The sequence below is a fragment of the Ambystoma mexicanum genome, chromosome 3p, assembly GCF_040938575.1.
Source record: "Ambystoma mexicanum isolate Mex_15411 chromosome 3p, UKY_AmexF1_1, whole genome shotgun sequence".
In the NCBI taxonomy this organism is placed as follows: Eukaryota; Metazoa; Chordata; class Amphibia; order Caudata; family Ambystomatidae; genus Ambystoma; species Ambystoma mexicanum.
In genome coordinates this window covers 839,000,447-839,144,625 of record NC_090925.1, presented here as the reverse complement: position 1 = coordinate 839,144,625, position 144,179 = coordinate 839,000,447, and the positions used below count along the sequence as shown (strand labels likewise).

At 47.5% G+C, this 144,179-nt stretch overlaps 1 protein-coding gene across 1 annotated transcript; it reads left to right on the top strand.

Moving 5' to 3' along the window:
* Nucleotides 1-28,788: 28,788 nt before the first annotated feature.
* Nucleotides 28,789-118,627, top strand: LOC138580967 (protein orai-2-like). Its single transcript, XM_069651931.1, has 2 exons — nt 28,789-29,482; nt 114,436-118,627. The coding sequence occupies exons 1-2, from the start codon at nt 29,228-29,230 to the stop codon at nt 114,982-114,984; spliced, it is 804 nt and encodes a 267-aa protein (XP_069508032.1). The 5' UTR covers nt 28,789-29,227; the 3' UTR covers nt 114,985-118,627.
* The last annotated feature ends 25,552 nt before the right edge of the window (nt 118,628-144,179 follow it).

Genomic DNA, 144,179 nt, shown 5'->3' with positions numbered 1-144,179 from the left:
ATTTGACTCTGTGGGATGGGACGCTTTATGGGCAATCATGGCTAGAATAAACCTGTGGCAGACGTTCATATCATGGGTCAAACTCCTCTATGCATCCCCGGAGGCCACTGTAAGGGTGAACGGCAGGTCCTCTAAACCATTTCCGCTGGGACGAGGTACTAGACATGGGTGCCCCCTATCCCCACTTCTCTTCCTCCTCGCCATCGAACCTCTAGCAATAGAACTCAGATCAAACCAAAACTGGACCGGATTTGCCTGGCCGGGGGGAGGGGAGCACCGGCTTTCTCTCTATGCAGACAACCTCCTCATATATCTCAGTCACCCGAATACCTCATGCCTGACTGTCTCCCTTATCCTTAGGGAATACCAACATTTTGCAGGCCTAAAGGTAAACAAGGCCAAAACCATTTACTTTCCCATCCAAGGAGGCGAGCCGCAATCCCAGAGGCTTGCCCCTATCATGTCAGTATCAGGGAATTTAAATATCTGGGCATACGGATTGACCCACATTAGAGGGGTTCCTCCAACTCAACCTTCAACCCGTATTGGAGCGGTTTAACAACAACGTTTCCCATTGGCAATCACTCCCTCTGTCGCTAATAGGCAGAGCTGCACTGTTTAAGATGATGACCCTTCCCAGACTTATATATGTTCTCCAAAACACCCCGCACACTATCCCCCGGGAAACCTTCACACTCATTGACAGGAGCCTTCGCACATTGCTATGGGGAGGAAAGCAACCCTGAATCGCCCTCGACACGCTCCAGAGATCGGTATGGGAGGAAGGCATCGGTCTACCCTGCATATGCACGTATTATCTAGGGGCACAGGTCGGGGTGGTGAACGATTGGTTACATGCAGACCCTACACTCCGACACATCCGCATTGAATTAGAACCCATGTCCCCAATCTCTCCACTACAGGTCCTGTATGCCAACAACAGTCGAATCCCGATGCTACCCAAAATAACACACCATATCCGTTGAGCCTGGCCAGACGCGCATAATCTGGTTGGCCAGAAGGGAAAGCACTATCCCAACCCATATGGCATAACGCACACCTCCCGGAAATAATGAAAATGGGCTCTTTTGAACACTGGGGGGCAAAAGGGATTAACACACTGGCACAGGTGATCCAAGGGGGTCACCTCCTAAGCTTCGAAGCCATGCAAGAGAAATTCGACCTGGCACCTATGGACCAGTTTCGACACGCACAACTGGCCCACGCTATTCACGCCCAGTTCCCTGACATTACAACCATACCCCCCTGCTCCCACATCGAAGTCCCTCCAAGGTCCCCTCTACCCTCTACCAGGCCCTTAACTCCTTTGGGGCCACACACCTTGACAGGCTCAAAGAGAGGTGGGTGAGAGATCTGGGTGGACTTGAACCAGAAGATTGGATAGATGCATTAATGTCATCTAGAGAAATTGGTATAGGAGCCAGGCTCAGACTAATACAGCTTAGAATCCTACACCGTTCTTACCACTCTCGCACTGCTATGGCTAGGTGGGGGGAAACTGTGGATGAGACATGCATCAGATGCAGGAGTGTACCGGCCACCTTTTACCATATGATCTGGGACTGTCGGGTCCTACAAGTCTTCTGGGGGGACTGCATCAACGCGATCTCCACGGTCCTTGCGACACCAATACCTGGTGATCCCAAAATGTCCCTCCTGGGCATCTGGGGGGAAGTGGACCTGTCAAAATACGAAAAGCTGTTTGTGGCGGTCACGCTAGGGGCGACCAAAAGGCTCATCGCGGCCAACTGGGTCTCGGCGGACCCACTACACCTGAACCGCTGGAGCAACTGTCATGCCTGCGCCATGGGCGCATCCATTTACGCTCAATTTTGACTATATGTTTATCATTTATTTACAACAGACTCTTGGATCTATCTATATTTACTTTGGAAACTTTATTTCCCATTTACGAGACTTTGCTGCTTAATTATTATTTCCAACAAACTACGCATACCATAATGCAACTGGCTACAAGCATTGATTCCTGGCTGTTCCTATTGGTTATCAATGGAACTACACCCCCGAGAAGCCCTAGAGACTTGCCCTGCTTCCACCAGCCCAGGAACAGAAAGGGAGGTGGCCGATTGCCTGCAGGTGTGTTTAGCCAGGTGCAACCAATTAGCCTGCCTCTGTGCTGGGCTAGGCAGTATAAAGGCTGCTGCCTGCAGTGTCTCAGCCTCTTGCATCTGAGAGTTCTTCTTCCAACTTTTGCTTCTTTCTACGGATCTTGTATGCTGCTTACCTTCACTCCTGCTTGGACCCTGCCTTGTTGCTTGCTCCACCCTGCTGCCTCCAGCCATAGCCTTCCAGGCTCCCTGCCTCACAGCCCTGCTCCTCTGGGCTCTCCACACTGCAGCTGATCACGCTCTGCTGCCTTCCAGTCTCCGCCCTTGCCCTGCCGGGCTCTCCACACTGCAGCTGATCACGCTCTGCTGCCTTCCAGTCTCCGCCCTTGCCCTGCCGGGCTCTCCACATTGCAGCGGATCACGCTCTGCTGCCTTCCAGCCTTCGCCCTTGCCCTGCCGGGCTCTCCACATTGCAGCGGATCACGCTCTGCTGCCTTCCAGCCTTCGCCCTTGCCCTGCCGGGCTCTCCACATTGCAGCCGATCACGCTCTGCTGCCTTCCAGCCTTCGCCCTTGCCCTGCTGGGCTCTCCACATTGCAGCCGATCACGCTCTGCTGCCTTCCAGCCTTCGCCCTTGCCCTGCCGGGCTCTCCATATTGCAGCCGATCACGCTCTGCTGCCGTCCAGCCTCCGCCCTTGCCCTGTCGGGCTCTCCACATTGCAGCCGATCACGCTCTGCTGCCTTCCAGCCTCCGCCCTTGCCCTGCGTACCCTCTACATTGCAGCTGATCACGCTCTGCTGCTTTCCTGCCTCAGCCCTTGTCCTCTGGGCTCCCTGCTCTGCAGCCTACCTCTCTCTGGCTACCTACATCCCTTGTCCTCTGGGCCTTCCTACTTTGCAGCTTATCCCGCTTCGCTGCCTACTACCTACCTTGTCCGCTGGGTTCTCAGCCTAGCAGCTCTCTACAGTCCTCTGCTACCTTCTACGTTCATCGGCCCTGTCCCTCAGGGTTCACTCCTTACTGCCCGGCCCTTACGGGATCCTTGCCATGCAGTCTGCTTTACTCTGCTGCCCTAAGCCCTTTTCCTCTGGGCGTTCTACCTTACAGTCCTACCCCTGTGGGCTTACTCATTGCTTTCCTGCTCCTCTGAGCTCTCAACCTTGTTCCTTACTGTCCTCTGCTATCCTATCCTGTTACACGACTTTCCTTTCATTTCCTACTGCTAGTTTGCTATCACCTCATTTACTGGATTTGTCTGTAGTATCTTCTCTTGTACTGTTTGTAGACCCTTTTGTACAGAGCTTGTCTGTTGGTTCCCATCAGTCAACCTCTGCCCCTTCCCTTGTCCTGTTTCTACATTACAGACACCCAGAGCTGCTGTTCCAAGTCATGAGCAATCAGCGTGGGCCTCTGTTATAGCAAACTGTGCAGAAGGCTAGAGTATTTCCAAGGTTCGTGGAATACTCTTTTCCTATATCTGCATACACCCCAAGAGGGTATTCATTCTGTATCTTTTCCCTTGCTACTCTTGCTTACTCTTCGTTCTCTTTCCTTTCCGCTGTGTGTGTTCTTATCTGTCCACTTTATTTGGCACAACCACCCAAACCCTTTCTGGGTGTCCTGTGCCACTCTTAATAGAGTGCCACTCCTGACAGAATGCAAGAGCCAAAAATTTCTTGTTCCATAGGCCGGAAAGGCACACACAGAACAAAGATGCTTTCCTTTCGGGTAAAGAAACCTTTGCATAAACCTATGGTTTCCCTAAAGACAGCAAACAAGAACCTTAGTCTAAAGGACCGTCTCGCCTCAGTAAACAAAGATTTACAAACACGGTACTATACTCACTGGCTAGCTGACCCTTCTTCCATGTACAATTATTATGACATCTGCGACTATGACCCGCAGTCCTTATCTGTTGCAGAGCTACAGCAAGATAATGAATTCTTACAGATCTTGTTAAACCAAACAGTGAAAGACACTCCTGCGTCTTCTGACAAGCCTTCTAACACCGCAACAGCCAAGGATATAGCACTCATTGTGGGAGACTCTAAACCAGAATACGCTGTTGCCAGAGTGATATGCGCAAGATCAGCTTGGCAAGCTCCCCAGAATGCTGGAAACCCTTATTTGACAGGACAAGGCAGTCATTATCCTGAGGTTTGTGCATCTGGTCCTGGGTACAAAAGACCTATACTAACCATCGGTTGTCTTAATGCTTCCACAGTACCTACTAACCACAATAACCCTAAGGTCAGTCTTCCCATTGCTACAACCGAATTTTCTGCCACACCAGCTTCTGAAGCTTTAGATCAAACTAATGATACTTACCTGCTACACGAACAACTCCTACGCCTTAAAAGAAAGACCGAAGACCTCTATGATGACTTTGTTTATTTGCATTATAAGAATCTTATGAAGGGACACAAGTCACCAGACCATCTGACACTATGTCCAACACCTGACATCTTATCTTTAGAGATCGACATGATAAGGCCTGGAATTGCCATACAGAAAAGTATACAGACTTATACACGAAGCAGATGGAAGACCTAAATATAGCATATGTATCCCTTCTAAAGACTGACACAGCTCTTTCACCTTCCAGCCACAGAAACTCAGGTTGTTGTACTGACAGAAAAGAATTAACTCCTCCGGTGGGTCAAATCACGCACACAGCCATTACACCACAAAACAAGGGTGGTCTTCTGATTAGAAATCCCTCTGAGTCAAAGGATGGTTCCGCCCTCACCCTTGCCTATTGTCCAGTACTCACACTTACAACCTCTTCTGAAATGACAATGGCAGCTGAAGAGACTGGCGCAGTTCACACCGAGCATGCTGAGTTGGCAAGCGGGGCTTGCCAAAGTGTGGCTGTGCTATCAGACAACACTCTTGAGCAATCAACATCTTCAGTTTCTTCGATACCCCCTGAATCGCCAGTGGTTGTGGTACCCGATCTACCAGTAGTTGCAACACCTGAACTATCTGTAGCTACTACAGCACCCGAACTTCCAACTGCAATCCATGATCTTCCTGCTGCTGTGGTTCCTAAACTCCCTGCCACATTTGAGACTCCTCAAGTCTCTGCTGCAAATCTTGAGGTTGCTGTAGCTACTGTGATTCCTGAAGCTACTGCTAATTCTGATGCTCCCGATGCCCAGATTTCTAATTCCTTCGCAGCTGTGCTCGCTGCAGCAGAATCCTCTGCTACACAACCTGATCCCTCAGCACCTTCTCTTCCTGATCCTACATCCGCCATGCTAACTGTTGCAGGGTCAGCGAAGGGTTTTCCTGTTAAGACTACTGCTCCAGTCGTTTCTGCTGGTGTATCTATAGCACTAAGACTGCCAGACTCTACTCTACCAGTCTCAGGTGCGTTCCAGCCCGCTGGCTCTCTCATGACACCCACACACCCAGTTGCTACCGCCTTGATACTCTCTACAGCCATTCAAGACTCTCACCTTGCAACCCGTTTCTGGTGCTTCATGTTTTGCCTTTTTGGAGTAAGACTCTTGTACGGTGTGACAGACATTCTTCCTATAGGTCAATCTTCAGGGCACCTTGAGAGGGGCCTGGAGAGGGGCCTGGAGAGGGGCATACTGTCATGCCTGCGCCATGGGCGCATCCATTTACGCTCAATTTTGACTATATGTTTATCATTTATTTACAACAGACTCTTGGATCTATCTATATTTACTTTGGAAACTTTATTTCCCATTTACGAGACTTTGCTGCTTAATTATTATTTCCAACAAACTACGCATACCATAATGCACCTGGCTACAAGCATTGATTCCTGGCTGTTCCTATTGGTTATCAATGGAACTACACCCCCCAGAAGCCCTAGAGACTTGCCCTGCTTCCACCAGCCCAGGAACAGAAAGGGAGGTGGCCGATTGCCTGCAGGTGTGTTTAGCCAGGTGCAACCAATTAGCCTGCCTCTGTGCTGGGCTAGGCAGTATAAAGGCTGCTGCCTGCAGTGTCTCAGCCTCTTGCATCTGAGAGTTCTTCTTCCAACTTTTGCTTCTTTCTACGGATCTTGTATGCTGCTTACCTTCACTCCTGCTTGGACCCTGCCTTGTTGCTTGCTCCACCCTGCTGCCTCCAGCCATAGCCTTCCAGGCTCCCTGCCTCACAGCCCTGCTCCTCTGGGCTCTCCACACTGCAGCTGATCACGCTCTGCTGCCTTCCAGTCTCCGCCCTTGCCCTGCCGGGCTCTCCACACTGCAGCTGATCACGCTCTGCTGCCTTCCAGTCTCCGCCCTTGCCCTGCCGGGCTCTCCACATTGCAGCGGATCACGCTCTGCTGCCTTCCAGCCTTCGCCCTTGCCCTGCCGGGCTCTCCACATTGCAGCGGATCACGCTCTGCTGCCTTCCAGCCTTCGCCCTTGCCCTGCCGGGCTCTCCACATTGCAGCCGATCACGCTCTGCTGCCTTCCAGCCTTCGCCCTTGCCCTGCTGGGCTCTCCACATTGCAGCCGATCACGCTCTGCTGCCTTCCAGCCTTCGCCCTTGCCCTGCCGGGCTCTCCATATTGCAGCCGATCACGCTCTGCTGCCGTCCAGCCTCCGCCCTTGCCCTGTCGGGCTCTCCACATTGCAGCCGATCACGCTCTGCTGCCTTCCAGCCTCCGCCCTTGCCCTGCGTACCCTCTACATTGCAGCTGATCACGCTCTGCTGCTTTCCTGCCTCAGCCCTTGTCCTCTGGGCTCCCTGCTCTGCAGCCTGCCTCTCTCTGGCTACCTACATCCCTTGTCCTCTGGGCCTTCCTAATTTGCAGCTTATCCCGCTTCGCTGCCTACTACCTACCTTGTCCGCTGGGTTCTCGGCCTAGCAGCTCTCTACAGTCCTCTGCTACCTTCTACGTTCATCGGCCCTGTCCCTCAGGGTTCACTCCTTACTGCCCGGCCCTTACGGGATCCTTGCCATGCAGTCTGCTTTACTCTGCTGCCCTAAGCCCTTTTCCTCTGGGCGTTCTACCTTACAGTCCTACCCGTGTGGGCTTACTCATTGCTTTCCTGCTCCTCTGAGCTCTCAACCTTGTTCCTTACTGTCCTCTGCTATCCTATCTTGTTACACGACTTTCCTTTCATTTCCTACTGCTAGTTTGCTATCACCTCATTTACTGGATTTGTCTGTAGTATCTTCTCTTGTACTGTTTGTAGACCCTTTTGTACAGAGCTTGTCTGTTGGTTCCCATCAGTCAACCTCTGCCCCTTCCCTTGTCCTGTTTCTACATTACAGACACCCAGAGCTGCTGTTCCAAGTCATGAGCAATCAGCGTGGGCCTCTGTTATAGCAAACTGTGCAGAAGGCTAGAGTATTTCCAAGGTTCGTGGAATACTCTTTTCCTATATCTGCATACACCCCAAGAGGGTATTCATTCTGTATCTTTTCCCTTGCTACTCTTGCTTACTCTTCGTTCTCTTTCCTTTCCGCTGTGTGTGTTCTTATCTGTCCACTTTATTTGGCACAACCACCCAAACCCTTTCTGGGTGTCCTGTGCCACTCTTAATAGAGTGCCACTCCTGACAGCAACGAACTAAAAAGATGCGCAGCTTCGGAACGCCGAATTTATAACGTGCGAGGTTGTCCCTGCAAATTTGAAAAGATATGGGATAAATGGCTTGATGCTCAATGAAATCCACCCGCACAGGCCCTATGACTGTCAGATTGACCTTGTTCTTGGTGCACAAATCCCTTGCGGTAGGATCTACGCTCTCACAGAACCAGAAAACCTTCATTTGAAATCCTATTTAGACCAGTACCTTGCAAACGGATTTATCCGTTCTTCAAAGTTCCCCGCAGCCAGTCCTTTGTTCTTCGTACCGAAAAAGGAAGGAGACTTGAGAACCTGTATTGACTACCGCGCATTGAACCAGATCACCGTGAAGAACCGCTACCCATTGCCACTTATCCTTGAGATGCTAGACCAAGTTAAAGATGCCCAGATTTATACCAAATTGGACCTTCGAGGAGCGCACCACCTGGTCGGAGTCAGAAAAGGAGATGAATGGAAAACCGCCTTCCATACTAAGTGCGGCTTGTTTGAATATCAAGTCATGCCCTTCGGTTTATGCAACGCTCCTGCGGCATTCCAATATTTCATGAATGACATCTTAAGGGAGTTAATTGATGTATGCGCCTTAGTGTACATAGACGACATCTTAGTATACTGAGCCTAGGAACAAGATCATGTCAGGCACGTTCGTTCAGTCCTCACCAAGCTCCGTCAACATCGCTTGTTTGCAAAGCTTAAAAAATGCTTTTTTCACATCACCGAAGTAGAATTTCTTGGTTTTATCCTTACTCCAAGAGGCATCAGAACGGACGTGCACAAGGTAGATGCCATTCTGAAATGGCCTTCACTGACGTCTCTGAAAGGGGTACAAAGCATGCTGGGCTTTGCGAACTTCTACCGCCGGTTCATCCCAGACTTCTCTCAGGTTGTGCACCCAATCACAGTACTATTACGAAAAAACAATAAAAAGTTTGCTTGGACCGAAGAAGCAGAAGAAGCCTTTCAGGAACTTAAACAAAGGTTTACCTCCGCTCTAATCCTGCGACATCCTCGTCCAGACCTCCCTTATGTCGTTGAAACTCTCTCACAGAGAGACCCGGAAACCGGCCAGCTACATCCTGTGGCCTTCTGGTTGAAAAAGTTCTCACCTCCAGAGATTAATTATGCCATCACGGACAAGGAACTCCTGGCTATCAAATCCGCCTTTAAAGCCTGGAGGCTCTACCTTCTGGGGGCCAGACACACCATTACAGTCATCACAGACCACCGAACCCTGCAATATCTCAAAACAGCCAAGACACAGTCCTCGCGCCAATTACGGTGGGCCCTTTTCTTCGCGAATATGATTATGTAATCACATTTCGACCAGGAGTCAGAAACGGAAAGGCGGATGCCTTATCTCGCATGGACATAGATGAAATAGTATATACAACTCCAGACCCAGTACCTATTATATCTGAAGACAAACTCTTGGGTATCACGACAGCCTTAACACAAGCAGAACTACGAAAAGAAATCCCGATGCCTACCTCGCATGGAAAACTCAAGGAGAACAATATACCATCAAGGACCATCTACCCTTTTTTAGGGATCACCTATTTGTACCCAAGAAGGAATTACAACAGCATATTATTTCAAACTATCACGATTCACAGATTGAAGGGCATCCTGGGATCGCCAAAACCCTAGCTAAGGTGAAAGAGAACTTTTGGTGGCCTACCTGGCGTAAGGACATCATTCAGTATATTCAGTCTTGCGGTGTCTGTGCACAAAATAAATCACAGAAACAAAAACCATCTGGTCTCCTACAACCATTGGACATTCCTCCAGGTCCATGGCACACTCTTTCCCTTGACTTCATCACTGATCTACCTCCAAGCCTAGGGTTCAACACCATCCTTGTAGTTGTGGACTTATTCTCGAAGATGGCCCATTTTATTCCTCTCAAAGGCCTTCCAGATGCAGCCACTTTAGCAAAAGTGTTCCTGGAGGGCGTAGTTAAGCTACATGGCTTTGGTTCTGGTCTCTGATCGAGGCAGCCAGTTTGTTTCAAACTTCTGGAAAAAATGTTGTGCAATGGCACAGATCTACGTTCGGCTATCTACCAGTCACCATCCCCAAGCCGCCAAACCGAGAGAACCAATCAGACACTTGAGCAATATTTACGGTGCATGCTGCACCACGAACAAAGGAATTGGAAAGACCTACTATGGATAGCCGAATATGCATATAAGAATTCTTTGCATTCAAGCACAGGACAAACGCCCTTCTATACCCTTTATGGCAGACATCCATTTACCTCTGAACTAGACCTTCCAGCCAGCTTGGAAATACCAGCGGTAAAGACTCTACACACAACCCTTACTCAGGCTTTCAGAAGGGCAAAGGAACACCTTATTCATGCCAAAAAACAAAAGAGATTTGCCGACCAAAACCGGAAAAAGGCCCCTGATTATCAAGTAGGAGACAAAGTTTGGGTAGCCGCTAAATTCGTACCCATCAAGGGAACCTGGACCTTTCATCCCTGATTCGTAGGACCCTATACCATTAATGCAATTATCAACCCAGCAGCCGTGAAAGTGGATTTACCATCTAATCTACACATCCAGCCGGTATTCCCATGTGTCCCTCCTGAAACCAATGCAACCCGGCACACGGATTGGGACACCACCTAAGCCAATACTTGTTGACGGAGAACCAGAATTCGAAGTCAAAGATATCTTGGACTGTAAATACTCTAGGACCAAGCTATATTATCTTGTCGATTGGAAAGGATTTGGACCACAAGATAGATCCTGGGAGCCCAGTGAGAATATCCGCGCACCACGTCTAATCAGGAAATTCCATCAGAACTTCCCAACCAAACCTGGACCAGACAGAAGAAACACCATGGGAGGGGCCTTAGGGGGGAGTGCTGTCATGACCCTCGCCCAAAACCCCCTCTGGTAAACCCATTGGCCAGGTGGAGTCAGGACTCAGGCCTCTAGAGCCTGGCATCCTCTTCAAAAGCCCTCATGGGGCCAGTCCTGGCGCCTATGGCGCCAGGCTCATACACCATGAAAAACAATGTGCTTGGGAACTACTTTATTGTATTGTCAGCCAACATGGATGCATCCACATAGCTTGGTTCATAAGAACCAAGCTATCCGGTCTAGTGTTTTGGGTGTGGTAGCCTCAGACTACTTTACCTGGACTATTTTGTTGGGGCTATTTAAACCACACCCGAGCAAGACAGCACGCTTCGCGTTACTTTGCAGCTTGCAACGTGATGCTCACCGTGTCCAGCTATTCCCTTGAACCTCGGAGAAGCAGAACCTGCAAGGAGACAAAAGAAACATCATTAGCAGCAAAGTTGTACCTGCAGTCTTCATCTTTAAACACTCGCAGCTACTGAGAACAGTTTCCTCGAATCTGCACGCCTCCCGGACAGAACGACCTGAAAGAGGAAAGAAAGCAGTAGAGACATTTACAAATTACGAACTGCTCAAAAGGCTTACCTGCCTGGGCGCCTCTCGGCTGGCACCACTCCAGACATTCCACTTGCGCTGAAGAACACCGCGACCTACAAGGAAGGAAAAACACAGGTTAGCAAAGGCAAGACTTCGCAGCGCTGCGCATAGCGCTTACTTACCGCATCATAGTGCTCTTAATGCGCCATCATTTACCAGCGGGGCTCAACCAAGCCAGTTCGCCGCGCTGAAGCTCCGCATACCTAAGGGAGAAAAAAGAGTCATTTTAAACAAAGAAAGGCATGCAGGATAGCAACAAAACTAAAGAACAGCACTAAGACCTACCTGAACAATATCAAACGGGCCGGCGTCAGTGAAATAACTGGACCGCACTCGCCTATGAAAGACAACGCGCCCCTGCAAAGAAGGCAGGATGGAGAGCACGCCTAATTCTACCACAAGGTGAGGCGAGGGCGCCAGAGGGACTGAAATCATACGGGCGTGGAGGGAGGATACTTACCCCAGTCGGTCAGTCTTGAAGACAGTCGTCCTGTATTTTCAAGCAGAACCTTCCCCACAGACCACATCAGGGCAAAGCTGAGAAGCATACCAGTGAGTAACCCGGCTGGGTGGCGTCCCTGTGGATACCAGGTGAGCGTAAGAGGACACCCCCATCCCGATCTATTTGTGTCAGTACGGCCCCCAGGGCAAAAGGGCTGGCGTCCACAATGACTTCCGATGGTAAGGCAGGGTCGAAGAACGCCATGGTGTCTACAGCCGCAAGTGCGCCCTTAATGTCCTCGAACGTCGCCTGCTCGAGGGGGACCCAGTGCCAGGTGGACTCCTTCTTAGTCAGGGCCCTGAGAGGTTCTGATCTCGAGGCGAGGTTCTAGATAAACCATTCACAGTAAGTAACCATGCCGAGGAAACTCCTCATATCGGATACCGACTCGGGCGGCTGTGCCTTCTTGATGTCCTGGACATTCCTGGGATCCGGCAACACACCCCCCTCTTTGAAAACAAAGCCAGGGAACTCCATGGACGGGTGCAGAAACTCACATTACTCCATGTGAAGGGTGAGGCCCAGCGACTGCAGGCTCTCGAATGTCCTTGCCAACCTCCGCAGGTGGTCCACATCAGTTCTGGCGAACACCAGGATATCATCACTGATGTTCAAGACGCCCTCTAGGTCTGCGAGGGCGCCCCGGATGATATTCTGGAATACCTCAGTTGCCGAGGATACGCCGAAACTAAGTCTCTTGTAGCGGTAGAGTCCCCAGTGGGTGGTGAATGTCGTGATGTATCTTGATTCAGGGTGTAGGACCACCTGATGGTAGCCCGCCCGAAGATCCAGCTTGGAAAAGAATCTAGCACCCTGCACTTCCGCAATGATGTCGTCAATCGTTGGGGTAAGATGTCTCTCCCTTTTGATGGCTTTGCTCGGCAGCCTCATATCGACACAGATGCGGACAGAGTCAGGTTGCTTACGTTTCCTTGCCACGACAATCGGGGACACCCAGGGAGTCGGACCCTCCACCTTCTCGATGATGTTGAGGTTAACAAGATTGTCCAGCTCTTTGTCCACCTGCTCACGAAGATGAAAGGGTACCCTGCGATGTTTCAGGGCAATGGCTGCACGGACTCGTCTATGTGCAGCCTCACTGGGTCACCAGCCATCTGTCCAATTCCAATGAACAGAGCAGAGTCCTTGTCTAGTAGGTCGCCAATGTCCTCCAGATACACTGAATAAACAAAAACTGACTATGCCGAGGGCCTCGGCCGCAGTGCATCTCAAGAGAGTGTTCGTGCTTACCGGCGTCACATAGAAGCGTGCGGTGATCTGTGAGCCATCGTGCTCCACCTTCGCTACGAAGGCACCGTCCAGAGGGATGGGTTCCAAACCTCCGAAAGCAAAGATGCTGGCTTTTGGGGTGACCAGCTTGGGAGGCATGTCCATGGCATCATAGTGCCCACGGGCCACCACATTGATCGACGTTCCTGTGTCCACGAGGACTGGGACTGGTGACTTGTTGACCTCCACCACACACCTCGGTTGTCGCCTGTTCTTTGTTTTGAGGGCCACCACACTCGAGACGAAGAAGATGTTCTCTTCCTCTTCTTCCTCCACTTCTTCCACCGGGGCACCCTCCTCGCCCTGGTCCACCTGGACTACATTCGGCGGTCGACTCTGGGGAAGGAACCCGGACTGGACCGGGCCTCTTGGCACCATCACAGGAAGGGCTGCCTTGCACACCCGGGAAAAATGATCCTGCAGACCACACCTTCCACATGTCCTTCCAGCCGCAGGACACTCCACTGGGTGGGGACGGTCGTACCCACACTTCTGGCAAGACTCACCAGCTCTTCCAGCTCTGTCACGGAGTCCGGAACCAGGTCTTCTCATGCCTCTTCCACCTCGCCACATGGCACACACCTTCTCTGTCTTGACCGGACGGGATCCAGCCTCCATCCTGGCTGCCCGAGCCTCGGACACCTCATTGCAGCCTCCCAGCTCAAGGATGAGAGGCAACGTGGTGCCCGGTTCTCTTAGCACCTGCCGTCTCAGTTTGCCAGAGGAGCACGCCTGGATAAGCATTGTTCTTATCATGTCCTCCACATCGCCCCATGCACATGCCAGCGACAGGCGCCTGAGGCGGCCATAAAAAGAGTCCAAAGTCTCATCTTCCTTTTGCCTTGCAGACAGCATCACAAATCTTTCGTAGTCTGCATTGGCGAGGGGCAGGAAATGAGCCTGGAGGGCTACCGTTGCCGCCGCATAGGTGCCATCCGCTGTTTGTAGCGACTCCAAGATCTCCTGCACCGAAAGTCCCGCCGAGTACAGCATGGTTGCCAGCATGCTGTCATCATCCGTCACCTGTGCGGCCCTGAAATACATGTCGAGGCGGTCTACCCACCTCTTCCATCTGGGCCCCAGGCTGGATGGTGGACCTGAGACATCGAACTCGGGAATAGGCTGTAGAGCTGCGGGGGCTCGTGCCTGGGCCATGACAGGAGGTGGCAGCTGAACAACTGGTTGCACCACTGGTGGAGCCTGAGGCAGAGGAGCCTGAAGTGCTGCTGGGGCTTGAGGCTGCGCTGGAGGTTGGGTCTGGGCTGGAGGCTGCTGCTGGTCTGCAGGCTGCCCACCGTCCTCGTCTTCAGATCCGTTCATGGGTTAGCGTGCACAGGCACCCCCAGCGTGGATCTTGGGGGCCGCAACTCACTCCCACCACCACAACACAGTCTCGGCACCCACACAGGCAATGCAAGGTCCAACCTGGCAGTGATGATAAGCGATGGTGGAGACGTCAGCCCCACAGAATGCTCCCTGCACAGACACAGTCAGCCAAACATGATGATGAAGAGGATGAGATGTCGAGGTCCACAGCTGCAACAGCCTGGAATGATGATCAGATGTCGAGGTTCACAGCTGCAGCAGCCTGGAATGATGATGAAGAGGATGATGAAGAAAAGAATCCTCTGCTGCACAGTTGATGTGGGTCTGTCCAGGTGCTCTGAAAATTGAGACAAGGAGATAATGGGCTAAGCAGGCCCAGCCATTTTAGCCCTTCACCTCGCTTAGACTTGACGCAGGAAGCTCAAAAATCGAGTAAAATCCAGAATTCTGGCATAAGATTGCAGGTATAACTGCCTGCTAGCAGTAAGTCCAAAAATTAGACCTGGATGCCTCTCACCGTTCGCTCTCGAGCTCGGCGAGTATCCATGGCTGAAATCTAAAATGGCCGCCAGCCACGTGGTTGATGCACGGCCTACGGCATGAAACGAAACTCCATCGAAATTCCGCTCCGGGAAAAAAAATTGATATTTCAATCACTGCCGGGCCCAGGCATTATCCCCACCTCGTCGTCACTGTTGAGAGGTTTCCAGAGCCCCCTCTGGCGGTCCCCGTAGCCAAGCAGATAACAAAGACACGGAGACATCTGTACTGCTCGGGCTTCCCGGTCGTACTGTCGCAGCCGGGAACACTCCCTTTATTTATACTGCACGCGGCGGTGTGCAACGTCATGCCGCCGCGTGCGCGTCCCTTCTAGGGGCAGCGCCACACCAGGCAGGTGGCAATGCAGCTGTCTGCCGTTTCGCCTCCCCGCCGCACTTTATACATATTTCGGCCCCAGGGCGGCCCAACACACCATTCCTCTGGACCACCTGAGTCGCTCAGCGCCTCCTTCAGTCCTGGCACACAGCCGGGAGCCACTTGTTCCGCTGTGTTGGCAGGGGCAGCTGTTCACCGGCACGTCCCGGCCGCCATCTTGGCCGTTCGATCTCAAAATCCGCAACTCAGGCAGTTTCCAGGCACTATTACTGTCGGGCAAACGCACATGTGGACGTCTGGGTTATGGACTTCCACACAATGTTTTTTTAATTGTTCAGGATGCTTTTTGGTACCGCAAACAGGATCCGATTGTAGGATCATAGTGGGAGCTCATTCAAGTCGCGTCCTTACTGCATGAGCCCTTGCCACGCCCCCCTCGCAGGGTGATAGTCATCTATGGTTTGCAGATGGAGCTAACCAAGTGCACACTTAAAAATCTATGACAGAATGACTAACACCAACTGTCTGATCCTAAAAGGGCTACTGAGACACGTGGTAGTACAGCCAAAGAACCATAACCTATATCTGAATTTGATATGTAATAAAAATAGGTATTAATACTGTGCTAAAGTCGTCACCCAGCACAGGGCCCAAGGCTGTGTTTTGCAGACTTGTATACAAAAATATATATGTCCTCATGCTGTCCTTGCTGTGACATTAGTAACTGCTTGTATCTTGAGGTGCAGAATAGGTCATACTTTAGTCCCAAGTTCTGTCTCGGCTCTTACCAAGCCCATTTATAGGAGGTGGGCAAACTGGGCGATGGCCTGGGGCACAGTTGGAGTGAGGGGTGCAGCAGGCAGCTTGTTAATCTTCCTCCTGGGAGTGCAGGAAGGAATATTATTTACCACTGTTGAGTAATATACAGAAAGAGGCAGGGGACAAAATGCCTGCCCTGCCTGTTATATCTGCCCTGCGTCCCGCAACGCGATGACGCAGGGCGTCTCAATAAAAGCCCCGCCCCCGCGGACGGGGTGCAGTTCCGGGCACAGTAACGAACAGACTGTGGCGTGTCTCATTTCGCTCCCGCTGGAGCTGCGCCACTGCGTCCTACTGACAAGGCCCTGCGCGTTCTGTCTCCCCTTGTGCCGAGGCGCGGAGACAGCACACAACAATGGCGATGAGGGAAACGGAACCCAGCACTCGTGCTCGACGCTCTGCCAGCCGTTGCTGACTCACGACGACACAAAATATTTGGACACCCGGTGGGGGGGCACACAAAACACCCACCCACAAAAAAAAGTTTTTTTCTCTCTTCCTCTCAACACGGGTTGCCGTCGGCTGGAGGGGACACACTCCCTAAAGACGCCCATAGTGAAGTGCAACGACCACACATCGCCTTCCAGGTGTCAGAGGCGGCACGGCACAGCGTGGGAGGCCTTCACACTTGCTCCAGATTCGGTTGTTCAAGGCTACCGCACGTGGTGAGCGCCTGGATCGACGCAGCTGCCCATCCACCACAGTCTGAGACTTTCAACCGAGGAGGGTTACGGTCACCTGAGGACAGGCAGTAAGGTGAGGCGTGCATACCCCATTGGGACACAATGAGGCCCTGCCATGGCGACTGGCACGTCCACCCCCAGGCCCGGCACGCCTTCTAGAATTGCGGCCAATCTGTCAATGTCATCACCACAACCTCGCCCACATCGGAACTCCTCGGCGATGATTCAGCCGTTTGATCCATTTACGGACCCATCATCAGTCCCATCATCAGTTGGCCCCCGGTGGCAACTATGGATCCAAAAATTCGAAATGGCGATGGAATGCAAGGACATAACCACTGACAGGAAGATGAGATCGCACCTGTTGCTAAATGGTGGAGACGAGGTACTACGCATCTTCAACTCGTTAACCATTGATTATGGCCAGGACATCTACCAGCAAGCGAAGGATGCCCTGACGGCTCATTTTCTCCCACAGCTAAACCCTGATTATGAAACTTTTATATTCTGCACCACTATTCAGGGTGAAGAGGAGACCTTGGATGCCTACCATACCCGTCTGAGGAAGCTGGCAATATCGTGTGAGTTCACGAACGTCGAGAAAAAAATCCGGAGACAGCTCATGAACGGCATCCATTCGGAGAAACTGAGAAGGATGGTACTGAGTTCGAAGGGCATCTCCCTAACACGCATTCTGGAATTGGGGTGTCAAAGAGAACTGGCACATAACAGGGCCGCCAACATGGGGGCGACTCTTCAAAAACTACAGCCTGCTCTCACGACACCAATGGTGGCCCACGTCACAAACAGACAGCCTGCAAGGGATGAGGCTGGCAGCAACTACGCACAAGCAAGGTGGAAGCCACGAATCCCGGGACCCACGGAATGTGGATGGTGTGGTGGACCGCGACATGGACGGCGAAACTGCCCCGCGCAAGGAACAACATGTGGGGCATGTGGCAGAAAGGACCACTATGCTAAGGTGTGCCGGTCATCGGGCGCCCCACTGCCGCCCCTGAATACTCCCCAAGAGAAGAGCGGGACCAAGAAAAAGAAGCAAGCCAATGCAAGGCGAGTCGAAGCGACAAATTCTTCGACTGAGGAAGAAGGGGATGACATCACGGGGACCCAGCACGAATCCGGCAGTGAACAGTGGAAAAAGGAGAAAAGTCTACCTGGTGTCAGCCCTGGATCAGGGACATGCGTCGCAAAGAAAAAGGCTCCGGAGACGCAAATGCCAGGTCACTCTTCAAAACCAGCAGGTATGGATGACCATTGACACGGGAGCGTCCGTAAATGTTATGCCCACAAGCACATTCCATACGCTGCAACCACAACCAGATCTGAAGAACACAGACACTTTATTATTTGCGTATGGCTGTAGGAAACCTCTACCGGTGGTTAGCAGATTCCGCACCACCCTCAGCCATGGTCGAAAGAAGGCTACCATCAAAAATCTACGTCGTAAATGCAGGGATCAAATGCCTTCTGAGTGGGGATGCGGCTGAAGACCTAGGGCTAGTCAAGTTCATCTGTCACGTGAAGGAAGCAAAAGAAGTCGAAAAGATCCTGGCACAGTATCCCACCTACAAAAGGGGATAGGGTGTCTGAAAGGAAAGACAATCAGGCTCCACATAGACGAGTCGGTCCAGCCCAAGGCCGTAAGACACAGGAGAACCCCGTTCCACATGCGTGAACAAGTGGAGAAAGAACTTAAAGCATTGGAGGAAGCATGCATAATAGAAGAGGTAACTGGGCCGACGCCATGGGTTTCCCTGATGGTGGTCACAAAAAAACCCAAACAGCCGTGAAAAGTCCGGATTTGCATAGACATGCGTCTACCGAACACTGCAATCAAGCGGGAGCGCCATATCACACCTACGCTTGACGAAATTGTGGCTGATCTCACCGGGTCACGAGTCTTCTCAGAGGTTGATCTGAAAGCTGGATACCACCAGCTCAAGCTGCATAAGGACTCTCGATACATAACCACTTTCTCGACACACCTGGGATTACGGAGATATAAACGCCTAAGCTTTGGGATCTCGTCGGCTGCCGAAGTCTTTCAACAGACTATTCAGGAGGTCATCCGGGACATACCAGGGGTCCTCAATGTGAGTGACGACATCCTGATCCATGCTCAGGACAGAGAAGAACACTTGAGGAGACTGCAGACGCTCCTGGGCAGACTAGATGACGCTGGGTTAACTATTCACAAAGAAAAATGTGATTTCTTCAAAACGGAAATATCTTTCTTTGGCTACAAGTTCAGCAGCACTGGAATCTTCCCGGACCCTCAGAAGGTTGCTGACATACAGGCTGCGAGTCCGCCGATGACACCTACCGAAGTGCGCAGCTTCCTGGGGATGGCCACGTACTGTGGGAGATTCATCCGTAACTTGGCCACTCTCCCTGAACCCCTGCGAGAACTTACCAAGCTTAATACAAAGTGGGAATGGGGGCAGGCGTGTCAGGAGGTTTTTGAAAACATCAAGGAGTCGCTGTCAATCGACACAAAGATGGCCTACTACGACACCGAACTCCCAACGGAACTATTTGTGGATGCGAGCCCTATCGGCCTAGGGGCCATCCTCATGCAGGTCACCAAAGAAGGGGAGAAGAGACCCATTGCATACGCATCAAGAGTCCTCACAACGACAGAGCAGCGATACTCGCACATTGAGAAGGAGCCGATTGCCGTACTGTGGGGGTGTCGTCATTTCCACCTCTATCTTTATGACAGAAGATTCACGGCAGTTACGGATCACAAACCCCTATTGACTATCTTCATGAGCACATCCTCTCACCCGCCGGCCAGAATAGCCAAATGGCTGCTGCACCTCCAGCAGTACAATTTTGAATTGGCCTATCAGCCGGGAAGTGGAAACCCGGCGGACTTCCTCTCAAGACACCTTCGAGCGGCGACTCCACAAGAAGTCCAAGTAGCCGAAGAGACTGAGGAACATATCTGCCAGGTTGTGCGGGCCATGAGACCAAAGGCTGTCAGCATCGAGGACATTGAATCGGAGACACACAAGGGCCCGTGCTGCGACCTGGTGAAGGATACCATCATCTGAGGCGATTGGAAGTCCTTCATGAAAAATACCCACAACAGGACAGCAGAAGCAAAGGCATTCCTCACGGGGATGTTCACCATACGACAGGATCTGTCGATCACAGAGCAAGGACTGCTACTCAGGGGAAACCATATTGTCGTCCCGTTGAGCCTCCAGGACAGAATAGTGGCATTAGCCCATGAAGACCACCAAGGGATGGCTCGGATGAAGGCTCGAATCCGGCACCGAGTGTGGTTTCCACAGATAGACGAGACGGTTGAAAAGCTAATAAACACCTGTCTACCCTGCCAGATAACTGGAGCTCCACCGAATCCAGAACCGATCCAGTCAGCGGAACGTGGCCTTGGCAGATGGGATGCGATCAGCATCGACTTTTTCACACTACAAGAAGGCCTCTACCTCCTGGTGGCCATTGACGATCCCTCCCGATATCCGGAAGTCGAGGTAGTTGAATCCACGGCAGCGGAAGTGGTAATTCCCGCCATGGAGAAGATGTTCGCAACGCATGGACTGCCCATGTGAATCAAGAGTGATAACGGCGCACCATTCCAGGGGGAGGAATTTAAACAATACCTGCAGGAACTGAATATAAAGTACCATCATATCATGCCAAGGTGGCCCCAAGCGAATGGGGATGTGGAACGGTTCATGAGGACACTCAACAAAGTGCTGAGGCTGTCAAGAGCAAACGCCAGCCCATGGAAGGTCGACTTCTACCGTTTTCTGCGAAGCTACCGAGTCACCCCTCACAGCACGACGGGTGTCCCGCCAGCCGACCTCATGGTTGGCACTGTCATAAAGTCCTCCATTCCACATCACCCCAGCAGGAGCCCGGACCATTTCGACAAGGAGCGCACCAAAAGGAGGAGAACGGGGGCCAATGCACACATGATTGCCAAGAGGAGGTTGAAGCCATCTGACCACCAGGTGGGCGACCAGGTGGTCATGCTGCGAAATCCGACAAGGTCCAAACTGGACTCCCGCTACGATTTGTTCCCATGGACAGTCAGTGAAAAACAAGGGACCATGAAAACTGTAAAGAGAGGACGCCGACAGGTGACATGAAATGCGTCGTGGTTCAAGGCGGTGCCACACAACCTGTGGACTGAGGGCGAGTGTCACCAAGAAGATGAAGATCCCCAGTTGAACGAAGGAGGCCCCGCTCACCTTCAGGAGGAGGTTGAAGTGGGTGACAGGACGTGGGAGCAGTGGAGTGAACCGGACATGGGTGAGCCGGACATGGAAGGTGAGGCGCCCAGTGAGACAGTGGGGCCCAGCCCCAGAAGGGGGCAGTATGGCTTAAGAACTGCCACCAAGCCACCCGCTAGGCTCAAAGACTATGTGTGGTAATCTGCTCCATTATAACTGTAAGAGGGGAGGCACCCGGGGTTCGTTAGTTTAAGGGTCTGCATAATGGTATTTGATATGTGTTGTTTAAATGTTAAGTTAAGTTAAAATAAAGGAGGAATGTTATATCCGCCCTGCGTCCCGCAAGGCGGTGATGCAGGGCGTCTCAATAAAAGCCCCGCCCCGCGAACGGGGAGCAGTTCCGGGCACAGTAACAAACAGAGTGTGGCGTGTCTCATTTTGCTCCCGCTGGAGCTGCGCTACGGCGGCCTACTGACAAGACCCTGCGCATTCTGTCTCTCCTCTTAGCGAGGCGCGGAGACAGGATACAACACTGCCCATATCCATCCACCTCTTGTGACTCAGCCAATGACTCAATACTCTGTTCCGTTTTTTTGGGAAGTCTCCCACCTCTACAATGATCTTCTCCTTGTGAAACAAATCATGCTTAAACAGTGTGAACATGTTGGCATGCTTGAATTGAGGGTTGGGTGTGTATGGTGGACTGAAAGGGCTTTTCGCTGTTGCTGCCTTAATCAAAAGGGCCAGAGATAGTAGTCGGTTGTGGGGTTAGGATTGGTAAATCAAAGAAAATGGCAAAATGAAGGTGCAATAAGAGGGTAGAAATTGGCATTCATTCGTGATCTTTTAGCAGGTGACTAGGCTCATTTTCCTCTTTAATGGGTTTTTTAGGGCAATCAAATGAGTGACTGTCATCTGAACACCAATGGGGTTTCAATTGAAAATCATTTTTTTTGGTATTTAATCCAGTTGAGACAAAAGACTCCAACTCCCAGAATGCATTAATCTGTTACAGAAACGGCCAGGACTGGAAACATGTGCTCATGTGGCATGAAGTCACCTTACCAAACTATGCTCTTTAAAGGGAGCCAAAACAGTTTGAGTAAGCAGAGGAAAGTCAATATTGTCACCCAATATGTTTGTTGCTATGCTTTTAAGTTTTAGCAAAAAGGGCCAGGAGTTGGAAAAATAGAAGTTTGAAGGCTGAGGGGATTGGGCGGAGGATTACTTCCTTTGTTTGGTTTTGTATGTGTGTCCTTATTTACTGTTAAACAATAAACATGGAAAGGTAGAAAACATTGTAGCAGCAATAACGGGCAAAGCCAACAGTTTTGACATGTGTGTAGTGAAAAGTGTTTCTTTCTTCCTGCTGTCAGTATTGAGATCCCAGGCCCAATTTGCCTAGTGTTACAAATGCATGTCCAAGTTACCATCATTTCATAGGTTGTGCTAAGATATGTTAACATAAAAACCAATTACAGGTATTGCATCATACAGCGAGGAACTCGCATCATAGCCAGGCATTCACACAACTTGCCAGCTTTTGCTATCTGACAACAGCACTGTGCACAATTTACTAAGCATTTCAATATGATAGCATTGTACTTGCATCATAGAATTATAATTTAATTTGTATAAAACTTCATGTAGATGGACCACTTCTAAGCGCTGTATTAATGTGCATTATTATAACCTACTAATGGTACTTGATTTATCGCTCGCAAAAGGAAGAAGGGCCTAGTCGGTGCTAACAGGGTGTCAAACGTGTGGCACAGCATTGTCCCATTCCGAAAAACCAAAATATTGCACGTGAGCTATCCATCCGGCGTGCAACTATTTGCCAGATGTTAACATTATATGCCCAAGAGCTCACACCATTGGGCAGCTGTTGCCATCACATACCTAAATACGTATGACATTTTCTAGATATTGCCATCCTATACTCAGGTAGTCTCACCATATACCAGGTTTTTCCGGTAGATACTCATGCACTCACACCATTCTCCAGGTATTGTTATACTATGGGCCTCATTACACGGTAGGCGGTAGGAATTTACCGGTACCGGTAAGGGATTACCGGTATCGTTAAATCTCCTCCACAATTACGACCCGAACAAACCGCTATTAGCGGCACCGCTAAGTACGGTGGCACTATTAGCGGCAAGTCCGTGGGCGCGCGACCCCTCAGTCCGGAAATAGCGCCATAGCGCTAATAGCACGCCATCACAAGCCATGCGGACATGGCAATACCGGCATGGCGAAGACCCAAAAACCCCTTACCGGCAAGGCGCTAATACCGGCATCGCGAACCACCCGTTAAAAGACCTGAGCAGTGTTCCCACCTGCCACAGGTTGACAAAATCAGCACAGGTGGAGGCAATGGAGACTGGCAGCACAAAAGAGCACACCACACCCCTTCCCACACCCATTTCCACACCAAGATGGATGCAATACTAGCAGCATTACATGGGCTGGAGGACATGATTGCAGTGCAGCATCTACAACAGGCAGCACAGAGGAGACGCAGGAGGAGGAGGAGGGCAAGACAGGCGCAGCAAGCACCACCAGTGCACCTAGTGATACCACAGAGGCAGCCACCAATTCCCAGGATCAGAGCCAGTCCATTCAACCTAACCCCTGAGCAGATACACACCCTGTACCGTCTGGACCGGGATACCATCACCACCATTGTAGACATGATATACAACGACATTGTGAGCCTCATAGACATCCGTACTGCCATCCCCCCTCTACTGAAGGTGGCAACTGTGCTCCACTTCTTGGCCACAGGCACCTACTATCATACGGTAGGTCAGATGCATGGCATATCACAACCAGTATTCTCACGCACGCTGAACCAGGTGCTCGATGCCCTCCTGAAGCACACAAGTCAACACATAGCCATGCCACGGACTTCCCAGGAGATCTCCAACACCAAAGTTGGCTTCCATTCACTGGCAGGCATCCCAAGTTGCATCGGGGCCATCGGCTGTACCCATGTTGAACTGGTGGTCCCACATGCCAATGAGGTAGTCTACCGTAACAGAAAGCAAAACCACTCCATCAACGTCCAAATGGTATGTGACTCCAACAAGATCATCACACATTGTTGTGCCCGATATCCCGGATCAACCCATGATTCAATGGTCCTGCGGAACTCGACAATACCACGATACATGGAGCGACATGCTGGACAACGTTCGTGGCTACTTGGTGAGTAGCAGGCCAACCACATGGCAGTGTGATGTGGATTGTGAGTGTGGGGGGTGCATACTTCTACTGGGTGTGAGTGGGGGGGGGAGATGCATACTCCAACTGGGTGTGAGGGGGGGGGAGATGCATACTCCAACTGGGTGTGAGTGGGGGGGGAGATGCATACTCCAACTGGGTGTGAGTGGGGGGGAGATGCATACTCCAACTGGGTGTGAGTGGGGGGGGGGGAGATGCATACTCCAACTGGGTGTGAACTGGTGTCAGGAGAAGAATGGACATACATATTAGCATCACTGTCCAGTGAGGCAGACCACAATGGACCAGACACAAAACCACATGCAAGTTGTGATTTGCCGGACAAAGATATCAATCCATTACGCCAAACATGCCATTTCCAACCACATGCACACCGCACAACACACCATTTGCCCCATAACACAAATCAGCAACATGCATGGAAAAATCACATCAGAAATGTACGCTGAACAACATCAGAAATGATCCGCGCCCATGAGTGCATACAAATGGATCTCCTGTAGCCATTGAAGTGAGCCACACCCGTACAACACTACTGAATTGCCATTAAACAGCATGGTGACTTCAAATGAGGAATGGCAGTATACTAGCAGTGTGGTACAAACGTTGCCAGGGCCGGGAAACATGAATGACTTAAACTCAGCCAGGACATGGCAATCTCTGCCGTATGCATGCATGGTGCATGTCCACTTGCAAGGACTACCTCACCTTCCCACATTGCAGTTACCCTGATTGCCATGCGTGCTTGGATCAGTGGATGTCATTCACAATGCTATGATTGTTTGTGTGATAGGTACAGGTTCCACTTGATGTAAACACTTACACCTACCCATTGTTGCACCCATGCAGGTGATGCCGGTTATCCCCTGAAGAGGTGGCTCCTTACCCCTGTACGGAACCCACAGAACAGGCACGAAGAGGACTACAATAGTGCACATACCCGTACCTGCGTGGTAATTGAGCAGACATTTGGCCTTTTGAAGGCACGCTTCCGGTGCCTCAGCAGGTTGGGCAGGGCACTCCTGTCCGGGCATGAGAAGGTGGCCAAGATCACCATGGCATTTGTCATGCTGCACAATATGTGTATCAGACGGAATGTGCCAATGCCCCCTGACATTGAACTGCAACCACCTGCTGAGGATGATGGCGGGGATGAGGATGGAGGAGAGGGGGCTGCAGGTCATGCAGGTGGAGATGCCCAGGCGGGACGTGCTGTGCGCCAGCACCTGATAGACCATTGTTTCTGATACACATGGATTAGGAGGGTGCAATTGATGTGGAGCTCAGGGCACTGGGTATTGGGAGGACATTGACACTGTGCACCCTTCACCAATAAAGCACACATACACAATAATCAATGTCCAGTCATGTGATTATCCATGCCATAACGTGTGTATTGAGCATTATGTGAATCAAAAGTGCATGTACGCTCCACCCCAAACATCCTCTCCCTCCCCTCCTCCCCCCACAACTCCCCTAAACACCCTCACCCCTCTCCCCCATAACTCCCCCAAACACACTCACCCCCCACCCCCATAACTCCCACAAACACCCTCACCGCTCTCCCCCCATAACTCCCCCAAACACCCTCACCCCCCTTCCCCCACAACTACCACAAACACACTCACCCCCCTCCTCCACAACTCCCACAAACATGGTGTGCACATCAGTGCTGCATTAGTCTGCAAGTGTCAACAGTGACAGGCTGGCCCTATTTCCCTCCTCCACTACCACCATTGGGGGGTTGTGAGTCTGGCCGCCGCAAGGACCGGCTGGACCTGCGCAGGGTGCTTGTTTGGTCGGAGCTGGCAGACGAGGAGGTGTCTGGTTGATCAGGTCCCTGTGTGTGACGCATGCTCTCCATCACCTCAGCAATGCGGGTTAGGACCTGCCTCACAGCGGCCATCTCATTAAATAAGCGCGTTGTGTTGCTGTCCATGGCGGCTTTCATGTCCCTTGAAAACTCCCGAATCTCCTCCCTGGAGAAGGCAGCCTCGCTCACTTGCCGGCCAACCAGGGCATTGAGCTCTTCCTGGCGCTGTCGTATTAGGCTTATGCTCTCGTCTGTGAACCTGCCCCTGTTTCTCCTCGGCGCAGCTTGCTGCATGTGGCCGCCATCAGGTGAGCTCGCCACGGGACTCAATAACCCTGCCAGTGATTCTCCGGCATACACCTCATGGATGCTGCCATTTGCATGGGCTGTGGTGTGAAGACAGCTGGGGACTGGGTGTACGCTGCACTTCCGGTGTCGGACATGGGTCCTCCACATCACTCATGGGTGCCGTGGTAGCTGCTTCCCCAACTGAGCTATGGGCTGCGGACAGCGTGCCTTCTGCCACTGGCTCCAGAGTGGTGGGGGTGGGTGGTGTGGGTGCTACCACAGTGTCGGATGGGATATCAAACCTTGGTGTAGTCGGTGCGTGTGTGGCTTTGGACCGCTGGGCCACTCCAGATTTCCCAGTGCCCCTCGATGTACTGGCCAGGTGCCTGCATCCTTGCCCTTGGCCTGCTTTTTGGGTGGTGGGGCCTGCGTTGCAGAGTCCAGCTCCTCACTGTCAGATTGTGAGCCTGTGGGGGAGCAAGACAGGGATAGCATCAGCGATGGGTCAACGTGCATCATGCATATGTTGTTGTTGCTGCAGTTCTATGGATTTGGACATCTAGTTTGGACATGCAGTTGTTGGCCAGATGGGTGGGTCATCCAGACATGAGTCAGGGTGACACGTGTGTGAGGTGCTGCATGCATGTGGTTGTGTGGGGATGTGCACGGCATATGTGCAGGGTTCTATGCATGTGTGTGTGATGCCCCCATCCATTAGATAATTCCCATGTCACATTTGGGGGAGGACCTCATGCTTTGCATTGCAGTGTTTTGCGTGGACACTCACCTCCATCTGACATTGTTGCCACACCGCGCTCCATTTGGCCCACTCCCTCGATGCATTCAATGCCAATGATGCTGGCACATGTCTCCTCCCACTCCTGCATCCTCATCGGGGATCCTCCTCCGCCTCCTGTGCCCATGGCCAGACTCCTGTTGGCCGATAGTATACTGCGTACACGGAGGCGCAGATCATCCCACCGCTTGTGCACGTCCATTACGGTGCGGGGGGTGGTGCCCACCGCACTGACTTTCCGCGCCACCTCTGCCCAGATCTCCTTTTTTCAAAGCAGTGCGGGACGCCGCATGTCGCTTGCAAACACTACATCTGCGTTTTCAGCTAGTGTGTCTGCTAGCATTGTCAACTCCTCGTCCGAGAAGCGTTGTTTGCGCTGGCGCGCATCACCTTTCTTTAGGGCCTTGGGATTTCTTTGATGTCGTGGGAAGAAGTTTTTCCAGCTGGGGTGTTGCTGCATGTCCTGGGTGCAGAGGATGGCAATGGATTGTGTTTTTAAAGATGGCCGCCGAGCTCTTTCCCGTTCCTGTGTGATGACGCTATATCCGGTTCCGCTTTTTTACAGTGACCGCTAATAGCGGTAACCGCTATTTCCATACAGCGTGAGGGCGGAGGTGCTACCAGCACTTTGGTCAAAGCCGGTAAGGTGCTCTTGGGGGACTTTTGCGGCATGGCGGTAGGGTCATTTACCGGCATGGCACTATGCACGTGTCCGCGTACTCGGAATGGGGCGCTATTAACGGTCGCCTGCGAGGGCGGACACGCTAATAGCTCCATTTTTTACCGCCTACCGTGTAATGAGGCCCCATGTCTAGGTACACAAATCATATGGCAACATGACTGTTTCACCTCATGGCCTACCTACTTCTCTGGTCTTCCCCTATAGCGCTCTGAAATAGATTCAAGGATCTGTTTGTTACCTATCCTTACTTATAAAGTTGAGAACTGCTTTCCTTTTCACCATAAAGTAACCCTTTCCCTTTATCTCACATCCATCTTCCATTCTTCTGCCAGAGCACTTGGGACGGCCTCTGAGCTCTATGTTCACTAACTGAAGAGAGCTGTTGGCTTTTGCAGCACGTTCAAGTAGGGGCGAAATTGCTGGAAAATTAGATCACTTGGAGCTGTAGAAGCTTTCTGGCAGCAGCATCCAGCAAAGTGTACTTCATTTAGACAACGAACAAGAACATGAGGTAGAAAATAAATTCCTATTTAAAATATTGTTGTCTACTTACGAATTTTTTGGAACAAGTCAATAAAACGGTATATAAATTGCGACCATTTTGGGGAGGGGGTGCAGTGATGAGTAGTAGAGGAGCAATGTCAGGAGTAGGTGGGGACGTATTTTGGTGTTTCATCCTGGGTGCAATATTCTATAGAAACTGTCCTGGCTTTTACATATGGTTAAACCCATTTGTCTGGTCCATAATTGTAATTTGAGCACACATTATATAACCTTCACTTTTTTCCACAAGATGATCACAGTGCATTGCCTGGCTTGCCCCAACACTATTATTAATCCCATTTGCCAGTCCAGCGTATAGGCCACACCAAGCCTCTTTCTGTGCTCTAGCGCGCCTGCCTTTTACAAAAATGCAAGTACACCCTCACTAAACTTCAGATAAGTCTTTGCCCTTATTCGGGGCCCTGGTTTTATCAAGATTACTTCCCAGCGCGCGTGTGTGCACTGCAGCTTTAAATGGCGCTGTCTATCGCACGCTTCCGCGCTCGACTTGTGTGGTGTGTTTCAGTGTGCAGGGGGCATGGGGGCGCGGTCCCTCCCGGTGACTCACTTCCACCCTGAGCTGGGTGCTGTGCCGACTGCTTCACGGAGCTGCGGTGCAGTGGAGCACAGCGAAGCTCGTGTTTTCATAGGAAACATGTTCCACGCAGCCTGGTAGCTTCTGCAGGACATCCGTTCTTCGAGGACTGTTATACGCGGAGTAATTTTATTCTGACTTTTCTTCCAGACACTCTCTCGGGGATTCACCTTGAAAGGCCCCTTCACAGAATGGTTACTCTACGGGCTGTGGTGGTTCTGTCAACGTTTCACTTTGGAGTTTCTTTGAGGATTGTGGCAGCACTTTCGGGGTTGTGCTAGTTCTTTTTACGGTGCGTTTCCTTCACGGACTGCGACAGTCCCACCGGTGCCACTCTTTCGCTGCCTCCACCTACGCGCTCCGCTGTGCCGGTGGGTGCTGCGGCGTAGGAAGCGGCTCTGAGGGAAGGCTGCGCCCATGCGGCCCGCAGCAGCGGCGGCGGGCGGGGGCGCCGGTGACAGCGAGAGCGGCGACGAGGCGCGGCGCAGCCCCAGCCCCACAGAGGAGGCGCCGGCCGTCACCTACCGCGACTTCGTGAGCCGCAGCTACGTGGAGCTGATGAGCGTCAACCAGCACTCGGTGCACGCCCTCAACTGGAGGCGCCTCTACCTGAGCCGAGCCAAACTCAAGGCCTCCAGCCGCACCTCGGCCCTACTCTCTGGGTTTGCCATGGTGAGTGTGTGTACTCCGTCATGCGGCACCCTTAGCGTAGCCCTGGCAGTGTCCGTCTGTCCTGCAGTGGCATTTATCACGCGCCTGTACACCAGTGTTTCTAGGCGCGAATGTGCCTGCGTCAAGTGCTATGTGCCTATGCCTTCGTTTCTGTGTTGGTCTGTCTACACGTGCTTCGCTCTGGCGGTGCCTGTGTTAATTCGCCACGTTCATTTGTCGGCGGGTCTCTTTTGTTGGTCCGTCATCCTTTGTGTCTTTCATCCTCATCCATGATTATTGCTCTCTCTCTCTCTGTGTATCGCTGTCCCTCGCTGGGGGAGGGAGGATGTCGATGCCCCTGCGCCAGTCCACTTTTTGTGTTGAATTCCTCGACAGAAGGAAACCTCATTATGCGGTTGGAGTATTTGGCGCATGGTCCACTTTATTTTAACTTCAGGACATTTCTGCCTGCACCTGCCAAAGGCGGCCTCTTTCTTAAAGTTAAAAAGATGTCTTGCTGCAGGGCACTATACTGACAACTGCGATTTCAGCGCATGGGAACCGTGCAAATGGCCGCAGTGCGCGGTACAAGTACCAATAATATTATGACATTTTTTTTGTTTCCTGTTTTGTGCTGGCTTTCCCTTTTAGCTCTGAGAGTGTGGCGTAGTAATCGCAGTACGTGCCTTGTCCTTTATTAATGCACTTTTCAGAGCCCTATTAGTCTTCAAGGGGTTCCTGTACGCTTTCCTTTTTGTGGAAATGCTTGTTTCACTTATATGGTGAAGCCAGTAACAGACTTCATGCATACCCCATGCCTGGCCGTGAATTTGTGCGCATATCATTCTTGGAAAGAAAATGTGATACTATAACAAGTTCTTCTCAAGCTTTCATGATCGTATGATCCCTTCATAAGGTAAGAAAGGAGAAATCGAAAGTGATGTTTACTGATGGTCTGAACTCTGATGTCTACCGATAAGTGGTTTGTTAAGCTTCCGTGGGTTCCGGTTCTGAGCGGTTGGGTGTTGTCGTCCTTCATTGTTTTATTTGCATACTCCTTCTGGCTTCCCGGTAAGCTTCTGGGACAATGAAATGCTGTGTAGATGGTTTGTTAAACTTTGGAAATGGCCTGGTCATGTTGCAGTTAGGGCTCCCTTCTCCCCCACCTTCACTGCAGACTTTCTTTTGCATGTGTGCGACCGTTCGTTAATAACACTGCTCTGTCATACAAACTATTAGCAGTTAAGAATAAAAATCTCTTAATTACATTAAGGGCCCGATTAATGGTAAAGTGCGCATTGATGCCGCAAAGTCCCTGCGTGGAGAACAGTTTTGCGTGGCCTTGTGTGCATAAGATTTTGTGCGCAATTTGCGTATTCAAGGAGTGTTTCCTACAAAGTAACCCTATGTGCAAGTAGCGGTCGGAAGGGTTGCGACACGCCCCTAAGCAAAGCAAATCCAGCCACATACACCTCCTACCTTTTCAGGCCCCTCGGTTGCAAACTCATGCACCCGGTAGTACTGCGTGGGGTCCACCGCAACCAAGCCAGCACTCCAGTGACACTGCGTGGGATCCCCTGTAACTGTGAACAGCACCCCGACACCATGTGTACCACTTTCCGTAACTCCGGTCAATCTACCTGCGAAACCCTGTAAACCGTGGTTGCACCTGGCTTCTCTGCATACGCACACCCCTAACTGCAAACGGCACCGCAACTGCGTGCATGCACCCCTAAATTCCTGATCAGACCATACTTTTGTGCAGTGATTCCTATGCGAGTGGGGTCTTATGTCTGCTTTCACGTGGCGGTCTAATCTGGAGCTTTGCATGCTGATTCTCCTGACGTGATGTTTCACGGTCAGACGCATGAATACGCTTGTTATTGCGTGGTGCTGGGAGTGCAATTTCCACGCCATGCCTTGTTCTTCCTTGTTCTGCATGGAGAATGGGGAATATGCATGTTCCGCCCCTTGTTTAGATCTCTTCGCAGGCCGACCCGCACTCTGTGTGGAGTCTCGCACAAGGCGCTAGACTCTTCGCAGAGGTGTGCCGAACCTGCACCAAGTCCCTGCAAGGTCTGTAAAAGTCCTGCAAAGTTGATTCCATGAATCGTCCGGGGGTTGCCGCAAAGATTGGCCCGCAAAGTCCATATTTACAGTGCAAAAAAAATCCATGTATCGGGCCTAAATGTTGTATTTGAGATGCCTACTAATAAGTCGGATTGCATGGGCTATTTACTGCACAGGGTGGTATGCCACGCTGTAAAATCCCATCTATACATTGAATTGCATAATAAAAATGGCAGCTATTAAAAATGCTACCTGTGTTTTGCCATCATACTCCCAAATGTTCCCCATTAATTTGAGAAAGAGGGGACCGCTCTGAGTGATGCACACTGCTGACCAAGTGCAGGTTTTTGTAGAGGGATGAGTGGGTCAGGTAGGACACAGGATGTGACTGGTATTTGGAACCTGGAAATTTGACCACATTACTGCTTTCCTGAAGGAGCTAAACCGGCTATCCTTTGTGCCAAAGGGTATGTTCAAAACCATCTGCGTCATTAAAAGGACATCCATTCTAAAAAGCCAACTTATTGGCAGGGGGTCTCCCAGGTTTAATTAGATGGGAACAGTTCAGTCTAGATAAGCCCCTATTCCCAAAGCCTTCTGCTTTGCAGCACTTCTTTTCTTCCCAGCTGTCCTATGCTGAAACCAGCTCGCAATTCATATCTGCCAACGTTCAGAGCTACTATGGTTAGGAAAGCACTGCAAACCTTGCCACAAGGGAACGTATTCCACTGTGTGTGTGATGCCAACAACATCTCCACACTTAACCTCTTTTAGGGATTGTGGGGGTGTGATGTCTGTTGCTGTGGGTTGTATCTTTTATTATGTACACGCACCTAATGTTTGTCTTGTTTCCCCTACACAGTAGCCCTAAATATCATACCCAATTAAACCTAGAACAAGGTTCATCCATATTTCAGTTGCACAGAACTTTTTTGTGGCGCATGTTCTTGTGTCAAGTGAAAAACCTACTCTCAATAAGCATTTTTAACATGGCTTTTAACGCTAGATTTAAATTCCCTTACAAAGGCATGTCTAATTCTTCATCAGCAAACATATATATTTGTAAGGCACTAAGTTTGCAAGCCGGATTGGCAGCATATGCTATAGCTTTAACAGGGTAAAGGGAGTACGCCAATGCCATGAAATACAAGATATCACGTGTTTCGGCATTGACTCTGCCTTTTTCAAATCAGGGCTATGTCCGTGTTCGTCTTAATTAGGTTCCAGTCTTTGTTGGTAGAAAGATATTCATGGGTTAAAAACCTCCTATAAATTCCTTCGTACCTGGCGTCTAGTGCGTTCCTCGTCCGTTTTCCAGGTAAAACGGACAAGGAACGCGCTAGACGGTTCAGCCATATTTCAGTTGTACAGAACTTGTGGCGCATGTTTTTGTGTGAAGTGAAAAACCCACTGTGAACCTGTTATCCGGAGTAGAGGAACTCTTTGTCTCCGGTTTCTCTTTGCACTTATGCAACACCTTGATGCAATTCCATTAAAATTAGGGCACAGAGGTTAACAAGTTGATATCCCCTGGTAAGTGCCTCACAATTTGTATAAATATGCTTATTGAACATGTCCAAAAATGTCACACACAATTACAAACGGATATCGAGAACATTATTCCGGAGATAAAAAAAATACCTAAAACTACCAGAATCAACGGAAACATCAATACAATATTAGACTATCGGGGTGAAATCAAAACGCCTGCAAATCCCCACAAATCTTCAGGGATGAAATATAGACATGAAAGCATTAACTTTCCAGTGTAAGTATGCGGCCAATGGTGTATGCCCACCGACTTGTATTCATCCACAAAGCCACTTATCGTCCATGACCACATTTGGTATGTATGTCATGTGCCTTTTTGGTGAATTCAAGCCTCTCGATGAGGTATGATTCCCCGTGATAGGTCTCAATCCATGTGGAGCCTCCTGATTGCGTAATTCTAATTTCCAAAGACCATAGCTGCTCTTAGCCTTTCACCATAGCTGCCTACCGGTAAAGTTTCATATCTGGAAGAGAGAAGACCCCCGTTCAAGGCACAACGTATGTACGTATTTTGGTAGAATTACTATTTCCAAAATGTTTTCCAATAAATGAAATTCAGAGGTTAGACCATTTCCTTATTAAAGTCAGTTTCTCACTTACCTGGTCAGAGTTGTAATTCTAATTGTATATAGAGTAGAACTCGGAAGTATAGTGAGCAGTTCACGTGGGGGGGAGGCTTAACTCTGTCTCGTTTGAGTCTTCGCCACATGTATCTTGTTGCGGGTAACCTACCCAAAAGTGCTTGGGCAGATTGGAATGATTGGGCTTGTCCTTGTAGGGTCGGATGAATAAACAATGTCATCATCATACAATAGCAACTTCACTTCCATATCCTCATGAGTATCGGTTCTATCTCTTTCCTGCCTCAGCTGTTCCGCAAAGGGTTCAACAAAATTAGAAAGCAAATGTGGACGCAGTCATTGTCAGAACACAGCACCATTTGAAGGTGCTACGTGTTCAACTCCTGTCTCTCCCTAATCGGCATACTCTGGTCAGAGCCATTGTCATGCCACGCTTGGATTATTGTAATGTGGTTCTGTTGGGGGGCTAACAAGAACTCTATAAATAGGCTACAAATCCTTCAAAATGAAGCGATCTGAATTATTTGTGACATCTCAAGGAGGGAGCACATCTCCCATGCCAGAAAGAACCTCTGCTGGCTCAATGTGCTGCCTAGAATACGCTTTAAGGCCCTCATGTTGACCCACAAATGTATCAACAGTGATGCTCCTGCATACCTCAAGGAACTACTGCAGCTGTATACCCCTGCAAGACCACTTTGCTCGAGTCACTGCGGATACCTTGCAGTCCATAGAATCAAAAGAGCAAGGGTGAGTTCGGCAGAGGATAAGCCCTGTGGAGCAAAGGGCTGCGACTTTGGCTGTTGGGCTGTGGCGAGTGTCTTGGACTAAGCACACTCGATTATTTCTACATTGAAGGTTTTGTGTGAACTCGGAGGTGCGTGCGCCTGTACCTTTTAAAATCTCAGCAGTCAGCTGGTACATAAGGCCGCCTCCGCCACCCTTGCAGCGCTAAGCCCTGAGGAGCAAAGGGCTGCGACGTTGGCTGTTGGGCTGTGGCGAGTGGTGACAAGACTTCAAGTATGCCTGCGAAACAGCAACAGTCTGACACGCCACCACCCGCTACATTGCTGAAGACCCGAGCGCAGAAAAAACGGAAATGCGTCGGAGGTGAAGGGGAAGGTGATGAAAGTTCTGAGAGGCAGCAAGTGCGGTCCAACAATGTAAGTCATTACTATTCATGTACATCGACATCCGATGTCATCACCGACTCATTGGTCAACAAATTACAAAGTACTGTGATTTCTTTGTCATCAGTTGAGAACACATATGACGAAGTATTTTTGGAACACAATGTGCCTGCTCAGCATTAAACCGTGATTTACAAAATCCTGTGTGGTATGGATAAGAAAGCACTGTTGTCCAAGAGTATGACGGCGCATAGACCGCCATTACATGAGCAGCGACCACTAAACAAGTCGGTATGTCACACCACACACAACACAATGTTGGCAACGTCACCTGTATCTTCACATGTTGTATCACCTTGACAAGTCGCTGTTGATCCTGTCGGGGTCCGTGATGTGAGTGAGAGACCGACTCAGTCGGACGTGCTGCCTGTGTGGGTGGGGCAAGCAAGGCTGGCGGGGCAAGCGAGGCTGCCGCTGGATGATGGGTCGGATCACAGAGCACGAGAAAACAAGGGCAGTGGAGCCGAGTGCCGCACGGTCGATACGGTGCTGAGCACGTTAGAGCCTATTGGGGCCAGCTCGCCCAGTGTGGACAATAGCACTCCTGTGGTATTGTGTCCAAGAGCCAGATTAATTACAAGCAACTCTGAAACCTGGAATTGTTCAATGTCAAATGACATAAACACAGTAGGCGAGAATAACAAACAGGATCTTACCTCTGTGGCAAATGCTGAGATTTCCGATCACTCAACACTGAAGACTAGAAGTACTTTAGCAGATCGCTCAGTGCTTGTAACTACAAAGGACATAGCACGTCGAGACTCTCTGGACGTCGTAAACAACGTCCTTCAGAACTTACTTTCAATAAATAAAGTTTGTAAGAGAAATAAACAAGATTTCACGTTGCTAGATGCCAAAGAGCGGAAAAAATGTCACTTAAGCGCCATAATACGGAAAGTTCTGAGCATTGGGACGATGCAACAACTAATGTGCCGTATAAACGTGAAAAACATTCAGCAAAAGGAGAATTGAATAACGACTCCAATGACTCATCTGGTTTGCAGATTTCCTCTCAGAAAAGGTCTAATGTCCAGAGGAAACAGAAGGCTGCTGTTAGGGACCTCAAATCAAAAAAAATATCAGTCATCCTCTATCGACGAAGCTGACTCGGATGAATTAACCGATTCTTCCTTTATTGAAAGACCTTCCCCTAAAATTAGGAGGAAAAGAGTTAGTGCTGCCAGAGTGGATCGGTGCCCTAGGGGTCGGTCTGGCGGCTCTAACATAAGTACGGTACCGCCAACAGTGGAACTCCAAACGTTGCTAATGTCATCATTATCTATATCACTAGCACTGTTTATTAAATTGTACGAGAATATAAACGATGTGACTAAGGATATGACCACTCTTGTGGCCTTAATAAATTCCAAATTGATAAACTTGGAACAAACATGTGAGCTAACAAAAACTAAACAATATGAAGGACTGGATGAATTATACAGCTGGTAAAATGTGCAAAGAAAAAATGATACAATAGACAAAAAACTCTTTGCGGAAGTGGCTAGAGAAGCCCTAGTACTGTTTAAAAATGAAGGATTGAGGTAAAAAATGTGTGATCAAAGAGGCAAACAGGACGAGGTTATACAAACAATAGTTGATGTAGATGCGTGTAACACACAATCTAATGATGATAACGTAAATTCAGCTTCTCCACACACGAAAATGGCAACTATTAATTTGGAGTACCCATTAAAAGCAACTGTTATCCAGAAATCAATCCGACACTCATCAAATGTGGTTAAGACGGCTTTGAATATTAAAATTGGGGCGTCCTTGACTACCCCTCTTGATGAGATTAACGCATCAAAGAGTCCTGATACTTCAAGGACAATGGTGGTACCAACTGAAAAAATTGTGGATGTATCCTTTCACACAGCGTTTGAACAAGCGCGAAGTGGAACAAATTTGGCACAAGGTAACATCCAAGTGAATCTACTTCATATATAAACCCGCAGTGTGAAGGCGAGTTAATGGATGATGGAGAAAATCTCGTTACATCGACTCAAAAGCTATTTCCCATCTTTAATGGTGGCACTAATGATCACAAAAATTTGGTCTCCATAAATAAAGGTAAACATCAAACAGGAAAAAAACCTAAATCTATCAGGAATTAAAGAAAAGAAAATCAACGGTGCCCGTAAATTCCTTCGTAATATTAAAGTGGTGCATGTGGTAGCTAAGGAAAGCAATAAAATCACATCCATTCCAAACAAAACCCTATTGCCTGAAGTGGTTTCGGCATGTGCAATTAGTGGTGGATCGAATGGTCGTGAAACTAACAAACGAGATATTTCGATTGATTTGTTAAATATGTCAACGTATGATGATACTGAACACGAGGACATCCACGAGATTTCATCAAAAGACCTACAAGAGACTGTTGTTGATTCTCTCGATGCAACGAAAGTCACAAAAGACCAGGCTATGGTTAGACAGGTGACTTTGGCAAACGAGATACCCAAACAAAAAGCAACATGTATAGGTGTACTGGAAAAAGAGCGTTCAAGTGCAACTTCTATCAATCTTGGAGTTAAAGCTGATGTAACATCACCTGGGGTACCTCAAGTCAAGAGTCCAATCTTTATGACTTTGTATGACAGAATGTGTAAAATAAATAAACAAGGTCAAGAACTTAAGCCTAAAACAAAAAGGAATGGATGACAGTGCAAACGAGAATCAGCTTAAAGGAAACCTGTTGCTCAATCAACAAATGCATAATGTTAAACAAACAAACTCACGTTCAAAAGAAGGCCAGAAACGAACTAGTTCAATTAAAAGAGTTGAACAATCAACAGTGATTAAACTACTGGTAGAAAGATTGAAGATGTTGGATAATTTGATCCTGAATCGTAGTAATATCAAACTACTGCACCACATACCCGGATTGCGAGCAATTGACTCGGACGACTTAAAGATAGTCGAGTTCCCGTACAAACGGCGAAACGATAAGGTTGTGCTCCATGTGACCTCCAATCTGATTGCAACGACCATCTTGGAAGCTAACGTGTCCCTGTTTTCATTGGGATTCGATGTATGTAAACTAGAATAAGACACATTAGAACTGTCCATAAGAAGCCAAAAAGATGTATTGCCTCTTCAAAATCAAGTGTCACGGTTTACGACGCCTAGAGTTGCACGTGTAACATCAGAGGCAGAGTCACAAGGAGAATCAACCACTCTGACGAGATACAACCCTGTGGATAACGAGATAAAAAGTAACATTCCACCAACAGGAAAGAAACAAGTTTTGTTTGTCGATCCTCCATGCTCAGTGTTTGAGAGTAAAAATGAGAAAATAAGTATAACTATATTAGGAGATACTCTATCAGAGAGCAAAACTGCTCGGGCCTATACAGGTTCTTATACTTCAGAAAAACCTCAAGACTGGCAATGGCTGGCAACAACTTTAAACAACAACTCGCACCAATAACGCCAGAAAGATCACGCCTCACAGATTTGTACAATAGGAAAATTGAACACGCGAGGATGCAGCCATTTGTTCAATACATAGTGGATGAGAGGTCTGGCGGTTGTTTGTCTACAAGAGACCTGGTTAAGTGACCCTCCAGTTGTCTTAGACTTCGATCTGGCTATAAATCCAACGATAAAATTGGAAAAAGGGCGACCAGTGGCAGGACTCGTAACAATAACTAGACGCTTTTCTGGTTTTGGCATTATTAACTCAATAAATCATTTGCCATTTATCCAGGAAACAACAATCTCTACAATTGAACCGACGACCCAAAACAGAGAACAAATATCAATAATAAACTTGTATTAGAACCATGGTAGAGCAGGCAAACAAGAGTTTGTTGATGAAGTAGCAGGTATAGTTGATCGCCTACTTGAAGATCAAAAGGGTTCCAACATAATAATTTGTGGTGATTTGAATATTGACCACTTCAACTCAAAAACAGTTCAGAAAAAGGCTTTAGCAGCACAGTGGATGGTTGAAATGAATACACGAAATCTACAGATGTTGAACGGCTGCACATTAGGAGACATACCGCCGGCATTCACCTGGAATAGGACAAACCAGGGCTCAACACTTGACTACATATTCGTCTCGACAGCCATTCACCCACCGGTACAATCTCTAAGAGTGGTTCAAATGGAAAACGGCGATTACGACATGGTAATTATGAAATTGGTTACCGGTTCACCGAAACACCTTAACAAGATGGCCACACATGATTAATGTAGCCTCAAGTCGTGTGCGATTAAGATTAGCCGACGAAGAAGTAATCCAACTGTCGGATCGGTACAGTTGTGCAGAGAACACTCTAGAATATGCACATTTACTGACCAACTTTAAAACAACGAATGGCGGCTCAAAACACATGAACATGCAACATACTCATTGCTTCGATTTAGAGTTATCAAAAAAGAAGCGAGCGATGCGGCGAGCTATTCGGCAGGCTGAGGCGGATGATATAGATATACGTTTGCTGAAAATAAAGACGGCTAAACAAAGATTTAAAAATTGGCTTAAAGCCCATAAAAGCCTAATGCTGCAGAGAGATTCCGAGCAAATGATGAACACTCAAAATAAGAACACTGGCAAAGCTTGGAAGATTATTAATAACATGCAAACTCCTCAGCAGGCCTTAATAACTTCCATAGTATCTGAGTCAGCATGGATAGCCCACTTTAAAGAGTTGTATAAAGCAAATGTTGAGCCTCAAACAACAGTTGTTCCGTCTCTGTCAAAGTGGGCCTTATTCTTTTCCAAAGACGACATTATGACAATAATCATAAAGGCAAAAAACTCGAGAGCTCCATGCCCGGATGGCTTGACGAACTTCACCATTAAGCAACATCCAGAGCTATGGTCAGAAGTTTGTGTCGCATTGTTCAAGAGAGTCAATGACCGGCGCCAGATGCCACAATCCTGGAAAACTGCGGTTATTGTACCGGTGTTTAAGAAGGGCGACAGAACATGCCCCAAAAACTATCACCCAGTTGCCTTACTTGATGTTTTAGGCAAAATGTACGCTATGTTATTGCAGCACAAATTGGTTAAATGGGCAGTGAGTTCCAATCACATCGATATCCGACAGGCAGGATTTTGTTAAACAGGTTGGATGTTCGTTAAACCTGTTGCTGCTGAATTTACTCAAAATGGAGGCAATTAAATCAAAAACAATAATATACTTGGCCTTCATAGACTTTTCCTATGCTTTTGATATGATCGATCGAGCACTATTATGGAAAAAACTGTGTGCTTGGGGCTGCCCAGAAGATCTATTAGCAGCCATACAAGAACTGCACACCGGAACCTCGATCAGGTACGCTTGGATCAAACTGGCGCTTTGTCATCTCCAATCAACACATTTAAAGGAGTCAAACAGGGTTGTCCATTGGCGGCCGCAATATTTAGCTTGTACATATCGGATATTGGAACCACTATTGAGGCAGTCAGGTCTTTTCCTCCAAAGTTGCATAGATCGCATTTGAGCTGGCTTCTTTATGCGGACGATCTAATTTTGTTGGACTTAACACCAATTGGTCTACAAAGGAAATTTGACGCCGTCCAACATTATGTGATTGATAATCACTTAAAGGTAAACCCGAAGAAATGTGAAATTCTTGTTCTTAGAGATCTCAAAAGTGGAAGGACCAAACTGGCGAAAAGACTATCCTGGTCAATGGGACAGGACAATTTACAGATTTCTTCTAGTGTAAAATAACTTGGCATGTTAGTAAGTGCCTGTATTAACGACGGTTCTTGGGTTACCGAGACAAGACATAAATGCAAATAACTGGCAAGCCAAGCATTAGTGATAAAAAAATAAATAAAAAAAAGATTTGGAAAATGTTCTCTTGAACCAATCTTACAATTTTACCATCAAAAAGTCATACCAGTTCTAACGTATGGTGCAGAAAATGCTCTGGGATGCTCTTGGGAGTTTTGGTCTACATTAGCGAACATCTTTTGGACCAGTATTGCGTTTTCCAAAAGGAATTGCAACATCCACCATAGAGTATGAATTATCATTAACATCGATCAACGCACAGGTTTGTTGGAGCTTGTTATCACTATACCGTAAAACAATGGCTCGGGAACGAATTCCACAATTCAAAGTTTTCTTTAATGCAACCTCGTCTGTACCAGGTATGTTGTCTATGTAGTTGAGACGTTGCGAATGTATGCTTGTTGAATTTGACATTAAGCCTGATATGCTACATGACAATCCAAGCGCATTGAAGAAAGAAATCTGGCATATGGATTGGGACCAAACGTGTACTAAGAGGGCGGCATCAAAAATGATGAAGGAAGTTCCGCCCGAAGCACAGGCATATGGTACCAACCAAAAGTACATTACACTGTTTCCGGACTCAAATGCCAGAAGACTATTTATGGGACTTCGGCTGAACTCTTTTAAAACCAAAGAACGATTGCGAGTATGGTCATCTAACGCAAAACTGAATCTATTATGTTGATGGTGTTCAAAAGAAACTGAAACCTTAAAACACTTGATACTATTCTGTAGTGACTTACGTACAGAAAGAACAAGATACTTAGGCCCCTGGAGCGAGAGCCATCCTTCTCTTTGCACCGAAGATTGGTGGCAACATACATTTAATGGAACTGATAGGAAATTAATATTACCATTAACATCCTTTCTAGCGATGATAAAGATTTTCCATAATAACTTACTAGAAATTCTTGATTCTATTAAAGACACTGAGGCGAGCATTATGCTTCTCTTTCTTTTAATTATTTATATAAAGAAAGCTCAGCAGCAAGGTATTTTATGCACTTAATATAACAAAGGTCATTCTAAAGTGCATATGTAACATGAAACTTGTTCAAAATACATAAAGTTCACAATATTAACACAATAACGTGAAAAAACTTCAAGTCCCATGATGCTCCAAAGGTCATCAGTGTCTTTGGTCACGTGGTACTGTCCCTCCAAAGGATACTCGGATGGTCCCATAAACAGTCCTGAACAAGAAATAACTTCCTCTTTCGAGGCTGCAAACTTGCTGATTTCGATAATAGAGATCTAAACTTCATTTAACCAGATGAAAGGATCTGTTGACACGCACATCAGGTGGACTTGTCTGCAGATGCTGTCAAAGAAAAAATAAAATATATTAACTCTTGCGTATGACAACCCTAGTTCCCTTAAAGGGGTGGGAGAAAAAAGCATTTTATTATTGTTACACAATATATGAAGTTAGCTCGACAGATTGAAACAATGTCAGAGTAATTCTTAAGCAGCACGCAATATGCTTTTCTTCAATGGACGGGATAATGCTTGCCTCCGTGCCTTTAATAGAATCAAGAATTTCTAGTAAGTTATTATGGAAAATCTTTATTCTATGTCAAGACCGGAGGCTCACATTATGCTTGTTCAAAGCTTACTTACCACTATCGAAGCAGGTTGTTCTACTGGTTTTAAGTAGAATTCTTTAAAGACCGATTCGCCTGCCCAATCGGCCATCCTCATGATGTCTTCCAGACGAACGCCAATCTGAAAGGCTTTTGAGGCCATGGCGCCTCTGACTGAATGAGCTCCGAAGTGGAGTGTATCGATCCCAGCTTGGGTTAACGTCCAGCGCACCCAGTGGGCTGAGGTAGGGGTTGAGACTGCCTTGAGGCGTTTGCGAATAGCTATGAGAAGTTGCCCGTCCGGAGTGGATCTGAGCGGAGCTGTCACTTCTTCATATGCCTTTAAACACTTAACCACGCATAATTTGGGTTGTTCTCTAAAGACTGGGTACGAGATCAATCTTGAATCGCATTTAGTTCTTGTTTTCACATGAAAAACGATACCGTCGGGGGGGAAAAGGACCTGCCGTCTAGATCTAGAGCTCTAACGTCCGATACTCTCCTGCAAGAGACAAGACAAAGCAATGTAGTAAGCTTGCCGGAGAGTGCTGTATCCGATAACTCTTCGTTAGCTGGCTATGAAAGGAAAAGATTGAGTACTTTATTAACGTCCCAAAGTTTGTTATAACGGGACGGAGGAGGTACTGTGAGACGGATACCCTTCAACAATCTGCAAGCTAGTTGATGTTCTCCAACTGGAGCCCCTTATATGAAATTGTGGCCTGCGGAGATCGCTGATCGATATGCGTTTACTGTTCTGTAAGCAAGGCCTCTTCCTACTAGGGAAGCAAAAAAATTTAGAATTTCTTCTAGAGGCACTGAAACTGGATGCAAGTTCCTGTCCTGACACCATGTTCTCCATGTATTCCAGGAATTGGAATATTGTTTGCGTGTAGCCGGGGCCCAGCTTTCCTCAATGAGATGGATTGCCTTGGTGGACATTCCTGGAGTTCTCCATCTTGCCCTGAAATCCTCCAAGCTGCTAGTGTCATTGACCCGGAAACTAGCAGGGGGTGAGCTTGACCCCACGGATCTAATAGGAGATCCTGATACTGGGGTAGGAGGATTGGAGAATCCGTGGAAAGTTCCAGAATAACTGTATACCAAGTCTGAGAAGACCATACTGGGGCTATGAGGACTAGTTCTGCTTTGTCCTCACGGACCTTCGCCAGGGTCCTCACTATCATGGAGAAGGGGGGAAACTCGTAGAGAATCCCCTGTGTCCAAGGCTGCAGGAATGCATCTGTCGCTGAGGCTGCCGGGTCTGGTCTCCAGCTGTAAAACACTGGGAGCTGAGTCTTGAGCCGAGACGCAAAAAGGTCTATGGACAGCAGACCCCAGCACTGCTGTAAACTGAGGAATATGTTCTTGTCTAGACTCCAATCGCTGGAATCGGAGTAATGTCAGGAGTGCCAATCCGCTACTACGTTCTTGAGACCTGGCAGGTAATTCTGCTGTGACTGAAATCTGATGATCCAAGCAGAAATGCCAGAAATCTTTGGTGAGTGGACGAGCCCTGGTACCGCCTAGATGATTGATGTATTTTACGGCAGATACGTTGTCCATCTTTAGCAGAATGCAGCAGCTCACTTTGTCTCTGGCAAAAGAGCGTACTGCGAAAGAACCTGTGAGAAGTTCTAGGTTATTGATATGCATCACCAGCTCCTGTGGAGACCAAGTCCCCCCAGTGGCTGCTGTGCCACATCTTGCTCCCCATCCCGAACGACTGGCATCCGATTCTATGATGATATCTGGAGTGGAACCGAAGATGGCTCTGCCGTTCCAAGCCTCCATGTGTGATAGCCACCAATTCAGCTTGTCCTTGCTTGAAGTGACAGCGTCAGTCGTTGAGAATAAGAAAGACTGCATCTCAGGTGTTGGCCTTTCAATCTTTGCAGTTCCCGATAATGTAAGTGACCCGGAAAGATTGCTTGAGTGGATGAGGACAGAAGGCCTATTACTCTTGCTAGTTCTCGTAGCGAGATCAAGTGCCTATGAAGGAGCCTGCGAATTTCTCTTTTGGTCCAATGTATCTTGGTAGCTGGAAGGCGAAGCTGCGAACTCTGGGTGTCTACGATGAACCAGAGAAATTCTAGATTCCTGGAAGGACAAAGAATCGACTTCTCCCAGTTGATGAGGAAGCCAAGACTGAGAAGCAAATTTATTGCCAGCTTGGTTTGCTCTTGCACTAGCTCTTGAGATTGAGCCATAATAATAATGTCGTCCAGGTAAATTATCAGGCGGACGCCTCATTCTCTTAAGTGAGCTACTGCGGGTCTTAACAGCTTGGTAAATGCCCAGGGAGCTGAGGAGAGACCGAATGATAAACTTGTAAACTCCCAATCTTTGTGATTCCAAGAAAATCTTAGGTAGCTTACATGTTCCGGATGAATTGGCACCGCGAGGTAAGCGTCTTTGAGATCTAAACGTACCAGCCAATCGTTTGGTCTGAGAAGATCCCTGAGCATGTGGATGCCTTCTATCTTGAAATGGCGATAGACTAAGAATTCGTTGAGCGCTTTCAAGTTTATCACAGGCCTTACCTTCTCTTTTCTGCGTACCAGAAAGATTGGGCTGAAAAAAAACGCCTGGGGTCGAGCAAGATCGAATCGCTCGCTTCTGGAATAGACTGTGAATCTCGCTGTCTAGCACTCTGATCTAGCTCTGACATTATTCTTGGAACAGGAGGACTGAACTGGAAAGGTTTTGCAAAGAATTCCAGTCGCAGTCCGCGCGCTGCATCTCTGACCCAGGCGTCTCCTGACAAAGCGTCCCAGGCTTCTGAAAAGAATGTTAGACTCCCCCACCAATGGGTGTGAGTGGCGCTGGCGCTGTAATCATTAGACTGACCTGCGGGTTGTTGTGCTCCGTTCCTCGGTCCTCTCCTCCAGTAGCGGCCTCCGTTACGTCCTCTGGAGGGGAAAAAGGTTTCGGCACGATCTTGCCAGGTGTTCTGTTGCTGGTAATGAGGTATTCTGTCGAATGCATAACGGGTGGAAGAGCGACCTCGCCCTCGACCGGCCTTGGTGAAAAATCTGAGCGGAGAAAACCCTCTTGATAGAGGCCTGGGCTTTATCCAGTGCAGTGAAAGTGCCAACCAACTTGGACATCTCCTTCATAAAAGGATTGCCAAATAGTAGCCCCTGCGCAGCGGCACCGGATTCAGTGTTTATTAATTCTGACAGCTTTACATCAATCTTATATAGTATGCCCTTCCTGCGCTCAGTGGAAATAGCGCAGCTTGCATTTCCCAGTAGGAAAATGGCTCTTTGGGCCCAACCGGAGAGAATAGCTGGATCGATCGAAGTTGAGGCGGTGGAGGCTCCCTCTGCCAGGTCCAATATTTTTGCGAGAGGACCAGCCACGTCCAATAGTTTATCCTGGCAGGATTTCCAGGCCCTATCTATACCCATTCTAGGGTCTTTCACATGCTTCGCCATGAATGTGATCATTTTTTAGTCCATTTCTGGTGTCATAGCCACCTTGTGTGGTATTTCAGGTCGTGGACATTCCGCTCTGAGCCCCGCTCTTATCTCTTTTTCCAGAGGCTTATGCAGCCTATTAAACATATAGTCCGTTGTCCTGACTGTTGGTTCCCAGTCCGTGGACCTGGGATGTATCAAATCTTCTGGGGCGAACATCCCCTCGGTAGGATGCTGTTCCTGGGAAATTCATTGGGGATGGGGACTGCCGCACTCCCCGAGGTTGAGGGCTTAGAATCCCAATTCTCGGTATCATCTTCTGAAGAAGAGTGTGATGATTCATCATATGTTCTCGGATTTACTCCATCTACAATGCCCTGATTTTCTCCCTCCGAGCTTGAGGGTCTAACACCCCTGTTTCCTTCCTCGGGGGTAGAGGGTCTTTCGAAGGAAGGGGTTACTTTCCTGGTCATGAAGGCTTGTTTCACCCTGGAGAAGGCGTCAGATAGGGCAGCTGTGGCAGGAATCAATTGGCTCGGGGGGGGGGGGGTCAGAGAGCTTTTGCCCTTACGAGCCGGACTACTTCCCCCTTGAGTAAGGTGTTTCCTTTTCTGGGTCCTCTTTCCTCTCTTAAGAGAATGCTCCCTCATGCGCTCTTCCATGTCTTCCAGACGCAGCTGTATTGGCAAGATCATACCAGTTACCGCCTTTTGTATGCTATTTTCACCATCGGACCCTAGGACCTTTTTGTAGGCTCCTTTCCATTGCCACCTCATCAATGTAGCAACAGTCTTCCTCTCCTTCAGACCATTCCTGGTTTTGTTGAGGGGAATATTGTGCTGTCATGTCAAATCAAAATAACACCTTACCCTTCTTTTTTTTAATTTTGTAAAACATTTTTTATTTTATATCTTGGGCTAGACTACCTTCTCTCACTGCCCAGATGTTTCAATATGCCAGACTTATTTTCCTCTGAGTAAATCCAGTGTAGATAACACACTTTCAATATCTGGCTAAGGGGCTAAGCAGACCAAGCTATATACTATTGATGCTGCTAGCATCCCTCTTTTTTCTTGTTTTTTTGAAAAAAAATTTAGAATTGAAACTGATTGAGTAATTCACTAGGCTCCTCTTGCTCCGGCGCTCGCACTAATCGTTCATCTCGCAACGGAAATGCTCGCGCGAGTGCCGGAGCTTGTGAAAAGGACCAGGGAGAGCGGGAACTCCTCCTGGTGCTGCGCAGGTGCGTCGCGCTCTTCGGGAGGTGCGTATTCCTCCCCGGAGCCTGCGAGTAACATCGGGCCGGGCAGGCGAATAAAAATGTAAAAAGAATGCGGCGCTGCGGCTCCTCGCTGTCGCGAATTAACAGAATCACGATCTGTGAAATGTAACGATCGTGTTATCTCCGTTGACACCGACGTCAGCAGGAAGCAGCTGGTGTCGGTGAACAACAAAGGGGTATATAACAAGAAAAAACGCCTTAAATCATTCGGGAGGCGAATTAAACACAAGCATTAATACTTTCACACCGCAACAAACGCTCGTACAAACAGCGTTATACTAATATCAACCAACACTGCAAATAAAAAGTTCTGAACAAGAAATGACTTCTCTCTTGCTGTGAGCAGCAAAGAAAGAGGAATTTATTTCTTGTTCAGGACTGTTTATGGGAGTATCCATTGGAGGGACAGTACCACATGACCAAAGACACTGATGGCCTTTGGAGCATCATGGGATTTGAAGTTTTTTCACGTTATTGTGTTAATATTGTGAACTTTTTTAATGTATTTTGAACAAGTTTCATGTTACATATTTTACATATGCACTTTAGAATGACCTTTGTTATATTAAGTGCATAAAATAACTTGCTGCTGAGCTTTCTTTATATAAATAATTAAAAGAAAGAGAAGCATAATGTGAGCCTCCGGTCTTGACATAGAATTGAAAATCGGTTGACTGTTTGAAGTGTACGAACATTGGAGTGAAAGTAAGATGCAATTTTCGCTTGGGTTATGAGAATGAGGCGTGTGAGATAGGGATTCTAGTAATGTGATGTGTAGAATGTGATGTTATTTTAAAGGTTTGTAATTAAATCAAAACTTTTTTTTTTTTTTTTAAAAAGAGCAAGAGGTTCGGGGGTTTGTCTTTTCCACACTTGCAGCTGAAGCATGGAATATGTTACCTATGGGCTTACGTTTGGAACCACAGTATCTGGTGTTTTGGGAGCGTCTAAAAACCTTTCTATTTGGATCACTCGCATTGACTCCGTCTTTCCTGTTTAACTGAATGATACCCCCTTTTGTGAATAAGTCATGCCTCCAGTTTACACTTTGTCATGTTTCCTAAATCCTTTTGTGTGTTTGTTAGCGCCTTCATGCTTGTGAACTTTCAGCGCTTTTTAAAATAAATAAAAAAATATTGGTGTGCAGTGTATATGTTGACAGAAAGCAGTGGCAGCCCCTAGTTACAGTGCTTTTATAAGTCTTACTACTATGTGGCACGCTGCTCAGTTCCCAACACAGAGTAACGGGGGAAACCCTGCTTGATAACAAAGCAAGAATGATCTCAGTTAATATCTCCCTACAAGTGGCTTGCACCAAATGTTGATACCCGACGTGCATGGGTATTATGAGGCTAATAAGACAACGCGACATGTAGCATAGTTATGAAATGAATTGAAAAAGCGAAAAGAAACACGAATCAGACTACCACTAATACCGTTACTTGAATAATTAACACAACAATTATTGCAGAGGTTTTCAACCTTGAAAAAGCCAGATGGGCGAAACTAGTGGCCACTGAGTTGGTGGTTTTCTTTTATTTATTTTATTGTTTGATTGTTGGGCGCTTATACAATAAGAAAATACTTTTTCAAAGCACCCACAGGGCAGGGAGGGAGCAGGAGTGCAAAATACATTAAAATACATTAAAAACACAATATATAAGAGCAGTGGTGGGAAGAGGGAAACGGGACGAACCTTCTATGCCTTGTGAGTATTCAGAATGTGCAAGTGCAGCAAGGAAGAAGGCAGGGGTCAGTGCTGTGGAGACTGAGCTCACGGGTGAGCCACAGATGAAGTGCTAGGAATTTTGTGTGCTACACGGCCAGGAGACGCGGGGGGTGTAAGTGTGAGCCACCAGGGCAGAGGGTGTAAGTGCAAGTGCAGATAGACAGGAGCTGTGCCGATTGAGTGCGGGAGGTCAGGGCCCGAGGATGCATAAGGTCCCAGGACACCAATCGCAGCAACTGAGGGATTAGCAGGGGGAGAGAAGAAAGGAAGGAGGGGGTAAAGAAGAGAGTTTTAAGGAGCTTCCGGAATTTAAGAAGATCCTGCTCAAGGCGCATGCAAAGAGGGAGGCTGTTCCATAGGAGGGCGCCAGCGGAGGAAAGCGAATGACCACCTGCCCTCTGTTTAGCAAAATGCTTTACACACAGAGAGTTAGAGCAAGAGGAGCGCATTGGTCTAGAGGGGGAGTATTTAAAAGGTAAAGTTGAAGATCGTGTGGTCCCCAGGCCCAGACCGTCTTGTGTATGATGCAGCGGGATTTGAATTTAATCCGTGCAGCAACCAGGAGCCAGCAAATACTTTTTAGTGCACGAGAGATGCGGTCCCTGGGCTTAAGGCCAAGGATAAGTCTTGCTGCCCTATTCTGGATTAGCTGAAGGGGTTGCAGTGTGGAAGATGGTAGATTCAGGAGGAGGCTATTGTAATAGTCAAGCCTAGAGAGGACCCCATTGAACCTCTGGGGGAAAGTGAGAAAAGGGAGAAGTCCTTTGAGAAGGAAGAGCTGAAAGTGGGACTTCTTGGCAATGTCCTGAGTGTGAGGGAGGAAGGAGAGAGAGGAGTCAAAGATGACTACAAGTTTTCTGGCTTCAGAAGAGTGTGCAGGGGGAGAGCCCAAAGAGGAATGCCAGAGTGAAGCAAAGAAGGAGGGAGCAGGGGTCCCGATGGGAACGATCTCTGTTTTACAGCCGTTGAGGCAGAGATCATTGGCAGTGCACCAGGATTGGATGGCAGATAGGCAGTCAGGGATGATGGAGAGTGAAAGCGGGTCGGCAGGGAGTTTGAACAAAGAGCTGTGTGTCATCTGCGTAACACTGGAAGTTTTGAAGAGAAGGAGGAGATGAGGCGTGCAAGCAGAGCAATGTAGATGTTAAAGAGCCATGGGGAGAGGATAGAGCCCTGGGGGACGCCACAGGTGGAGAGGGAACGCGGAGAGGAGAAAGTGCCGAGGATGACTTGGGAAGAGTGGTCAGTAAGGAAGGATGTCAGCCAGTCCAGTGCCCGTTCCGAGGTACGATTGGTATTGTGGAGCCGTTGTATGAGGATGGAATGGTTGACTGTGTCAAAGACAGAGGAGAGATTGCAAAGGATAAGGACAGCTGGGGAGTTGGAGTCCAGAGAGGCGAGCAGTTCTTCACGGGTGTTCAGAAGAGCAGTTGCTTTAGTTGCTTTATCACTAATCGTTTTTGAATCCATGTCACTTTCTAAGTCACCAATAATAACACCAGCAACTGCCAGTTCAAAAAGTGCTTTTGGGATCAGACTAACTTTTACAAAAAGATGTAATTAAATATATTAAATGAGTTTTAAGTGTTCAAACCTTGCAATCCTTTTTACAGAGAGTCTAACACAGGAATCTTCCTTAGCACCTGGTTGCGTGCTATTGTTCTTGTAGGTGCAGCTCATTAAAACATATAATTTCTCAAATTGGCACAGCTTTGTCGCGTCTGACAATTGTAACCATTTGTTGCCTTATAAGTTATGTTGCAAAATGGATGAGGTTTACCTAGTGGTAAAAGGGTGAAATAGGAACATAAACCAGAGACATGGACTAGTGGAGAAGACCTACATAATCTGATGTTCAGAGCCTAGAGCCGGAATACATACAGGGACCTGGCAAAGGGTGATTGCAAAGGATGCTACCTGTTTGCCAGCTGAAACCCAATTCTCCTTGCCTTTATTGACATTAAGGCCACATGTATATTACGTTGACAGTGGGCAGAACACACAAAGGAGCTGGAGAGACGTCTCAACAGAACCTTATGAAGCCTGAGACTCGGGGGTGGTGGAGGGAGACATTCGGTGCAGTGCTGCCAGGACAAAACAGCTTCTTTCTCTTCCATTCTGCACACACTGCTGTGTACTGGACATCTCCCAGATAGTCATAGTTCACACAAGTTAAGAAATGTGCTTTTTGTTTTTCAATAGGAGCAATTGCTGTTTCTAAAGGCACTAGCTCACAGTAGCGGTGTTTATGAAAGTTGGTGCAAATTAAGTTGGTGTAGCAATTGCAAAGAAACCGCTGATAAACTGGTTATCTTTAAGGCCCTCCCGTTCAAAAGCATATGCCTTTTTCGACCAGTTCCCACCCAAAATGTATTCCATAGTTTAAAGATCCTCCGCAACAAATTGATGATAAGGATAGGTTCAAGAGATTTCCAATGTTAAATGTTATATGTAACCTTGGCTATGGAGCCACTAGAGTACAGCAGATACACGTAATAACGGACATAAACAGAGAAGAGAAATACCTATAGAGGTCACACATGGACACAGCATTGGGACAGACATAGAAGACCTTTTAATGGAGGAGGCCTACATGGAGAACGCACACAAGATTTACAATAAATACACATAAGTCAGACACTGGGCCGCAAGACACAGGCATATACACAAAAGAGAGACCTATATACAGAAAACTTGCCCATATAATTCATATGCACACAGACCCAGTACACAATTTTGCGAGTCAGAAAAAGGGCACAGGCTTTCGAGGACATGATATACGCTTATTTATTGAAGTAAAGGTAGAATGAATGCTTACTTTAGCTATAAATAAGGGTGGTCCCTGCCTTTTATTCTAACTAAGGTGTTAGTTTGTCAGTCGTTAATGTCCCAAGAAACAAGTCCACTGTCCAAAGCTACCCTAACTGACCCTTCCACTAAGTGAAAACTTTTGGGTCAGGAGAATGACTCCCTTTTTCCTGAGGGCACTGCTAGTACCAGTCTTTAATATACAATCCACAGATAGTCGCTCGTATTAATTTCTTTAATTTCCCAAGTTGGATGTTGCACTTTCTCTCTTCCCCTTGAATCCCTTTTAGCTCTCTTAGCTGGTTAAGGTTTTGATCATAGACCTGGTTGTGGCCTTCTCATGAAGCGACGGTCTTGACGCTGCCTCTTGCGTTCGCGTCACCGTCGACCAGCCTTGTGTTGCCGTCTGTAAGCCGGTGAGCAAAGGAGTCCTGTTGTTCTCTTGACTCTGGGAGCGGACCGCTCTCGGCTCCCTCATGGCCTTCTTCATGTCTCATTTGTGCTTCACGGTTTTGCATCCTCGTTGGCTGTGACTTTCCGACAGGCCGTCCTTCCTTGGTTTTTACTGTGCAAAAGGATGCACACCTCTGCAGAAGTCTATACCGCTTCAGTTCCTTCTTGGTATTGCTCTTCATGGTTCCTATATTCCACCTTGTCCCAGTACTTGGATTAGCCATGTTGCTGATGTTCTTCTTCGTCTCCGTAATTTCCAGGACCTTGAGGTATTCTACTTTGCAACAGTAAATAGGTCTAGCGTCTACAAAGAGGTTAGTAGAGAAAGTAAAGGATAGAGTGTGTGGGGGTGTGATAGTCTTATGAAGACTTTACCCTAGATGATCGTCCTTCTCCCTGGGGGGGTGGGGGGGAGTCCCTCCCCATGAGATCCTCCTGCATTATACCACACCCAGGGGGACTGTCGGGTAGAGGTCTCACCTCCCTGGCCTCATGATAAGGTGTTCCCCCCTCAGGGAGAAGCGGCGACATGTAGTGAATTGTTGCAGAAGACATCTGGGTGAGAGCCTCCATGACATCCTCTTTGGAGTTTGGTAGGTCCAGGGCAGTCCGATCAGATAAGGAGGGGAGAGCGGCTCTCTCTATATATAGGCATTCTGTTCAGCTTCCTCCAGAGAGAAATCGGCCATGAGTTGGGTGTGGGGGGAGGGTTGCGCTACCTCTCACTTCACCACCTCGCCATACTGCAGCACCATAGAGGCGTCCGTGAGCCTAGATATCATGTTTCTAGCCCTGAGGCCTTTAAGTTTAGCGGCTAGTAATCTATTGGCCTTATTGCCTTGGATGTAATACTTCTGATTATTTGCTGAAATTGCATGTCCGGTGCAGTCAGCTAGGTGAGCTTCCAGCTTCACCCAGGCAATGCGCAGGTTTCTGGGAGCTTTCGAGAAGTTGGTTTTCTTGTGTATCATTTCTAAGCCCCTGACCCCATCCTCTAGGTGGTGTCTGGCAGTTTCCCTGGCTCTGACAAACGCAGAGAAACGGGGAATGAGTTTGCCTCTGAGGATTGCTTTAAAAGCATCCGATACAGTGTTCCAATACCTGCTCGGAGTAGTGTTAGTCTCAAAATATTGATCTGTAAGGGGGCCCATGTCTGCCCGAATAGAGGGATCACAAAGAAGGTCGTCCTTCAGTTGCCATGGAGGCCTTGGAGTGGGCAATAGCCGGTGGACCAGGATGTCTGCCGCCACTGGCGAGTGGTCCGTCAGATGTTGGACCCCCATATCAATTTTTGCGAGAAAGGGAACTGATGCTGGAGACATGAGGAGCATATCAAGGCGAGAATGGACCTTGTGGATGTGAGAGAAAAAGGAATAGCCATGCTCCCGGGGTGAAGGACCCACCAGGAATCCATGGAATTCACTTTGCGGAATAGATGAAGGAGGGAGAGGGCATTACGCGTCTCTGACTAGGTCAGCTGTGATGATCTGTCCAGGGGCGGGTTTGGTGTAGCATTAAAATCCCCTCCCACTACTAGCAGGCCGTTGGCGAACTCGGAGAGGAGTGGGCTGAGCGCTTGGAAGGAGTAGTCTTGTGACTCATTTGGGGCGTAGATGGAGGCGAGAGTGACGTGATGCCCACCCAAACTGCCTTTGAGGAAGAAGATGCAGCTCTCTGGGTCCCTTTTGGGTCTACTGTTTGGCAAAGGGAAGCTCTTTGGCAATGAGAATTGCAACCCCACCCCTTTTTGGAGCTGTGATGCGAAGAATTGTTGACGAAAAAGGGATGCCTGAAATGAGGGTTGTCTTCTTGCAGCAGATGTGTCTCCTGAATCAAACCTATGCCGCATGCTAACTGGTTTTCCTGATAGTGTTTAGGCCCTTGACATTAAGGGTGGGGATCGGAGTGGAGGGAGGGGGATGCTGGGTCAGCTAGTGCGGACATCTAGGAGTGTGTAGATGCTGTGGGTAAGATCCATGCCTGTTGATATGGACCTGAGGCATAGGGATTTGACGGTGGTAGATGGGGGGGGGGGGCAGGGAGGAGGTGAAGCAACTGGAGCGAACACGTGAAGTAGCACTTGACCGTCAAGTCCAAGAGGGCTAGTGGGTCCATATCTGGTCAGAGGGTTGAAAAGTGATACAGGTGAAGGGGGCTTTCATTAAGGTACGCTATGGATTGTGAGAACTGTCATGATATTAAGCATTTTAAGCGCACAAGAAGCAGTAGAGCGACATTAGAGTCGTATAGGCAGTCAACAAGGACCTGTATGTCTGGTTGGGATTCCAGGGAGACAGCACTTGCGCCACCATCTCGCGATAGAGCAGTCTTCTTGAGAGCCCTGGGCCCCGCCCATGGTTCTCGGGCTCTGTGCACTCTTCGGCTTCGGTTGGGAGCATCTGAGCCCTTGTGAGGTGGATCCGGGGACCCAGGGTGGTCGTGGTCTCTTAAAAATTCTGCCTCTCTCGGATCAGACAGTGCCCACAGCTTGTTGTTCCAGGTGAGCATGGAAAGCCCAGCAGTATTTCATATTCTTATCATTTAGCCAGGAGGTCCCCAACCTAAACGCGAAGCACTTTGCAAGCATTGAGGAGGCCAAGTCCTGGAATAGCTGGAACATGATGCCTTTATGTGTGACAGTTTAAGTGCCTGGTTTCCCCTTTCTCCCCCTTCTGTCGAGCTCTCCTCACCTGAACTGCCGTAATTGCTGTCGGGGTCCTGCAGACGCCGTCGAAGTAGATAATCCTTCTCCTTTTTCCGATGAGCTTGCTTGTCACGGAGGGAGGCCACCGTGACCGCTGAGGAGAACAGCTGTCCGAGGACCTCCCTTCCGGAACCAATCCGAAATAGGGGAAAAACCCTGAATGGGGAAAAACCCTTGGACTCCTCTGGTCTGTAGCACGGAAGGCGTAGTTCCAGCAGAAAGTAGACTTTCAGATGAGTAGGAGGTAGGCAATAGACTGGATCCGTATGAGTAACTGAAGGCAACACTGCAGCGGAACAGGGGAGTCCTGCAGTGGGGAGCCAGAGGACAGGGCTCCACGGAACGCCCACCAGCCACTGCAAACAGCGGGGCGAGGACCGGAGGAGAGGTAGGCAAATGGAGAAAAGCGCCAGACAAGTAGTGGAGAGAGAAAAGAAAAAGCGTAGGGAAAGGGGCGGCACCTGTCCGCGTGGACGGGGCCGCAAAAGAAGAGAAACGGTAACCGCCGAGGTGCGGCGGCAGCAGAGAAAAACTGGAGGGGAGAGAAGGTAAGAGGAACACTCACTGGAGGGCGCGAGTGACAGAAGCCTGGACAGAGCGAGGCAGGAGCGAAGAAACCCGGAAGAGCTAGAGCTTCCAAGGGATAGTTGCAACGCAGGGACCGCTGGGTCGGGAGAGAAGATATACTCCCAGCGGCCCCGCGCTACAAGGAGGAAAAAGTAACGGACACAAAGGAGGGACTAGTACCTCCCGTACCTACGTCCCAAAACCCAGCGTGGAAGAAGCCGCCAGTCGGAACGCCTGCGGGTGACATTTTGGCACAATTCCCCTTTACATTGTGATAGCATTAGGATCTCCTCCTTCACCCTGAAGTAGTGTACCCTAGTGAGGAAGTCAGTGGTCATGTTTTTTCATTTCTGAAAGGCAGAGAACACCTGGTGGGTGTGGTCGAGGACTATCTGTCATCTGGGAGGGAGAAGATGGATCTGAAGAGGCCCAGTTTGAAATCTTTGAGCTCGGAGTCTAGAATGTAAGTTGGGATATCCCTGATGCAGATGCTGTTTCTCTGAGCCCTATTTTCGAGGTTGGTTTGTTTCACCTCTTATTTAGCTCTATGAGCTCATGAGATTTCTCAAAGGTTGAGTCCTCTAGATCATTGATCTGGTGATCCATTCCAAGAACCCGGCTGTCCAAAACTGTGAACATCTGGCTGACCTCTGCTGTGCTGGAATGGACTTCCTAGGTCTTCCTTGGTGGCGATAACCTGCGGCCCATGAGGTTTGGGGGGAGGTGGGGGATTTGTGGGTTCCTGGTGCCTGAACCTGGGCCTCAGTGCTTCTTCCTGCTTCTTCCCCTTGTCCGAGGTGGCGTTCATCATGGCGATGTCGGACAGTTTGTTGTGTTTTCCCTGTTTGGCCATGGCTCAGTGAGGAACCTGCGGATGGGAGTGGGCGGAGGCAGTGTGAGACACGCTGAGGTGACCTGGGAGGCAGGGGCCACTGGTCTAGAGCCCCAGGAAATAGTCTGTTGTAGGTTGGCTTAGTTCTTGGCCCGGTCACCAGCATCCCCACTAGATCAACAGAGCCCGCACACGGGCGAACAGAGAGGAGACAGGGTGGGCCTGCTTTGCCCGTGAGATGACTGGCCGCAGGCAGCACTTTGACACCTCACCTACGCTGGTAGTATTGCAGGGTCAGGTGGTGCAACTCTCATTGGTGGCAGCTGGCTTTGGTTGGGCCCCCAGGAGCCAGCTCCTCCTATTAAACCCCAACACGGGCTGGTCCAGGCACCCAAAAGACAGGCCGGGGTAAAGGGCCAGGAAAGATTAGGGCTGCCGCGTCTCTAGCAGGGTCCTAGGCCCTGTGTGGCCAGCACCAGAGAATCCTTGGGGGCCAGTGGAGCAGTTCCAGGCAAGCAAACCTGGCGACTGGTGCGAGCTGCAGCTCCCAGCGCCAGCTGCAACTCCCAGCGCCTTGTGATCCAGATGCCGGCATTGGCGCACTCGAGGGTTCGAACAGACTCCCGAGATTAGTGTCCTCTCTGGGGGAGGGGGATGGGGGGAGAGCAAGGCATGGGTACGATGATGCTCTATCTGGAGGGTGACCGCCACCTCACGGGTCCACTCGCCAGCCCCTTAGTACCAGAAGGTCCTTTGCTGTTGTCTGGGGAGATTGCGGTTGCCTCCACTCTCTGCGCCTCAGGGCTGTGCCGCTGGGGCACCACAGCCCTCGGCCCCGGCGGGGTAAACTGATCAACCCGCCTCTCCCGAATCTGCCTCTGCGATGGCCTCGGTGTTGGTTTGGGAGCCGTGGAATGGGGGGGTGGGGATGGGCAGGGTTCTAGATGCTTGGTTCCATGTATTTCGGCGAGCGTGCCTCTCAGAGCCTCGGACATGCAGCCGGCATGTTAGCTTCTTGGCCGAAATATAGGTTTGTAATCAAACAATAAAATGCAAACAATCAGTTAGAAATCACAAGAGAAACCAACCCTCATAAAGGAGACCGGTCCCCTTCAAATACCTTTTATCTTGTTCTTGCGGCACAACAGCATCAAGCCAGGCTTCAAGGACCTTTCTGAGGCAGTGATTTGGCATCGGGTTGGGGAGTTCAACACACGGTGCGGTTCACAAGCAGCAATGGCATGTGGCATGAAGAAGCTTGGGACAGGTAGACCATGTCCGAGTCAGTGAAGCTCACAAGCAATACGATATGGGAGTCCGCAGCTCTTTGACTTCAGGGGTGATGGGCTGTCCTAATCCAGGGTCTCCAGGGACAAGGTGAGGCCTTCAGCACTGCGCTTCCACTTAAGGAAGTTAGCTGGCACCTAGGATAGCCGTGAAAAAAACAGAATGTAAAAATGACTGCATCTTTTTGTTGTAAAAATGCAGGGGGAGACCCCCCGCCCGATGTCTGCCCCCCACCTTAACTATTTCCCTTACCCACCCCTATATTTCATAGAAATGTCCCCAAAATTGGAAAAATAATCGCAAAAAAGATGTGATCATTTGTCCATTTGCTTTTTTTACTCCTGATTATTTCTAAGGATACCGACACCTACAGGGGAGCCTTCACCTTCAGTGAAAAGGAGACTGGTTACAGTGCAGCCAGCAGAGCGGCAGGCCTTGGTCCACCGCAGTTCTCTACCACTGTTTCTGGGGATGGTTAAGGGACATGGCTTTCCTGTCTTAGGCGCCTTCTGCCTTCATAACACTGGTAGAGAACGTTGTTATGGACTGCACTCCCAACAGAGCTCCTGTAAATTCTTCTTATGCTTTAAGAGTCCAAAGATGAAACAAAAATTAGAGGATTTCCTCTCCTCTCCTTATAAAGACAAAATGTCACGGGAGCGGTCCAAAGCAAGCCTTGCTGAAAGAGGTCAATTCCAGACTGTTGTAATAAGTGCTCTTTGTCGTAAGGCACCCACAGTGCCTTGGCTGCAGCAAATGAGGTGGATAGAAACAGGCAGAGTGCATTAACAGAAATGAAGATGTTAATCCTCCCGGCAACCCACCTTTCCTCTCTGGCTACTCTAACACCCCTCCTTTCCCGTTCCTGCTGACTTCAAAGGAACTCCAGTGATCAGCACCCTGATGTGAGACTGACTTTATGTCACTGCTGCCTCTGAAGAACGTGTTTCCAGGAGACCTCCTGGGGTAAGTGTGAGAAACCTGAAGGTGTCTCCCTGGCTAGTTCCCCGGGGATCTGTCATCCAGGTGGCCAGGAAATGGCCTTCCCTATTGGATCCAGTTCCTGGGGGTGGACCAGTGAGGGAGAATCACCTTGATGGGAGGTCCCTGGGGAGTGGGACACCAACGGGTGAGACGCGGTAGCCCCCTTCTTTCAACACATTTTCCCCATCCTACCATGTAGGATATTCCAAAACACTGCCCCCCCCCCTTTCTCAACATGAACACTTTTGCACAACACGAAAGACAACGGACTAACACCAGACTTGTTTACCTGATGTGTCCCAGGACAAAGGTTAGTCAAAGACAGGCAATTGACTAGAATCACACACACCCGATGGCCCTTTCCCTTCCCCACAGGGATAAAAGGTGGAGCACAAGAAGAGCAAGGCAGACTGCATGACGTAAGAGCTAACTCAGCACGGCAGTTCAAGAAGAGGAGAAAGACGGCGCAGACCGAGAGGGTGACAAGGAGAGAAGTGACCTTGCCCTTTCCGATCCAAGGCTCGTGAAACCTCTGCAGAAGCAATCATAAGACGGTGAACAATAGCCAGCAGATGTGTACGGTACATGAGACCCTCCTCTGCTCATAACCACGCCTGGGAAAGAGGCTGGTCTACCTGGTGCCAACCTTGACTATAAGAGAAAGAAAGGCAAGCTGTTCATCACAGCCGGTGAGTCAAGGGGAGTGTCGATAAGAAACTGGACTTTGTTGAGTGAAAAATAGCCAAAGGCTCATTTGAACTTTGAAAAGCTAAAAGAGACTATTGATGAAAGAGGGGGAAAACCAGCAACAGAGGAGCCCGGCACGACGTGGGTGCTCATGCAGGAAACTCTGGCCGATTACCCGATGGTAGAAACTACCGTAACTAGAAGGCCTTGGGAAAAGGCAAGAATAGGTCAAAGTGCTCATACAGGGGTCTTGTAAAATCCTCTGTACCGTTGAAATTTTTGACTGACAGATAATTGTGAAGCTAGGGGAAATGAATCCCGCTTGATGAAATTAGTGCATGAACAGTGTGTTGCAAAGGTTGGCAAGAGTGAACCCGGCAGAGGGATACTAACGAGAAGGGGGAGGCCCCAAGTCCCTATGAATAGTGTGTTGACCGAAGTAAACCCGACCACGGGGTGTCCACAGTGAACTGTCTGAAAAAGTTGGCGAGAGTGAACCCAAAAGAGGGAAGCTGAGAAAAAGAGGCAAAGCCCAAAGAACTGTTAAAAAAGACATTGATTTGTGAATGGACGAAGTATTGGAAGACCATGGAAAGTGAATTGTCCCCCTCGTCATTTCGGTCCGAGCCTGTCAGAAGTAGATCCGGGTGTGGACATCACCCAAAGTTCCTTGAAAAAGGAACTGTTTAATTGATTTGTTGAATATGATTTTGTGAAGGGTATACACCCGGAAGAGGGGTGAAGCCATCACCCAACGTATACGTGGAACCAAATTTTGCGTTTGTTGGATACATCCGGCCTCGAAGGCCAGAGACTTTTTTTATTGAAAAGAGACGTAACCATCAAAGAACCTGATGGCTGGTACAGAACTTTCTGCTCATTCTGCGAAAGCTCGAGCGTGTGCTGTGCTCAAGAGATCCACTTTGTCCCGTGCTCAAAACATGGGGAAGACTCCTGCCAATCACATCCTGACTTATTATTTGTGAACATTTTGTTCTTTCTTCATTGAAAACCCTATCCCACACTCTTTCTGTAATTCGTTGTAAGGATTTGGCAATAGATTTTTTTTTTTAGTATAGGCCTTTTACTTTGGCAAGACGCCAAAAGGACTGCCTTATTTTTCATTTGATGGTCGAATGTTGCTCCCATTTTAGTTTTAGATTTAGGTTTAGGTTAGGTGTTTTTCCACCCTGCATTAACAGTTTATTAAACACCCTTGAATCGTGATCACTTGTGTCTGTCTTTACTGTTGCCACCAAATGCGTTCCTTACATAACTTTGTGTGCCTTATGGAAGCTGTTGCTTCCATGCCTGGGGATCAAAGGTTCATCATCCTGGCCATTGTCTCACACAGCAGCTGTAAAGACAGTCATGCCAGACTCCAATCATCAGTCCTGTCGTAGCTGAGTCCTGCTTACAGAACTGACAATAGTGTGAGATCAAATTGCTATGGTTGTAAAATTATGTGCTCCTATCAGTCATCTGCCTCAAGGTAAGCATGGCTTATATTTAAATATGTACATGCCACCAGACTGGCTAATGTGAACAATTATTACAATTTAGATTGAAGGCGCTGAACATTAAAAAGCCTCCTCTCCCTGCAGGAACTTTGTGGTCCAGCGTCTGTAAAGGGTGCATACGTGAACTTTGAACCTACCCTGTGCCACTGCAGAGTTGGGGCTACGTGTGCATGTAGCCTGTCTTCGCAAAGGCACACATGTGCACTATCATTTTGGCAAGGAACATTTTATGAACGTGGGTTCTGATAAGCTTTTCCATGCCAAAATTACCCACATCCTTTTAATATTAAAAATCAAAAACGCTAGGGATTTCAAACTGTGGCAGATAGCATCCTGTTCTATCGAGATATGCAACACACACTGACAAAGAAGACAGATACCTAGCGACCCAAGCGATAGGCACACAGAGCCTCCACTGATAAAGCGCTTATGCATAGTTCCTGGCCTTTTTGTGCAACTGTTAATGCATGCAGTGCTTGGGATGTGTTACGTATGGTAAAGTATTCCATAGGTTTCCTTAGTTGGATGCAAGATATTCCCTTTACACCATGTGGTGGACTGGGCAGATGCAGGTGCACAGGGCATAGTAATACAATGATTGGGACAGACGACTGTGAGGGGGTAATGAACTAGATACATGTTAGGGAAGTGCCACGGTTAAGTGCGATGGTGGTACCAAAACTTCAAAATCTGTCTTTGAGAGCGGTCCTTTGATACGTTCATGGGGAAGTGCTTGCTTGTTGTGGCTGGATCAACCCCTCTAGTTGTAGTTTGGCATGAACATCAAATAACCAGACGGACATGCCAAAACTAGCGATGAGAGGGGGATAGCCAAGGGGGCTTGAAACTAAATACAGAGGGTTGAGCCACTGTTTGCGTTTAAGATGGACATTACCCAACAGCTACCACCTGGAATAAACATCATACAGATCACCCAGAGTTATGGAGCGATTCCCAACCAAAGTCCCCACTCAACAGCAGCTCTGTGTGCTTGTGTGTATGTGTGTGAAAAAAACATAGTTAAAGGGACGTGGTTGCAGCACATGATCTAAAAACCAATAAAATGTAACAGTTATGGTAAGATATGCAATCATAACTCGTGAACCCTCCATGCAGTGCTTAGACCAACACACTTGACATCACAGATGACCTCACAAATGGCCCCATCGATGACACATATGCTGGGAAGTTCTTTTTGTTTAGTGTCAGTAAGGAGTTTAAGCAGAAGACTTCTGGGGGTACTACATTGAAAACATGACAAACTCTGAATGTCTTTTATATGTATCCATTAACCTTGCAAACTTTTCTGTTCTTGAGTTAGTTTTTTTTTTAGGGTTTGGCCTTAAGGCATGGTACACATGCATGGAACAATAAGCAGGCTACAGAATATTACCATTTGCATACTATGCATGATTACTAAGTCTAATCTGAGTTCATACTCTGATCATAGCATTTGTTTCCCCCTTACCAGATATTACCGGTCTGAGCATCAGATGAGTATGCATCGATTGCTCCAAGCATTCTCTCAATACCTACTTATTTGTCTAGTAATTCTTGTATGCTTGGTCCTTGTGTCCAACTTTAACATTTGATTAAGGTTTTGATAGACTTTGACCAATAATTGTACTGGCCAAGTCTACCATATTAGGAATTGTGAATAGTGAGCTGACCTTGTCAAGAGGAGGTGGAGACCGATTCCAGACGGTTGAGAGGCCTAGCAGGGTGCAACCCAGACCCATTTCTACCCCAGAGGGTAAAGGTGGCAGTTGGGAGGGCCTCAATCCCAACCCCATCTTGTAGTGCCAGTTTTCTTGCATACAGTACTACTGACAATAACCTAGTGTCTTTTGCACGTGATGCTGGGCAGTCATTTTTTTTTGTGTGCACATAAAACTACATCTCCCGGCAGTGCCAGTGGGAGAGAGAAACATCACCATATGAGCCCAAGTTAACCCAAGTGACCGGTATCTTGTAAACTGCAACTGGCAAATGTGGGGAAGAGAGACCGCTCTGCGAACCTGGTAGACAGCAACCAGCAACAGAGCAAAGAGAAGCTGCTGCACAAACCAGAGTCGGCAGAGGACTGGGCATGCACAGAGCGCTCCAGAGAAATTGGGCTTACCTGGGGCTAGCCATGGAATGGCTCCCCTGTCAAATGTGCAGACTGACGGGCCCACAAGGGCCTAACACAAACTGGGACTTAAGCACCCCAACTCAACCCCACAGGCCGACATTGCAAAAACCTCAGCGGCCCTGCACACGAAAAAGGGGTGGGGCTTGGACCCCTTTAGTACCTTTTGTTGTTTGCACCACCTCCTGGGGGAGGGAGGTGGGAGAACAGGGACATATTGGCCTGAGGAACCAGTGGGGAGGCATAGTGATGGGAAGAAGACGGGTGCTATAAAGGCAGCGAGGACGTTGTGGGTTGTTCAGGTGAAGTTGGAGGAGGCGGAGATAGCCCAAGAAGTCAGGTGGAGGAAGGACAGTGCCAAGGAGCATGGCGGAGCATTCCACATGCAGTGTGCAAGGTGGAGTGTTGGTTTATGAGAGGAAGTAGTACTGAAAGGGAATGTGCATGTGTTTGGAATTGGTAGGAGAGAGTAGAGAGTGATTGAGAGGGTGACTGGGGAGGTTAAATGAAGGAGTGAATGTAAGAGATAGGTGGGAGGAGGAGTAGTAGTGGTGTGGAGAGGGGAGAGTAGTGGAGTAGAGAGTGGAAGAGTAGTGGGAATTTGGAGCAGGGAGAGTAGTAGTGGGAATGTGGAGCAGAGAGAAGTGTGGAGAGGGGAATAAGGAGAGGGAGTAGCAGGGAGTAAGACCAGAGAGTGGAGGTAAATCATAGAGCGAGAAATAATGGAGAAGGAAATATAAGGAAGACTGAGGAGAGTCGGTGGGTGGAGTAGGAGAAAGGTGAGTAGGAGAGGATAAACTAGAGCTACAGGGAGACATAGGGAGAGCAACATCAGGGCGCAGAAGGCACAGCAAGGGTGAATACTGGAGTGTCTAAACTCCTTAATTCATTCCTTTAGGGAAAGCCATTGGATGGGAACCTTTTAAGTTGTTTCCCGAGGAAGCTTAGGGCATCATCCTAGGACAGTTTTATTTTAGGCAGAGGGGGTTACCAATCTCTAGTACCAATCCGGGATCAAGGGACGCTTGCGTTAGGGTGAGACTTCTCCATCGTAGTTTACAGCGAGAGGGACGGCCATTACGCCCACTGCTGAAATTAAATTAAAAATATTGAACCATCTCTGGGAGTTGGGGTGTAATTGAGGCTATATGTGATAGAATACTCCACTTCTATTGTCTATGGTGTATACATTGCCTATGTAAATGTATTTTTATTTTTGCTATATTCTCAACAGTACTTCAGTAGGCAGCGTCTGTTGGAATAAATACATTTTGTGCTACATGGAGTAGTTCATGACTGCCCTACCTGTCACCATTCATATGTTGATTGCAATACCCTAAACACAACTGCCTGTAAAGAATTTCCATCAGGATTGTTACAGATCAGTGATGCAATTTCTCATGTCATCTGTGATGCCATGTGTGTTGGTCTGAGTAGTGCATGTTGGGGGCACAAGTTATGGTTGCATAGTGTGGTGGACCCGAAGTAGGACTCAGACTCAGCTTCAAAGAAAATAAACTAAAATGATGAAAATGTATTTGAAATGCTAAGCTCCCAATTGTAAAACTGAAATGTTCAAGGAAAAGATATAATTGTTCGGATGAAACCAAAACCTGAAGTCCTTAGCCCAAATCCTAGCATACCACATTTATAAAAAAAATGAACAAACACAAATCTAAAGGGTTTAATGACTAAAAAATGCTTGACTGCTGCCTCTTTTTCAGGTTTTCTGCCCTGGATATAAAGCACTTCAGGTGCCACTTTAATGGCTAAATGTTCCAATTTAGTTCCAAATAAAATCGCACTGCGGTTTGTCAGTCTCTCTTTCTGCTGACACCTCGGGGTGCTGTTTCCATTTGTTTACCCTACTCCGGATCGTTTGTTATCCTCCAGGGTTTCACTCACTCTTTCACTCCACTCAGGGTATTTTTTTCTTGTTTCTGTCTTTCATCCCTATTCCAGGGGGTCGTCCCTCTCTCCCCTCCTCTTCTGGGGGGTTTTTTGATTCTTGTTCCCCTCTCTTGGGGTATCTTCACTCTCCTTCTCTTGATCCCTACTTTTGGGGGTGTCTTCACTCTCTCAGGGAAACAAAGGTAATGAGTCTCTTACATAACGCCTTCGCACTGGGCTTACCCCTTCTCGCTTCTTGCCCTCCAGGAGTAGTCCGGCTGCCCACAGTCCCTTCACTGGGGAACTTTAGGTTGCCTAGCCCCTTCCACAGGCTAGGAAAGGCCTTCCTTCCAGCTCCTCTGGGCTCCTAGATCCAGAGGGGTTTGGGCCTCTTCTCCCTCTCTGCGTTCAGCTGGGCTCTGTCGGGTTTCTTTCTGCAGCGGCACCGGGTAGCATTCCTGCACCTGCTACAGGCTGCTTCTCCCCAGTGAAGCAGGGAACCAGTCCCCATTTGAGACAACTTGCAACTGAACTGGTGCTATTTCTATTCAGTCCTTTCTCCCCGTAATCAACTACTGATTGGCTGAACTGTCCTGCTTCACCAGTCATTGGTGGAAGTAGTACTTGCATCATATCCTCCGAGGGTAGGTCATCCCCTATTAGTCAGTTTGAATAACAATCTAGTCAATTAGGAGTTTCATTTAACTCCTATACAAGAGCTCTGCTCCATTTTATCTGGTTTGTTCCTCCTGAGTATATGGTCGGTATGGCTATGTGTTCCTCTTGCTTTATGAAATGTTTTATTTAATTGCCTCATGCCTATGTGGTGTTGTAGATGTTTCATTAATTTAGCGTCAGTTTACCCACAGTCCTTGATGGGGGAATTAAACCCGGTCTTCTACATGGGAGGTAACCATTCTAGCACTGTGGTATTTCAGCTGTACTGCTATTCAGTCGTGAAGAAAGCTGTAGCCTTTTCCTTGCATCTGAGTGATTTCACTCTCTCCATAAGAGCATGCACTCCTTGTCCTTCGCCACCACAGTGATTCATCAATATGGTATTCGTCTTAGTCGAGGAAAACCCTTTATTCACCACAATAGCTTACCATAACTGGCAAAAGTCTTTGATTTTTAGATCTGCAACCATTACTTCCGTTTAATACAGTTTTCAATGAATTTCACACGTTTGTATTAGGGCAACTTAACCATAATGTCCTTTTTTTAACACATTTTATTCCCATTCAATTGCAACTTTTTAAAAATAATGTAAGATGTTTAAGTTATTAATGATTATTCTTTTAACATATATGAAAGATCTGTAATGTTCCTGTTAAGAATATATTTTTGGCAGCACATGTGTGTCACTCTGAGCAGCACATGATGGGGATGCAAATTATGGCTGAATTACTTGGCGGTATGAGCCTCGGCCTTACTTCAGACGCCACTTAATCATCTCTAATAGCCACTGAGCCTAGCCTGTGTCCTGGCCCAATTTCAATTATAGCCCCTTAATCGTGCAGTGGGCCACTGCCATGGCCATTGGACAGTCCATGGGGCATCAGGCTCCGGCCATGTTGTAGGCCCCGCCAAGCAATCTACGTTACAAATTGGGCACAGCAACTGAACCATAACGCCCCTTTAACGTTTTCAGCGAACTTCTGACCATTTTATGAGTGAAGATGTTGAATACTGTTGCAGCACTGCATTAAATTATTAAATGTTCCACTTTTAACATTCATGAAAGGGCTACAACGTTTCAACGCCGGTCAAGTGGCACAGCAAGTAGAGCGCTTGCTTTGACATCAGTGCAGAGCCTGCGAACGCAGGTTCGAATCCCGGCAGCGCCAAACTCAGCGTTTCATCCTTCTGAGGTCGATAAATGAGCACCACACACCGTGGGTAATAATAAGCAGCGCTCAGATACCTGAGGGTTCGTAGCGCTATATAAAATGCCAAATTATTATTATTAAATTAAACAAACATACAGTGCATACTGACGTGTGCCAAATTGAGAAATGCAAGTTGTGGCAGAATTGCTTGGTGCATGCGGTTCGGCCGAGGCCTTACCAAGCGAACCACAATATCCCCAGAACCTGGCCTGTGTCCTGTGCCAGTGTTCGCTATATCCCCATGATGGGACTGTGGGCCACTGTGTATGGCTTGCAAGTGGCCACAATCCCTGGGTCATGCGCTTTGGTATGTATCCTGCCACGCAAATAAACCCACAGCAGACAGTGAGTCTGGCCTGCAGCCTGTGCCAGTGGCCATAATACCCCCCCCCCCAGCCCACATAATGGGACCAAGGGTTACTAGCCACGATTTGCAGCTATGGCCATTGTCCACAATCCCTGGGGGCATATGCTTCAGCAATGTTGCAGACCTGGCTTAGAAGATATAAGCCACCCAAAAAGGTGCTCTACCGATGGGGAGTTGAACTTAACTTTAAACATATATATTATAGTCACTGCACTATAGTTGCATATCCAGTACCATAGAAACCCCCCAAAAAATGAATTACTAATAACATTTGACTCGTATGATAGATTTGGCTGACAATTTGCAAACAATATCGTACTTACAGGCCCCTCCAAACTGGAAATTGTGGGTAAGCTCCATTAAAAAATAAAGAAATTATTATTAAGAAAACATAAAACACAGTTTTCGGCCTAGTCCCCATTAATTTTCCCAGAGAGGGGAAAAAATCTAATTTTTGCTTGAGTGCATATCGAAAACCGCCGGACAGAATTGGACCAGGAACCGAGCAACTTGGACACAAAGTGTTGACTCTATTTTTGGGGTGGGGGCTGGGGCTATTGCGTCCAGTCATTTTTAAATATTTGACGGAGAAGGGGGTGGCCCCTTCTCCCAAAATTATAGTGATATCTCCCATGGTGCTTTGCAGCAGAGAGGCTGACAGAATTTTCAGAAATGAAAAGGCCATTTTCCCCCCAAATTCTATTGCTAATAACTTTTGACTTGCTGGATGGATTTGGATGACATTTTCAAAACAGAAAGTTTGTCAAGACCCCCACTTATATTTTTGTGAACAAAAAGCTATTAAGAAAACAAAACACCAGTTTTCAGCCCATTAATTTTCCCCATACAGAAAAAGTGCAGTTTTTGAACAGCCGTAGCGCAATAAACACTAGGCAGATAAGGACCAAATAAGAAATAACTTGAGCACAAAGTGTTGACTTAAATTTCTTGACTGATGTAGAGTAAGTCCATCCAGTAGTTTTATAAATGTTTGACGGAGAAGGCGAGGCACCCCTGCACCTTAAAACCTTTATATCGCTCTTGGTGCTTATTACAGCAGAGAGGCCGAGGTCAGAAATGAAAGGCAGCCACAAAGTTGTAATGTTTTCAACATTAGCCATCTTTATCAAAATAAAGGGGTTGGGAAAAGGCCTTTCTGTCCCTATCCTAAGGAGAGTTTCCCTGCCTAGGAAACTAAAACTAAAGACCATTCTGTGTCTCGTCGTTAAAAGTATGTAAACTGTCCTTGTGCCCAAAACAAATCTGACCCTCACACTAGAAATGAACAACTAAATAAGGTGCAAGGAAAAATGTCTCTGATCGAGGTTTAGCAAAAAGTGTTTACATGTAAAGCAAATGGATAAATCCAACAAAAATAGTCTCGTCCAAGGAAGAGTCCTTGGCTACAGAGGTTGTTTCCCTCCCACTGGATTATTTCTGGAAGGATGACGCAAGTGTCTTTTCCATACAATGTTTCCTTAAGGAGGGAAGGAATGTCTCTTCCATACAAGCACTTCTCAAGGCTGGCAAAAGTGTATTTTATACAACAACTGCTTCATGGATGGCAAAAGTGACTCTTTTATCGAACAACTTCTTAAGGACAACTTCCTGGTATAATCCCCTGTCTTGAATCCTTCAGTAGGTTCTTTAGATCCCTGGCATTCTCTCCTGCCAGGTATCTTTTCACAATGTCTTTTTCTTTCATATACTTTAAATGGATTACCTGATGGACTCCCCTGGCAGGAATCCCCTTCTGGGTTTTGTAGATCCCCCGGTATACTTTCCTGCCAGGTATCCTTCCTCCAAAGTCTCACTGCCTGATGGATTTTGTTTACCAGGAATTCTTTCAATGTTCTCTGCCTTTCACTATAACACAGTTGTATTTCTGCACTGCATATACTTCATTGGCTTTAGATACTACTTTTTCTAACTTTCCCCATACAGATATCTCATGCATGAGGATTTGTGCAAATTCTGTCTTCTATTTTTCTTGGTCGGTATTCAGAATTAGTTCTTAATTGTTCATATGCCTGTCAGTACGCCCGAGGTCCCCACCATCACAGGACAGACTCACTGTTGTCTTGATTGCGTTTCTGACGGTCGGTGTGGTAAAGTCTTCACTCAGGGATAGCGTCTCCCGCTTTGCAGATCCGCTTTCAGCTTTCCCGCTAGCGTTGCATTCACTTGCCTTGGGGCATTATGGGAGTTGCAGTCCATAGGATTTCTAGGCCTTCCAAAATTATATTTTTTAGGATTTTTGTTCTGAACAAAAACATCAGAGATGTTACATTTGTATTATGTGTATATGAGGTATGAATGGTATTCTGCTCATTGTTTTGCAGGAAGGGATCTTTGGACAATGGGAGGGATTTGTAAAGTGACAACAAGCCATTGAGAATTCAAGAATTATGAGGTCTTCTCTCCAAAGTGAAGAATACTTTGTCTCCCCTGATGGGTCACCACCTTTACCCAATAGCCGCCTCCTCCCATGTGATTCTCCCTCATGACACCACCCCCAGGGTCAGGATCAGGTAGCGACTGCCATCCCCTGGCCACATGGGAGGGGAGCTCCCGCTGGGGATCAGTGATGACTGCAGGATTCATCACAGAGGAGAATAACTTTTGACTTGCTGGATGGATTTAAATGAAATGTTTTAAATCAAGGGATTAAGCCCCCCCCCCCCCCCCTCGACCCTCAAAACTGGCCATTTTGGGAAGAATTTGTGAAAAAATGAAAAGCTTATTAAGAATTGTGTGAATAAAGCATAGTTGCCACTGCATGTCTGGTCACCTAGTGGGTCCAAAAGTAACATATTGGGGAAACATGTACAGGGGGCTGATGGCCGTGGCTAGTGGCCTAGTAGTGTTTTAAAATATTCAGTGGGCACGGCCAAAGGCCATGTTCATTGGCCCTGGCTACTGGGCCCAGAAGACATGTATAGTCCGTGGCCACCTAGTGGGTGTAAAAGGGGAACATATACAGTGGCCCTTGCCGAAAGCTTATAAAAAAAATGGTATAACAAAACCCTTTAAATTCACTGAAGAAAATGTTAAAGTGCAGTTAAGTTGATCAAATGTAACACAACAAAACCCTTGAAATTCAACAGATCTGGGAAGTCCTGACCAGCTTAACTCTGAGCATTGCTGTTGCAAAGCTCATGAGCACATACATATTATAAGAGAAGGGATTCTCATGGCCATTTTTTAAAAAAACACTGAACGGATTAACGGTGAATTTGCAAAGGCACGCTTTCAGTACCAGACCTCAACTCAACTAATCGCACAAGTTCTGTGAAAATCCATCCAGCGGTTCGGGCCTCCTCTTATGGGGGGACCAACTTAACTATAACTACAGGGTCACTATCGCCAACCCTGTAACACACACGCACACTCCATTAGACTGGTTCAAGAGCACCCTGCTGGCGCACTCCTTCGACTTGTGCCAATTCAATTGCAGAAAAAAGTCACCAAAACGAGCTCCAAGACAAAGGGACTCATCACGAGTTGGGCAGTAGCTCTTAAATGCAGCGATAATTCTATTGCCGCCTCATTTAAGGGCTGGCCCAATCATGAGTTGGGCGGAATGTCTGGAGTTTTACCTCCAGCTTTTTGCTGGAGGTAAAAATCTCTACATTACGCCCATGTTGGCGCTAATAGCGCCACCGATAATTGCACTGCCGATAATAGCGCTGAAAAACCCCATTGGGGGCAATGGTGGATGGGGCTTAACCACCTTACCGTTTCTCATGATCCGGTGCAAATTGCGCCCGACCGAGTAGCGGTAATGCTGTATGCGTTGGCGGTATCCCGGCGGTATTACCGCCAGCATACCGCCAAGGCCCTAAGTCCTTTAATATCTAATCCCCATGTCCAGGGAGATAAAATCGCAAAGAAAGGACGTGTTTCGCTACACACTTGTAGCTTGCTCACATACAAAATGTGTGGTCTGTCTGCCTACTCATACACTCTGTGATTAGACCAGATATCCTGAGGGTCCATCATTGCTGTTAGTGACTGTGGCTAGCACTCCTACAACCTGGCGGTCACCCATTTTAAGATTGTTTAAATACGGAAATTATGGATGGGAGAACCTAACATGATATTAATAAGCCGTATCAAATGTTCCATTTATCCTTGGTCGCCCTCATAGCATATTGCATTGCACCACGAAATGAGATGATACCTTTCAAATTAGCGCAAAAAAAAACGAGCACAAATTGAGCATGTGTAGTTAAGCCAAGGATCAGTCCTGTATCCAAAGGAGTGCAAAGTGCATTCACATGTTCATCGTATTTGCCGACACTGTGGTACAGTATATCAATAGTACATTGCACTTTAGTACACAACATATTTATGCATGAAAAAAAAAATGACAAGTCTTTATAAAATTCAACATTGAAAGATTCTGATTTCCCGATATATATATATATTTCTGAGGCTTGTGGAATCTGCTTAGATCACATGCTGTGCATAGGCCGACATCTAGTGGAAGCTGCGGAGTATTACAGTTTGTTTTTCGAAAGTCGAAAATGGGCGTCGACACAGGCGTGCCAGTAATACTATCCCTAGTGTGACGTCCACTGTACCCAAGATCCCTCACGCGTGTAGGATCCTCAGATTGTTTTTTTCCGCCATACTGGTCGGAAGCATCTTGCGGAGTTCCCTGGCCTTAGCCATACTTTTGCTGTTATTATAATTATAATTCTTATTCATTCCCTTCCCCACCCCAACGTCGACCCTCAACCTCGACGACGGCTGGAGAAGTCATCGACCGTCGACTGCTGCACGACGGATCTGGGCCTCGGAAGGCCGCTGGCCTCGGCCCGGGCCTAGTAGGCCGCTGGCCTCGGCCCTTACAAGTAGGGAGAGTGGGGGGTGGTACATACTCTTCACTCTTGATATATAGTTACATTTTATATATTCCTACACTTAGCAGCCCGCTGCCTTAAGGTGCGTATGGAGGGTACCCCTTTTCAATTCTGCCCCAAGTGCAATCGCAAATACCCTTGGGTCGACAGGCACGCCACGTGCAATCTCTGCTTGCCGAGGGATCACCCCGAAGCGAACTGCAGAGCGTGTAGTAGGTTTAAACCTAAGACACTTAAGGACCGTTCGACAAAGCGTTGGGCCCACCACGCCAGGCAGGAGGCCATGGCAGCGGAGGGCGCCTTCAGCGATGGCAGCGACGCCGTACTTTCGGACGGCGAGGGCATTATGGCGTCGAAAGACAGCCGGCGAGCGCAGGTCCCCGACCTCGGAAGGTCGTCCGGCAGGGCGGCTATGGGGAAAACCCCCGGCGACGCAAGCGCTACACACCTAACACACACTAAACACACTAAGACCAACCGGACCTCGACGACGTCGACTTCCCGGAAAGAGGCACAAAAAGAACGGTCCGACTCGGTGTCCTCTGGGCGCTCTCGATCGAGATCACCTCACGACGCAAGGCAATCATCCACTCTTGCCAAGAGTGCCTCGCTACACACATTAACGGAAGTTCGATCGTCGGGAGACGAAGACGACTTCCACCCCCAGGCCGCGCTCCAAGATACCGAGACCGCGGTTAACACCAGTGAGGCCCCACGCCCGAAGCACACAGATACCTCTCCAGACCCTCGGCGCCAGGCGTCGAAAATCTCTAGGGCCTCCAAGGGACAGGGAAAACATTTTTCCACGCACGGGGAGGGGGGGAAACAGCGGAAAGCACAGCCTTCCACCCCTGTAAAGCCATCCTCTCACCCTAGGCAGACAAGTAAACACAAGTCTACCCTTGAAAAGTCCCATAAATCATCTCCTGCTAAAGTAATACCCTGTTCCAGGGAATGGTCCAGTGAAGACATAGACAGGGTTATGTCTAGGATGTCTTCCTTGGCTGATTTTTATGATAAGAACCCAGAACACTTTCTTTCATATAACCCTCAAGGGGCCACACCCTCAGGCTCCTCCGATCCTATCCCGCTAAGTAAAAAGCCCCGGGTCGAAAGACCTGAACCCTTCGAGGTTCAGCCTTACTCCACTCCATATTCTACTCCACTCCCCAGTTACCAGGGACAAGTTTTCCCTGAAGAGGACCAGGAGTTTGAAATTATGGAAGAACAAACCGGGACAGATTACTATGCAGAGGATGAGGACCTGGAGGAGGGAGAGGATGAGCAGGAAATTTACAGAGTAGATTCCCCAGTACAAAGCGAAGCCCCAGTTACTGACTCTCCAGTTGATAACCAGCCCCTCCTCAACGAGGTTCTCGCTCGAGCAGCGGAACACTTCCACATCGACACCCACGGTGTACAGGAGGAAAGGGACTTTGCGGAGGAGTTTGTAGGAGAGAGAAGACCGGTCGCTCAGACCATCCCTATCCTCAAATCCATCCAACGAAGAATAGATCCTTCCCTGGTGAATCCTAACCTCACCAGAGCTGTCAACCCCAGAATTGAAAAGATTTTCCGGGCAGCCCAGTCTGACCCTCTGTATATAAGGGGACATCTTAAACCAGATTCCCTAGTGGTGACCAACACTAGAAAAAGGGCTGGCACGCCCTTATCTTCATCAGAAGCTCCTCCCGATAAGGAGAGCAAAAAACTTTACGGGTTTGGCAGAAAGGTAGCCTCAACGTCCGCCTACCAAGCAAGGATTGCGAATTCCACCACCCTGTTGGCTAGTTACAATTGCCATCAATGGGAAGAAGTCGCGGCGCTCATTGCCTCTGCTCCAGAACCGTTAAAGGGCCAGCTGGCTCGGATCTCAGCAGAGGGGAGAGCCGTGTCTGGTTGCATTTTAAAAGCAACTTTCGACGCCGCTGACAACGCAGGGAGATTGATAGCAGAAGGTACTGTTATCAAGAGACATGCGTGGTTACGGCAGTCGGGATTCAAGACAGAAACCCAGGCTTCTTTAATAGACAAGCCAGTGGAACCCGACCTATTGTTTGGGAAAGCGGTCGAAGACGCACTTAAAAATGCCAAAGATGAATATGAGACTCTCAAATCCCTTGGCCAGCTTACCAACAAACCCCCTAACCAGAGGGGGAACAATAATTTTCGTCGCCCACGCGGCCAAAATTCACAAAGAGGCAACTATGCCCAGGGACAAGGTACACAATGGAATAACAACCAGCAGTCTACCCAGAGTTACGGCAGGGGTAACAAGAGAGGTCGTGGAAGAGGCAGAGGCAGCCCCAACAAGGGAGGTGGCACGCCTCCACCAAAACAGTGACGCTCAGTTCAGGGTCCCTTGCCACGCAACCCCAGTAGGGGGACGCATTTCCACCTTCACCCAGGCTTGGGAAGGGATCACCTCAGACAGATGGGTGCTGTCAACAGTATCCGCAGGATATTGTATAGAACTACTGCAGCGTCCCCGGAATCATCCTCCACGACAAAGAGTGCACTCCCTAGAGCATCAAAAGATCCTTCTCGAGGAGATCGCCATTCTGCTAGAAAAGGACGCGATAGAACTCGTCCCAGGACACCAGGTAAACAAGGGTATCTATTCAACTTACTTCCTTGTGCCAAAGAAAGATTTGACAATGCGCCCAGTATTGGACTTACGGCCTGCCAACAAGTATGTCAAGCCCCAAAAATTCCGTATGACCACGCTACAAGAGGTAATCCCCCTCCTAAAAAAGGGGGATTACATGGCAACCTTGGATATGAAAGATGCTTATTTTCATATTTCCATGCTCCCAGCGCACAGAAAGTACTTGCGCTTCAAGGTGGACAGTCGCCACTACCAATTCAAGGTACTGCCCTTCGGGATAGCTTCAGCACCAAGGGTATTCACCAAGGTACTGGCGGTGGCGGCTGCACACCTACGCAGGGAAGCAATCCCGGTGTACCCTTATCTGGACGACTGGCTCATAACGGGGGAAACCCCAGGAATTTGCAGGTCAAACATTCAAAGGACTATCGACCTCCTCCACGAATTAGGCTTCTCCATCAACGAGAAAAAGTCAAGTCTGGTGCCAAGCACCTCAAAACAGTTTCTAGGAGCTATCCTAGATACTCAGAAAGGATTGACCTTCCCTTCGGAAGAGAGAATTCGGAATATACTTCTGCAAATTCCGCATTATCAGTCAGGTCAACAGATAACAGTACGCAAAGCTATGCGGTTACTGGGCATGATGGCGTCATGCATTTACCTGGTCCCCCACGCGCGTCTGCGCATGCGTCCCATGCAGGAATGGTTGGCGAAACAGTGGTCTCAGGCAAGTGGTCATTGGGACGATCTAGTGGTCGTTTCGCCAACACTCGTACAGAGCCTACAGTGGTGGACAAGAGAGAATCTCGCAAAGGGGAAACCCTTTTACGATCCCGAAGTACAAGCCGTGGTGACTACAGATGCATGCCTGACTGGGTGGGGAGCTCACCATCTCCACCACACAGCTCAGGGTCTCTGGTCTCACTCAGTAGCCAAGAACCACATCAATATGCTAGAGCTTCTGGCAGTATTCCGAGCGCTAAGGGCGTTCGAGCCCCATCTACTGAACTTGTCGGTGCAGATCAGGACGGACAGCACGACAGCCATGTTCTATCTGAACAAGCAAGGGGGGACTCGTTCGCCAAATCTGTCCAAGCTTGCCCAGAAAATATGGATATGGGCACTCAGACGGAACATCTTCCTGTCATCGCAACATGTTCCAGGGGAGCTCAATTCCCTAGCGGATGCTCTAAGCAGAGACTCCCTCCCAGAAGAACACGAATGGGTCCTTCACAGAGACGTAGTAGAAGATCTCTTCTCTCAGTGGGGTTTCCCCACTATAGACCTATTCGCCACAAGCGAAAACAAACAATGCCCAGGATTTGCATCCAGGTTCCCCCAGCCGGTCTCCCAAGGGAATGCCCTGTGGATGAACTTGTCAGGGATGTTTGCGTACGCTTTTCCACCAACTCCTCTCATCAGGAAGGTGGTGTACAAGATGAACAAGGAATCGATGACGCTCATCCTAGTTGCTCCCATGTGGGCGAGACAACCATGGTTTCCACACCTACGCAGGATGGCGGTGTGCGAACCCATCAGACTCCCAGCCTGGTACAACCTACTGTCCCAGCAACAGGGTCAAACAGTGCATCAGGAACCCAACTCTATGAACCTATCAGCATGGCTCCTGAAGTCATAGAGTTTGGACATCTCAAATTACCACAGAGGTGTATGGACATTCTAAAGGAGTCCAGGAAACCAAATACAAGGCACTGTTACTTTGATAAGTGGAAAAGATTCGTTATCTGGTGCCAGAATAAACAAATCAACCCGGTTGATTGCACTCCTTCCAACGTTGTGACATACATGCTCCACCTGCTGGATGCAGGGTTGGTTTTTAACTCGCTGAAAGTACACCTGGCAGCCCTCTCGGCTTACACCACATCCCATAACAAGGTCTCGTGGTGGAAAGTACCAGTGGTTAAAGCCTTCATGGAAGGAGTAAAGAGACTTCACCCTCCTATTTCGAACCCACCGCCAGGATGGGACCTCAACGTGGTGCTAGCTAAGCTCATGGGACCCCCATTCGAACCCATGCATAAAAGTAGTCTCAAACACCTGACTTATAAAACGGCCTTCTTAGTAGCCATTACCTCCATAAGAAGGGTCAGTGAAATTCAGGCTCTGTCAGTGCAGGATCCTTTCTTTACTATCCACAAGGACAAACTGGTTTTACGCACACACCCTAGGTTCTCACCTAAATTCATATCCAAGTTCCATGTAAACCAGTCCATCGAGCTTCCGACTTTCTTCCAGAACCCGCAAAGCTCGGCTGAGGTGAAACTACACACCCTAGATGTGCGTAGGGCGGTCCTATACTATGTAAATAAAACCAGACCGCTAAGGAAAACAGATCAACTGTTTGTCTCCGTAGCTACAGGCAGAGAGGGGGATCGCGTCTCTAAGGGCGCTATCTCGAAGTGGATTATCAACTGTATACAGCTGTGTTACTCTCTTTCTGAAAAGACTCTGCCTTTTACGCCAAGGGCCCACTCTACTAGAGGCATTGGTGCCACTCTGGCTTTCATTGCAAATGTTCCCCTCGACACCATTTGCAAAGCGGCTACTTGGAGCTCTATTCACACTTTTACTCAGCATTACTGCATTGACACTCATTCCAAGACAGATACACAAGTGGGACAAGCGGTTCTAAGACACCTGTTTGCTCATGACCCTTCTCACATCCCACCTCCTTCTTCTGGTACTGCTCGCTAATCTATGCACAGCATGTGATCTAAGCAGATTCCACAAGCCTCAGAAGGGATACATTACTCACCGTAATCGTATTTCTGATGCTTGTATCTGCTTAGATTCACATGCGACCCACCCTTCCTCCCCTCCGAGAGAAGGCGCATGATTGCTTGTAGTCTTACCTTTCTGTCTATCTGCTTGGATTATCTGTACTCACGCTACTCCTCATGCTTCCTCATGTCAGAAAAAATACAATCTGAGGATCCTACACGCGTGAGGGATCTTGGGTACAGTGGACGTCACACTAGGGATAGTATTACTGGCACGCCTGTGTCGACGCCCATTTTCGACTTTCGAAAAACAAACTGTAATACTCCGCAGCTTCCACTAGATGTCGGCCTATGCACAGCATGTGAATCTAAGCAGATACAAGCATCAGAAATACGATTACGGTGAGTAATGTATCCCATATATATATATATATATATATATATATATATATATATATATATATATATATATATATATATATATATATATATATATTGGTTTAATATATTCGGAACTGTATTGTAACTTTGCACAGCACCCAACAATGGGACTGCTTTAGTCCTAATAGCTTGTACAGTGCTTCTTGGCAGTTCACTTTATTTTCAATAAACAAAAACAATCAAAATATGTAAATGCCCAGAGAGGAACCCCGCACCCCCTCCTCAGCTGTAACTGGGATAAAGACCCTGTGGACTGCACGAGGCATGACATTCAGATTTCCAGAGGGAAAAGTAACTGGCATACCAAGGGGTGGTGGGGACTGACTCGGGGAGCGCCCTGAAGACATGACCGCAGATGCCCAAAGGAACAATATTCTGCTCATGACAGTAAGAGCCAGAGACCCTCCTAGCCGACTACAGAATGAACCCCAGACACCAGAGGGATGCTGACAATGTAATTTCCAGTGGGGAAGTGCCACCACGGGGGGGGGGGGGGGGAGAGGTGAGGATAATGGTCCTGTAGCTGCCGTGGGGAATAACTGCCATAGACTGAAAGGGACAGTGCCACCTCTGGGAGCAATGAAGAAAAGACCGAGAAAGCTGCCATCATTGATAAACACATCTTGTCCCGCTGAGCCGTTCTCTCGCAGATTGATTGAACTCCTTGAATAGCTTGCAGGTGCCCACAGGAATCGGAGAAGTAACTCCCAGCCCTGTTTGCCCTTCGCGCTGGAATAGGTCCCAGATTTCCTTCTACCACTTAGCAGGTCTTGTGCCGATTACGCTACCATACAAAGAAATCCACAGCTGTGGTTGGCATCCTCCTTCTCTCCCCCCCCCCCCCACGCTCCACCTTGTTGCTGCCAAGGCTGACGTGGCTGCGTCTGCGGCTTTTGTTGGAGCACACCTGGGATTGATCTAGCTGCCTGCTCAAACGCAAGAGAAGAAATAAAGCGTCAAGCAAAATAAGTTCTGTCTGATTGATATGGGCTCAAAAAGCGTGATAAATAAATTCGGAGTCCTACTCTCCCAAAGTGCCAAATTTAGGATTTGCGCTGGAGTGGTGAGATACCGACAACACTGTTGTTCGTATTTTGATAATTTAATGGGGATTGTGCCACACCTACAAAATTCCACAACCTGGGCTGGATTGCTGAACAAACTAAAGTATGTCCTAAACAGCTTAATAACTTGAACTTCTGCAACCCCCATCCTTTAAGAACATTAGAAAACCAACCTCACTGTTAACAATTCACCCACCTCAGGAGCTAATGGTCACATGAAGGTCTCGATCATTTCTCAAGCGGGCCCAGTTCTAGGTGCTGTTTTGACCTATGGGGAAACTTTCTTTTTAACCTGGGCTCATGGCCACCTACTTCATTATTTATTTGATGTGTCCCCCCCCCTACTGATCATGTAGGCTTCCCTCTACGCAAATGATGACCAGGCCCATCTCCTTCCTGCTACCACTTGATGGATTTTTATCCTTGCACTGTAACTGAAAACCTTAAAACTCTCAATTCCCCACCATCTCCCAATGTGACAATATTTCTGTTGCCCAGAAAAAAAGATCTTTGATGGTGCCTTTTCATACATACCACTACACGTTTGGTGTCCACATTAAAAGTCACTGCTGTTGTTGCAGTAGTCTTTTCCTCACAGTAATATAGCCACCAGTACCACGAAAGATTGTAGAACGCCGATACTGTTCCCACGCTTGTCGGACCATTCGGCACTAATTTGCAGAGCTTTAATTTCCCCCAAAATACCAAACACGTGGACCCAGCTGCATTATAGTACAATGATAATGTATTTCTTATATAGCGCTAGACATCCATAGGTCTCAGAGCACTGAAATAACAGAAGATATTTTTATCCCACTGAGTGGTACTCAATTTATCGACCTCGGATGGATGGAAGGCTGACAGTGCCGGATTTGGAATCTGCCATAGCAGGCTGCGCACGGATATCAGGGGGGAGTACTTAGCTCAGTGTGCTATCTGACCGGCTCTGTATCTGGTTATGTCCCGCTGTTTGATTTTTTTTTTTTTACATTGTCATTTCATTATATTGCTGCAAGAATTGATGACGCAACCTCAAGTCATCCCTTACTCTGTTATTCGCAGCCCACGAAGAGGCTTGTTCGCAACTCTAAACGCAAACATCATATTCTGCAAAACTCCCAGGCAGGTGCTACAACCTTACAAGCCAAACTAAGGTACCTCAAATGCTGCAACCGTTTCAGCTGCACCTTTTTTCCTTCCAACAATAGCTGAGTAGTCTGGTGCCCAGGAGTTGCAACACGATCTTTCCAGAGTCCAACTCAACTCCAAAAAACCTCAACACATGTGATGACGTCAAACCTTTCCTAACATATTTCACCCGGCCTGATCTACAAACAGAAAATCGTCCAGGTAGCGCACCATCGGCTCTGATCTCTATCCCAAAACCCATTCCAGAAATGGGATGACAATTTCAAAGAAAATGCAAGATTTTGAGCACCCTATTGGCCTGTATTTGTCCACAAATACGGCAGCACACACTGCATTTGCTAGGATATCAAAATCATCTAGATGAACCGGAAGAAAACAGAATGGGACTTAATGTCCCACGTGGCCATTACCATTCCCCTGCCGCATTTCCAGACCGTTTCCAACACTTGCCGATATTCGATATTCAAACTCACTGCTACCAACCTCGCTCCTCTTCTCGATATCCCTGAATTTAAACATCCATTTAACCAAGACCCTACCTCGCTCGCTAACACTTATAACAATGTTCTCACCAAAGCCATTGAGACTATTGCCCCTCTAGAAGATAAAAAAAGAAAAAAAAATCAATGCACTCTAACTCCTGGTTCACAGATGAGCTATCTACACTGAGCACCAAGAAACGAAACCCTATCCAATTGGCAATTAACACCCAACCAATCCTCTCTCAACGAATACAAAGACATTTCGCGGACCTACAAAAAACGCCATATTCCAAGCCAAATCCGAATCCTACAACCAGAGAATTACCAAGGCCAGCGCTAAAACAAGAGAAATATTCTCAATTTTCAAAGAACTCCCCTCTGCCGCTCCCAGTCCTGATGAAATCATCAAGGACTAGGCATGGTGCACTGGCATCCAGACTGCCCTACTTAACAAAGTTAAAATGCTCCAAGATAAAATAGCTGCCCAAAGTAAAACCCTCAATACACACTACAGTCCTCCCCCCCCACTCACAATCCTCACACGCAAATACCCCTCTTTGCCTTCAAAGAAGTCACTGAGCTAGAAGTCTCCGACCTCCTCAAAAACATCTACCTGCAAAGGGGATATCTGCCCACCCACCATCATCAAAGAGTGCTCAGAAGCACTCGCCGCCTTCATCACAGCATTCATCAATGCCTAATTCTCCTCTGGAACCGTACCACAATGCCTAAAAGAAGAAAGAAGCTTGGGTTCACCCACTCCTAAATAAAACCTCCCTTGATCCCACCTCCCCTAATAATTATCGCCCTATCACCACCGTCCCCTTCCTCCTCAAAATCCTGGATAAAGCCACCCACAACCAAATCCAACATTACCTGGAAACCTATGCTATTTTAGGCAAAAGACAAACGGGATTCCGTAAAGGCCACGGGACAGAAACTGCCCTCCTAGATTTAAAGAATCAAATCACCAAAATAATGGACACAGGCAAACCTGCTCTCCTGCTACTGCTCGACCTGTCCGCAGCATTTGACCTTGTGGACCATGGCATCCTCACCTCTCACCTTTTCAATGCAGCTCATTTCTCGCACAAAGCAACCACATGGATCACATCATTTCTAGAAGGTAGGGCCATGAAAGTATACTCTGAGCAGGCCAACGCCCCCCCCCCCCCACCATCAGCTGTGGAGTCCCACAAGGGTCATGCACCGCGCCGACCCTCTACAACCTTTTCACCAAACCCTTCTTTGATTTACTGGATTCTCTCTGCATAGCGTACACTAACTATGCCGACGACACACAAGTACTCCTCTCCCTCACCGGTGACTATGACCAAGACACAAAAGCTCTACTTAACATTTACACCACTATTCAAACTTGGATGGCGATCAATGGTCTTTGCCTTAACGGCGACAAAACTGAGATCATCATCTTAGCCCCTAGCGAAACTCTAACTAAGCTCAGCAAAGATTATTCACACATGACCATTGACAGCACCAACATTCCTGTCTCCACTGCCGTGAAGACTCTAGGAGTCTACCTAGACGCCACACTCTCCATGGGAAGACAAGTTAGCGCCATCTCTTCGGCATGCGCTCTGACCACCAAACTATCTATGCCTTAAAACCTTACCTTACCTTTCTATCGCCAGAGCCACCATAGGGGGCAGACTGGACTACTGCAACGCCCTCTTAGCTGGCACGTCTACCAAAAACCTAAACAAGCTCCAGATCATGCAAATCAATGTCCTCCGCGCTGCACTGCACATTCCCAAATATGACCATGTATCACAGGCCTGTAGAAATGCACATTGGCTCCCAGTCAAGGAAAGCATCAACTTTAAAATACCTTCACACACAAATGCATCAACCACACGGCACCTCCCTACTTAGCAGAAACCATAACCAAGAATTCTTCCCTACGTCCCAAAAGAAGCCACCATGCCAACCAACTCAAAGTTCCTACTATAAGAAGAGCCAAAGCTGACGGCATTGGCTTCCCACACATAGAACCCAAGCTCTGGAACGCCCTCCCCAATCTCTCAGAGCTGAAGCCTCTCTATACTCCTTTCGCAAATCCCTCAAAACCGCACTATTCGCATAGCCTATCTCTGCCCTCTCCCTCATGACCCTCATTTGTTCCACTATGACGTATGTACCTAATGCCATGTAACCAAATATGCTTTTGCAAAACAAATTGCCCTGTAACCATTTTTGCCTTCTTCTGTAACCAGACCAATATTTTTCATGTAACAGCGCCATGATGCCCTTGGTGCGCTTTAAAAATACGAATAAATAAATAAATACAAAGTGCTATTTCACACTGACAGTGAGTCTCGTCCCCAGGATTTGAATAGATCACTATGGTATTACATAACTTGGAGTGCTTTCGAAATGTCGACCAGGAAACACAGATATATGTGGAATTACTCCTACATCCCGCCCCCTTTACTCCATAATGTATGGGTGACCGGTTTACCAGTGAAAAAATTGAGCTTCACCCTTACATTTTCAGGAATGCGCAGAGGTGCGGGTGTGGCCATGGCCTGCTAGCCCCACCCTCTGGTGCCTCACCCTAAATCCTCTGTTTCGCGGGAACTGACCTACCTACTTGCATTAGGACACAAATATTGTTTGCTGAGCGGCAGCTTCCTCAAACTTTTTTTACTTTATTTTGTCTTTATTCTCCGGCCTTTGGTGCCACGCCTCTCGCGGTGCATATTGATCACAGGGAGCTTTACTAGGTGCGCATCATGTGAGCCCTCCTTCCCTGCATCAGACCATGATGCGCTTTGTCTGGAGTGCCTGGTAGCCGATCACTGGTGGCCTGCAGTGCCCTGACCCCCTAGTATCCTCAAGAACAGACTAACCAGGTAGCGAGAAATATTCACGAGGTTACTGCCAGATCACATCAAAGCCTTCGTAAGCAAATCGTAGCAATCGCAGGAAAAGTTCCTCTTTTTCCCCCAAGCACCCTAGCAGGGGGATTCCTTCCCTAGGAGTTCTTCTGCTGGAGGGATCCTTCAGATTCCTCTTACTGTTGCCAAATCCGAGGCTCCTAGAGTTACCGCCACTCGTGCTTAGGGTACAGATGTACCTACTGGGACTGGTACTGAGGGGCCTAAGGGCTCTCGTACCAGACATATGTCTGATTGGCCAAACGACTCTTTAACCGGGTGAAAGCTGAGGGGGCACCTTAACGCTCTTTTCAAGCCATACTACCAGTCTTTTGACTGAGAGTGTACAACCTCCTGGAGTGTCATCTGATCTCGGCTCAAGTAGTGGAGGAACATACGAGGGCCTTCAAAGGCCCACCAGCAGGGACCCTGTGTTGGAGTCAAGTCTTCCACGCTTTCCAGAGGTGACTTATCAAGTCAGCAAAATGGCAGCTACTGGGAGCACAAGCTTGGCGACATTTACTGAGGAACAGCTCTGCTTGTCATGCGGGTCATCTCCCTCAGAATGGGTGATGCAAGTAGGTCGGCAGTCATCCTCGGCACCACAAATCCCCTCAAGAGAGGCTGTCTCTAGAGAAGAGTGGTCACTGCAGCCGCAATGGTACACCTGATACCCATAGCCTCGTAATGTGGAGCCACTGCTTCAATCACGGCAACCATCTGGAAGACCCACTTTGTCAACGTGGAACCCAACGATCAACAGGCTTCGCAAGCAGCCTGCGAAGACAGATCTTTGGACCGGTTTATAAGCCTAATGAGGTCCCAGCAGTTGTCTGGAATTCCCAAGTGTCTTATCAAAGAGGTCAGTCCCCAGGTGCTTTCACAGCCACCTCCAGCACAGCTATCACCTCTGCCACCTCGTGAAACACACTAGCCTCACCGCCTCTGCCTGCACACCCGCAGGAGCCAACGCCAGGGCACCCACCACACGTGCCATCACGAGAGCTTCAGGAGATAGACCAGGCACCATCTTCTGGGTCTGCTATTACTGGTTTGCCACAAAAGGCTGGAGAAAGCTTTAAAGACACGGGCTACGACGAGTATGATGATGATGAGGAAACGCCTGCTTCAGCCAAATCATTTCATGGAAGGGTTGGCAGAGTTTCTAGGGGTTCCACAGCCCCAGAAAATACAGCCAGAGCCGGGTGTCTTGTCAAAGATTGTCTCGCTCAGAGCTTCCAACCGTACTGGTACACCGCTGCAGAAGGATGTTTTAATGCTAGCCAAAAAGGTATGGCAAAAGCCACACTCCACAACACATCTTAGCAAGCGTCTAGACGTGCGCTTTAGGCAGCTGGAAAACGAACCACTAATGCTTTTCACCCATTCACACCCCCTTTCATCGGTAGTGGCAGCGGCCTCACTTTCTTACAAACCTTCTAGCTCAGCAACAGCTGCTTCCTCTTCAACTTGTCTGGCTAAGGAGGACACGCTTTTAAAAGCCTATTGAAGAAAGGTATACCTCAAATCTGGGCTACACCTTAGACATGCCAATGCAGATGCCATGCTTGCTGCAACAAACCAAAAACTGTGGAGGGAGATTGGAGATTTTGTGCAGAATTTACCTTTGGACAGGCAAGCTGCCTTTAGGGCAGGGCTTTCGGAGGTGAAGTTCATAGCACAAGACCTCCTTGAATCAACTGTGTCTCATATTGACACCGCCAGCAGAGGAGTGTGTGGGGGAGTGGACATGCGAAGAATGGTTTGGATGCATGCCACAAAGTTTTCCTCGGATGTGCAGGACAGAATTCTGGGCATTTCCTTTGAGGTGCCAGAATTGTTCCATTCCTCACCTGATGAGGAACACACTAAGACATAAACATGCGCCCAAACAGCTTAGTCCCCGGCTATCCTCGCTAAACCAGTGACGACTCAGTCGCAAGGCATATCTCATCTGAGGTCCAGGTCTTTCAGACGTTTAAAAGGGTTCCAAGACCGCAAGGCTTATCAGCCGGACAGGTCTCTCAGTATTCACGGGAGGAAACCGTGCACGCCCACTGAGGGGTTTTTCCCATTTCCCCTCCTCCACCTCAGTCTCTGATACCAAGAAGCAATTATATCAAAGTCTGTGTCCACAGCTTTCCTGTTGGGGGCAGATTGTCTCTCTTTTTGAGCAACTGGCATCTCTTCAGATACCCCTGGGTTCTTTCCTCGGGTTCCCAGCCTCGACTCCCACCTCATCCCCCAGAGTCCCCTCCTCTATTGCAGATAGGTTCTCCAGCACTACTTGCAGAAATCGTTCAGCTCATGAAGGATCAGGCAGTAGAACATTCTATTCCAGAATCGTCAAGATTTTCCAAAAGAACCAGACAGATCTGAGGGTGGTATTGGACCTATCCTATATGATCCTCTACAAAAATGCAAGATGGTGACCCCCGCTTACATAGCAGAGTCTTTCTGTAAGGGCGATTGGATGTCCTCCCTGGAACTGAAGGATGCGCATCTTCGTGTCCCCATTTACCAAATGCACAGGAAATTCCTCCTCTTTCACAGCAATGGGTCATCACTTCCAGTACAAAGTGCTTCCGTTTGGAGTAAATTCAGCCCAACGTGGCTTCACGAAATTGATGAACACTATTGCTGCACTTCTCAGGTACGAGGAACACCACTGTATCCTTAGATCGACGAAAGCTGTTAATAGCCAGTTCACTGGAGGAGGCACATTGTTGTTGGATGTCTTTTACGAGTTGGGGTTTTCACAAAATCTGAGGAAATCGGAGCTGACTCCAACGCAAGACAGAATTTTCCTGGGTGTCAGGTGGGACGCTGAAGGGAAGATGTTCCCCACAAGGGAGAGAGTTGTCGCTATTCAAAAGGCTGTCGACCACTTTTTGACCAGAGATGCAATGTCAGAGTGGTGGTATCATCATCTGTTAGGGCTTTTAGGGACATGCAGTCTGACGGTCCCTCATGCTAGGCTGAAGATGAGCAGTTTGAGATTCATCTATCAGCATCCTGGGACCAGGAGATGGGTGTCCCAAGTGTTGAGGGTATTAATTTCACTTTCGCTGAATCAGGATCTTGTTTGGTGGAAAACCGAGAGCAATGTGATGGCTTGGGCTCCCTTATAGCACCTGGAATACTGTGTTGGGGAGCCACCCTGGAAAACATTTCCATTTATGGGTTTTGGTACAAGACCGACAGCCAGCAGCACATAAATGTTCTGGAGCACAAGGGTATTAGGTTGGCTTTAAAATCATTCCTCCCTCGGATATAAGCCAGGGTCATCCTTATCAGGACAGACAGCTGGACATCAGTGTTTTATATAAAAAAACAAGGGGGAACCTGATCCACACTGATATGCATGCTGGTAGCGGAAATCTGGGAATGGGCCCTCACTTAGAGAGTGCTGCTCAAAGTGGTTCACCTGTCTGAGGGGCTGGGGGGGGGGGTGGGAGTCAGCAAAACAGAGGCCGACAGGTTATGCAGTCTGGGCATGAATATACGAGTGGGAACTGCACTGGTAGATCCTCAGCCCAATATACAGGCACTGGGGCCATCCGGAAATAGATCTGTTTGCATCGAAAGAGAGCACCAAATGCTGTCTCTTGGCATCATGGAAGGGCTAGGGTACTGGCTCTAGTTGGGACAACCTACAGTGTTGCGTATTTCCGCCGACTCCCCTTTTGCAGAGGGCTATTCACAGGTTCAAATAAACAGCAGGTTGCAGGATTATTCTGATAGCTCCCGCTGGCCCACTTGGGTGTGGTACTCAGATTTACTGCATCTGGCAGTGCAAGGTCCTCGTCTGCTTCTGATATGATGTCATCCGTTTCTGACACAGCAGGAGGGGGGCAGTGACGCACTCAACCGCAGAGTCGCTGGCTCTAGTGGCTTGGCTCCTGATCTCTACTGGCATCAGTTTTTTTGCTTGTAATCTATTGACTTTTATTCCCTCTCTATTAGCCTTTCTCCCCTCATCTGCACATTTTTCACTTCTTTCTCCCGATGATGAACTATTCTCCCTGAACTCTGACCGTGTAAATACTCTTGATGCATTTCATCCTTCTGGGCCTTTTCACCCCTCATGCCGGCCCCTTTCTCCCGATAATATCTGTCTTTAGGCCACTTGGGGATATCTAGACAAACTTTACAAATTATCCAATATCCAAGGAAGGATTCAACGAGAGCCTAATACAGAAGCAAATGGACTTGGTTCTGCTTCTGGGCTAAAGATAATGGGATTGATTTGGTTACCTGTCCCCTAAACGATGTTCTGTCATTCTCCGCTTACCTCACACAGTCGGAACTGCAGGTTGACACTTGCCACACCTATTTTGTGGCCATTGGAACATCAAAAAATTCAGAAAAGGCAATCTTCTCTGCTCCCAATCCAGTCATCAAAAACACTTATTAGGACTGTCAAGGATCTTTCCATCGGCCACACCCGATATGGAATTTGAATGTGGTGTTAATTGCGTTTGCGCATAAGCCTTTTAAACCCACTGCATTGGTCGACATTAAATGAGTGATGCTAAAAACTGTCTTGTTATTAGCTGTTAGAGCAGCGTGAAAAATTAGTGCGATTCAGGCTTTATCAGCCTATGAACTGTTCACAGTTTTTCATAGGGATAAATTGGTCCTTAGAACACATCCTAAAATACTATCTCCATTCCATATCAACCAGGAGATAAGTCTACCAATCCTTTTCCCAAATCCACATTCTGATGCAGAGAGAATTGTACACTCTCTCGACCTCTGCAGAGTACTTAAGTTTTACATCAGCAGATCAAAATTGTTTAGACAATCTGATGTACTGTTCGTGACCTTTGGGGGTTCTCACCAGACATGCAAGCATCAAAGGCGTCCATAGCCAGATGGATGGTTCGTTTACAGAGGATACAAATGACAGAATAAAATGGTGCCTAAAGGGATACATGTACATTCTGTAAGGGCAAAGGCATCAGCTGTGTCTTTACAAAGACATGGATCCTGGGATGTCATTAGCACTGCAGCTACCTGGGCATCCCCCATCTGCTTTCTGCAAGCATTACTGCCTGGATATCGGTACCGGATCTGATGGAGCTTTTGGGCAAGCAGCGTTGAAAAATCTGTTTACTAACAAGAGATTATAAAAAAAAATCCACCGCCCAGTTTAAGGGTTACCTAAGAATCACCCATACAGTATGGAGCAAAGGGGACGGGACATGGGCGTAATTAAATGTTACTCACTGTAGTTACTAGAATACTCCTAGTCCATAGTCCCCTTTCCTCCATATGATCCACCTTCCAATCCCCTCCATAATAAAGCAGTGTCTAAAGCCAGGAACTAATTGCGCCCAACGCATAAAAGGGGGGACTGAGGTGAGGCACCAGAGGGCAGGGATAGTGGGGCATGGTCATGCCTGCTGCCGTGCCTCCTCACACTCTAGAAAATTAAAAAGGGGAAGCTTTGTTTTTTTTATCTTGTAAAAGGTCCCGGTGCCCTATAAAGTATGGAGGAAAGGGAATTATAGACTAGGAGTATTCTAGTCACTATGGTAACATTTTGTTTTGTTTAGACTTCCCACGGTGACCTTTCTGACCTCCGTTTCTGTAGATAGTGGTAAGTAAAATATGGTCATTTAACAAATAAACCTACCTAGCTACAGATGGTGATTCACATGGGCTGTAAGAAAATGGGCATTATAACAAATAGGAAAGAATTGTTACTTTAATTAAATTAATCTTTTATAGCACTCTTAGGGCCTGATTAAACGGTAGGCGGTAAGGGAATACCGTTACCGGTAATGAAATACCGGTAACGGTATTTTCCCAAGCCGATCACGACCCGGACCCACCGCTATTAGTGGACCCGTAAAGTACGGCGCCACCAATAGCGGCGTGGCCGCTTGCGCGCGACCCCCACACCGTAAACACCGCCATGGCGCAAATAGCACGCAATCACAACCCATGCGTACACGGCAATACCGGCATCCCAAAGACCCAAAAAGCATGTACCGGCATGGCGCCAATAACAGCATCGAAAACCACACGTTAAGAGTCCTGAGCAGTGTTCCCATCTGCCCCAGGTGGACACAACCAGCACAGGTGGAGTCAATGGAGACAGCCAGCACTAAAGAGCACACCACACCCCTTCCCACACCCCTTCCCACAGCAAGATGGTCCCAACACCAGCAGCATGACATAGGCCTGCGTACATGACTGCAGTGCAGCACCAACAACAACAGGCAGCATCGAAGAGACGTAGGAGTAGGAGTAGGAGGAGGAGGCCGAGACCTGCGCAGCAAGCACCACCGGGGCACCCAGAAACACCACAAGGGCAGCCAACAAACCCCCGGAATCAAGGCGAAGATGACCATGGTATGTGTAAGGCACAACAAAATGTGCATCTGATAGAATGTGCCCATGGCACCATGCAAACACCAGATGAGCATGATGTGGATGTGGATGAGTATTGTCGAAATGCCCAGCCCGGACATGCAAGAGGCGATGGCATGGCGGGACAGGATCCGCGTCAGCATCGGAATCAGGAATAGCATCAGGAACAAAGGTGGAATATCATGCATGGAGAGACGTGCATTGTTGCCCTTGTGGCCGTCTTGAGGCCCACAAAGGGCCCTCTCCCAAAGAAAATCACACATACACAATGATGGAGACCATGCCTGTTTTTCAACTGCAGAAGAGTGTATTTTGAACATAACGTGTACAGAAAGTGCATAACCCCAACTGTGCAAACACCCTCCTCCCCTCCCCCCACAACACCCCCGAATACACCCTCCCCCCACAACACCCCCGAATACACCCTCCCCCCACAACACTCCCACGTGAGTTCCAAGGCGTGAACATGTCCTTCCCCAAATGTGGCCGATATTCCTTGTTGGCCCTATTTGTTGGCTCCTTCTTCGGGCGTTTGCGATGGTGTGCGCCTGAGGTTGCGCATAGAGCGGCGTAGGGGGCTTGTCTGCAGCGAACTCCCAGAGGAGGCTGGGCCTCTTTCCTCCTGGGCAGGGAGTGGACATCTGCCCTCAATCGCCTCCGCAATGCGGATCATGGCCTGCCTGAGTTGCCCCATCTCATTGCATATGCGGTTGGTGCATGCCTCCATGGCCTCCCTCGTCTGGCGTGCGAATGCACCAATGTCCTCCCTCAGGTGCCCTGTCTCTGCCACATGTTGACCTACCAGACCAGCCATTTCGGTCTGCCTCTGGTAGATGGCTGATAGGTCAAGTTCCTCGTTGTCTGCCGGTGGAATGGCTGATGCGCCTGGATCAATAGCACTGGCATCAGGCGTAGGTTCCAGGGGGCTCCATGACACATCATGTGTGTGGGCGGGCGATCCGCCTTGGCTGAACGGACCTGGTGAAAACATTGGGGATGCGAGTAAGTGGCGTGTGGGGATGGGGCTCTGACTCAGATCCTCATTCACCGGTGCTTCCTCCGCATCGGAAAGTGGCCCAGTGGCTGCTGCCTCACCCGTAGAGCTGGTGGCAGCAGAGTGCACTCCCTCCATGCTGCCTTCAATTGATGGGAGACACACTCCCGTGGTTACCACTACAGCGGCAGGCATGGCCTCTGGCTGCGTGGCACTGCTGCTCCTGCTGCCTTTGTCCCGGTCACTACTCTTGGGTCCCCTAGAGGATGTTGCAGGGTCCTCGGTGGCATCCCTCCTGGCTTTTTTCATGGGTGTGGGAGTGGGTGCTGACGTGCGTGGCTCCTCATTTTCCGTGTGTGATCCTGCAGGGGTGATAAGAAGGGTAAATCATCATCTATGGGTCTACCTGCATTATGGCAGATGTATACATCATGCAGTTTGATGCATTTTGGGGTCATCATTGTGGAGGCATGGAATGGGGATGTTGGCTGGCTCATGCATGATTGGCCCTGTGTTGGTGGGTATGTGATGATGCATGCATGTCTGTTTGTGGCTGGATCCACGGCATTCATATGGACACATGATTGTGGGACCCCTCACCCTTCACTGCGCATTTTTGGGTGCATACACTCACCTCCATCCGATGAAACGGCCACGCCATGCTCCATATCGCCGACCCCCTCTATCGACTCGACTCCTATTGTGGAGGCACATATCTCCTCCCACTCCATCTTCAAGGGGGACTCTGCGCCACCTCCTGTGGCCATTGCCATGTTGCGGTTCACAGATAAAATGTTGCGCACACGCACCCGGAGGTCGTCCCACCTTTTGCGGCATTCCCTGACACTCCGGGTGGTGGTGCCCACCGCACTGACTTTTAGCGCGACTTCGGCCCAGATGGCCTTCTTCTTAAGGAGGGCCTCCCGCCGCATATCGTTAACAAATACTACTCCTGCATTTGCAGCAAGTGTGGTGGTCAGCATCATTAGTTCCTCATTAGTGAACTTTTCTTTGCGCTGGCGATCAGCAGTTTTTTTAAGCGCCTTCGGCATCCTCGAGATACCCGGTATGGTTCCTGGTAGGAGTTGCCTGGATATATGTCTTGGATGCAGAGGATGGCAATGGATTGTGTTTTTTGAAGATGGCCGCTGTGCTCTTTCCCGTTCCTGTGCGACGACGTAATTTCCAGTTCCGCTTTTTAACGGTGTGCGGTAATGGCGGTGTCCGCTATTTACGGGTAGCTGGAGGGCAGAGGCGCTATCGGCGGTTTTGCGGGCGCCGGTAAGGGGCTTTTTGGGGTATTTAGCGGCAGGGCGGAACGGTCATTTACGGCATGGCGCTATGCTCGTGTCCGCGTACTCGTGATGGGACGCTATTAGCGGCCTCTTGCGAGGGCGGACGCGCTAATGGCGCCATGCCGTAAAATTCCGATTTTTTTCCGCCTACCGTGTAATGAGGCCCTTAAACTGGTGTTGTCTTGCTTCCAAGACAAACGAAACGTGTTGCTTCTGAGCTATCCTCTTATTTTATGAGCGATTACATTTTACTGGGCTCCGTACTTTCTTTTCTTCTTTGAACTGATTGACGCAGTATAGCCTGTCATCTGAGTTTCTCTCAGTGGTTGACATCTTTTCAATTCTCTGGTGGACATTCATTAGAGAAGGTGTACCAGGTGTACCAACCCTGTCACCCTCCAGGTGTCTTGGCGTACAACCCCCACCAGGCCCACCCAGCATAGTCACTGACGAGGGATCACAGGAGTTATAAATATCTGGAAGGTGGCAGGCTGGCTATCCACTCCTTATTTAATCTGGCCAATAAAGGAGAAATCTTTGTATTTTATTAATTTGTAAAGGACTTTCGCCAAAGCACTGCACAAAGCAAGTTCAAGAAACGGTACGAAATTCAAGTATTATAAAACAGAAAGTGTGTGGCTAAGTGTTCTGCGTGCAGACAAGGTGTGCAGTCAAGGATTTGTAAGCATTCCATTTGCCTTCTTCATTCGGATTTGCAGGACGCTGCTACTTTAAGCTGCTCACCTTTAAAAGCCACGCAAGAACGCGAAGCATTTGCAAAGTGTGTGGCTAAGTGTTCTAGTGTGTTCTAGCATGTCGGGAGTGTCTGGATATAGCACCCTAAACACATCATCTGCTTCTCGCTTTGGATCCCAGAGTCTACATGCTTCTGGAGAGACATCATTAACTGCTGCCAGTAGCAACTCTTAAGGTTGGTCCCTGTTAACCTTTGTTGACATTACTTTGGGCAGAGGCACCGCTCGTACCCTGTCACCTTACTGTCATGATTCCTGCCCCTCATGTCCCCAGCCCTCCAAGATGTCACTGGAGCCAGGCCACGATCACCTACATGTCCCTCAAGGGCCTCTCCATCCCTCCAAAGACCCACTTGGAGTCAGACTTGGCGCTTGTGGCACCAGACTCACTCACTCCCATAGGATAACATTGGGTATTGGAATTGTAGTGCATTGATGGGGACAAGATGGATGCCCCCACATATTTCGGTTCCTTGAACTGCATGTGCAGTCTAGTCTTTTGGGTGTGGTTCAGCCCAGAGACACCTGGGATACTCAGAGACTATTTAAGCCACTCCCAGGCTGAGAAACATGCTTTGTGTTTTCTGCACCTGCAGCGTGACACTCACCGTGTTCGGATCGGTCTCCAGTAGGCCTGCATCTTTCTTCTGCGCTCCGCTCCTGCACAGCCTTACCTTGAGGCGCTTCTGTCCATCATTTATCGCTCCTTCTGTTCTGCGGGCATCTTCGGTGGTGTCATTCCCATCCCGGCACGCCGCTTCCTAAGGAAAAGGGAAAAGAACAGAAAAAAGGCATTAGTAAGCATTCAGCAAATCTTTGCTTATTTTTAAAGACTGTACGCGCTTCAAACGCTTACCTGAATCCCAGCCGCTCTGGGGGAACTCTGTCTCCGGAACTTCTCATCCATCTGCAAGAGGGAAAAGACACTCCAAGTTAGCGTGGAAACATCTAGAGGCGCCGCATACCGCGCTTACTCACTGCATTTCTTCTTCATAACCGGCATCCACACTGAAAACGTTGCGGCACCTAAAAGACACAGAAAAAGAACTCAGTTCAATACAAATACGAAAGGGTCGCATCGCGCTCTCACTCACCTTCAGCGCTACTCATCTCAGCAGCACATCGCCATCCCCGGACGCCGGCCATCATCTAAGGAAGGAAAGGAACGAAGTTAGAAAACTGTTCAAAAGACTCATTATACTTACTCTTGCCAGTGAAGTAACTAGGCAGCAACTAGCCCGCATCAATCAACGCGCCCCTGCGCTGAAAGCAGGGCGGAGAGCACACTTTCCAAGAAAACAAGGTGAGCTGTGGATGAAAGGGAAGGGTTGGACCCCGGGGAAGAAGGGGTTCAAGCACACAGACAATAGGGAGTTAAACTCTACCAATCCTGTGTTTCAGCCCAGTCTCCAGTCGAGTAGACTCCAGGGAAGGGTTAGAGGTCGTAAGAGGTCAGAACAGGCGGAGTGACGTCCCCGTGGATACCAGGTGAGCGTTACAGAACACAAAGCCTCACATCAAAATCCACCTGGGCGTCATGGAAACGTCAGAAACTGACCAGTTAGCCCACATGTTGGGGCAGCTGCGTTCCGAAGTACATGCAGCCAGGCAGGAGACCAACACCCTAAGGAGAGAGCTGATAGTAGCCAAAGAACGCACTGATGATTTAAGCCGGCAACTTCTCCAGTCACAAGGAGGGCATGCACCATTGCCGGGAAGCGTGCCCTCGATGCCAGCACCATCAGCCAATTCCGTGCCTATGTGAGACTCCAGGTGTTATGCCCATACCGCATTGAGTGAACGCGTGACCATATGCACTCCGACAACCGTATCGGATGTACCCTCGCACTGAAAGTGTGGAAGGATGCCGAATGGAAGGATGTCAGCACGCTGCATTGGACATCATGGAGCGCTCGGTGAAATCTGATGAGGGCGCAGTGATGTCATAAAGAAGCTATACGAAGCCATCCTGAAACAATAGGAAAATACTTGATGACGATGTAACTAAAGCGATAAGAAAACATGTATGAAACGATAAAGTAATCATGAATGTAAAAGAAGACAAAGTAACTTGCTGACAAATAAATGTAAATACGCTGTAGCGCAAAGTAGAAAAGATACATAGACGCTTGCTGTAGAGAAATATATAACGTGGCAAGGACGGTCATAGTTGGAAAATGGACGCCGGCTTGTGTTAATATTCAATTCAGCTACCTCAGAAACAGATCAGGGTTGCAGAGTCAGTAGACACTGGAAGAACAGCTTTGTGTGCAAAACAAAGAGGAGTCTATGTTGGCTTGGGATCAAGATTCTATTTTTAAGGAATAGCTGCAAAGCACAAAGGGAGGTAGACGGATAAGCCATGGAAGAGACATATTTCTCTTAGATTAAAGAAGAAAACATGCAAGAGCCAAGTACTGGATAATTAAAAGTGTATAAAGTCTATACAAGGTAAAGTGAGCAAGTCTGCAAATTCTGATGATCCCTGCAACACCATATTCTGTGATGTCAATACATATCAAAAAATGAAGCATAGAATAAGGATGCTCTCCATATCTTCTGCCGCAGGGGCTCTGAAATCCTGGAACTTTCCCTTTGTGGCTAGCAGTGTGATCACGCCTCTGCCCCATCTAGTTTTGGGCTCAGGGGGTTCTCCCCATTATCTTTTTTTCCCCTCTCTTGTCCATTTAGAGAAATGCATGTCTGCTGCCCCTGTTTTCCATCAATCTCCCTGCCACTCTTGGCCCACCAACATTCAACATAGCAAACAGAGCTGCGTGTGTGCTTAAGTCCTCTGCGCGTTATAAATGACATATCATATCTGTGTTACTTTTATAAGGACACAATTTCGTTTTACTCACAATGGCAGTCTTGAGCAGGTGATGGCAGTTGTAGACAGACGAATTTCGGAATACTTCCCCCAGAGTGTCAAGAGGCCAATAACTGGGAAGAAAACCCAATCCAGGTGCCGTCCGGGTTCCGTAGATTGGAATGAAGGATCCGTTGGATGGAGTGGATCCAGGTGCCGTCCGGGTTCCGTAGAATGGAATGAAGACAGCGGCAATCGTGGAAGAAGAGGAGGTGAAGAATTTCACAACAGCAGAACCGTCAAAGAACTGCAGGTAAGCTGAATGAGAACGGTCCGATGATGGAGCAAGGATTCCTGGTGGCGAGGAGCAAGCCGGCGGGAAAGAGCTGAGGTCCGCAAAGGCTGAAAGGTTCCCCGGGAGGATAGAGGGTTGAAGGGAAAGCAGAAGAATCCGCGAAAGAGAGAGAGAGAGGAAAAAGGGAGGAAAAAAGAGAAAGACCAAAGCAAGAGCAAGAATAGGTAAGGGAAGGTTCTGCGAGGAACACGGAAAGGAGGACAAGAAAGAGCAGAGCGTAGGCGAGGTGCGAGTGACAAGGAAAGTTACTGCAAGCGCACGGTAAAGAGTAGCTAGAATGGAGCGAAGGTAAGGAGAGTTTCAAGAAGGCGCTAACGTAGTAGCAGGGAAACATAGTGCAAAGGCAGAAGGCTGATACACCACGGAGCAAAACAGAAGCGACGCACCTACCCGTTTGTTTCAATGAATAATATAGAACGGGTAGAGTGCAGTCGCCATTTTGAAAAAGACTAGAATGGTACTAGTGAATAGCTGAAATGGAACCGAGGAGGCGCCATCTTGTCTTCCATTGTCCGTAACGAGAATGGCGCTTCCTCCACTTTCTCCATAAGGATCCCGCTGGTATCCTAACAATCTGACGTCTCTAAGTCACACTACCAGCTGCACCTCCTCATAGGTATTCTTCCTTTGCTCTCCATCCCCCATAAACTCACTGTCTGCAGAGCTCTGGTTCTCTCTAGGCTGGACTATTACAACAAATTAACAAGGGGGTCCTGGGAGTCCCTCTGCCAGACATTAGTCCTGGTTACAAGAGACTTACCCAGAGACTTTAGCTCACTATCTTTCACAGAGAAGAAATATCCCAAACATATCAGTCTTTGTCCTGCCCTGGGGCAGTCCAGCACCGAAATGCTAGGCAATTCTCCTCTGAACAAGAGTACCAACAGCATCCCCAGACACGTGTTTCGGTCTGGTTGGACCTCATCAGTAGGGAGGAGCTGTGCCTCTCTAGGAATAGTGAGCAAGGGGTCCACGTCTGGATTCCCCTAGTAACTTAGGGTGAAACCCAAAGTTACTTAAATATGCAAATTAACAAAGGGGTCCTGGGAGTCCCTCTGCCAGACATTAGTCCTGGTTACGAGAGACTTACCCAGAGACTTTAGCTCACTATCTTTCACAGAGAAGAAATATCCCAAACATATCAGTCTTTGTCCTGCCCTGGGGCAGTCCAGCAGAAATGCTAGGCAATTCGCCTCTGAACAAGAGTACCAACAGCATCCCCAGACACGTGTTTCAGGCTGTTTGGACCTCATCAGTAGGGAGGAGCTGTGCCTCTCTAAGAATAGGGGTCCATGTCTGGATTCCCCTAGTAACTTAGGGTGAAACCCAAAGTTACTTATTTCACAGAGAAGAAATATCCCAAACATATCAGTCTTTGTCCTGCCCTCTTTCTAAATCGGCCTGCTTGTACTCTCCGCCCTCTGCAACTCATCAGAACATCATATCTCTCCAGGACTGAAATCTCTGCACTGGCTTCCAGTGGCTGCGAGGATTAAGTTCAAAACCCTCTGAATTGTCCACAAGGCCTTTTGGGGACTGGGGCCTCAATCCCTCCAACTCTCTCCTCCTAAATATCTTCCTTCTCGACCTCTTCTCTCATCTGCCTCCAACTCCCTCAGTGCCAGTCGCTTCTCCAAGCAACAAGTTGGTGGTAGATCTCTTTCTTCAGCTGCGGCCACTCTCAGGAACAGCCTCCCTGAAACTTGAGGAGAACCAGATGGTTCTGAAAACACAGCAAAACCTTCCTCTTTGCTTCTGCTTTCTCTCCTCCGCTCCCCTGTTGAACTCCTGACTGAAACTGCACTGGTCACCTGGCTACCCTCTGGTCTCAGGCCCACCTGCACTGCCTCCCAGGCAACCCCTTTACTTGGGGGCTGTTTCTGTATCCCTACAGCTCTTGGCACTTGATGTCTGCACTTAGCCCTGCACTTGCCAATGTAGTGCACTGCCCCCTCCGCCTATCCACACTTTTCCACCACAACCCCCCCTCCCCTGCACTTGTGCGATCTCAATGTCACCTGGCCTAGTAAGATCGTTGTCTCTGTTCTCCCTCCCTTACCTCATCGCGCTTTGAAACACTTGTGTATAGGCGTGTTATAAATGCCATACCATAGCATAACATAGCACTGTGCCTTACTGCCTTTTGCTAATGTGATAGCATGCTTCAGAGTCCTGACAGACTGAGGGACAGGAGTGTTATGCTTCAACCCATCCAGATCTCTTCCATTCCCCTCTTCTCGGCCCGGGGCAGGAGTCCAGTCCCAGCATTCTTGTCCAGCCACGAGGGGCATCCCACGCTGTGTACTGCTGTGATTGGTTGCATTTCACTCCTACCTTCACCACCTGTCCTCCTTCCTTAGCAGCACTATGCTTTCCCTTTCCCCAATATCTTTTCTGCTCATTTTCCCCCTGCCTTTCTTCATTCCTTATAACCAGAACTTTATCCAGCCCACCTGTCCATTGCCCTTACTCTCTTGATTGACACCTAATACTCCCCCCCACCCCCACACTCCTCTCCTTATCCTTTGGTGAACATGAAGTGAGTCCTTTGATCTGTGCGATGACACTGGACCGTAAAGACTGCCACTGCCTCCCCCATCCACTCACGTAACAGAACCAAATGTATTCGGGCCCCAATTCAATTTTCATGATGTGGGTGGAGATGCTTGATGCCACTTGGAGACTGTTTTTGCAGGTTCAAAAACAAGGCGGATCCCATAGGGAGTTATGTGAATGCTGTTATGCATGCACGACAATGGCACATGACAGGCGTGTACTTATCACAGAGAAACCTAGATCCACCTGGATTTCCTTTTTACATTTACTCGCATTCTATGAAAAGAATAATTATTACACGGTGAGAAAACAGGGGGTGCCAAGTTTAGCCGGGGGAGGCGTGGGAATTCCTGGCACATATTTTAACACAAGTGGATGCCATTGGAAGTGACATCCCAGGAAATGAGGCGCATGCCTGTGGGCGATGCACTAGCTAGGTCTTGTTTTTTTTAACTGACAGTCTGCATTCCACCAAAACTAAAATGTGTTGGGTACTAATTGAACCATAACCACTAGCATTGCTGTGGCCAACCGTGCATACCTCCATTGATGGCAGGACCAGCGTTGGTTTGCAACTGGATGGCTTCTGCAACGGGACAGACAGGCTGTACAATTATGACATGGAAGGCTTCCCAGAGCAATGCTATTGGTGATGATTAATTCAGAGCCTTGCATCCATGCTATACAAAAGCCAGTTAAATCAAAATGCATTACTCTTTGATTGTACTCCACTGAGCCCTCAACTCCGATTTCTCGTGTACCACCTATCGTGAAGTAGGTAATCCCACAGAATAGATTGTATAATTTGTTAGGTGGCACAGTCGGTTGATGCACCTGCTGCAGCGATCTGTGTGCAAGCTGCAGGTCCAGGTTTGTAACCTGGATGCGTGGCAAATGGTTTAATTCTTCTCATGCTGATACAATGAGTAACATTGAGTTGGTGCATGCCCTCCTCTGGGAAGGCACGGCGGGGGAGCTTTCCCCAGTCATATACCAGGCAGACGGGCTGCAGCAAGCAAAAGTGGGAGCAGCAAGTGGCACCATCTTCCGCTCTATGGTGGCAGAAAGGGATGAAACACGAAGGCAACGTGTCTAAGGTGGCAATTAGCACCATGCCTACCACGAGCTAACTGCTACTTCACAACTCCTTTCACCAACTGGGTAGAGGATGGAGACCCCATGGCCACAGCCCCTGGGCTGATGGATGTGCGCAGAGTGAAATCGGGCTTGCAGACTCCTTGCACAATCAATGCACAGGTAAGTCTCCTCGACAACCAACCATTGCCGTCCTCCTCACTATTTCACTTTTCTGTTAGGAGGATTAATTGGCTCACAAGTAAAGAGTGTTCCATGAGCTACAATCAAGCTGATGGACAATTTAGCATGTGATGCGCAGGATGTAAATAATAATTATTATACATGCAGAAAACACTGTAGCCATGTGTGACGAGACTTGTGTAGGACTCACTTCATGGAATCACTTCTAGGTGATGCCCACTTTGCCAGCCAAAGAAAATGCAATGGATTTTGGAAGAGTTTTTTGCCCCAGTTCATACGGATTGGTTAATCGGGTATGCATAAATGTGAGTCCTATTTTCTGCTTGCACTGTTTGCAAATCTGTGCGTGTCAAATTGCATGTTTTCCTGATCTATATTTAGTTGTCCTGGGTGACGACGGATGGATGTTTGTCAAATTCTGGCTTTTTAGCTCACTCACATCATTCTGTATTTCTTGTTTAATTTTGCCAGTATAAAACACTGGACTACACATACCAGAATGCTATCGGATGGGAGCCTGGAAGCCAATACTCACAGAGCATCTCAATTAGGCCACTTTGCGATGTCTTTAATATGCATGTGTAACAACATTATCTGCTCCTATTGATACGGATGATTTAAATACAAGTTGCATCCCCACAAAATAAAAAAAGTACGTTGCATTAGCTGGTATTTTTTTAGTTTTAGAAAATGGTGTCAATTTGTAACTTCTCTAGGGAATACTGTGTTTTAAGTAAAAGTACAAAACTGTCTTTAGACGTTATACCCCTGCTCCACCTTAGGTCACTAACATTGTGCCACAGCAGGAGAGAATGCCACAATAGCATAATATTGGCACCCAATCGTGCATCAGATTACCCTGCTTGATCTGCTCTCAGACAAAATTAATCGCTACTTGTTGAGGCCAAAGCGCACAAAGAAAAGGTTAAGCAGTATTCCCGACCGCTTCTCAGCCACCCTAATCCTGTGGGGATAAGGAGGGCCTTGTTAACTCTGGATTTTCACAAGTGGTGAGGTGATTGAAAAGCCCGAGCCCCTCCACTCCCGTACCACGGCTTACACGTAAGGGTGTTAGCAACCCTCTCTCTGAACAATATTCGGTCTCATTGACAATAACCCTGGAAGTGTTTACGCGCAGGCTTCTTCTGTCCAGTGGACTGATCGGAACCAGCGCTGCCTGTCGAGTCACCTCCATCGGACCCGACCCATCCACTGCATAGGCGTCCCTAGAGATGGGCAACTGTCCACCCTCTTAGCTGCTTTGCATCCCCTAATGGATGGCCTGGCACACCCCCACCTCCCCCTTTCTAGCAAATAACTCTTTCCAGGGGCCTTCGTCCATCCGTCATTCGCGTGTTTGCAGGTTCTGTTTGCTCATGTGGTGCTTTCTTCTCGTCTGAAATGGAGACCCCAGGAATCAATGGGTCATGAATATCACTGTGATGGTCACCCCATTGTTTTCCAAATGTGCAGCTTACACTTGTCTGGAAAAATTTGTTTCCAAAATGAAACATGCCTCTTAAACTTACATTCACTAGTTTTCTTTAAAATGTGTGCTTTTTTTCTTTATTTTCGGACTTCCACACAAATATCCTGTGATTTCTGTGTCCCTTCCTTTGTGTTTTTTTCACAGGATATATTTCTAAAGCTGTTATATGCTTGTCAAACTGCTTAATCACAAATAAACGCTTCTATTGTGCGGACAGCAGTTGCTGCGTAATTGAACTGTGGGTTCACGGGTGCAAACTTTTGATTTTCACTACAGTGGCAGAAATTCCCCCACCATCGCCCTGAATATAAGCAAGCAACCGGCCCAACCCATTCCCTGGCCAAACACTTTTTATGAAGAATTGCAAAAAGTCGTAAGATTTACAGGCCGTTTTAAATATATTATATCTCAGCAACAGTCATTCAACCTGCTGAGCTACCCTGGTAGCCTTCTACTGTAGGGCATATATATGGATCCCTTAATGCGTTCAAAATCACTGCATTACCAACAGTGCAGTTTGTGTACATGACGTGAGAGTCAACAGTATTTCATCTGCAGCCACACTGGCCCAGTGCATACATTCATTGACTGTGTACCAGTGGCGGCTTCTCCATAATGGACAAGGTTGCACCGACCAACGGGCACCCTCGCCCATAATGGAAGAGCCAGACCAGTGTAAACACTGAGGACTCACTCAGCTGCTTTATGTGGTTGAGGGCGCGCTCCTCGGCTGGTTTGAACTGTCATAGGGAAATGTGGTTTCCGTTTGACAGTTCTGTTCCTCAGCCTCGCATATCCAATGAACCATGGAAAGCCGGGGGTGTTTTGCCTCACCAACCTTGAATGGTCCATTGGGGATGCTGGCTGAGGAACTGCATGTTTGTATGTGCGAGGCAGGCGCTCCTGTGTCTCCTTGCACATACAAACGGAGCAGGGCACTTTGTCATCAGTGCTCTGGCTCTTGGTCGCCCTGTGCATGAACCAGGAAGTGCTCTTTGCTTCCTGGGTCCTGTTCAGGCTACGCAGGAGCTGGAGCGCTGGGAGACAACATCAGGAAGGAGGCAGAGGTATGGTAATTTAAATACCTGTATGTCTGTGTCTATGCTTGTGTTGTGGGTGTGATGATTGGTGTGCGTGTAAATGAGCGAGTGCATGCTGCATGTGAAGATTGTATGAATCTGTGTGTGTTTGTACTGGGGCGTGGAGCTGAGTTTGACGGGAGGGGGTTGTTGCAGAGCCCCCGCACCCCACGAGCCAAACTCGGCTCCCCGTGCGTGGTTCTGGAGGGCAAGCATGGTATGTTTTTACTAGGCATCTACCATAGGTGCCCAGTAAAAAAAAAAATACCCTAGCAGCCCCTTAGGGCCTACAGCGCCTCGCATCATGCACACAATTACATTGTGTGTGTGCAAGGTCGCTCGGGGGCTCAGAGGGAAGGCATGGCATTTGTTTTACTTGTGCTCCCTGCCCCCTCTGGTTGCCCGTGCTGTCGCTGTGTGCCCCTCTGGTCCCCCATGATAATGCTGTGTGCCCCCTCTGGTCGCCCATGATGTCGCTGTGTACGTGCCCTCTGGTCCCCTGAATCATGCTGTGCCCATAGTCCCTGTGAATTCTCGCCTATTTTTTCTTCTCCCTTACAAAAATGTTTTTACTGACCTCTGCCACTGTATTTGCCCCCCCCTCTGCTTGTCTGCTCTTTCCACTGTTTTACTCTCTCTCTTCACCCCCCCACCCCCTCTTGTTCTATCGGAATGGTCTCTGGACCTAGTGAGATGGTTAAAATTGTTTGTCCTTTCCCCCTTTGTCCCCCCACCCTTCCTCAGGCACTGCCAGAGGTGACGATGGGCCTAGTGCGATGGTCGCTTGTTTTGTTCCTCTCCCTCCTTTCTCCCCCCCTTCACCTCATGTGATTCTCTGTAGATGTCATCAAGCCTAGTGCGGTAATTGCCTGTCTGTTCCCGTTTCCCTCCTATCTGTGTCTTGTCACATGCACTGTCTGGGGTGTCACCAGGCCGAGTGCGATGGTTAATCTTCGCGTTCTTGTTGTTCGTGGCCTGTAGGCATGTTTTGTGTTCTCTGCTTTGAAACGCATTGTGTGTGTGCACAGTTTAAATAAACTATCATATATTACTATGCCTACTCTCTACTCTACACCATCACACAATTAGAGTGAAGCTACACCCCTCGATTAATTCGGCCTAGCTGCTGACATACAAACACTATACCATGAAAACCGCATCATTCTAATAAAATGCAGCTATATCCCACGACAAACAGGCCTAGTTCCGCACATAAGCGTCCCACAGGCCTAACGCAGCCAGAACCCAGTCTTGGTGTCATCCCGCCAGACTGCACACATTGAACCGATATCAGGACCACCACACCTAATGCTAGGATGCAGCTCCCATCAGGCACCTACATCAGCTGCACACTTAACTGGTGCGCCCAAGCACCCTCAACACCCTACACTCTCAACTGGCCTGGCCTACGAGCCCGAGGACGTTAACCTACCAGCGATTTGAGGTCATACCAATGATATATAGAGCGCTATATAAATGCCAACTAACATAACACATATATGATAAAGCAAGCATGATAAGTGTTATGTAGCTAAACTGGCATTTTAATACACCCAGTCTAGCCATTTTTGCCTTGGGCATCTTTTATAAAGCATTGTAAGCATGTTGAGTGCTATTATGCAGTGTGAGGAGTCGGACATAGGAGAGTGACAGGTAATGGATTTGTTGCCAAATACTTTAATTAAAATAATAAAAGGGTCGGAAAAATGCGTCACTAGCCCTAACTCTGAGGTGTTTCCCTGCCTTACCATAACTAATTGATCAGTCATTGTCAGGATGGCCAAAATGAAGTTCTATGTCCTGTGTCCAAAACCTATTCTGACCCTCACACTCTTAATACTACTAAGGTGCAACAAAGGACAAAATAAAATGTCTTTCTGCTGCTCTTCTGCAACCTCGTTCAGTTCTGTGACTCAAGGCTCCATGTATGCCAAGGGGGACAATCCGCTTCCCCAGGTCTTGTCGTACTTGCCTGTGATGCACGGGGGTGGAGGGGTGTTAGCTCCTATCAAGATCCTTGTGAGCATTTGACTATTATAGCCCCTTTTTATTAAATTAAACATTCTACCGGGCTTCACTCTGACCCATAGCCCTGGTGTACTCTCCTACCAAGGCCCATGTGTCTCTTCGTCAAGTCTGGGGTACTTGGTTCACTAACCTGCCAAGTATTTCTTTATAGCTATTTCTTAGCTTGAGTTGTCCTTCTTTATCCTGTTTAGTTATTGTTACTTGGGATTTTGTATATTCCCTTGGGGTTTAGTGGTAAGACTTTTCTTTGGGGTTTAATTGTACCCCTCCCTGGTCTGTGACTGACCACCCAGACAATCTGTATTCACTTTCCCCAAGTAGTACCTGTTTGAATGGTTCCGTTGGGCAGGTCATCTGCCAGCTACTTCCCTCTTCTCTCAACAGGCTTCTGGAGATGTTTAATTTGCGTTGCTGACACAGTCCTCGGGGCTATTCTGCCCAGCTCGCCTGTGAGTGGTCCGCTGCACACCACCCGTGGATTCTAAATGGGGTGTCTGGATCTGACACCAAACGCCCTTGGCTTTCACCCACTGGCTTTGCGGTTCTCTGTTAGGTTGTTGTTCACCTTTCCAATGTGTGCCGATGTTCCACCTCCCAAAGCGGCGAAGGGCTCGCCCGTGAGTCCCCGGTTCGCTCTTCTGTTAGCCCCCGGGTCACAGTTGGTCCTTCGGTGCTTGCCGAAGGCAGCCGCACCACTCGACGAGATTTTCTTTGTGAACTCTTTCCCAGTTCACTTGTTTTATTCCGGTCCGATGAAAAATGCTTTGAACAATGCTTTCCGTGTTCTGTCACTGGTCTGGACTTTTCTACATATTCCTTCATTCCATTGCTGCTTTTTCGTCTCTCTTCATGACCACTACTGCCATTTCTCAACAACTCCAACAAACCAGTGTTTTCCCTTTCTTATTTTTTTATTGAGTGGAACTTTTCAAAGGCAGGGAAGCAACTAGAACGTTGTTTGTTGTTCTCTTGTTGTCTGCCTCCATCGCCCTGGGGCCTCCTCGTCTCAGTATTATTCTTCCAGGTAAGTGGTGTCACACTGTGTCTGAGAATTTAAGCATGGGGTTGTTTTTGGAATTTTACAATACTGTCTTTGTTTTGGTGTAGCCAGTTGGGACATGTTTTCATACTGTTGTATGGCATTTTTAATGATAAAGCCAACTGGAGTATGTTTTTACGTGGGGACACTGCCATATTTTGGCAGAACGACAGTGGACATGTTTTCTTATAGTTTCATTACGGGCCGTATGCACAAAGCAAACATGAATATGTGCAGCCAGAAACTGAAAACTGCAAACCATTCTACAGGGGCAAAGTGAGATGCCTGCAACGATGGCTAAAGAAGCAAGGGAGCAGTTTCCTCCTTTCTGTGTGTACTTTGCACCTTTATGTAATATTTCATCTGCTAAACAGACTGTCCTTGACTATCATTTCACTGAGGTATGAGTGATCTCTTCTGTTAAACTGGCTCGTTTTGACTGGCTGTTATTTAAAGCTGTGCTGTGAGTGATGTGATGCAGTCTCTTGCTGAGTGCAAGGGCATTTTTGCAACTTTTGAATGAGTTAACTTTTTAGGATGTATATTAACTTGATTCAAAACCTTTTTTTGCATTAAACCTACTCTGAACATGCTTAATGTCACTTTTTTTTAACCAGCTTTGTAAAATATAGGTGTAGTTAGACGGCTGGCCTTTTGACCCTTATTTGATGTGCCACGCCACCCCCCCACCTATTTGTGCCCCTGCAACCCTCCCTAATACTGATTTTTCTAGTGACACCACTGATCATGTGTGGGTGCCACCACTGATCAGGTGTGGGTCGTAACATATGCCATGTCTTCCTCTGTTTTCCTCTGGTCAGTCACAGACCAGGGAGGGGTACAATTAAACCCCAAAGAAAAGTCTTACCACTAAACCCCAAGGGAATATACAGAATATACATGGTTTTACAATTGGTGTGGTTTCTTTGGTCCAATTCCTTAATGTGATGACGCCCGCTGCCCCCAGCGTCCACCCAGTGACCAGGGAAAACTGCATGGCTTGCCTGATGCGTTCTGGAGTTCGATGTCTGTTTCAATTGTATTTACTGCCTTGGTCTTTACGTGCAGTAAATACAGCTGATGCGCCTCCCGCATCTTCGAAGGGGGGGGTCCCTTTTTTAACCCCTCAATCCCCACCTCAAGCACCCAATAAGGGGAGGAGGTTTACCCCCACCTTCATCCACCGCCGCCTCCCCATGCCCCAGGCACTTAACATTTCCTTCGCCACGCAACTTCTACCGCTTCCCCTCTGACACACTGCACCCCACCTCCCATACACACACCTGCCCTGCACCTCAGAGTCAACCAGCCACATAATTCTTTGCCCCAATGGAAGTGTGCTGCGGTAAAGACCCACGTTGCACTTACAGCAGGGGAGGAATGGCTACTTTTGGTCTGGCACCAAGTACAATTTTCTGGCCCATGGTGCTGTGTCCCAAGCCCAAAATGTAGCATCCCAACTCCCTGAACAACTAAACTTAATACCAACCTCTACACCCACGTACCCATTGACATTACTTTCCTTTTATGCAACACATCTTTCACTTGTATTTTTCTGGAGACCCAGGCCCCAGGGAATCCACCCCCCAAATACCAAACCTAATAAAATGATTTCACAATGGTAGTATAATTTGGTGAAATGGGAAACCTTGTATTTGAGCCCAGCTTTCTCGTGTCCCAGTTTGCAACTGGACAGCAGGCTACATCTCTATTGGTAGAGCAGAGTCAGGGAGTCTGCCTTCAGTTAAAGAAACCAACCCAGCTGTTACAGCAAAAGATCTATACCTTGCTTCCTGCCTCCCCACTGCACAACCCAAAAGCCATACCTGGCACACTGTTTACCAGGCCCCCACAACACAAGAACTTCACGTGACATACTGCCTCCCCACCTGTACACATTAAATAAATGTTCAATATTTATGTATCAAGTAACACTACAGATTATAAACCCCATACGAGTGAGACATTCCTACAGACTGTTAATGAAATCAAGGCACAGTGATGAAAAGTGATTTTCTCAGGGTAACATACTGTGTCAATTGTAGGCAAAGATTTAAGCCCTAGCTTCTTGGTTGCAGTTTTAGACAGCAGAGGAAACTTCATAGTCTCTGGTTCCATCTTCAATGATGGAACCAACAAAACGCGTTCTGCAAAGTTGTTATTCAAGGGCTAAACTAGTACACTGTTCAATAAATCTGGTTTTCAAAGCACCAAGTCACATGAAAAAGCAACCTGACCAAATATAAGAGAAGTCTTAATTGAAACATATGTTCATAAAGCAAGTATGCATCACTTCGTCAGAAAAAAGAAAGGAGTTGAGCCTGCCCCACAATCTGGTACAGTGGTATGAAGGTTAGGCACAGATCCTGGGACTAGGCATTTAATCTGCTGACCTACGTTTCCAGATTTGTTCCTCTGTCTCATTTACCCTATTTTCCTTGCCAATCTCCCTCAGTTGTCCTTCTTTTGCACTGCATCCTTGATGCCCCTTCAGCTTCTTCCATACAATTAACTTAACTTTCAGAGTTCCTTTACCCTTTTTGTTCCACCCCTTAATCCTTAAATCAATCCCCTTCAACCACACCCCCTTTACTTGTCCACATTCCTCATACACAAAATCCTTGTCAGATAACCCCTTATATTACACAATAGACCACCTTGATTTGCTAATTGGCCTCTGCCAGACATGACCAGAAGCTGTGGTTGGGATCTTGCTGGTATAGGTGGCTATGGGGTCTGCCCTTGGACAATGCAGACCAAAAGGTGCAGATGGGATTTGGCTTTTATTGTGCTCCCAAGATGCACTTTCTTGAAAACTGGCTGCTTATTTCGGATCATGGAACCAGAGGGAACAGCGACGATAGTCCATTTGGGATCTGGTGATGCAGAAGGAGAAAGATCGACCTATCATAGTAATTTGTGTTTTCAATGAGGTGTTGGTCCCCCCCTGCTTCCCGCCTTTCTGGAGTCCTCTGTGTTTTTTGACTCTTTCAATCTGGGGTTTGGCTCGGGAGGGGCATGGAATCAGTCCTGAACTCTGTGTTGGACGACCTTGTCTGTCTGGTGGATTAGGGTGGTGTCGGAGCAGCCCTTTTGTTAGATCTTTCAGCTGCTTTCAACGCAGTCAATCACCCCACCCTGATCTCCCGTCTCTCTGTCGGTCTCCCTTCCTACTTTCCGTTTCAAACCTGTACTGCTTTACTGCAGAGTCCCTCAGGGATCTGCTCTTTATCCGATACTATTCAATATTTATATTAGGCCCCTTCTGCTTCTCATCTTATCCCATGGGTTCTGATACTCTTCCTATGCCGATGATACACAAATCTTGGTCCGCCTGGATCTCGCTCAATCTGACACAGCGGCATGGCTTAGGAGGTGTTTTAAGGATCTGGGTTCCGGGATGGCGACCAAATGGTTAAAGTTAAATGGCAACAAGACTGAGGTTCTTTTCGTTGGCACCATCTCTCCTCTCTCCTTCTGGACTAATGATTTTTGGCCTATCTGCCTTGGTCCTTTCCCTTTGCCATCACCTTCAGTTAGGAATTTGGGGGTCAAAATCATTCATGGACGAGCAGGGTGCGGCTGTCTGTAAGACCGGCCACTTTAAGCTGTGCATCATTTGGAACGTTCTTCCTTTTATTCCGCGTGTCAGGCTCCTCTGGTGGCCGCGCTTGTCTTGAGCACGGTGGACTACTGCAATTCACTCTACTTAGCTCAGCCTCGCTTTCTCATGAATCGGCTTCAGCTACTTCAGAATGCTGCAGCCAGGTCCATCCTTCACTCCCCGTTTGGAGCCCACATGTCTCCTTGGTTGAGACAGCTCCACTGGCTGCCTATTGAGAAACTGGTTCTTTTCAAGTTCATGTGCATTGTTCATGGTGCCTTTTTATGGATTAGGGGCAGAATATCTACAGGCAAAGTTTCAGCGCTATGATATGCATTTATAACGCTTATACACAAGTGTTCCAAGGCGCAATGTGTTCCTGCTAGCTGTCTTTCATCTTAGTCCTCCCTTCGGGTTCCTGTCCCTCGTATCAGACTGTCCTGTATGGGTGGTCGTGCTTTCTCGGTGGCCGCTCTTAAGGCCTGAAACGCCCATCCCTACTCTTTCCGTGCGACGGTAGACCACCTCACTTTCCACCGGTCACTGAAAACTCTTCTATTTTAAACCTCTTCCTATAAAAATTGCTGTGTCCTGCTGCTAGTGCTAAGATGCCTTTGGGCGAACGTGCGCTTAACAAGTATATGTAACATAACAAGGATGTTGGGTGGCAGGGTGTGTGTGTTTATGTTCAATTTGTTTCACTATGGTGATGTGGTTGAGTATTTTTGCAATTGGGCAAAGTATATCTGGAAGAATGCATCTGTTCTTGCAACTGTGCATGTGAAAATGTTGTTTTGTATGTGTCTTTTGTTGGTCAAATAAGAATGTTCTAGACAAGCCAAAAAATGAAAAACGTAGGCAGGCCATTCCGGTGATAATGGTAAAATCAGCGATGTTCGGCAAATGCCACTGATTTTACTGTTGGGCCAATTAAGGGTTTGATCAAATACCACGAGCAGTATTCCCTAGGAATACCGACAGCAGTACTTAAGCAGGCTTTCTGCTGAAATCTGCCTATTTTTACCTTCACCTAAGATGAGAAATTAAAAACGCCAAACTGGACCAATTTTTAAACAAAATGTTTTCCCTGTACAGATGGTAAGCGCAGGCACTTTTTTTCAATACAGTGAAAAATGTTTTTACAAAGGGCCATCATAAGGGGGTGAAAAGGTGGGCATCTCTGATGCCCTTTCTCACTGCGTTACCCACGTTTTGCATGAAAGGATCAGACTGTACACTTTTGTGCATTAAAAAATTTACAGTTGTGGTATAAGTATGTATATAATCCATTTGCACGATCACCTTGAAGGTGAAAATGACATCTCTTCTTTTTTTTTTAACACCGTACCATCTGCAGTGGTGGCATTTCTAAAATATCTCCAGAGGTATTCCAAACATACCATCTCCGCCAGTGGTGAACACTGAATGGGACAGATTTTCACAAATACCACTGGTGCAGGTAGTAACTTTCTCCAACAGTTTTTCATGAAAAAAAATCCACCCAACTCTGAATGACCCTCTTAGTTTGTAGTCTAATTATAATTTATACTTGAATGTTACATTCTTTTGTGCTTGTCTTTTTACTGTGCACAATAGAGAGTACCACAAACAGTCCAACAGCCATTAAAAACCCCATATATTAATATCCATCAGTGCTATTAAAAATGTTTTGTAATGAGTTTACCAGAGATTAGGAGATTCACCAGAGGAAAGTGGAAGCATGCTTACAGAATAAAACTGGGGGCAAACTCGAAGATACGGACCCATACATCCTTGGCAAGTCAGAGTCATGATAAGCTGCTGCTGATTGCAACAGACCAGTGGTGTGTAGTCCACAGTGATGACAACATTACTCTGCAGGGTCATAGAATCTTGTCATTTAAATGTGCACATTGTCGCTGGGCTATATGAACATAGCCTTGGCTCTTAACCACTGTGGAGGGCGATGTGTGGGGACATCCAGGCACATATGCAACACTGCTGAAATCACCTCTAAACAAAAGCCGAGCAGTCCTGAGAGCATTTGGTTCGTTCAAGGCAGGCTCGTTTCTGAAGGACTTCACCTTTTTCCATTATTTTTTTACATTTTGAAGCTCTGGCCCAGGGAGCAATTGCCACCTTGCCCCCACTTTCCAGGCCACCCCTAACTTACAGCAAATGTATGCCGCCAGCGCTGGTCATTGGGACGGATTTTCCCTGATCTGGCAAAAAAAAAATGTCTCCCAGATCTGGGAAATGTATTTGCTCCCTTTTATGAATATGATCCCATTTTGTTGCCGAAGGCGGGACTCAAACACAGGTTGTCAAGACTAAAATCGAGAGACTTACCCACCAGGCCGTCTGTTTGGAATCCTTATGAATATACAAGTTAAGATTGTACTCTGCAGAAGATATTTAGGTACGGATTTGTAAGATGTGCAACTTTTAGAATTTGCAACATATTAGGAAACGCTCCACCTTTCTTGGGTTAGTTTCCAGTTGTTAATAATTTAATTAATCAATGTACTGAAATGGAAATGTGTATTTATAGTGGGTGGGTTGGGGGGTGGTCAGAAGGGGGAGGCTGTGAAAAATCTCCTGAGTCACCAACTCCCCCACTCCCTTTCACTGCCCCCTCAGCTCTCATCGCTGGTGGGATTTCCCAGTAAATTTAAATTTCCAGCACTGCCACTGAATGACCCCATAGGAGAGGAGTAGCCCTTCCTTCCAAACATGGAGATATCCATTGCACTAACACAATAAAGAAAGTTTTCATAGCTGGGGGATTCTTTCCCATTTCCCGATCTGCCTTAATGATCACGCTGAGTCTGTGTGGCAAACTGCTTTTTCTTCCCTTAGTACCGCGTTACTTCCCCGAGTCTGTCGCAAATTCTAAAACCACACTGCCAGCAGTTACGCGCATTTGCCAGCGTCTCTGTTAGTTAAGATGTTTTAATTGGGCCGGGAAGGTGTCCCAATCTCAGAAGAAGATAGTGTTTGGGTACGGGGAAAATGATTGTGACTTGGCTGATTCAGAGTGCACGTCGCCTTACAAGCGCAGTGATCTCGGTTTGATGGTAAGCATCTGATCTAGTTGCAGAATTTGCTGTGGTTTAAGTCTGGGAAGAAAGGTGGTGTCCAACCAAGAAGGGTCAGTGATTGGTCTAGTAGGAATGGTCAAGCCCAGCTGGGTTGGGTCCTTGATATGGGCCTGGTGTAAGTGCCAAGCCTTGCCAAAAAAGGGGTCTCTGATATGAATCTAGATGGTAGAATCCCTCAGGGCTGGTAATATGGCTGTGGTGGGAAAGGGAAAGCCCTGCTGTAAGGGGTCAGTGATATGGGCAATGGGGGAGGGAGTGTCAAGTCCAGTGAAGAAGTGCCAGTGACCTGTATCTAATCGAAAGGGCTGACAACAAGGGTGGTGCAGACTGTTCAATAGATACCCATAGTGCAATTGAATGATTACACTCTCTGTGCCGCTTCAATGGTGAAAAGTTATAGCTGGAGGTGCAAAGGAGACAAATCTAGTTTTCTTTGAATCCTGAACAACCACTTCCCCACCAACCCTTTGGCTTCTTACTGCAACCCCTAGTTTTCTGATCGCCCTTTACTGATGAAACATTTCTCGTGACAGAGGTTGTCTGCCCAAAAGGCTGCACAATCGTGCACATTTTCTACTTTTCTCCCAGTTCTGGTTGAAGCCCCTGCAACCTGGCAGGGTGCGCCAAACACTCCTGTGTACAAGATGCTGGTGAGTAGCTTGGGCTGGTCTTATCACCGATCATCACCTCCCATGAACGGTACTATTGCCAAGGCTACAGCCCTTGGAGGATGTGAACCTGTCCATTGAGGAGGATGGAGGTAGGCTGGCAGTAAGCCTGCCGAAGGGACTGCCTTAAAGGTTTCTGCTGCGTGGACCGTTGCACGTGGCATATATTAGTTCTGAGCATGGGAAGGTTCTCTGTTCTTTTCTGTGGACGAAGCGGGACCCAGGAATAAGAATCACCAGAGGTTCAGGGCAGCCTGAGGTTACACTGTTACTAATGGACTGGGTCAGGCTAAGGAATGGGTAAGGAATCTCCTCAGTCACGTTTTTAAAGTGAACGGTAGTCAAGGGGCAGGTACTTGCCCTCCTCTAGTGTGGGAAGTTCCCATTGAAAGTTGTACACTCCTGCTAAGGAGCGCTTTGCCGCCCCAATCATTGGAAGTACTCCACTCCTGTTGACCCATTATTATAATTGTTCTTTTATTTCTGGCACGGGGATTCGAACCTGTGTTTCTAGGCGTTGTCTTGCTTCCAAGACAAACATGTAGCCCCTGAGCTATCCTCCTGACCCTTTCGTAGTAGTGTAGCCCCAAGCAGGGTCCAAAATTGTTGGGAGCTAGTTAACTCCTGCTAGCAGCCTTGAAGAGCCTGGTTAACTTGGCACCAACTGATACCAGGGGCTTCTTTGGACTCCTCAGGGCATCTGTGCCATCTAACCGTACCCAACTGATATTAACATTGAGTGTTTGCGAATTTATATAAACTAGCATTATGACACATTTAGAAGACTTTTATAATGGGTCTTATATAATGGTAACATATAGTGTGCATCTCATTGAGAGTTAGATTTGAGACGAGCTCTACACTAGCTCATCATTCCCCAAAGGTAGCTCCTGCTTAATGGTTGAGGCCACATACCCATGAGCACTGTTAAGCTCCTGTTCATCAAATCCTTAGTTCTAATCCTCTCCCACTCTGAGAAGAGCAAATACTGTGCCACTGGAAATAGGGCACACCTGCTAAGACGTGCCATTACACTCGGGTCCTGGTTCTTAAAAATAAGGAGTGAAGGTCAATATATAATTAAGATCATTTAGTGCTCCAGGTAAGATTTTGAAGTGGGAGTATTTTGCTCCCTATCTTTTAAAGTTTGGAGTAAAATGATTTTTAGGGGACAAAAAAGTAAGCCCTCTTCCCAATGGGAGTATTTTATAAGTTGCAAGTGTAAAACAGAAATGTTTTTGTAAGAACTATTTATTTGCACCCAACTATTCATGCGTATTAAAAGATACAATTTGACTTCTTTGGATCAGGCAATAATGATTCTTCCTGGCCTACTACATGTACTACTGGTCCAAACATATCCATGGAGGCGTATGAGTGAAAGCAGGAGGACAGGCTCATGTTTGTTGATTTTTGTCTGGAGTATTTTTACTCCCTGATTTTCTTTTTTGGTGACTATTTGACTATTTTTAGGGAGTAAACGTGGCTGATGCAACCCTTACCTGTAGGGCTGAGATCATTACATTTTGGTCCCGATGTTTCTTATCTTTAGAGCAATTCACTGGTTTGTTTTACTCATCTTTTTAAGGCACTGCACCTCACTTTCTATAGGAGAAAATGGCTTGTGGTCTTTGCCTAACCACTCACCCTTCATACATGATATCCCCCCCTCACCTTATTGAATCAGGAAAATGCACTCCTCTAAAAAGCATAACATATTTCACAAATGTATTTGCCCCAATGCAAACTTCTTGCATGGACTCATCTGGTGAGAACAGTCAGTCTGCGGCAATGGCTAGTTCCGTTTTGACCAAGAGATGTCAAGTAACCCACTTAGAGTCACTGAGTCTGTGGCAGAGTCTGAGAAAAAAGCAGTGACTTGCCTGAGGTCACATTGAGGCTACTGATGTTTGGCAAGCAAACTGAGATGCAGGGGGCTTACCTGGTGCTGTTCAGGTAGGGACTTTTGGGAAGACCCAGGGCTGTAACCCCTTTTTTTTTTAACTCTCTTTCTCTTATCTCCTGCAGGTGGCCATGGTGGAGGTTCAGCTGGTGGACAGCTACGACTACCCAGCGGGTCTGCTCATTGCCTTCAGTGTCTGCACTACCGTCCTGGTGGCTGTGCATCTCTTCGCCCTGATGATCAGCACCTGCATTCTTCCCAACATAGAGGCCGTCAGCAACATCCACAACCTAAACTCGGTCAATGAGTCGCCCCATGAGCGCATGCACCACTACGTAGAACTGGCCTGGGGCTTCTCCACTGCTCTGGGCATCTTGCTTTTCCTGGCCGAGGTGGTGCTTCTCTGTTGGGTCAAGTTCCTGCCTGTTGGGGCAGTCCAGATCAATGGCAACTCCACAGAGTCTGGTGGCTCAAAGGGAGGCCAAGGTCTGGAGGCTGCCATCACTTCCACGGTCATCATGGTACCCGTCGGGATCATCTTTGTGGTCTTTGCTGTCCACTTCTATCGCTCTCTGGTGGGCCACAAGACTGAACGCCATATGGAGGAGATAGAAGCCCTGCACAAAATCAAGTATCAACTGGACGGGGCGGATGCCACGTTGCACACAGTGTGATTGAGGCACATGGGGCAATATGCAAATGTTGATGCGGCTCACTTTTATTAAGAAGTTGTAAGAAGCGTTGCGCATGCAGTGTTACAGCTTCTACTAAATGGAAACCGACTGACCTGCGGAAAGTCATCGGCTTTCTATCGTCACGAAAAGGTTCTGGAAAGATGGCAGACACTTGGGAACGTGCGAATGATACTGTGCTGCTGCTTGTTTTGTTTAGGAGAATACCTCTGGCAAGGTGTGTTCTGCTTTTGTGGGCTAACTTATTGGAATTAATGTTAAAGAGAGGCAGTAGAGTATAGTGTAATGCACCAAAGAATATACGAGGCCACAAAGGACTCTCTGCAGAGGGCACCCCAGCCCCTTTATGCTTTCAGGCCATCCTCTAAATAATCACCTTCATATTTTTAAATAATTATCCTAAACAATGCTCCAGAAGGCTCTCAAAATGAAAGGGGTGCGGGTAAGGGAACAATCCGTTGTGAAGTGTGGTCTCCTAAAAGGTGTATTGGGCACTGACCCTGGTGTGGGTTGACATCGGCATCTTGTCGTGTTAGCCCTAAAAGGCAGCAGAACCTTAAGAGAAGACTCCGAGGAATGTGAAAGGAACAAAAGGGCGTCACAGTTCTAATTTTTTATGTACATGGAAACTGATTTACTTTTGGGATTATTTGTAGCTTTATTTGTCAGTCATCCTATAGAAACTTTCAGAATAGCAGCAAAGCCTAAGGCGCTGCTCTGGGAGCTTTTTAAGCAGCAAGGGTGGTGTACAAAGGCCACTTTAGTGATAATGCCAGGGGATGTTCCAGTAGTGGAGGGGAACATAAAGAGAGGTCTCTTTAAACGTGTGAGGTGTGAGGAGCTGTTGTAGCTCGTTTCTGTTGGGAATCGGCAAGCATGGGCTGCACCTTCCACTTTTTTTTATTATTCACGGAAAGGAATGTTACAAAGGCGAAAGGATCATAATCTGTGCCACCTGGGGACCCGTCAAAGGAAGTTTCAATGGTGTCCATCACTGAACGCACTTCCTTTAGGTGTGTTTACCTCCAGCTGGCAGGAATGAACCGGAGACTCAAAGAGGAACAAATATTGGGATCTACTGCAATGTAGGGAAACGCCATCTTTGAGCCAGAAGATTCTAGAATCATCCTGGACAAGTTGCGCTCCCCTCAACCTACGCCAGGACTCCTTATTGTATGTGCCTTAGCCCCACCTTTGCTAATCTTTAGATTTTCTTTTACCATTTTGGACCAATTAACGTTCTTCCAGACCCTACAAGTAAAAACATCTTTATCACATGTGCCTTACTCTTAAAAACCCCCTAAAAGTCTTACTGTTCTGAGGCGCCTGCAGCGGATCATTCAGTCCTTGGCTATTGCTAATATTGCTCAACCGCAGAAGTGTCTCAAGGACACACGTTCTTTATACTTGACAATTCTAGATTCCAAAAGAAGTGGTACCTACACGAATGTGTCGGAGCCTACTATTGGCATGTGCTTCATCCAAAATGCTCAGCCTGCTCCTCCAGCCTTTTTGAAAGTTCACTGTATTGACCATATCAAGATGTGTTGGGTGTCCATCATTGCCCCTTACCAAGAAAAACCTACATGCACGTGCCTTCACCCTTTCCCTAACACCCAAAATCTTGAAGTCCATTCTCAGCTGGCTTTCTCACCCCTCCAATATTCCCCCCACCCTTGTGTACGTCTGCATTGGAGAGCTGTTCCGTTTGGAATTGTGCTCCCATTGGATACTTCTGCTGTCAAAGAACCCCAACAGCCTTTGATGCGCAGATGGGTCTGAACCCTGGACTGCTTTGTGTGCTAGTTTGATGATGTTAACCACTTAGAACAAGTGAGCACTAGTTTGAAAAGAAACCAATGTTTACAGTAATGATCTCGCCCAAAATCATCTAAACATTTGCTCTATGTTGGCCATATTATAAGGAACGCTTTGGTTACACACAGATATTTACCTGAGACAATTATGCAGCCAATTCCTGGTTATAGTTATAGTCACATGCAACTTAATTTGCTGACCTAAACTAGGACTATTTGCAGCCTATTCCTCAGTCATTGTAGCAAGGTATTCATGCAGACCTCTGGCAGGGGAATTCTTATGGTTTTGTTCCCATATCTTGATAGCCAGATCAGTCCTGCCTCTGAAGATGACGAAATGAGACTCCTGTAGAGCAAGTATCCAGGACCAGTGTTCCGGGATGTGGAAACCACTTACTAGAGGGAGAAAAAAAACCACAGCTAAATCTGAAACCATTTGGATACCACAGTATTGTTAGATCACTTTGCAGCTGCAAATCGAAATGACAACGAATGTGATGTTTGCCCGGCTCTAGTTTTTTTCTTTTCTTTTTTTAAACTCGTTATTTACATTTTTGCAAAAAACAAAAACACATTATGTTCAACAAGTACACTGGTTTTGAGTTGTTACAATTTCAATGTAAACGGAACGCATTTCATTTAACTTATCAGATATTACAAACAAAAAAAGGAGCACAATTTAGGTCTATGAATTCTATTTGTGGAAACATTAAGATTGATTTAAATTGCTATTAAACATGTCACAATTGTATATTCCTTCAAACTGAAAATGGTGTATTTGTTTTGAAATCCAAATTCAATCATCTTGGCGTAGAAGCCATAGTTTTCAGTGCAACACCTAATTTCTCTAAAACTGTGGAAACTCTGAGGACCCCTCTCCATATTTTGCAGGGTGCCCATGTTATCTTGCAGGGTGCCCATGTTATCTTGCAGCGTACCACTGGCAGGGTGCTTATTTGTCTATGCCTGAATATGCTGAAAGAGAGCCTAGGGAGGAAGCCAGTCTCTAAGATTTAACCTATGCTTTTTAAGATTTGGCTCTATAGGAAATTGAGAGACCGTCTCCTTTGATGTAAGAGGTTGATTTCATAAGAAAGTATTGGCTCTATTTTATCCACAAATTCATAATCTCATATCTGAGCAATCACTGCCATAAATAAATACATCTCAGTGCCTGGTATCAAAATCAGACTGAAGAACCCATCTTTACGTTGTCTGTGAAAAACTGTGAACGTGTGATAACTCTCGTGGTTTTCGAGAACACAGGGCCACAATTTCACAAAGTTTAGGTTTGTGTCCTTCATATTGAAGGCAGCAGGAGTTTGCACTGTTGGCCTACTAGCACCAATCTCCTGAAGGTTCCTTTCTGGGAGCCTTGGTTGCAGCAACCGGTTTATGTATTGGAGCGGTTCCAAATGCCCCCTAATGCTTTAAGTAACACTTGATGCTCACAAAGAAGCCAACTGAAGTGCTTATGTGACACCGCCTGTGTTTAGAGAGACCTACTTCCTCTTTTTGGCACCAGCAGAATGTCATTTTGCCAGTTATCGTAAGGAGAGGGGAATTAGTGTCTGAACAAATAGTTGCCACAATTCTGCATGTCATTCAATACACCTCGCTTTATAATGCTACGGGCAAGCACAGAGGAGAGCAGGGTTTCTTTTTCTTGGTAGATCCTAACTTGCAAATGGTCAACCGATTTGTTCTTTGCAAATGTATTGCTTTTTTAGAAAGGTCTAGGGGAAACCTATTTGAGCAAAGTCGCATTTTTTTGCTGATTGTTGAAAATAAATATTCCCTAACCGTCACATGTTTTGTTTGTGGGTAGAAACAAATCCACATAGCCCTGTGGTGTATCTGTTCAGTTTTCTCCATTAAATTATTTTGTATTGCTTTCCATTTTGTAGCCAGTTTAGAGGCGGCACACCAGGCATGGAGCATTAACTTTTCAGTGTTACAAACAACAAAAACCTTCTGTACCTGTAAGGCTTGATCAATATGATTTTAGTGTAAAATTAGATTTTCCAGACTAAAATCCTGGACAGTTTTGCAAGGTCAACATGGTAGACAGGAGTCTGGGCCTGACCCATAAAACCTATATCACAGTACAGAATATCCAACCCAGCTGATTGAGGCGATATGCCTTGAGGTGAGGTTGAGCCCTTAACTTGGGCGGCAGTGCCGTTACCTACAAGGTCGGCCCGCCACCGAGGGACATATCGCCATTAGCACCCGTGTAGATCCCTACAATGGTGGTACTTTATTTTTTAAACTTAACAAAAAAAGAAACTTACCCTTGCGGCACGGCCCGATGCTGCAGTGCTGTCATCCAGGGAAGTCCCTCTTCAATGTTCATGACAGTCTTGAACATTGAAGAGGGACTGCTGGGAAGACAGCACTGTGTGGGCCAGGCTGCTCCAAAGGTATGTTTAGTTATTTTTTGGGAGGGGAAAACCTCTTAGCACCCGTGTAGGGAACTATGTGGGCGCTCAGGGGTGTGGGGGTTTTGAGTGAGCGGGGAAGGGAAGGAGTGCCGGCTGCCCATGCAGCTCAGAACGCGGGCTTGTACCATACAGTACAGCCGGGGTTCCGGACTGCCCTTTTGGCCAGAGCCCACAACCAGTGTGCTAATGATGGTTATATGCTACTGTTCTTTGTTCTCAACAAGAGTTGCGGTACATTTGGCCTTTGTCTCAGTCAGTCTAACGATCATTGCAACATTTTCACAAGCATTTTGAATAGTTTAAACATTTTCATATTGGGGGCCATTTTGCAGCACACTGGAGTTCACAAATGATGACTAATTGTAAACTTTACCCTGATCAAGGGTTGTGCTTATATATCTTCTCAGTGTTCTAGTCCTTGAACTTTTTCTTTATTTCATGTTCCTTGTCTTTTATTTTTGGAGCTTTTCTTATGTTGGAGCCTTCTAATAACCCTCTGGCAGCAATAAGAGATGCTTAGGTTTCAACTGTCTTTCCTTCAGAGCAGGCTTTCCCTGCGGCCTGAATTATTATTTTAAGCATCTACTATAGCTTGCAGAAGGACGGTTTGACGCTGTTAACTTAGTTTTAAAATAACAAAAAAACTAAGTTGTAATGCTTTGTTTTGCGAACTAAAAACATATGTGAGAATTGTGTAACGCATTAGCACCGAAAGACTTGTAGCCTTCTTTTGCCACTGAGTGAATGAAGAAGCAGCGAATGGTTATTGATTTAAAGGATCTTGCTGCAGAGCCTTAGATTAAAACATGGAAATTCGACTGTTTTGTGGCTTATCACGACAGGGTGAACACTTTGTGAAAAGACCCGAGACTTTTTCTAAACTTTGTTTTGGCATAATTTATAGCCATTTAATAGCTTTTAGCAGCCGCAGAGTTTTCTACTCGGGTTTCCTCTATTTCCTTTCCATTTTTTGTAGATCTATTTTGAAAGGTCAACGCTTTGTTGCAACTTATTTTGGTTTCCTCCCAAGGGGTGATATATTTAGAACACTGAGAATGGAGGCACTTAAAAGTTGCTGTAAACTTGGCCAAGTCAGATACTTTCTTGAGTTTTTTCTTGACCCTGAAGACTGTAAACCTCTACCTCACCCAGGCCTGATTGCAGGAATTTTCATCTGAGTGAGCCAGGTTTGTGATAATGGGGTCCCCAATTTCCATTGGGTGTAGGAGTACCCTAAACAATGTGCTGCCATTTATCCAGATTTCCCAGATCCGTGATCCAGCAAATGATGCCTTCCCAGATCTGGAAAATGCATTTGCACTGCTCTATAAGAAACAGTACAGAGCAAAAGAGAAATAAGGCAAATAGTGTTGCACCATCAATCTACTAATCTTCCCTTGCCACCTGCTCTTCCCTTTCTATTATATCCACATCTCCTTCACCCCACAGTAACCTCCCATCAGGTCAGGTCCCCGTGACCACATTCCCATTTGCCACTACTTCCACCTACTCCAAAAACCCTCATCATGTATGTCTTTCTTGGCCTGGCTGTGAAAAATCAAGGGTGATGCTTCCTCCTCCTCTGCGCGGGCTGAGCGGCGAGGCGCCCAGGCTTTGTTCCCTTCTCCGATGTTGTGCACTCAACAATGCCACCCTGAACACTGTGTCTGGTCCCAGCTGGCCCCAAAGGAGGTGCCCGTGGTGCTGCCAACTTGTAAAACACAGGGCCCCCTACCAGAATACTGAAGCAAGAAATAGGACATTTTGTTTCTTACAAAATGACATTTCAAAGCATAACATTTTATTTTGTTGCATTTTTGAATAACTTTTTAATTGAGTTGAGTGCACGAGCAAGTGCTAGCATGCAGGAGAGAGAGCCAGGGTGGAGGGGAGCGGGGCAGGGGAGAGTGGTATCGGGAGGCAGACAGTGCAGGCTGAGGGTTTTCCATACTCCGGATATCGCTCCCGGTGGGGCTTAGCAGGGAGTAGGGGCCCTTGCTCCTCTGCACAACATTGTCTGGTACATATTGTTTATATACTGGTTATAATATGCAATTGTCCATGATGGCTTTTTGTTTGATGTGTTTACTTTGATTTGCTATTGAATTTCACATTTTTGTTCAATAATGTGGCCTGATTTTTTTGTAAAAAGTGTGTGCGTTTTCTTTTTTTTTCTTTTTCTCTCGTTCTCTCTCTTGGCAGGTCCTGAAACATGTACTGCCCATTTATGAAACCATGAGCGAGGCTTTCTTGAACAGGCACAGTCTGGTTAAATGATTTGGCCATCATCAAACACTTTGGTTATGATATGATATTATATGATATGATATGGTATTTGTAACGCGCCTATACACAAGTGTTTCAAGGCGCGAAAGAGGTAAAGCCAGAATTTGTGGCTAATCTGAAATTTAGATACTTGACCACACGTCTTCCAAGCTCAGGTTGATACAAATATGTGTTGAAGTTTGGATTTGAATGCCTAATATAATACTCAATTGTATACAATTACTTTAAAGAGCCACATGATAAACCAACCTGAACATCTATATATCACTGTGGAAATATGTTCATGAACAAGTAAGGGGGTCATTTAGTTTTGAATCCTAAATTGCACAGACGGGACCACTCCTGCTTGCAGTTTTTCCAAAAGGGCCCCAGCATGCAATTCTAATAGTTTCCACCAAGTACTGGTAAAGTAAAGCATAAAACATAAATACATTTCACCTCTGATCTTCCCTTTTCCACTACGTGTCTTGAAAAGTATAGATCCCTCCCACAATTAACAATTGTGGGAGCCATCCATGATGGTTTCTTTTTGAATCTGCCTGCTTTTACCAGGGTGGGTCGGGTGCATTCCATAGGAATCCATTGGTTTTCTACCAACATAAAAATACATGCTGGCGGAAAACCAGTCGGATTTGGCAGGGGGACCTGTAAGAGCAGGCAAACTTGTCAAGTCCTATCTGCTCTCCAACTTCGCCTACCAAATCATACAAAATCCTGCAGTGCATAGAAAGTGGCTGTAAATGCTTTTAGCACCACTTTTTCCACTCCGCTTGACTCTATGATTGTAGCTTTATTTTCCTCATCCTAAATGGAACCCTCCAAGGTGCAGCATGGAAAATAATGAGAATTTACAAAAAATCTCATAAGAGACTGAGGGGCTGATTCATGGAATTTGTGCGCCGAAAAACGGGGATTTGTGCGCCATTCTGCCTGCAAATCCCTGTTTAACAAATGGGGATTTGCAGACAGAATGGCGCACAAATCCCTTTTTTTCGGCGCACAAATTCCATGAATCAGCCCCTAAGTGAAATGAAATGCATGACAAGGTAATTGTTTCACATAGCTTGTTCTGCATCCCCTTCATTTCTAATCACCCAACAATCACACTGTATATCATTTTAAGAAAAAGATGCGGCAGCAATATTCTGTCTAAATAATCTGTCTTTGGGACACATTGAAAAGATACGGCCTCACTGGGAGGGCCTGCGGCACATTGAAAAGCTGAGACCTCACTGGTAGGGCCTGTGCTGCTGTCATGGGTATCAGGCAAATAGTTGGGGCAAGCTGGGTGGATGCTTGGCAGGCCTGGCATAGGCACACAAAGAACCCATAGCAGATCCATCTTTTTCTTCCTTCCTAGTGTTTGTAGTAACTTCCTGGTTACCACTTCCTGTTGCCAAACAGGAAGTGCATGACAATCCATGAGCTCTCTAGTGTTTGTGTGTGGCTGGCTAAATACGCCACATCCAAGAATCTTCCATTGCTTTGTGTTGCTTACTGTGAGCTGCATCAGCAACACACTTGCCGTGCTCTGGATCAGCCAGCTTCAGCTTGCCTGTTCCGGATCATCCTGCTTCAGCTTGCCTGCTCCGGATCATCCTGCTTCAGCTTACCTGCTCCGGAACATCCTACTTCTGTTTACCTGCTTCGAATCCTTCTGCTTCATCTTACAGGTACTCTGTGTTTTCTCCACTCCGCGGCTATCTCCGGTCAAGAGGGGACTTCAACACCGGCATCTGTAAGAACAAAGAAGAAAAGCGTTAGCGCGCGCACTGCAATAACTCTGCACATACTCACCGAATCTTCCCGCAACACTGGTATCCAGGTCAGTTGTGCAAGCGCACAAACCCCTGCAAAAGAAAGAAGAGACATTAGTCATTGCGCTCACCCGAATAACGCAGTATATATTTACCAATATCTCCGTGCAAACTTACCAGACCACCAAGTCTTCGGTAGCGCTGAACCCGGACTTGAGGCGCTAATATCACGTAATCCACTCCTGCAAGGGAAGAAAATAGAGAGCCATTACCAGGCACGCTTGGATTTAAGGCGCTGCGCTTACCTACCAGCAGCTGACTTCAGCACGCAGCGCTACTCACCCACAAAATATCTAGGCAAAAAAGGACAATACGAACAATTCAGGACCCTAAACAGTCTCTGCGCAACGTTCACTTGGAAAACACTTTCTAGCCAGTGAAGAAACTGGCGCCTTGAACACTCGCCTCACTGTGAAGGCCTATAACAGCGTGTGGCATCTGAACTCGGCCAACAGAAATTGGCATCATCCATATGAGCGAATCGCACCCCTGCGAGAGTGCACACCTTACTAAAGATCAAGGTAAGCCCTTAGGGGACATCACAGCACACCTTAAAGTAAAGGGAAGGGCCCAGGGGAATCAGGTGAATGCAGGTCTGAGTGTTTACCTTGTATTTGACAGGAATCCCTCCGGGTGAAAAGAGGTGAAGTGAGAACTCGGGGGGGGGGGGGGGGGGGGGAGCAAGGGGGAGTGGAGGGATTAAGGGAGGCTCATCCATCGCTTCTGCAGAGACACAGGTGAGTGTGACCGAACACAAAGCCATCCTCAATACCTCTGCCCGAGCGATGGAAACCTCTGAGGTAGACCAGCTTTCCCTATTGTTAGGTTAACTACTGGCTGAGGTGCATGCACCCCGCTCTGAGACAAATGCCCTAAGGCGCGAACTGGTAGTCAACAGGGATAAAACAGATGACTTGGCAAGACAGCTCTTACAGACCCAAGCTGGTCTAGCACCCCTACCAAGTGGAGTTCCTCTGGGACAGCCTACTGTGGCATATGTAGCCACATCCGTTCAAGTATTCCTTCCAGGCAACATCCCTTTAGCACCCCCGGAACGCTTCTCTGGAGATCCCAGGAAATTTGGAGCATTCATGAATCAATGCCACCTACACTTCATATGCAAACCAGACACTTTTTTGAATGACCAAGCTAAAGAAGCTTTCGTCCTCTCCTATTTAGGAGGGCACGCGGCGGACTGGTCTATCCCATTAGTGCTTAGGGACGACCCTTTACTGAGAAATTACCCAGGTTTTCAGCGTGAACTGGAAAAACTATTTGCCCATCGGACTTAAGGTCAGGCCCTGGATGATGAGCTACTCTCTCTGCGACAGGGTGGTCAGGATCTTGTTTCATTCATATGTCGCCACATTAAACCGCCTAATAGCCGAATCAGGTTGGCAGGAGGAGAAACAAATAACGTTATTTTATCGAAGACTGAGAGGAGAATTAAAAGATGTCTTGGCGCAAGTAGTTATCCTCCTGAAGATTGCAGTGAATACATCGACCTAACTATGCAACTAGACCACCGGTTACAGGATCGCAAGGCCGACCGAACCAGATCGGAGCATAGACCAGTATATGTCCGACCAAAGGAAACGCTCCATCGACAGGCCTCAGAAACACACTTCGAGCCCATGCAATTGGGTGTTCTCAGGGGACCACTCACCAAGGCAGAGAAAGAACGGAGGCGTCACGAAAAACTTTGCTTATATTGCGGGCAATCTGGTCACTTCCTCCGGAACTGCACGGTTAAACCTCTGCGGAAGACAATGGGGGTACTAGATAACACAGGGGAAGACACAGGCGCGATAGCGGAAAACTGCAACGACCGGCAGATGTAGAGGTCGGTCTTTCGAGCCAGGAACGGAGCACTCAGATCTCACATTTCAGTATTCCTGTGGTTTTGGTAGACCCTTCACAGCCCACTGAATGCATGCCCTCAAGGCTTTCATAGACAGTGGGCCTATTGGGAACTACCTGGACATAAACACTGCAAGGACCTTGCGATTGGTATTCCACCATAAGGACACCATTGAAAGCGTGACACCTGTGGATGGCACACAGCTCCTTTCGGGACCAGTAACACAGTGTACTTCCATCGTCACCTTAATCAGCCAAGATGGCCAGAGGAAGAGTATTCGATTCGACCTTATCGCTGCACCCCAATCCCAGTTGATTCTTGGGATACCGTGGTTAGAGACGCACAACCCAAAGATAGTTTGGCGAGCTCGAACCTTACTCTTTTCCACGGAATGCGCCTCTTGTTACGACAACAAAGGGATCCAAGGAAGCCCCCTGCTAGCTACACAGGAACAGTAGCACGTTTTGGCTTTGTGGGCACTTTACCAGAGGAATACCAGGAGTTCCAGGATGTGTTTGCAAAGGAGCAAGCTAATACATTACCACCACATCGAGTATATGACTGCCAGATTGAGCTGCAGCAAGGGGCACAAGTACCGTGCAGCCGCATCTATGCCTTAACCGAGGAAGAAAACGCTCATCTACGGGCCTACTTGGACCAATACCTGGCCAATGGCTTCATTAGACCATCTAAGTCACAAGCCACCTCCCCACTCTTCTTCGTACCGAAGAAAGAGGGGGACTTAAGAACATGTATTGATTACCAGGCCTAAATCAAGTCACCATAAAAAATAAGTACCCGTTACCTCTGATACCAGTACTCATAGACCAGGTGAAACAAGCAAAGATTTTCACCAAGCTCGACTTACGCGGCGCATATCACCAGGTACACATGAAGAAAGGGGAAGAGTGGAAGACTGCGTTCCGTACCCGCTATGGCTTGTATGAATACCAGGTCATGGGGCTGTACTCCACAAACTCTGTAAAAACCAACTGTACGCAAAGCTAGAGAAATGCTCCATCCACGTCACCGAGATAGATGTTCTGGGATATGTATTGACACCGCAAGGGATCAAGATGGACAATAGAAAAGTGGAGGCAATCCTCACTTGGTCCTCACCCACGTCTGTAAAAGGAGTACAAAGTTTCCTAGGGTTTGCAAACCTTTTTCGGCACTTCATATCAGGATTCTCGCCTATTGTACATCCAATAACGTCCTTGCTGCGAAAACACTGAAAGTTCGAGTGGACACCAGTGGCGGAAGAAGCTTTCCGAGCTCTCAAGGAAAATTTCACCTCAGCACCAATACTGCAACACCCACAACCCGATTTACCGTACATCGGCGAAACGGTGCTTCAAGCATTGCCATGGGGGCTGTATTGTCTCAACAAAATCCTGAAACTGGATGCCTCCATCCCATAGCCTTTTGGTCAAGGAAATTTTACCCTGTCGAATTGAACTATGCGATTTCTGAGAAAGAACTCCTAGCAATCAAAAGCGCACTGTGTGAATGGCAACATTACTTACTAGGAGCAAAACACACCATCACAATAATAACAGATCATCGGAACTTGCAATACTTACGCTCAGCAAAATCTCAGTCTTCTAGGCAGCTCCGTTGGGCCCTATCTTTAATGGAATATGACTTTGTGATCACCTACCGACCCGGAGTTAAGAACAGGAAACCGGATACATTATCATGCATTGGCACAGAAGACGTCTACAATGCTCCTAACCCGGTGGAGATCATACGCAGCCATAAAATTCTCGGCACCGGCCCATCTCTGTTAAACATACTGCAGGAAGCAATAAAAGAAAATATGTCTGAAGAAGACCTACTGGCTTGGGACACGAAGGGAGATCAGTTCACCATTAGAGACAAACTACCATACTACCAAAAATGCCTCTATGTTCCAACTAAGGATCTGCAACAAGCAATCATACCAGACTACCACGACTTGCTGTTAGAAGCCCATCCAGGTATAGCCAAAACCATGAAGAAAGTAAGCAAATCTTATTGGTGGCCAACTTGGCGAGAGGTTATTGCCACCTACATAAGCACCTGTGAGGTGTGTGCACAATACAAGACATCCAGGCAAAAACCAGCCGGCCTCCTTCAGCCAATCACCAATCCGCCAACGCCCTGGCACACAGTATCAATGGACTTCGTCACTGACTTACCTCCTAACTCAGGTTATAATACCATCCTCGTAGTAGTGGACCTCTTCTCCAAAATGGCCCATTTCATAGCTCTATAAGGTATTCCCTCAGCTCAGACTCTGGCGCAGGTTTTTCTAGACCGAATCGTCAAGTTACATGGATTACCTACCATAATCGTTTCTGACAGAGGCAGCCAATTTGTATCTCGTTTTGGAAAAAGTGTTGTGCCGTGGCAAGAGTGGAAGTCTGTCTGCCTTCTAGTTACCATCCTCAAACGGACGGCCAAACCGAACGCACGAACCAGACCACAGAACAGTATTTGGCTGTCTCTTACACCAGGGTAAAACAAACGTGTTGAGCTAGGAAAGTCCTCTTTTTTAGGGGGCTGTGTGGCTGAGGACCGAATGTAAGAGTGTATAACAAGAATGCCACTGAAAACAGATACCCGCCTCTACACATGCTGGGTGTACCTGGTTGCACTAAGTGTTGACAGTCATATTGGTCAAAATGATCCAAATAGGACAAGGGAAAAGAATAGAGATCAACATATTTTAATTAATCCGTAGAAAACTAACATGTTAAAAAAAACGTACTGCATTCTGTTTACAAAACATAAAAACAATTAGTGAAAAGCACAATTTTTCTAGTCGAAAAAAACAACTACAACCGTCATCATTTTTTTAAAAAAAACAGTTCAGTGAGGTTAGTATAGGTGTAATATTGACATTGCATATATCCTCAGTTTATATTTTATTAGTCCTTGGCTCTGTCGACACAGAGAAATGTGTTTCTAGGTATCAGCTGATGTAGTTTGAAAAGAGGAAACATTCTCTGGCTGGCTTAATCTGTCATGAGACATGTGCTGAACCCGTCTTCAGGACAATACGTTTTTTAGGGACACAGATGCAGCTAACTACCAAAAACACAAAGATAACGTGTTAGTGGCACCTTTAAAAACTAAAGAGAGGATCTCTATAGATGTGCACGTACAACCATTGGTACTAACCTGGCAATTACTTTGTAGCAGTGTAAGGCGTCGAAGATGGTGACTGTGTAGACCAAATTCGATAACATCAACTGTGCAAACTTAGTTTGAAAAAGGGCTAAAAAATAAAACCAATTTTTTGTTTTTAGCTATTGATTTTTCAGAACCACTTATATCATTGTTAAATTGTGATTGCGCAAGCGAAACTATGCGCTTAATGACTTTAAACAAGTTTTTGTTAAAAGTATGTCCAACATTTGACCAACAACCGATAATAATTACCTTTGAACCCATTCGAGCACGAGCCCTGTGCGTGTGCGATGATCGACACGGAATGCAGTAAAATGGAACGGTGTTAGTCTTGTCAGTGTTACTGATGGAAAGCCACAGTTTGCTGTCCGAAGGACCCGGACTGGAGGGGGTGCCTTTTATTTATTTGACAAAGTTCTCAGATGGAACGTCTTGTGACTATTTTCCAAAAAGAGAGAAACACATAGAGTACTAATGAGAGACTGAACCCACAGGGGTCGTAGTTAATTGACCGGTGGCAGCGTAACTTTTTAATCTGCTTACCTGTTCTTGACCCGGCGTATCCTGCCAGCAAGGTGCAGACTGTTACAATGCCGCGTGCTGAATGTAAACGCTGAAGGCTGCGGATCAGATGTGTCTGTATTTTAAAAACCGACTACTAGACCATGCGCGTGCTTGTTGAGAGCGAAAAATCGGACGCCATCTTGGGTGAAAAAATGGCCGATCTCAATAAGGAGATTCGTAATAGAGATAAAGCGAAAGTGCAGAACAAATTGCTCCAATCACTGCAAAACGCCACATCCTTCTTCTGTGGTGCTATTAATATTCATTATAAAATCTCCCTTTCGGCCAATTTTACGAATAAGGCGTAATTGCTCGACTAAAGAAGACTTTGATAGTCATAGTCACAATCTATCCCTTAGACTAAAAGAACGGGAATACCCCTCACACATCATTAGACGATCCATGAAAAGGGCACGAAACACAGACAGATCTCGATGCCTGGAAAAACAAGAAAAGACACAAGAAGACAAAATCACCTGCGTCTCAACTTTCTCGCCTATCACCGTTGCATTCTAAAAAACTGGCCTCTAATTCAAACTGAAGATTTCTTTGTACAGCAACCACGGTTTGCCTTCAAACGCATGCCCAATTTACGTGACAAGCTTGTCCACACATACAAGAGCCCAAAGACAACTCAGACTTTGTCACAAACTACATTATGGCATTCATTGCCAATAACCAGGCACTTTAAATGCGGCAACTGTTCAGTATGTGAACTAACACACAACCTCAAAAGCATCAACCTCAATGGCTTCACTTGGTATCTCAAACAATTCACAAATTGTAACACCCCTTGGGCTATCTATGCCATCACTTGCCCTTGTGGCCTTATTTATATCGGCAAAACAAAGAGACCAATAAAACAAAGAATATGCGAGCATCGTTCATGCGTAAAAAACGCAGTGCCCGAAAAACCACTAGTGGCCCATTTTGTGAAAGCTAAACATACGGTGAAAGACATTCAGTGGGTTATACTGCAAACAGTACCACCACATCCACGGGGCGGTGACAGAGATCGAAAATTAAGACAGCTTGAACAAAAGTGGATTTATAATCTAAATACAGTCCAATCCAGCCTGAACATCGGAATAGAATGGAGTCTGTTTCTTCGAAAATGATTCACCACTTTGCCTTTACATCAGCTGTTTGCCAACATATATCAGTTTGAGATATATTATATTATTGTGTTCATTTTTACCACACAGCCCACCTCCGTAGATGTGGCTATGCTAACAAATCTCCTTCTTCTATATTTAGACTGTTTGAGTTCTCCCTGTAAAAGTGCCCAATTTGGTCCCTTCGCCACGGTAATTTGTAAAGACTAGTCAATGCTGTCTTGTAACACCGTTTCGAATCCATTAATGAATATTAATAGCACCACAGAAGAAGGATGTGGCGTTTTGCAGTGATTAGAGCAATTTGTTCTGCACTTTCGCTTTATCTCTATTACGAATCTCCTTATTGAAATCGGCCATTTTTTCACCCCAGATGGCGTCCGATTTTTCGCTCTCAACAAGCACGCGCATGGTCTAGTAGTCGGTTTTTAAAATACAGACACACCTGATCCGCAGCCTTCAGCGTTTTCATTCAGCGTGCGGCATTGTAACAGTCTGCACCTTGCTGGCAGGATACGCCAGGTAAAGAACAGGTAAGCAGATTAAAAAGTTACGCTGCCGCTGGTCAATTAACTACGACCCCTGTGGGTTCAGTCTCTCACTAGTACTCTATGTGTTTCTCTCTTTTTGGAAAATAGTCACACGACGTTCCATCTGAGAACTTTGTCAAATAAATAAAAGGCACCCCCTCCAGTCCGGGTCCTTCGGACAGCGAACTGTGGCTTTCCATCAGTAACACTGACAAGACGAACACCGTTTCATTTTACTGCATTCCGTGTCGATCATCGCACACGCACAGGGCTCGTGCTCGAATGAGTTCAAAGGTAATTATTATCGGTAGTTGGTCAAATGTTGGACATACTTTTAACAAAAACGTAATGTTTAAAGTCATTAAGCGCATAGTTTCGCTTGCGCAATCACAATTTAACAATGATATAAGTGGTTCCGAAAAATCAATAGCTAAAAACAAAAATTTGGTTTTATTTTTTTAGCCCTTTTTCAAACTGTAAGTTTGCACAGTTGATGTTATCGAATTTGGTCTACACAGTCACCATCTTCGACGCCTTACACTGCTACAAAGTAATTGCCAGGTTAGTACCAATGGTTGTACGTGCACATCTATAGAGATCCTCTCTTTAGTTTTTAAATGTGCCACTAACACGTTATCTTTGTGTTTTTGGTTTTTAGCTGCATCATTATGCATCTGTGTCCCTAAAAAACGTATTGTCCTGAAGACGGGTTCAGCACATGTCTCATGACAGATTAAGCCAGCCAGAGAATGTTTCCTCTTTTCAAACTACATCAGCTGATACCTAGAAACACATTTCTCTGTGTCGACAGAGCCAAGGACTAATAAAATATAAACTGAGGATATATGCAATGTCAATATTACACCTATACTAACCTCACTCAACTGTTTTTTTTTTTTTAAATGATGACGGTGGTTGTTGTTTTTTTCGACTAGAAAAATTGTGTTTTTCACTAATTGTTTTTATGTTTTGTAAACAGAATGCATTACGTTTTTTTTTAACATGTTAGTTTTCTACGGATTAATTAAAAATGTTGATCTCTATTCTTTTCCCTTGTCCTATTTGGATCATTTTGACCAATATGACTGTCAACACTTAGTGCAACCAGGTACACCCAGCATGTGTAGAGGCGGGTAGCTGTTTTCAGTGGCATTCTTGTTATACATGTCTCTTACACCAAACAGGCCAAAGCTGGACAGAAATACTATGGATGGCAGAGTATGCCTACAACAATTCAACACGTTCATCAACTCAAGCAACACCCTTCTTTACTATATATGGTCGAAACCCCAGAACGTCGGTCTACGATCCGCCAGAAAATATTGAAATGCCTGCAGTAAAGAATCTGCATGCCAGTATCATGAAAGCAGCCAGAGAAGCCAGCAGGAACCTACAGCAAGCCAAAGAACACAGAACAGAAACGCTGATCGCCATTGACGAGAAGCCCCGGATTATCAGGTGGGAGACTCGGTCTGGCTGGCAACTAGACACATTGCTTTAAAGGGTCCCAAAAAATGTCAGCCTAGATACATCGGCCTGTATACGATTGAAAAAGTTATTAATCCAGCAGCCATGAGACTGGCGTTACCTCAACATATGCGTATACATCCCGTATTTCATGTATCACTATTAAAACCAGCACACCCAGGAACCCGAACTTCCACACCTCCTGCACCCATACAAGTGGGTGAAGAAGCACCAGAATATGAAGTAAAGAACATATTAGATTCCAAACTAGTATGAAAGAACCTGTATTATTTGATTGACTGGAAAGGGTACGTACCCCAGGAAAGATCATGGGAACCCAGCACACACGTGCATGCCCCTCGATTGGTGCGAAAATTCCATCGGAACCATCCTGAGAAACCAAAGCCCTCATACACACCATTGGGAGGGGTCTTGAGGGGGAAGACTGTCCTGGGTATCAGGAAAATAGTTGGAGCAGCTGGGTGGAGGCTTGGCAGGCCTGGCATAGGCACACAAAGAACCCATAGCAGATACATATTTTTCTTCCTTCCTAGTGTTTGTAGTAACTTCCTGGTTACCACTTACTGTTGCCAAACAGGAAGTGCATGACAATCCATGAGCTCTCTAGTGTTTGGGTGTGGCTGGCTATATAAGCCACACCCAAGAAACCTCCAGTGCTTCGAGTTGCTTACTGTGAGCTGCATCAGCAACACACTTGCCGTGCTCTGGATCAGCCAGCTTCTGCTTACCTGCTCCGGATCATCCTGCTTCAGCTTACCTGCTCTGGATCATCCTGCTTCAGCTTACCTGCTCCGGATCATCCTGCTTCCGCTTACCTGCTTCGGATCATTCTGCTTCAGCTTACAGGTAACTCCGTGTTTTTTCCACGCCGCGGCTATCTCCGGTCAAGAGGGGACTTCAACACCAGCATCTGTAAGAACAAAGAAGAACACCGTTAGCCCGCGCACTGCAATAACGCTGCACATACTCACCAAATCTTCCTGCAACACTGGTATCCAGGTCAGATGTGCGAGCTCAGAAACCTCTAGCAAAAGAAAGAAGAGACATTAGTCATTGTGCTCGCCCTAATAATGCAGTATATACCATTATCTCCTTGCAAACTTACCAGACCACAAAGTCTTCAGTAGCGCTGAACCCGGACTCGAGGCGCTAATATCACTTAATCCACTCCTGCAAGGGAAGAAAAAGGAGACCTTACCAGGAGCACTCGAATTTAAGGCGCTGCGCTTACCTACCAGCAGCTGACTTCAGCACGCAGCGCTACTCACCCACAAAATACCTAGGCAAACAAGGACAATACAAACAATTGAGGACACTGAACACTTTCACTTGGAAAAGACTTTTTAGCCAGTGAAGAAACTGGCGCCTTGAACACTCGGCCTCGCTGTGAAGGCATATAACAGCGTGTGGCATCTGAACTCAGCCAACAGACATTGGCATCATCCATATGAGCGAATCGCACCCCTGCGGATGCAGGATGGAGTGCACACCTTACTAAAGATCAAGGTAAGCCCTTAGGGGACATCACAGTACACCCTAAAGTAAAGGGAAGGGCCCAGGGGAATAAGGTGAATTCAGGTCTGAGTGTTTACCTTGTATTTGACAGGAATCCCTCCGAGTGAAAACAGGGGAAGTGAGAACTCGGGGGTCAAGGGAGGCTCATCCATCGTTCCTGCAGAGAGACAGGTGAGTGTGACAGCAATCCTGGCTGTTTGTGTTTGAGAGGAGAGAGACAGAGCAGGGGGGATGGCCATTAGCCTCTTGTCCAAATGTAAAATTCACCTCTGATTGCACTCTTTAGGACATTTTGAAATACTGCTTTTTAGTTTTAAAAGATGTACACCTTTTATACGTTGCCCGCAACATTAAAGAAAACACTTCACTCTTCTTAGAGGCAAATGTGTAGTGGGTGAGAGGGGGCAGTCCTCCCAAACTGCTCCCCTCCTCATCACTGGTGGGGTCCCACAGCAAATGGCAAATCATTTCTATTTCCGGTACTGCCCAAACACCCAGCACCCAGGATTTACATCATACTTTAAAAACAAGACCGACCATACACTTGATGTATTTTGTTTACATGCAAACTCTGTTAAATTACTCAAACGGTATGAGGTTATCAATTCAGTTTGAATCATGAAAAGTTCTGGCAGTTCAGGCTAGGCGTTCACACAGACAAAGGTGCATTCTATTTAGATCGGAACTCGACTGGCAAGTACTCAGGAGAAGATGATCTGAAACTGGTCCATACTTGCCATCCTAGTGTTGTCATTTTCAGGTAGGGTCTTGTTGGACCAACTCGGTGAGCACCATCTTAATTCCCTAGGCATAGCAAATGAAGAACCTACATCTGAGCCCATGCGCTTTCACTTCGGTAGACAAACTGAAACCAACATGCATTGCCAAGGCCAACAGCTTTGGCTTTTGATTAGGCATGGATAGGCTTTTGCCAGGCTCTGCCACAAGGGTATCACCTGGCCATAAAATGGGAACAATGCAAGTACCTGGGCCGTCTGGGGCCTTGGGCCAAAATACCTTCAACTCTCTCTTCCTAAATATCTTCCTTCTCGAGCTCTTCGCACATCCGCCTCCAACTTCCTCAGGGTCAGCCGCTTCTCTAAACAACAAGTTGGGGGCAGATCTCTTTCCACTGCAGGGGCCTCCCTCTGGAATAGCCTTCCTACCTCCCTGAAACTTGAGGAGAACCATCTCCGGTTCCGGAAGCACCTCAAAACCTTCCTCTTTGCCTCCGCTTTCTCTCCCCCTCTCCCCTGCTAATATTACTGAAACTGCACTGAATCTGCAACTGGGCCATTCACTGTTCTCGGCCCAGCCACTCTCACCTGCACTGCCTCCACGGCAACCCCTGCTCTACGGGACTGTGTCTGTATCCATACAGCCCCCCTTCCCAGCACTTGTCTGCACTTACCTCGCACTTGCCACCAGCTGGCCCTTGTTATTTATGCTGTATGCTAATAACCCTGTACTGCACTTTCCCCTCTCCCTTTCCCCTTCCCCTCTACCCTTGCACTTGCGCGATCTGAATGACACCTGGCCTAGTAAGATTGTTGTCGGTCTCCCCTTGTTCCCCCCCTGCCTCGTCACGCCTTGAAACACTTGTGTATAGGCGCGTTACAAATGCCTTATCATATCATATCATGATGTCATTGCCTGGCAAATGTCTTATCTAATACCTCTACACAAGCCAAAACTGCTGGCTTTGCATTTGCTTGTTTTAGACAGGATTCCTGTGCAAGGAACGGAGGCATCGACATAGTGCTTATAAAATCCGCTGGCCGAAGAGACACACACAGATCTTTATCACACCAGGAGCTCATTTACAAAGGCACTTAAGTAATAAAACCCTAATAAAATGCTTAGGTATAACGCTGCCAAGTCCTATACAGCACAGAGATTGATGTTACTTTGTGTTGGAGCTTGCTCAAAGGGTTCCCAAAGGGTACATTTTGGCAGTGAGGGGCAGGTAGTTGGTAGTAATGCCATAGGCATTCACCTAGCCATGGCTAGTCATTGGGTGGGTAAATGACCAAACCCGCATGGAGGAGGGGTGTTTCCCCTCACATCCTGTCAATCAATACGTTTATTCGGAAACAGATTTTCTATAAACAACCAATACAATATAAAATACAATAGTGTAAAAATGCATAACACAGAGATAAAAAGACATTGCATAGGATAAAAAAAGTTAAAAAGTGCATGTGTGTGTACCAATTAATATCCAACGAAAGGGGACCAGAATAGTCATTGGATTATCAATGTTCAGTCAAGTTTTGGGAAATAATTTTGGTCGGTGCCAGGCCTTTCTCAAATAGTCCACTGAGCCACAGGCAGCGTGGCAGCTGAGAGTAGATAGCGTAGGGCAGGCCTATCTTGAGACATTCCAGGAGACTTCAGTAAAGGCAAGAGTGTTTTCCTCCTTAAGTCTGTATATGTTGGGCAAAACCGCACAAAATGCAAAAGGTGTTCCGCAGGGCACTAATTGCAGGGGCAAGCCAAAGATTGTACATTGTGAGACCAGTTTTTTCTTCGGGCCCCAAGCCATAAACAGTCAAATCTGGCTTGTGTGAGGGCCCAACGGTCATAGGGTTTATTACTATGTAGCAAATACGGCTGAATGGTGTCTGCAATAGTTAGAACAATGTACCTTCTGTTTGCAGGAGTGTCTAAGGCAGAGGACTCTCTGTTTGACTCAAGGATGGATTTGAACAGTTGCTTATGACCCTTACAACACACAGAGTCAAAAAAAGTTGGAGGACAAATGAGGCTAGCACAGTTTAACTGACTGATACATCTCTGGATGTAAATGAACCACAGTATTTTTTTGCAGCTGAACTTCTCACCAGTGCTGTTATGTGAGGGATTGGCTTTCTGGTTTGACCATAATGCCAGCCAGTGCGCGACGGGCCAATAACCACTCATCAGCAATGTGAGGGCACCCAAGTTCCAAATGGGTGCCATAATTTGGCGCAGACTGCGGTAGCCCAAGTAGTTTTTTAAGAAAAGTATTCTCCACATTTTCAATACTTGGAATCTTTTCCTTGTCCCACAGTGCGGCCCCGTAGTCAGTGGCAGTTTTAGTTTGTGCTCTGTAGACTTCAAGGATTAGCTTGAGTGGATGCCCTAGACAATCATTTTGAAAACGTGACAGGCCCCCCAATGCCTGCCTCATCCTCATGCATTGTTTATCCACATGGCCAAACCCTCCCCAGTTCTCAGTGAAACATGCAAAGCTAGTGACCCTTAGAATAGGTTCTCAACCACTCCAGATCCTCCGCATCTTAAGATGTCTGATGCCTGTGCTCCTGCAAGCCATAACAGCTGATTTTTGGGAGTTCACCGACAGCTTGTGAGTAGCCATGAATTGAGTATAAACCTCCACCGGGCATTGTAAGGCTATGGGGTTACGAGCTACGATAACCATACCGTCAGCATAACCTAGGACAGGAAGGGGGACACCTCCTATCCTGATGAAATCAGCGTTCGAATTAACAAGTGCCTGATAGACGCCATTTGTGTACAAAGCAAATAGTGCAGGTGCCACAACACAACCCTGGCGAACACCCAAAAAGGTCTCAAAGAAAGCTGTACACTGTCACTGGTCACCAAATCTCACACAGGATGATGTGTTTTCATGGATTATTTGGAGCACCTTACCTTGACCAGATCCTCCGGACAGCCCATGGACCTAAGCACAGCCCAGATCATTGCCCTGTACACTTTATCAAATGCGGTGCTCAGGTCCATAAAAGCCAAATATAATGGCTCACCCCTCACATATATAGATGTAGCACCCACCAGGTACAAGTTCAGGGCCTGATCCCTGGTTCCCAAGCCCGGACGAAAACCGTATTGGGTCTCTGTAAGTACCCCAGAATCAGAGATCCATTGTTCGAGCCATGCCAAGACCGCCCTACGAAAGATTTTGACTGAAGTGTCCAAAAGGGAGATCGGGCAATAGGAAAGAGGGCTACCAGGGTCACCCTTCTTGAAAATAGGGAAAATTATTGACGGTCTCCTTGTTACCGGGTAGGTGCCCAGTTCTAAGTATGCATTAAAGCACTTAGTTAATAATGGGGTCCACAGATCCACCTCATTCCAAAAAATATCAGCGGGAATGGCATCCGGTCTGGGGGCATGGTTAAGAGTTGCTTGTTTATAGCCAACGCTACCTCTTTAATGGTTAGGCGCAAGAGAGAACCACGTGGTCCATTAGAACTAGGGGAGGGAAGACCTTTATATAAAGTGCTAAAATGATTGGACCATGCCAGTGCGCTTACAGTATTCTCTTTACAAGTTTTTGTTCTTTTATGGGGGGGGACCCATTGGCCACAAATTCCCAGAATTTTTTGGATTCTCGTGATTGTACAGCCTGAAGACGTTCCTCCCAGGCTTGCTCTTCTAGGTGGCTCTTCCTTTTAACAAGGGCGCTTTTATAGTGCGCCCGAGCAGCAATTATGTCCCGTCGGGTACTGTCTTTTGCAGCCAGAATACCTTTAAGGTTTTTCTGTGCTGACGGACACGATGCATCAAACCAGGTTTCCGGATTCTTTCTACCAGTTTTAAAATCCTTTTGGAAGATATTAGACATAGTGTCCCAAATGATTTGTGATGCAGAGATTAAAGAACCTGGAGGGTATCCGTTTGAAAGGCTAGAAGTAAATTCCTCTCTGTTCGCTTTACAAATGGAAGACTGCGTATCCAGAGGATCCAGCTTAGCCTATTTTATTCTCTGTTTACACAGGGGATTGAGGCCACAGTGGTCCAATTGTGGAAAATTAACAATTGGAACCACCAGTGAATCAGTTCCCAAGACCAGCCTCAATGCGTGATGGTCAGTACATAGATTCTTGGGGACCTCGAACTCCTTAATTAGATGCCAATCTCTTAGGTGAGGACAAAAGTAATCGATCGTAGAGGATCCTTGTGTACCAACAAAGGTTGGCTTCCTGGGCCGATCCGTTCTACACGGCCATTCAAAGACTGGACCCGCAACTCTAAAAACCACTCACAAAACTGCAGTCCCCTTGCACACATTCTTTCATCCACCATTTGTGCAGGAGTTACCCCATGAACAAAGTCTTCACCAGGGTCTAGATTCACTAACGGCACCCCCGGCCCTAGTTTCGCATTAAAGTCGCAGCCCAAGATTAGCAATGAGCCCCGGTTCCCATTAGCGATACCATATGCTTCGATCAAATCTCTCAACGCCCCTGGGCACCCTTGGTTAGCAATATGTGGACTGTTATAGAAATTGACCAAAAATAAAGGGCGGCCACCAACAGGGCGTGCAGTGATACATTGCACATTCCCATTCTTAGTTTCTCTCACCATTAGCATTAAGGCTAGGGACGCCTTCACCAAGATTGCCAGACCACCAAAACATCGCCCACGTCTACCTTTCTCAGCTGGGACACATACTGAAACATAGCCATCAAAGCATAATGGGGAAAGTGCCCAAGTCTCCTGGAGGATCATATCATATTCCCTCAGGGCAGCAGCTGTCTCCCTCTGCGAAAGCTTGGGCACAGCACCTGCAATGTTCCTGGATAAAAAAAAGACACAGGTGTCTGAGGGGGCACCCGTTCGTTAAAGAAGGGATTTTGCCCCAATATGCCACCTGTTCCAGATATATCATTGGACTGACCTGCAGCTGGTCAATCCAGTTCTTCATTTTCACCCAGGACCTTATAGCTAATTGTAAGATCTACCATGGCCACTGGAATTGTTGATACCATCTGGCTTCCTCCCCCTGTCTCCATCCGATCTATGTTCCACTGCAAGAGTTCTGGCTTACCCCTAGTAGGCAAAACTAAAAAAAAGGATGGATGTAAGTCTTCAAATCAATCACAACCACCGGCATTGCTCTGGTCAGCCTTCCATACCATTGTCTGCAAATCAGCCTTAGCCCTGCCACTAATGTGAGCAGCCCTGCCTAAACTGCGAGACTACAAGGCCTGAAAATGCCTGTGGTTGCTTGTGTTCCAGTGTGTTCCACTACGTGGCCCTGTAGTTGAGACTGAACTGCACCTTTTGGTGACAGAACCAAGAGTCATTTGCTAATGGCTTGCCCCCTTCTGTAATGGCACAGACATACTAAAGAAGTATGTCATGGAATGCTGTGCAGTGCAATGATCGTGGTAATGTTTAATTAAAATCCTTGCATCTATCACTTTTTGATTTTATTACTCTTCCCTCCAGAATTAATTACATTTTTGTTTCTTCCAACCTTATTCTTTTCACTTATACTTAAGTTGTTAATGCAGAAGAATAATAAAGGTTACTCACCGTAGTGACCACCTTACTCCTAGTCCATAGTACCCTTTCCTCCATACTTATGGGACATTCCTCCGTCCTGTTGGACGGGACCGGAGCACTTTGTAACAAGCATCACATTTTTCAAAAATGTGTCCTTCCTCTCTTTTTACGCGGGGTACCGCACACGGCCGTAACCCCGCCCAGCGCATCTCCCATCAGTCCTTTACTATTGCCTTTGAGCAATAACAGAGGAACCTTATTAGAGGGGACGGCGGGTGGGCATATGGAGTAAAGGGGACTATGGACTAGGAGTAAGGTGGTCACTACGGTGAGTAACCTTATCATACTCCTACGTCCCGTCCCCTTTCCTCCATACTTATGGGAGATTCCCAAGCACTCCTCACAGGAATTACAGGTGGATGGAAAACTCCTTACTGATAAAAGGTTTTTAAGCACAGCCTGGCCAAACTGAGCATCAGACCTGGAGCTCGGATCCAAACAGTAGTGTTTACAAAAGGCAGATGGAGAGGAATAGGTAGCCGCTTTCGCGATGGTCTCCCAGGGGACATACTTTTGAAAGGCAACAGCAGCTGCCTTTCCCCATACCAGATGTGCATGAACCCCTTTTGGAGGTTGAAGACCTTGACAGCGTAAGACTCCATAATACAGGCAGCGATCCATCTGGAAATAGTCGCTTTGGAGGCCTGTTTACCCTGCGGATTACCGAAGGTCACCAACAGTTGAGAAGAACTCCTAAATTCAGATGTTCTGTCCAGATAGAACTTAAGAGCTCTTCTAAAGTCCAGGCAATGCAAAACCCTCTCAGCCTCTGAGGCTAGGTTTGTAAAGAAGACAGGCAAGGATATTGACTGATTCAGATGAAAATCAGAGACCCCTTTGGAAGGAAAGAAGGATTCGTCCTCTGGGCAACCTTATCCTTATGAAAAACCAGAAAGGGATGCTCTACCGACAAGGCCTGGAGCTCACTCGCACGTCTTGCCGAAGTCACAGCGACCAAGAAGGACACTTTTACAGCGACCAAGAAGGACACTTTCCACGAAAGGTGCTTAAGATCTACAGTAGCCATTGGCTCAAAGGGCTTATGGTACAAGGCCGCAAGGACCATATTCAGATCCCACGTCGGATGTGGTTTGCAAACAGGAGGGTAAAGACGCATGAGACCCGCAAAGTGCCTTTTAACCACTGGGTTTGCCAGTGAAAAAGAGCAGTGATCCGTGGATAGGTATGCAGCAACAGCCGAAAGATAAGTCCTGCATGTCAAGACATGGATGCCCGACTCTGCTAGATGAGAGACAAAGGACAGCACCATGTCGATTGTAGCACCCCTGGGGTCCAGCTGTTTGGCTAAGCACCAGTGGCAGAACCAAAGCCATTTGCTCCTGTAATGAGATCTCGTCGAGGGCTTCCTGGCCGCCTGAATAATACGCATGTTATCAGTGGACAAGTTGAGGTATTCTAAAGATCTGAACTCGGGCACCATGCCGCCAAGCTGAATGATTGTGGGGAGGGATGCCACAGCTGCCGATCTCTCTGGTGAAACAGGTCGGGAACCAACAGAAGCCTGATTGGTGCGCACACCGACAGATGCTGAAGCTCTGAAAACCAAAACCTGGCCAGCCACCACGGTGCTATGAGCAGAAGAGAACAGTTCATTGTGCTCCTCAGCATGCACAGTGTCGGATGAATCAGAGGCAGAGGCGGGAAAGCATAGGCTCTCATGTTTAGCCAGGGAATTTCGAGGGCATCCCCCAGAGAGGAGGTTCCCAGCCCGTCCTGGAGGCATACAGGGGAAGTTTCCTGTTTGACGTCATTGCAAAGAGGTCCACTTCTGGAGTGCCCCAACACTGGAAGATTTGCAAGAGGACCTCTGAGTTCCGTTCCCACTCGTAGCTGACCATTGTACGTCGGCTGAGGGCATCCGCAGTAACATTCAGCTGACCCTGGATGTGCACTGCCACCAGCCAGATGCCATGCTGAACCGCCCAATCCCATATCTGAATGGCAAGATCCACAAGAGGAGGGGACTTGGTACCCCCTTGCTTGTTGATATAAAACATGGACACCACCTTGTCCATGCGGATCCAAACTACTTTGTTGACAATGACAGGCCGGAACGCTTTGAGCGCCAGGAAGATCGCCAGGAGCTCCAAGTGATTTATATGAAGCAGTTTGTCCTGCGGTGACCAGAGATCGGAGACCTGAAGAAGGTCCAACGTCGCATCCCACCCCAGAAGGGAAGAGTCTGTCATGATTGTCACTAGCGGGCCGGGGTCCTGAAAGGCCGTGCCCACCGTAAATTTCTGAGAGATGACCACCACACAAGGTCCGCTCTCATGAAAGCTGGAACAGGAATCATTTTGGAGTCTCGGTCCACTGCTTGGCGCCAGGAACTCCGCAGAGCCATCTGTGTTCGCCTCATCTTGAGACGAGCAAGAGGAAGAGCCAGCACACATGAGGCCCAGAAGCCTCTGGAACCACCAGGCCGACATGATCTCTGACTGCGCAAACACCTGACACATGGCCAACAGAGCCGCCATTCTGTCCCCGGTCAGATACACTCTGTAGTCGATCGTATTCCACCAAAAACCCAGGGAGAAATCGGGTACTGAGAGACTGTCGTGGAGGATTTCCGCCAGTTCACCGACAGCCCAAGATGGAACAGGAGCTGGAGGAGAAACTGAAGGTTGCTCAAGGCTGATTGAGGACAAGGACTGCGCAGCAGCCATTCGTCCAAATACGTATACACATGGATACCCTGAAGCCGAAGATGAGCTGCGATAACCGACATCATCCTCATACAGACACGTGGTGCCGAGCTGAGGCCAAACGGGAGCACTGATGGAGAAATGCTCCTCCCCCACGGAAAAACCATAGGTATTTCCGATGCGGACTCTAAATCAGAATATGCATATAAGCATCCTGAAGGTCCACCACCCTGAGCCAATCGCCCTTCTGTAAAGAGGACTTTATCTGACAAGGTGTGGTCTTCTTGAATTTCTCTTGGGGTACAGAGAGATTGAACTGCGATAGGTCTAGGATGGTGCGCAGGCCTGCCTGGTTGGGTTTTGGCACCATAAACAGCCGGGAGTAGAAGCCCTCCCCTCGCTCCCCTAGGGGAACTGGTTCCACTGCCCTGAGATCCAGCAACTTCTGTATCTCGGCTCTGAGGGAGGGTGACCCCGACTGCTGGAAGGAGGGATTGAAGGGTGGAGTAGGGGGAAGGGGCAAGCGGAAGCCCGCCCGATCGACTGACGAGACCCACTGGTTCTCAGTGATGGCCTGCCACGCCTCCCAGTGAGACGCAATGCGCCCTCCCACTGGGGTCTCGTGCGAGCGCAGAGAAACTTCATTTAGTTGGTTTATCGGTGGCAGCGCCACCTGAACCAGAAGAGGAGGCTGAGGAACGGGAGAAAAACCTGCCCCGTTGTTGCCGTTGACGGCAATTTCCTGATGGAGTATCGACCCTGCGGGACTTCCGATCCAGAAATTCCCTAAAACCAGAGGAAGATTGAGGCTGCGAAGATGTTCTCTGAACCCTGAAAGGCAGTTTCACCAAGACAGACAAGGACCTGCTGGTCTGGGTGCTGTCCTTAGTCTTAGTTCAACATCTGTTGTTGAGTGAAAAAGCGCCTTGCCATCAAAAGGCAGGTCCAGAACTTTATCCTGCACCTCTTTAGAGAACTTGGTAGCGCGCAGCCAAGCCTGACAAGAAGTGTCCACGCCAAGCATAAGGCCCCGCGGCCTCCAGCATGTCCTGTGCCAGGACCCTGGCATCTGACAATCCTGCTTTAAAATCCTCTAGTTTATTAGCGGGAATGAATTCCTCAAACTCTGACAGACCTTTCCACATTTTCATATTCGCCCCCGCTAATACCAGTTCCGCGTTAGCTTGACGTAACTGCAGGGCTGAATTAGCGAAAATCTTCTTCCCCAAAGAGTCAAGAAGCTTATCCTCTTTGGCCAGAACCTGCATTGCAGCTGTAGAAGACAATGAAGTGGGTCTGGATTGTAATGTAGCAGCAGCCACCACCATGGAGGAAAGGTGCGGGCACTTCTTCCGAAGAATGGCCACTTCTTCCGAAGAATGGAGCCTATAACGAGCGTCAATCTTTTTGTTAACAAACAGTCCAGAGTGTGCTTTCTCCCACATTTTACGGACCTCGGCTAAAATATCCTTTTGCAAGAACAAACCGGTGCGCTCCAAAGGAGACAAGGTGAATGCCCCAGAAAGCACCCCCTGCTGCGGAACGGGGGCCTCAGGTACTGGAATATCCAAAAGACACATCA

What these genes read in the sequence shown, in the direction of transcription:
- LOC138580967 (XM_069651931.1), top strand. Translation starts at nt 29,228, where the DNA reads ATGCGGCCCGCAGCAGCGGCGGCGGGCGGGGGCGCCGGTGACAGCGAG. An exon ending in TACTCTCTGGGTTTGCCATG is followed by an intron (nt 29,483 to 114,435) that starts GTGAGTGTGTGT and finishes TATCTCCTGCAG; the next exon opens with GTGGCCATGGTGGAGGTTCA.